This window comes from Lissotriton helveticus, chromosome 4_2 (assembly GCF_964261635.1).
Source record: "Lissotriton helveticus chromosome 4_2, aLisHel1.1, whole genome shotgun sequence".
In the NCBI taxonomy this organism is placed as follows: domain Eukaryota; kingdom Metazoa; phylum Chordata; class Amphibia; order Caudata; family Salamandridae; genus Lissotriton; species Lissotriton helveticus.
This window is the reverse complement of record NC_136064.1, coordinates 131,258,755-131,402,933: the sequence shown is the minus strand read 5'-3', so window position 1 is coordinate 131,402,933 and position 144,179 is coordinate 131,258,755. Positions and strand designations below refer to the sequence as shown.

At 43.0% G+C, this 144,179-nt stretch overlaps 1 protein-coding gene across 1 annotated transcript; it reads left to right on the top strand.

Moving 5' to 3' along the window:
• The first annotated feature begins 52,479 nt into the window (after positions 1–52,479).
• On the top strand, positions 52,480–137,302 carry LOC144751975 (nicotinamide N-methyltransferase-like). Its single transcript, XM_078639934.1, has 3 exons — positions 52,480–52,627; positions 71,519–71,726; positions 136,849–137,302. Exons 1-3 carry the CDS (start codon positions 52,480–52,482, stop codon positions 137,300–137,302), a joined length of 810 nt encoding a protein of 269 aa, XP_078496060.1.
• Positions 137,303–144,179: the final 6,877 nt, after the last annotated feature.

Below are 144,179 nucleotides of genomic sequence, written 5' to 3'. Positions count from 1 at the left end.
GACAAGGCTGTCCCTTGTCCCCTCTTTTGTTTTTACTTTCTATTGATCCGTTGCTTCGGTTGATTGACATCCATCCAGACATCAAAGGATTTACTTTTGGCTCACATCGTATTAAAACTGCTGCATATGCAGATGATGTTCTTATTTTTTCAGACGATATTGAACGAGCCATTCCCGCGAATTTGGATACCATCTCCCTTTTTTCAGAGGTTTCTGGGTATACCCTCAATAAGGACAAAACGGAAATGTTTCCTTCAAACGCTTATTGTTTTCCGGCTCATATGGGCTCTGCAGGGTTAAAATGGCAATCTAAACAGCTTAATTACTTGGGGATCTGGTTTTGCAGTATTCTTTATGATACTGTTGCGTACAATGAGGCTCAAACTATTACTAAAGTACGACAACTCTTAGAGACTTGGTCTCCTAAACGTATTTCTTGGTGGTGCCGTTTTCAAACTATAAAAATGATGATTAGCCATATTATTAATTTTGTTTCTTCCATGCTCCCTGTGAAACTGTCCTCTTCTTTTTTTCATACGATGAACTCCCTCACTTCCAAGTTTCTTTGGAATGAGAAGAGAGCTCGAATTGCTTATAAATATTTGAAGAAGCCTTATGAGTTGGGTGGTTGCAACTTTACTGATTTGGAGAAGTATCAAACTGCTTTTTTGGCCTCGCAGGGGGCTCTTTGGCTTGCCTCGATTCCTGACCATGTTCCTTCTTGGCTCTTAATTGAACAGAATATGGCTTCTCCCTTATCACTCTTATCTTTTTTAACTACATCTACTCTATCTATCACTTTCTCGCGTTCAATCATCTTAGATACCATTGCAGCGATCAAACAAGTTGATAAGCGAGTTGCTATTCCTATTCATAAATCAAGATCGTCCTCGTTGTGGCACAACCCTCGTATTAAAATTCTTAATGACCCTCTGTTGATTGTGTATTGGGCTAACAAAGGGATAACTTTAGTGCGACATCTGTATGATTCTAATGGGGATCCACTTCCTTTTTCTACTTTATCTCAACAGTTCTCTCTCAATAATTTAGACTTCTACACTTTCCTGAAAATAAAGGTGGCGATAGCTAAAACTCGTCTGATTCCTAATCTCCTACTATTAATTTATTTCAAATGTTGCTTCGTTTAGGTCATGTGGCTTCCAAAATTTATAAATTTCTTTCTTCCGCTTCTTCTGCCGACTATGCTGTCACCCAACAGAAATGGATATCTCATTTTGAGCAGAATATGATTGCCCATATTTCTGAGGATGACTGGCGTTTGATTGGGAAGCTTTCTCTCCGGAACAAGGTTGCTCCTTCCTTAATCCAATCTAAATTTTTCTCTATTAATTTGCTCCACTGGACTCCGGTACATTTACACTCTCTTCAGTTGAAGGATGATGATCTATGTTGGAGTTGTGGTCTATGTACAGGTGATTACTTACACATGTTTTTTGAATGTTCGCTTCTTAAACCCTTTTAGGATTTAATACACAAACATCTTCAATTGATTTTTAACCTCCGGTTCCCGCTTTCTTTCTCCATGATTTTGTTAGGCCCACTTGCGTCTCGGACTCCTCTTCCCTTAGATTCCTAGGACTCCCAATTACTAGATTTGTTACTAACTATTGCAGTGAAAGTAATTCTTATGGAATAGAAATCTTTTTCTTCAATTTCTTATCACACTTGGTGGGCATGGGTATCCTTTTTGAGAGGTGCACACACCTCAGTTGATGATGCTCATCTCTCCCCTTCAATTTCTACTGGTGTCTGGAGAACTTTAGATTCGTATATGGATTTAGCTTCTAAGGGTTTGGTTGCTCAATATCCTTTTGATTCGTTTGCGTGAGTGTTGTCCTTTTGTTCAGGAGTAGCTCCCCATAAGATCCTTTCCTTCCTCTCCTTTCCCTTCTTTTCTTCCTCTCCCTATGTTTACCTTCTATCTGTCTCTTCCTCCTTCCTTCCCTTTCCTTTCTCTTTCTTTCTTTCTGCTCTCTTTTCTTCTCTCTTTTAAATCTCTCTTTTAACCCTTGGTGATACCATTGTTCTGGGTCACGGTTTACTGGTTTCCATATTATATTTTATCTCAAGTAGTAATTCCTGATGAATTTATATTTTTTCCTCATATGTATCACCTCTATGCTATTCAAGTTCTTATGTACTCTTCAAAACCTAATAAGCTGGGGCCTAGTAGTTTTTTTGACAGTTTTGTTGCTGCAGACTCCAAAGCCAGTGCTTTGGTCCTTCTTTTTGCTTGGCAAATGAGCCTCTGGAGACTACAAATATTCCCAAATATTTATAGTGAGGTGTTGAGTCAATTTTTACATTATTAAAATGCCACCTTCCACGCGTCTTCTTAGGTTCCCCAAAGGTGATTGTTTTTGTTTTTAATCGGTTCAGCTCTAAGAGATTATTTTTAGTATAGGGGAGCAGTTCATCAAGTAGCCTCTGTAAGCCCACCTTCATGTGACTGAGCACCACCAGATCATTGGTGTATAAAAGGTTGCTAATAAGTGCTCCATCTAATTGGGGGGGGATGACAATTGATCAGGGATTGGCGATAGGTCCGATATAAACAAGTTATAAAGGAGAGGGGCCAGCACACAACGTTGTTTTCCTGCACTGCTGGTCTTCCTGGAAACATGGGAACCTTCACCTAACTTGATTCTTAATCATGTTTTGGAGTTGAGTTGAACTATTGCTAGTAACCAGGATTGAGGATCTCCCCAGTCCTTTAGTTTTTGCCACAATAGGTCCCGGGGCACACGGTCGAAGGACGGTTTTGAAATCCACAAAGCAACAGTGCAATTGAGTTTGTTGGACAGTTGCTTTCTCTATTAAAACATATAATGTCAGTAGATTGGTTGTTGTACCAGATTTGGACACAAAACCTGTTTGATTGAATGGGAGATGCTTTGTTTTGTTAGCCCTGGTCAGGAGATCTTCCAATAGAGTGCTGGCATAGTATTTGGACTCTACGTCGAGTAGGGCTATCATTCGATAGTTGCTGGGGTTATATCTCTTTCCACTTTTATGGATGGGATGGATGATAGCACCTCTACAGGACTCAGGAACTTCGTTGTTTAATTGACATTTGAATAACAGGGGGGTCAAGTGGTTTGACCAAAATTTGGGTTATGATTTAAACATTGCCTAGGGGAGACCGTTTGGCCCGGGTGCGACATCAGCCCTAGCTTTCTTTATGGAGCGTAGAATCATGTGTTTTATTCCTTCAGGTGTCACTATTGTCTTATCAGTAAGGGAGTCGATGTTGTTCCTGCTTGTGTGTGTGGTCTCTTCAAGTGTGCTAATAGATAAAAGGCTGGGGCGTGACCATGTTGTATTCGTGGCCTCCGGTAAAAGTGTTGTTATGTTATTTATGCTTGCCGGCATTTGACGATTATCTTTTTCATGGGCGATCTTAAAATGGGAGGTTCAGATCGGAGGCCACCGAAGTCATCTGCGGCGTCCCTCAAGGCTCCTCGCTCAGCCCAACACTCTTCAACGTCTACATGAGCCCCCTCGCAGCCATCGCACGCCAGCACAACCTCAACATCATCTCCTACGCCGACGACACCCAGCTGATCCTCTCCCTCACCAACGACCCAGCCACCGCCAGAGCCAACCTACACGAAGGGGTGACAGACGTTGCCAAATGGATGACGAACAGTCGCCTGAAACTGAACTCGGACAAGACGGAAGTCCTCATCCTGGGATCTTCACCCTCCACCTGGGACGACTCCTGGTGGCCCCCCGCCCTGGGCAGCGCACCCAAACCCACAGACCACGCACGCAACCTAGGCTTCATCCTGGACTCCTCCCTCTCCATGACCAGACAAGTCAACGCCGTCTCCTCATCATGCTTCAACATCCTGCGCATGCTACGTAAGATCTTCTGATGGATCCCCACCGAGACCAGGAAGACGATCACCCAGGCCCTCGTCACCAGCCGTCTGGACTACGGCAACTCCCTCTACGCCGGAACAACCGCCAAACTCCAGAAGAGACTCCAGCGGATCCAGAACACCTCAGCACGACTCATCCTGGACATCCCCCACCGCAGCCACATCTCCAGACACCTGAGAGACCTGCACTGGCTCCCGGTCAACAAGAGAATCACCTTCCGGCTCCTCACGCACGCACACAAAGCCCTACACAACCAAGGCCCAGGATACCTCAACAGCCGCCTCAACTTCTACGCTCCCAAACGCCAGCTTCGATCGACCAGCCACGCCCTCGCCGCCGTCCCCCGCATCCGAAGAGCCACCACAGGAGGAAGGTCCTTCTCCTACCTGGCCGCCAAGACTTGGAACTCCCTTCTGACCCAAGACCACCTCGCCTTCAGGAAGCAGCTCAAGACCTGGCTGTTCGAGCAGTAGCGGACCCCTTCCCCCCAGCGCCTTGAGACCCTCCGGGTGAGTAGTGCGCTATATAAATGCTTGATTGATTGATTGAGAAGTAGATCCATTTATCAGCACTGATGTTTGCACTGCCTTGGCCATTTTTGCCTCACTGGCCCCTGTTTACCAGCGACCAGAATTGCTTTGAATTTCATTTCTTACTTTCATGGAAGAGCTTCAGCCAAAGTGATCAGAGGCCTCTAGTTTTTCCCTGCGTACAGCGAACTTGAAGGCTGCTGTAGCTTGCTTATAATTGAGAAATTAAATGTTGTTGTCTGGGCTCTTCCTTGATTGCCGAAGGGCTCGATTTCTGTGAAGCTTTTGTTTTTTTGTTGCAGATGAAGTGTAAGATCAAAAAACCTGCTGCCCAGTTTTGCTCTTTGGTGGCACTGCGTATAATAATTGGTAGATACAATTTGCGCAGCTACTAATAGCTGAGGTGGTGATGTCTGATTGTTGATTCAACAATGCTCTGCATTTTTCCATCAGGGAGGGGGCCAAATTGACCGACCATTTCCAATGTTTTAAATTCTCTGTGTGGGTGCCTGTGTGGGTGTAGGCTGACTCCTGGTGGCGCGGGATTTTTGTGAGAATTGCTATTATTTGAGGCCGATGATCTCTCTTGCCTTGTTGTGCTATGTAATAATTTTCAATCAATGAGAGAATTTCTATGCTCCCTAGGGAAAAATCCAAAAAAGAGAAAGTTTGGCCATCAGATCGTGTCCAGGGGTATATCCGTATGGAAATGACCATTCATTACAGTATAACCAATACTGGTGAGCTGGGTGACTGCATACTCCCCCAATTTAGATGGTCTGTTAGCGGTAGGAATTAACTGTATAGCTAGGTGCGATGTAACAATTTGCGGAGTAGTCTCTGGATCCTCAAAATGATTGCAGTAAAGGTTGGTGTTGGAATCGCCTGTGATTATACTTGATATACTGCCATACTCACTGGGCATGTTACATACGATGTTGGTCAGGCTATACAGTTTGGAATTTTTCTCAGTGGTACGTGGAGATTTATAAATGTTAAGAAGAAGCAGCTGACGTTCGGTCTGTCCACTTTCCAGGAGTATCCCTCTGAGTCAATCTTCCTTAAATTTCAGCTGCTTAATATGCAGAGATAGTTTGGTTGACACGTAAGTAGCTAGGCCACCACATGGCCTAGCAAACTCGGAGTGTCTTGTTGCAAAAGACGCAAATTCAAGATAGCCTTATATGGGCATATTGTCTACTGCCCAGGTTTCCTGCAGTAGAATAATATTGTGCTCCTTTAGGAAGCTACTAGTTGCTGCTGATTGAATTTTTTGCCCTAGGCCGTTGATGTTCCAAGAACATATTGATATATCTGGATTGGGAATATTTAAATTATTATGGCTTCTAACTAGGGCCCCTGGGAGCCAGGACTAGTCTGCTGTTGCCAAGATTTGCTGACTTGGTTTGTGCTTCAGGGTTTCTATCGGAGAGCTGTTTCTTGCTGTTTTTATTACTGAGAAGGGGTCCGGACTTGTACTGGGAACCTGGGTCTGATTGATCTCCAAAATTGATAGATAACAAGGGGCACTAAATGGTGATATTATTATGCCCCAATTTTTAAATTGATTGGCTTTTGACTGAATTATCTAATTGCTGGAGTTGCCAAAATTAATTAGGTTGTTTCGCCCACTTTGGTTCCTAGTGATGGAATGGATTGTGTTGTTGGACTGCAGGGGGCTCAAGTCTGGGATTGATTTGAAGAGTCTTAATATGTTTCTGTGATATAAAATGTCGTGGGGGCCTCTTGAGAGGTACTCTGGGATTAACAATAGTGTGGTGCCTGAGTTGATATTTGGCTGCTTAAGAGCTTTGTTGTCCGTTAGGGGCTTTATTTTCATTGAGAAATTGAAACCAGCGTGGTCGTGCATATATCAGCAGATAATAAGGACAGCTCATGTTAGTTATTGATTGGTGGCTGAGCAAAGGATCTTCTGCTCGTAGTTGCTTGCGGATGGCTACTTGAACTTTTTAAAAGATTCTGATGGATGGGCTGGATGACTATGCGTTGCAGGGCATGAGGGTTATACTCCACTAATGATGGACTACTGGGGGTGGTGTCTAAGGTCTGCGTCAAGGGGTTTTCGATTCCCAGTTGCGATATAGCTGGTGCAGGAGCTGATATTGGAAGTCTCCTAGGTCCGGATTATGCTTGCATAGTGTGCTCTAAAAGCGACAAAGCGACAAACGTCCTTGGGGCGCTCCCTCTTGATGGGTCTTTTGTTGCCAGCGATCTTTGTGGGGGGTCGGTACTTGTGCTGTTGAATTCGGATTCGGGCTTGCACCTGAAGTGAGCTGCTGCTCTTGTGCTTGGCCTGAGGTGATATTGACCGGGTCTCTTGGATTTTGTGTTTTATATTCTATTGTGTGTTTGTTCCCACTCTTCTGTAGTATTTTCTTTTCCCTTTTGGACAGCCTGTGTTTGTTGTGTTGTTCGACTGAAATAGCGGGGTTTGCTTTACCGTCTTCTAACTCCGTACAATGCGGTAGAATATATAAGGACTGGTTTTCCATGGCAATGGGCCCCTCAACTATGTTGCAGGACGGAGTTAGTGAGACTGATGACCCTGCCAGTGGTAGGTTATAGATTTCTGTTATCACAGAGGAAAGGAATTATGGGAAAGTTAATAATGAATCGATGATGGGGGAGCAGCAGCATACCAATTGGACACATTTGACTTGGGATTGAGTTTTTGCGATTAGCAGATTTAGTGCCTCTAGTTTCTGATCTATACCGGCGGTATACACCGCTAGCATGTTCAAGAGGTGCACCTGCATGTCCATTTTGTCAGAGTAATAAGTTAAAGCGGCTGCCGAGGTTTGAAGAGTCTGTATTAGCTGAGACCAAAGATCATTTTGTTCTAAAGTTGATGAAGTTTCATAGTCATCAGGTTTTTGTTGGTCGTTTGAAAAAAATGAGAGGTCTAAGGGGGTACGGATGAGATTATCTCCTGGCCCCTCTTGATTACCCATATAATCGCCTGGGTTGGCCGTTTCTGGTTGGCTTTTTGAGTCTGGATTTTTAAGTTGGATATGGGACACAACTTTGGGGATCATTACGTTGGCATTTATTTATTGATTGTCGGATACAAAGGAAAGTTTTGATGATAATGGGGAAGACTGACCTGAGAACTGTGCAGGCTGGACCGTGAGAGAACTCGCATCTTTGAAGGTGGGAACTTGAGTTGGAGCATGTTCTTTTTGAACTAACTGTTGATCCGAGGGAGACTGTCCTGGGACTTGGGGTGGTCAGCTGCCTTCTGAGGTTACTGAACTGTCCAAGTTATTTGGCTCCATTGTTGCTGTGGGAAATGGCTGCAAACCGATTTTGCCTTCATTGGCTGCCGCTTGTATCAGAGCCTGGGTAGAAATTTTGTTTGGGGTTGCAGCTGCTTTTGTTAAAGGAAAAACCTGGGGCGGTGCCCTCGGGCTAGAGTTTTTCTTCAGGGCTGCTGATGGAACTAGGTTCCTAAAATAATCCCTTATTGAGGGTTGGTTTGTCACTAAGTTTATGGGAGCTGTTAAACCTCGGTTAGGCGCCTCGTTTCTCATGTGTTCCTGCACTGTGACCGTCCCCCCAGCAGCTGAATGCAGCATGTGAGTATTAGTGAGTTGTTCTTGCACTGGGAACTGCCGAGGTTTGAATTTATGTCCTGAATCAAGATCGAAGTCTGTATATGGATTTGCAGATGATTGAGATTGGAATTGCATGGGGGAGTCGGTCGATGCTTCCAAGCTAATGGAGATGACTTTTTCCTTTGAAATGTTTTGGTAGTCTTTGATGGTATTCTCCTGTCTTGCCCGATCTCATGCTTGAGAAGCTCTTGCTGTGGGGGGTGAGGGGGTTACCGCTGACAATCAACTTCCTGAGAAGTTTTTATTTAAAATTAATTTAGAAGATACTCCACACTGGATGTTCCGAATGTTCTCACTGGGGAACTCACGGAGCCTGTCTAAATGTAATAAAAAAACAGAAACTAATGGCTACTGTTGTTTATTACAGAGAATGTTGACTGAGGCCTGGTTTAGTGCAAATAGGTTGACACAATTCAAATGCTAGGATGACTGGAGGCTGAGTGCACTCTAATTTCCCTTGTTGTTCCCTTGTCGTGTGTGAGCTCCAATGAAGTAGGTGCTCCTAAGCTGGACTGGAGCTCAGACTAATTTTCAGAGCATGGCAAACTTGGGTGTAGCAACGAGCTAAAATAACTCAAGCTAATGAGGTGCTTTAAAGCAGTAGTTCTTAATTCTTAATTCTTGTCAGTTTAAAACCATTGTGAGGACTGCGAAGCTGTGTGCTGAAGGCTGCCAAACTTTTGAGTAGCTGAAGGTTGTTTAGGCGACTTCAGGTGCTGGTGCGCGTGTGGGGTTTAGCAAGCCAGACTCATGAGGCTACTGCGGACTACTGGCCAGACCTGATCCAACAGGCCGCCTCTGCAGTTAGCTAGGGGCTCTCACTTAGTGCAGCCGCCTGCTAAAAGGCAGCCGCACTTGCCCTACCGATGAGTCGTGGCGTAGTACAGTAGCGTGGTCAGCGGTGCAGCCGTGCAGCCCGTAGCTGCTGAGGTGGTTTGGTTGCTGAAGGTGGTGGGCAGGGAGGGGGAGGAGGAGGGCAGGGGGCGTGGAGGCAGCTGGGAGGCTGGAGGGCTGGGGGAGCTGAAGAAATGACCAGCTCCTGTGATGCTTAGGGCCATAGTGTTTTGGAAACCGGCCACGCCGTAGCCCTGGTTCAAGAACTAGCCTACAACCGATGACCTCACCGTTATTCCCGCTCCACTCCGTCGCTCCGTCTCCCTTCTGCCCTGCCGCTGATCAAGTCTGGTCAGGCTGGTCGGCCAGCCTCTACCACCACCGCTGCGACTCGCTCGGTCAGTCGGTTGATGGACCACACCATGCTCCTTAGCTCCAAGACTCCGAGGCTCATAGGCTCGCTCCTCTCGTCCACTCGTCTGTTGTCTATCACGTGACCGGAAAAGAAGATTAGACTTTTTTTTTTTAAATAGGTGAATATTCTTTTTAGTAATCGTCCAGATTCACAGTAAAATCATAACCACAGTTATACATCACAGGAGATAGTGGCATCACTGCCAATACATTCTATTCCAACATAGTTAGCAGTGTCTTATTTAAATTGTCAATTCAGCACAGGCTCCCCTTCCCTCAATGACCTGCTTTACCTAATTTGCTCATGGGTGGAGAACAACTTCCAGAGTCTGAAAGCTGTACACATAAGGAGACACTAAACTTTCAAGCTGATTATTTGAGCGGAGTCTTCACATTCGCCCAGGAGTTTATTCTAGATCCACTGCTTTTTTAGACAACCAGCAAAACTTAGGGGGTTCCAGTTGTGGAACTATTTGTTTCACCCTTGATCTCCCAAGTCCTTCAATATTTCTCAAGATTTTAGGTCTGCAATCATTTTGCATATATGTATTTGTGTGATTTGTGAGGGAGCCAGAAGACATTACATTGGTCCTTCCCTTCTGGGTAAGGAGACCTGGATTTTCCCGCTCACAATTTTAGGATTCAGAGAGGAGTAGTTACTTCCTCTATTTCCATTGCCTCAGAGTTACCTTTTTCTTCCATTGCATATTGGTCAGATTAAGGCTCTTGCTTTGGAGGTTGAGAGTCTTGGCCTCTATAATAAGGGACTCTACTTGTCAGTACCCTATTCACATAAGGCTTCTGTCTTACGTGTTGCACCCATTTGTGATATTTTCTAGTTTGTCCAAGAGGGATATGATGAAGGTCTAACAGTCTCTACCTTTAAACTGCAGTGGTTCACAATAGAAAACGTTTGTTCCCCATGTGATAATATGTCTTCCACGGAGCAGATGCCTTCCAAACTCTTTAAGGAGTGTGAACCTTTAAGACCACAAGTCCAAACCTGTTTCCTTCTTGGACTTCTTTTTGTGTCTTTCTCAACTACAAAGACACCCTTATGAACCTTTGGAATAAATGCTTGAAAAAGTCACTTACTCCGATGGTGTTCTTCCTGTTTGCCATTAGTACAACATGGGGATGGGTGACCAAAACAATTTGGTGATAGGATATTTTTTTCACTAGATGTCTGCTGAAGGTTAGTTTGTCCTTCCACAGGGACGAGAGGCATTACTCCAAGAGAACACTAGTTCAGGCCCCACACTGTAACTCTTAGGTGCAGTCAGAGCCTTTGGTTTACCATTTAAAATCATTTGAATTTAAAAGTCTGACAGCCTCTTTCTTCATTGTAGTTCCATAAAGAGAGGAGAGAATCCATCTTTCTCCATGTCAGGCATGTTGGTGAAGACAGTTATTGTTTCTGCTTATCTCTGAGAGGTTTAGGAAACTCACTTTTCTAGAGACACAGGGGCCTCATGAACTGAGTGGGCTGGAGTTTTCATCCAAGATGCATGCCACCTCATGGTCTACTCCTTCAACTTTAATCTCACATTACAGATGAAAAGTTGCTCAGGGCTTTGAGCTATCTTTGTCTCTAGGTTACTAAAGCGATCAATGTCTGTTTGAGAACTTATTTTTGTTTTTTTGTTCTGTTCACAGTGGTTTGGTGTTCATTTTTGCTCTGCCTATAAGTACTGAGCGCAGAAACTGCAAATAGCAGTTTTGTTCTTGTAGAACTGTTTAGAATTCTATGTCAATAAATTCCTCCCTTACACTTATGATCTAGTGTGCACTTTCTGGGGCTACAGAAGGTTTATGGGCCTCATTTAGGAGAAATGACACATCGCTGCATGAAAGCAACGGTGCATCCCTTCTCAGTGCGCTCTCCTTGCGACATACCTGATGCGTCATATTTATAATATGACGCATCATGTCGCAAGGAGTTACAGATACTTCAGTATTTCTGACGTATCTGTAAGCGCAAAAGTGACGCATTGCTGGAGTGTGTCACAAAAGTGACGCAACTCCAGCAATGCATCCTTTCACATGGGGCCAGCCCCATGTGAAAGGGCCTGCGTCAGTCTTATGCCTGCTGTGAGGCAGGCGCAAGATTTTGTCGCAATGGCGTCCTAGAAGTGACTCAGTGAAATCTCATAGATTCACTGTTTGTTTATTGTTTTTTTTAAACTCTCCGATGTAATTGTGGTCTGTCAGATGGGTGTTATAGATGAATATATGATGTTAAAACGCATACATTCACACCGTGCTATTTTACATTGCGTTCGTTACAGCACAATTCATTACAACTTGCGCTGGAGGGCGCTAGGCTTAGGAAGAGTACTATTCCAACTCCAGCCTACGTAACAGTAGGGAAGGTGTTGGAATAGTAAATCATACTATTCCTTAGCTTACAGTGCCATCCAGTGCAAGTCGTTATAACAACTTGGTTTGAATTCCCGCGATGAAAAAATACCGCGGTGTAACGACCGCGTTGTAAAGGTTGTTTTCCGTCATAGATTCATCGAATGCCTGTTTATCATTAGGAATAAAACAAAGACATGAGGAAGTGTCAATTGATTGTCATACCGGTCAAATAGTACCAAATCTCAAAAAGTTATCTACTGATACAATGAATCTCTGCTTCCAACCGTTGTGAGTTTAAAGCTTAGTATTCAGACCCTTCCCCCCATTAAAACACTGCTCCAGGTGGGTGAATGAAGTACCTTAATCAGTCTTAATAAGTATTTAAGGATCCCCATACTCACTAGTTTCTTCCAAATGGTTGGTCTATCGACCCTATCAAAAGCAGTAGAGAAATCAACATACAACCTGCAACTTAGACACTACATACTTGTCACTAACAATTTGCTCTATTGCAATATTATAATTCACTGAGTGTTTGGATCTAAAGGTTGGATGGATTATTGGTATCACATCCTTTGAGTATTCCCAAACTTTTGATGTGGTTCAAAATTCTTAAAACAAAGATATTTCTTGTTGCATCAAGTGGTTTAATGTGACAATAGGTACAGGGAAAATAGTGGGATTTTTTTTGTGCAAAGGAACTACTCCAAATCCTGCCCCTGACCTTGTAATTTGTCCAGTTAGGTAACACTTGCAAAACTCCTCCTATATATTTGCCTTTATTCGCACTGTGTCAAAGGTCGCAGACTTTTGGAGAGAGATATATATATTAGAATGCATGAGACCTCTGCATTCCTTCCCATACACCGAAAGAAGTACCTAACACGCACCACAGGCTCATGGCCTTGCTACTACAATTCGCAAAACACAGGGTAGAAGTACATTGGGGTAGAAGACCAGCATGTCTCTCAGACGTGCCATACTGTCAGGAGCACTGCTCCATATATTGGGAACTAATGCCACTTAGATCTTGTCTCAAGCACATTTGGGAACTGTTCTCTGCCATCCTTTGTAGGAAGGAGTTTGATTTGCAGCAGTGAGATTGAATCACTGTGTCACTATGAGGCCAACTGTTGCATTGTTCATCTTTCCAACAATTTGTGTTCCACCTTTATCCTTCCTGTTCTAGCTTACCCGCCAACCATGCAATATAGTCATCAGTGTGTTCAGAATAGATCTCACTATTTTATCAATGATGTGACCAGACTGTAGTATGGCCCAAGGCCTGCTTTGCACGCATGTTATGTAGGCATTGCTTATTAGAAGTTTAAACGCCATTTTGCCTTTTTGCCGCTTTTGCCCACAACACTGCTGTTTTTGTAAGTTAGGCTTCGTGAACGTCTACACATGAGATAATGTTTGGTCTCGACATCTCTAGACTTACATCGTGCCCCTAGTCTGCACAGTGAGTGCTGAAGCCGTCAAGGTTCACATAACATAATGGATGTTGTTCGACATGATCGAGGAATGCTTTTAGGCATACCATTTTGGCAGCTGTGAGCCAACGGAGATTCTGGCGCTAAATTATTCCACAGTTGCCATGATTTCACACATTTGGAAGATTTTCCGTTTCCAGGGATGGAGAGATTTTTAGCTGATCCCGATGTGATTTACTCTTACTGAGCGGAAAGGTAATGGGGTCCCCCAAGCAAGCCTAAGAGACCTTCTTTAGTTCATAAACACAGTTCCTATATAGGGAGGGTGTTAAAACTAGGTGCTATAGGACCTCTTTTCACCATTATTGTAAAACAATTTCTCCTTTTGTATTTTATAGAATTGTAACAATGCTGACTATATTATTTCTAATCATATGTCTACATATGTTGGCTAAGATACTGCAACTGAAGACACTGCGTTAAAATAAATATTTTAACCTTTCACGTGTCTCTTGTTTACTCCTGTTGTGGACTGGTATGAGAGTACAGCGAAAGAGTGTTTTCACTTCCCACCATTCCTGAGTTGTTTAATCATTGGTTGCTTTGCTATAGGACGAAGAGCTAATGTGACACTGATGCTAGCTGGTTTGGGTTTTTCTAGGTACTGAGGTGAGTTTATGGTACACCACAATTCACTGATTTCCTAGGTCTCTGTGCACAGTTCTGTGTAGGAGCAGGATCCTTGCAACAATATGACTAGTGTGTACATTACATTTAGAAGCTTATGTCATTATTCTTTTTGTTGGTGGTGCATTTTTACTATTTCTAAATGCCAATAAATCAAGAAATAAATAATCTATCATTCAAACCCTATAACACAAGTTGATTTTGTTCCTTATAGACTCAAACAAACCTAAACGTGGCAGCCTTTTCTGAGCTCCTACACATCGTCATGCACAAGCATGTATATATGTTCTGCAGTTTCAGTGTTGACTGCCTGTGGTCTGTATAATCTACATGGACATTTACGAAATGTGTCATGCCTTCAGTCACTTACAATAATCACTATACTTACCAAATATAGCGGTTTGTTCCAGATGACTATTGGTGCTGCCTCTTTCACTCTACTTAAGAAAACAAATTTCTCCTGGGGAAAGTTGCACCACACTGAAATCAGTGATATCAATTGGTCTAAACCCTATCTTATAAACCTTTCAGCCCAACAAAAGCATCCATGCCAGCTATAATTTCACCAGTCACAACCCGCCGGGATCCCCACAGTCAATTATATAAGACAACACAGGTAAAAAACTAATGTGCAAAGCCAAAAAGATTTTTAATAAAGTTACATATAATATACAACGAAGTTAAAAAGCTTATATAACTAAATTCATAACATATTCTTTGGAAAAAACAAATCTGCATATCGGTTAAAAAAACATTTAAAAATGAGAGAACAACAAAAGACAGTATGTGATCATAAAAACATCATCAATGCGTTACTCCATGTCAAATTCCTAACAATATATTACGGGTGTCCATAAATCAATTTGTCTATTGAACACCCAGACAATTCTTTGCATGTAACATCAATGAGTACGTCGACGAGTTTCGATGGCACTTGTATTATTGTAGGCCACCTTCTTCAGGACAAAATGAATCAACCGTTCTCTCTCAATAACAACCCCCGAAAGTGTCCTAATCATAAAACATATAAACAATATAATAATAACTTACATATGTTTGTCCAGTATAACTAGCTACATTGCCCCCCTTCCCTCCATATGGTCTTGTATATCCCTGCTTCCACCATCATAGGAAAAGGAGAGATGTACATAGATCCTATTCATTTCACATATGTATCCCATTAAAAAATACAATAACCACCTTATTTTGTAAGTACATTTCCTTCAATTCATATGCTCTTTTATTTTTGCACAGCCGCTTCAAAAGTGGGGCCAGGGGAATCCTGAACCCAGCATGTTTCAAACCATGTGGTTAGGGATTATCAGCATCCGGACACCTGAGAGACCTGCACTGGCTCCCAGTCAGCAGGAGAATCACGTTCCGACTCCTCACCCACGCACACAAGGCCCTCCACGACCAAGGACCCAGATACCTCAACGACCGCCTCACCTTCTACACTCCCACACGCCAGCTGTAATGGACCAGCCACGCCCTCGCCGCCGTTCCCCGCATCCGAAGAGCCACAACGGGAGGAAGATACTTCTCCCACCTGGCTGCAAAGACGTGGAACTCCCTCCCTATCCACCTCCGCCTGACCCAACACCACCTCTCCTTCAGGAAGCAACTCAAGACCTGGCTGTTCGAGCAGTAGCAGACCCCCCCCGCCCTCCAAGCGCCTTGAGACCCTCCGGTTGAGTAGCTTGCTATACAAATGCTTGATTGATTGATTGATTGAAGATGCAACATCTAGACTAGTGTTGCACAACATACCTGTCCATAGGGTCCCCATAAAGCCAACACCTATCCACTCATGCAGCCTGCTTATCTATCTCTCCATGCATATTACCTCTTTCATTCCTACTATTTGATGTTTATCACTTCCTTTCGGGTGAGGACAGGAAAAATACGATCATTAAACCACCTCTTGATAACTCTAGGGCGGTTCAGGAAGGTTTGTACGTAGCATTAAAAAATCATTCCTGGGCTTCTTAACGCTCCAGTTGCTCCTAATTCTGTTACTGTTGGAGAGAGGGACAATGCTCCAGTTATATTTCGAATACAACCCTCCTTATCTAGAGTAGAGACAGCAAATATACACCGCCACCCGCTAAAGACATGCCCGTTCCTTCAACTAGGTGTATCTATCATAAGAAGTTTGAGTTAAATGGGACTACTTAGTGCTCCGAACACTTTTCAGTTCTGATAATATGAAAGGCAAAGGGATAGTTGCCCAGTTACATTTATTACTCAAGAAATAGCTCCCTTCTTATTTCAATAGAGAAGACGTTTTCAAAACCTACCGGTCGCTACAGGATTCTCTTATTTGCCCTCCACGGGTATTTGGGAAAAAGATTCTAAAAGAAGACCAACGTCTCATCGTCCACCAATGATTCGGATGATTTTATTTAATCTTTGAATAAGGAGGAATTTGATTACAGTTCAGTTACTCTTCCACTGTGTTTTGGATCACATCTACCCCTTTTAATTCCAACCCTGGGGGTGAAATATACTCACCAAACTTAGTGGCTTTACAGGCATATGGGGTGCAGTTTTCAAGTCTATATCCTTGATGCACAACTGCTATTAAAAGTAGTCGAAGTGGTGAACCTGAGGAGAATATCACATTAAAAATTGTATATTTTATCTATTTTATCATAAAGTACAGCGAGAAATAAACTGCTTACAAGATAGAAACGGTTAAATTCCTTTCCTTATTTAACCCCTTCCATGCTCATGATGAGCTCAGCTCGTCATGCAGTACAGTGTTCCTGTGCTCATGACGAGATGAGCTCGTCATGACCACACCCGTTTTTATTGCTGTCCAGCACAGCAGGGGAATCGCTCTAGCAGCGATGCGGATAAACAAATTCTATTCTATACTTCCTAATCCCATGTGGTTCGTATTCGTGTTATCTTCCATGTTGTCCTATATCTTACTTTTTGTTAATAACCCAGCCTATCCTCTCCTATCTCCATACCATCATTGACGGCTTAGGGGCCCAAATTAATAATATCGCCACCCCTCCTGTTCATATCAATTCATTCAATGATGAACCATTTGTATTCGGAGAAAAGGTGGCCCTTCATTTTAAAGTGGTCTACTAATAGAGTAAAGTAGGTAAATAAATAAATTAAACTATTTATCTACTGCTCGCTGCATCTCCAACTAGGCAATGCAGCATTCTCCACTGCGAGCCACCACTGAGATTGAAACGATGTAATTTGTAAGATGTATACTCTACCTTAGGAATCCATTATTGATTATGGACCAGTTTCTTTCACTTAAGATTGTGACATAAACATGAGTCCTAATGTTTCTTTAAAAAACAAAATAAACAAAGATACATTTACTCTGTATAGTATTGTAGATAATAACTTGCAATCATTTCCCTTCTGAGGCCACTCCCTTCCTCTTCATCAGTGTCCTTTTGCTGATGCATCTCTGCATCATCACCCTGCGGATCACAATAGAAGTTCTCACCTGGGATGAAGGGGATGTTCCTCCATCGGGCAATCTGGTGCAGTATATAACAAGAAAACAATTTGACACATCTTTTCTGGGGGAGTACAGGAGGCCTACTCCAGACGTGCCTAGGAAAAGCAACCATACTTTTTGGCGCAATGAACCTGACGCTTGCCTCATTGAAGCATACGTCCCCTAACGTTGTTGGGGTCCGTAGTGACGTTAAGATCCATGATTTACTGGTGTATGCTAAATCACCTCCATTTAAAAAAAATAGGATACAGAATGTATATTGTGAGCATACTCATGAGTAAACACAATTAAATGACTCTTTTAAGTCTAGATTGACAACACTTACAGCCGTGGCCCATGCAGGTAAGATCAGTGGAGCTGGGTGGGGGGAGTTCAACATATGACCATGAGGGAAATGAAATAACTAAATAATTTTACCTTGTGTGTATATGTTGAAATCCCCCCTACAAGGCCCTAATGCCCCACTGCTCTTACCTGCACGGACTGCGGCTGAAGACTTACCAACAAGCCAGCCCTCATAGTAGTAAAGTATGCTATCTGTCATGGAATGCTGATGATGTGGATCACTAGGGAGTCATGGGTGGGTTGGTGGAATCCTGTACAGGCATTGCTGATGTGTAGACCCAGAATCCAGCTCATCTGTAAATTAATAGAGTGGAAATTGTTTCTTTTGTGGTGCACTTGAAAGTCACCTAAGTAATATCAGCTCCTTCTGAGGCATCAGGAACATGTGGCATTCCTCCTTGGCCAAAACATTCTACCTTGATATTGTTCAGAGTACCGATATCAGTCAGCAACTGAATATAGTCATTTTTGTGTCTCAGTATCACTGACATAATTTGATGAAAATGCTCAAAATGGTGGCTGAGACTTTGAATTTTCATCTCTAACAGTGTATTGGATTGCCATGACCTTAACAGTAGACATAATAGCAGTTGGGTTTTGAATTTCAGGCAAAGGACCTACATAAAAATCATAATTCTGCTTGTAGAATTTGGTAACTCAGTAATTCAGAAAGGCAAACTTACACCTTTGTGTACGTTTATTACTTTTTTGTATTCACAAAGGTAAACCTAGACTAAAAGTCTAACTACTTTTCAGTATTTGTCAAGGTAAACTTAGACATCACACTTTCTATCCTTGACCCCAAACCACAGAAAAAACTATTACATTGGTGTTTCAACAATGAGATTCTGGCGGACCAGAGCAATATCCAGGCAATCCACAATCCTTAACTTCCTTGAGGAAAACAAAACAGGTGTGACATCAGATCTAACACAGTGGGAGGCCCTAAAACAACATTAAGAGGAGAATGAACAAACTAATGAACTCAAACTTAATAAAGCGAGAGAAAGAAATTGCAGACCTAGGGAAACGATATATCTCTGACAAAAAAAATTGACACTCTGAATAAAATTCTTAACAGAAAATATGAATGCAATAAAATCATTAGCTCCAGGGCGGGGTTATGGGTCAATAAACAAAAGAGCATCAAATGATGCGAATCTAATAGGGCTGGGAAATCCCTTGCTTCCTATCTAACATAAAAAATACAGAAACTCACCAATAGTGCCATCAAGGACAAAGCAGTAAACATTGTCAGTAACCCACAAAAAATAGCAGATACTTTCATGGACTTCTACAAGGAGCTATACAAACTGAATGCAAATGTAAAATTTGAGTAATGTCACCACAACCTAAATAACATCAATCTCCCAAATGTGTCAAATCAGGAGAGGTTATCAATAAAAGGCCCGATCACAGAAAAGGAGGTGCTACTGGCGATCAATAAACTAAAAACTGGCAAAGCCCCAGGCACTGACCATACTGGGTTCAGCGCCAAAATTCTTTCATTCATTTTGCCCTTCCTTAGTGACCCCACTATTGAACCTATTTACCCATTTTTCAGATACGGGCCAAGTTACCGGCACACCGGCGGAAGCAACCATAATTGTCATTCCCAAAAAAGGTAAAGATCCCCTCCAACCTAAAAATTACAGACCAATATCTCTAATAAATCTCGATTGTAAGATATATGTATCTATCTTAACATAAAGATTACTACAGCACATCTCAAAGCTGATACATCCCTTTCAGGTTGGCTTTCTAAAATACAGATTGTCGGGCGACAATACACGTGTCTCGCACCATACAATAGAAAAACCAAGCCTTCTTGAATCCCCCACAGTGGCTATCACACTAGACACAGAAAAAGCCTTTGACTAGGTAGATTGGAGTTCAAGTTCAAGTTTATTTCACGTTTATTCGGACCATTGGTCCACAAACAATACATGTCGATAAAAGGTTCATCCAACAAGTTAAACAAAGCATTTCATTAGCACACATGCCTTCACTTTTTGCATATATTTCCCCATAGCCACAGCAATATCTAAGTGGGCCATTTCTGTCATCAGTGACACAGCCTGGGTCCTAGTTTTAATCTCATATTTCATAAAAATTGGTTTTAAAAAAGTAATACGTAAGTCCAAAAATTTCAGGCAATGAAATAAGATGTGCAGCATATCACATTTGGACCCCAAAGAGCAAAAGCAGATTTCCCCCTCATTGATCATAGCCCGTTTTACAGCATTGTTCATATAACAAGGGTTTACCCCAATTCTTACCCTCCGAATCTCATTTCGTAATTTGCGGTCCGGTAACTTATCAGTGTAGGGGAAAAATTTATCATTATTCCATGCGTCAATCATAAAACAGATCAAAGTTTTACAACCGAGATAGTTTTTGTCCTGTGCATGGGATAATTCCTTCCCCGTCAACCTGAGTTCCTTACCACTTAGGAACAGCAATTCAGCGCCATACAAAATTTGCGGGGGTACAATAGCAGCATAAGCTTTTAGCACTGGATTGTCGGTCATAGCACCATAGGCTTTGTTAAACAATATCAGACCGCTAATCGAGGCAGAGGTTCTTAATTTAGATGCCTCTAAGTGGGTATTCCATTTCAGATTCTGCTTGAACCATAACCCCAAATATCTATACTCTGTTACTGATTCCACTTTTTGTGACCCGATCCACCATGAGAACTCAGTTTTCCTCCAGCCAAAGCTCAATGTTTTAGTCTTGTCCATATTTATCACAAGTTTTTTCCTTAAACAGTAGTCGTTAAATACATTTAGTTTCCTTTGCAAGCCAACCTTGGTCTGGTCCATAATCACCAGATCATCAGCATAGAGTAAACATGCTATCTGCTTGCCATTTTGTTTCGGGCTGGCCCCAGTTGTATTCCCCAACATTGATGGTAGGTCAGCTAGGAACAGGGAGAACAACAGGGGAGCTAATACGCATCCCTGATGCAGACTATTTCCAATTTCTATTTTCCCTGATAGACCACCATCTAAGTCTAAAAATATATGTGCCCAATTTTCAGTATGGAGCATTTGTAGCAGCCGCAGTATATCATTAGGAATTCCCTGACTAATTAGAGCCTCCCATAGCAGCTCCCGGTCCACTAGATCGAAGGCTGAACAGAAGTCAACAAAACTACAGAATAACCTACCCCGAGATTCCATTGACTTCCGTGCTATGGCCCAAAGGGCAAAGCAGTGATCTATTGTAGAGTGGCAGGATTTAAACCCACCCTGTTCTGGGGGAATGATTTGGTTTTCCTCTGCCCAATCTTTTAATAAGTTTAATATTATTTTTACAAAGACTTTTTCCCCTATATCCAGGAGGGTTATCAGCCTATAGTTTTTGGTAATTTATGGCTGCCCTTTTTATGAATAGGCCTTATAATTGTGCCCTTCCAACTTTCTGGAATAATTCCCGTGTCCAGGATCAAAAGGAACATCTTAGCAAAAAACTCTGCACACCATTCTGGACTCGTTTTAATTATCACTGCCGGGAGGTTGTCTGGTCCTGCAGCGTGGGTAAGGTTCAAACTAGCTATAATCTCCGTTATATATATTGGGGTAAAGTAATCCTTTATATCGACCCTCACCCGTGACCAAACTAAGGTTCTTGGTATTGATTGTATCGGCCATCTTCCATAGATTTCTTCCAGATAGCCGACCCAATCATCTTCAGGGACCATACAGGCCATGGAACCAAATTTCCCGCCCACACTCTCTTGAACTAATTTCCAGAACCCTCTTGCATCCTTGGTTTCAATCACCTCCAACATATTTGCCCAACATTTCTCTTCATACCTTCTTTTTTTATTCCGAATTAATGTTTTATACTTTAACCTTAATATCTGAAGTGTTTGGTATAGATCCACTTTGACCATGGCCCTTACTCTTCTCTCCTTCTGTCTTATCAGGGCCTTAGCTACCCTGCATTCTTCCTCAAACCAGGGTTTCCTATTTTTATTATCAACATAGCTACCCATTCCTGACTTTTTTGACTTGAATTCCTTCTTCAGGGAGTCTGCCAGCTTACCTATGGTTAATTCAAACCACGGGATTCCTGCATTAGGATCAATACGTTCAGTTGGAAGTGACCTTTGAATTTGCTTAAGCTTTTCCATCTGTTCATCTGATATGCAGGTTGTTAATCATTTCGGGTAGTCCACATTGACCTGTAGAACCCTATCTCTGCTTTTACGTTTCGGCATGAGTATTTCTAGCTTCAAAGGGAAGTGGTCACTACCTGTCATTTTCACCACCTCAAAATGTCTTATTTTATCAAAACACCAGTCCCGACAAAACATGTAGTCAATTGGGCAAAGTTGCTGGCCCCTCATAAAAGTCCTTCCCGCTGGCCGGTCTTGCTGAAATCTTCCATTTGCACATACCATGCCCAAGGACCCCATTAGCTGACTAAATGACTCATCCTGCTGTGAGAGTTCCCCCCTTGGAAAGAGTGCTACTTCAATATGGTGGGCTTCTAACAATTCTTTGCGCCAACTATCAATCTTTCTGGGGTCTAATCTATGGTTAAAATCGCCTACTACTAGTACTAAATCCTTCTGATACTTAACGCCAGTTGAGTCCAGATCTTCTTCCAGTTTACCCAGATTCTCCTTATAATCATGATCCTTTCCCTTCTGTATATACATATTTATGATGCATATTCCCTCATATCGGGGATCTACCTTCTGAAATAAGATTCTGCAACCTAGGGCCCACTCACAAAGTACATTTAGCCTTTCAACCCGTCTGACTATCTGTGTGGACGTCTACATGAGCCCCCTCGCGGCCATCGCACGCCAACACAACCTGAACATCATCTCCTACGCCGACGACACCCAGCTGATCCTCTCCCTGACCAACGACCCCGCCACCGCCAGAGCCAACCTGCACGAAGGGATGAGAGACGTAGCCGAATGGATGACGACCAGCCGCCTGAAACTGAACTCAGACAAGACGGAGGTCCTCATCCTGGGCTCCACGCCCTCCGCCTGGGACGACTCCTGGTGGCCCCCCGCCCTGGGCACCGCACCCAAACCGACGGACCACGCACGCAACCTGGGCTTCATCCTGGACTCCTCCCTCTCCATGACCAGACAAGTCAACGCCGTCTCCTCGTCATGCTTCAACATCCTGCGCATGCTACGTAAGATCTTCCGGTGGATCCCCACCGAGACGAGGAAGACGGTCACCCAAGCCCTCGTCACCAGCCGACTGGACTACGGCAACGCCCTCTACGCCGGAACCACTGCAAAACTCCAGAAGAGACTCCAACGGATCCAGAACGCCTCGGCGAGACTCATCCTCGACATCCCCCGACGCAGCCACATCTCCGGACACCTGAGAGATCTGCACTGGCTCCCGGTCAACAAGAGAATCACCTTCCGTCTCCTCACCCACGCACACAAAGCCCTACACGACCAAGGCCCGAGCTACCTCAACAACCGGATCAACTTCTACACTCCCAAGCGCCTCCTCAGATCAACCAACCACGCCCTCGCCGCCGTCCCCCGCATCCGAAGAGCGACAACAGGAGGAAGATCCTTCTCCCACCTGGCCGCCAAGACCTGGAACTCACTTCCGACCAATCTGCGCCTGACCCAAGACCACCTCTCCTTCAGGAAGAAGCTCAAGACCTGGCTGTTCGAGCAGTAGCGGCACCCCCCCCCTCCCAGCGCCTTGAGACCCTACGGGTGAGTAGTGCGCTCTACAAATGACCTGATTGATTGATTGATTGATTGGAGATTAGCGTTAATTCACCCCCTGATGGCCTCCCCATATTATTTTTCTTTGCTGCTTTAGAGTATTGGGCAAATCCTTCTGTAAGTAGGGATTTTAGGGTATCGTCACACAGTCATGTCTCCTGAAGGCACAAGATATCGTTATTCTTTATAATTTTGTCAAACTCTATCTCTGCCGAAATTTTCTTATAACCATTTATATTCCATGATAGGACTGAAAGGCTGTGTGACGACCCAGACTCCTAATCGATTTCACTAAGGAATCCCTCCTCATCATACTCCCTAGATTCTGGGGATGCTAGGGCTTCATATCTATTTCTATCAAATACACCTTCTCCGTACCCTGCAGCTTCACAGTTAGTTACAGTAATTGCAATATCCTTGTTATTATTCCAGTTCGATTTAATTAGCCTTATCTGCAGTACCCCTAGACCAGCGTGGTTCGTCAGGAAATACTGTCCCTGTATTTCCTCCTTCCTTACCAGTCTGATCCCCTCATTTTGTAGCTAATTTTTTGCTTTTTCCACCGCTTCTTTCACCCAAGCAGAATAAAATAGGACCTTAGTCGTCTCCCCTCCTGTACTACATTCAACAAATCCTACTTCTTTGAGGTCCTTTGTCCCAATACTCCTAATACTTGCACATTTTCCCATTATAAATAAAAGTTGAGATCGATTTAATGGGTTTAGTTTCCTAGCTTTTTTCCCCCCTTTGCCACCATTTTCGGGTTTTAGAAAAATCCATAGGTCATTAGTGGTTGTTTGCCTGGCCCCATATTTAACCCCCTTTGAGCTAGCTTCCCTTATCATTGACATTTGATCTCTCGTGTCATCTTCCATCGGGACCCTACTTCACCTTGGTTTTCCTCGAGATCCTGATGGCTTTCTTTTCACACTTTTTTCCTCTCTATCCTCTAACTCCCTTATCATTTTCCATTGTTCTTCCTGTTCCATATGTGGGTTTACTTTATTCACCTCTGATCTTTGAATTGTTTCCCTCTTAATAGCTCCTACTTCCATCATTTCTCTTTTCCTTCTTCTCAGGTTCCTAGTAGGGTTTTTTTCAAGGCAGCTTTTTTTACCTGTAGCCTCCCTTCGCTGGAATCTACCCGTATGATATCTCGTTTCCCCCCATTTTTTCACAATCATTGGCTGCCTGGATATATATACTGAGGGTTCCTCTTTCATTACGTTTGGGGCCCCTAACACATCTTCCTCCACCTCATTACTATCTTCCCCCTCCTGGCTTCCACCTATCGGTCTAACCAAAGCCGGCATTAAACCTCTGATTTGGGTCAACTCACCCAAGATTGCTTTAGACTGGTCCCCCTGGATTTTTAGAAGGTCGTTATTTACTATGGAAACCTCTAGCAAACCTTGCAGGGTTTTTTGGAGGATCCACATAACCTCAAGCATAGAGGTGCTCGAGGCTCCTGTAACCTCAAGCCCGTGCAGTGGTGATTGCAGATGTTCATTTCCCAGAAGTTCATTTCCTAGATCAGAAGAGCAGTTCACACCCACATTTTCCTTAGGTTGCCTCATAGTTCCACTTAGGTTTAGTCCATCACTGTATATGGATACGTCTCCCCCTTCATCCTCTAATTCCCCTCGAGTGACCGCTGGAATAATCTAGGCGAAGAAGACAAACGTGGGTTCAGCGGTACCCCGGATAAATTAAGGGTGGATTGGTTCAAGGAGGTTAAGACATCGTCTCTCCTGGACTCAGAGTTTATGTCAATATCTATGACAGTACTTGGCTCCTTACTAATTACATCCTTCCCCTTAAAGTGTTTTCCCATAAAGGCTTTGATTGTGTTTGACACTGATGAATCATTACTTGTTCCTTTTTGCTTCACAGATGTAGATGTAGGTGTCAGTAGCAAGGATTGAGTATCTCTTAGGGTTTGTTTCTTTTTCCTTGTTGGCTCACTCATAGATTGGAGTTATTTAAGGGTCGTATTAGAACAACTTAACCTGGCTGACACCGTGATAAAAATGATAATGGCCCTTTACAACAATCCTGCCGCTAATGACAGAGCAGGTGGCATAATTTCCCCCTCCTTCAACCTTCTCCAAGGAACAAGACAGGGATGCCCCCTTTTGCCTCCCCTATTACTCCTGGCTTTAGAGCCGTTTCTCCAATACATCAGGGAAAATAGGGACATTACCGACATCTCTTTTGGTGACTACAATGTAAAATTTGCTGCCTATGCTGACGACGTATTTGTTCTCTCACAAGACGCCCTATCTGCAATACCAGCACTCATGAACTCCATACAGTATTTTGCGGAAGTCTCCAGATGCTCCCTAATCAAGGATAAATTGCAGGTAAAATTACTCCACCGCTGCGGGGATAAAAGGATCCTAGGCTCATCAGGTCTAACCTGGCAGCCAGGAGTGATCAAGTATCTAGGACTTGAATTCACAAACAATCTAATCACTACCCTACACACTAACGAAAAATGAACTCCCTCCTACATAACCCAATTTCAGAAACGATTAAATGGCCTTTCTATGGAAACAGGGCGCAAACACTTTTTTGATAATCCATCATATACTCCACCCTGGGTGACAATAGAAAAGTTCCTCATGCAGAGTATCCCACTCTCTGCGCTAGCTACAATGGATACCTCCCATCTTTTACTTTCTAGAAAGATAATACAAAACACCAAAAGAGCCATCCTTTGTGTAGACTCTCACCTCAAGATCAAAATTAAACGTACTCACCTATCCTCGCTATGGTATATCAAAGCCCTCAAAATCGATGGCTCTCCTCTTCACTGGCAAGACTGGTAGAATAGAGGCTTTAACCTAGCACAGGACGTCTTCAACAACGCCTCTCCTCTGCCATTCTCAACCTTACAAAATAGGTTTCACCTTACTGACCTGGATTTTTACATACTCTTCCAACTCAAAGTATACCTTGCAAAACTAAACCTATCAAGCTCATGTCCCTCTATTGTTGCCCTTTTAAGACAACTTTCCAAAGTTGGTCACCTAGTATCACGCATTTATAAAACCCTTTTACCGAACCAAAACAAATCTCTTTCCCCGTAACCAACAGAAATGGGCATCCAAACCTACCAAAATAACTATTGTCTTTAACTGGCCCGTCATTAATAAATCACCATTTTCACACAAAATCTCTCCACTATTAGCACAAACTAAATCCAACAGTGCCTACTTTACCCCGGCAAAACTCTTCAAACTCTGTCTGTCTAAAAACCCTACCTGGTGGTGCTGAGGAAAAAATTAGCGGTACAAAAGGGGGTGGTGATGGACGGAGCATCTGAATCAATCAAACACTCACACCCAGTCAAAAGATCTAGGTTTAATCCATCACCGTTCTTTAGCCCACTCTGCCACCCCAGTTCAGACATGTCTATATGCAAATCAGTCTGACCCTGTGCCTCATGGGAACAGTCCAGCCCGAACTGCCAAGCCATGCCTTCCCTGGACCGGAAACAAGCTTCCGAGGACCGGTTTCTGGCATTCCAGCCGTCTTCAGCCCAGCTTGCTTGAATCCAGTGGCAAAGTGAGCAAGGGACTCACGTCTGAGCATACCCTGCCACACTTATGGCGGCCAAAAGTGGTACAAAAGGGGGTGGTGATGGACGGAGCATCTGAATCAATCAAACACTCACACCCAGTCAAAAGATCTAGGTTTAATCCATCACCGTTCTTTAGCCCACTCTGCCACCCCAGTTCAGACATGTCTATATGCAAATCAGTCTGACCCTGTGCCTCATGGGAACAGTCCAGCCCGAACTGCCAAGCCATGCCTTCCCTGGACCGGAAACAAGCTTCCGAGGACCGGTTTCTGGCATTCCAGCCGTCTTCAGCCCAGCTTGCTTGAATCCAGTGGCAAAGTGAGCAAGGGACTCACGTCTGAGCATACCCTGCCACACTTATGGCGGCCAAAAGCGGTACAAAAGGGGGTGGTGATGGACGGAGCATCTGAATCAATCAAACACTCACACCCAGTCAAAAGATCTAGGTTTAATCCATCACCGTTCTTTAGCCCACTCTGCCACCCCAGTTCAGACATGTCTATATGCAAATCAGTCTGACCCTGTGCCTCATGGGAACAGTCCAGCCCGAACTGCCAAGCCATGCCTTCCCTGGACCGGAAACAAGCTTCCGAGGACCGGTTTCTGGCATTCCAGCCGTCTTCAGCCCAGCTTGCTTGAATCCAGTGGCAAAGTGAGCAAGGGACTCACGTCTGAGCATACCCTGCCACACTTATGGCGGCCAAAAGCGGTACAAAAGGGGGTGGTGATGGACGGAGCATCTGAATCAATCAAACACTCACACCCAGTCAAAAGATCTAGGTTTAATCCATCACCGTTCTTTAGCCCACTCTGCCACCCCAGTTCAGACATGTCTATATGCAAATCAGTCTGACCCTGTGCCTCATGGGAACAGTCCAGCCCGAACTGCCAAGCCATGCCTTCCCTGGACCGGAAACAAGCTTCCGAGGACCGGTTTCTGGCATTCCAGCCGTCTTCAGCCCAGCTTGCTTGAATCCAGTGGCAAAGTGAGCAAGGGACTCACGTCTGAGCATACCCTGCCACACTTATGGCGGCCAAAAGCGGTACAAAAGGGGGTGGTGATGGACGGAGCATCTGAATCAATCAAACACTCACACCCAGTCAAAAGATCTAGGTTTAATCCATCACCGTTCTTTAGCCCACTCTGCCACCCCAGTTCAGACATGTCTATATGCAAATCAGTCTGACCCTGTGCCTCATGGGAACAGTCCAGCCCGAACTGCCAAGCCATGCCTTCCCTGGCCCGGAAACAAGCTTCCGAGGACCGGTTTCTGGCATTCCAGCCGTCTTCAGCCCAGCTTGCTTGAATCCAGTGGCAAAGTGAGCAAGGGACTCACGTCTGAGCATACCCTGCCACACTTATGGCGGCCAAAAGCGGTACAAAAGGGGGTGGTGATGGACGGAGCATCTGAATCAATCAAACACTCACACCCAGTCAAAAGATCTAGGTTTAATCCATCACCGTTCTTTAGCCCACTCTGCCACCCCAGTTCAGACATGTCTATATGCAAATCAGTCTGACCCTGTGCCTCATGGGAACAGTCCAGCCCGAACTGCCAAGCCATGCCTTCCCTGGACCGGAAACAAGCTTCCGAGGACCGGTTTCTGGCATTCCAGCCGTCTTCAGCCCAGCTTGCTTGAATCCAGTGGCAAAGTGAGCAAGGGACTCACGTCTGAGCATACCCTGACACACTTATGGCGGCCAAAAGCGGTACAAAAGGGGGTGGTGATGGACGGAGCATCTGAATCAATCAAACACTCACACCCAGTCAAAAGATCTAGGTTTAATCCATCACCGTTCTTTAGCCCACTCTGCCACCCCAGTTCAGACATGTCTATATGCAAATCAGTCTGACCCTGTGCCTCATGGGAACAGTCCAGCCCGAACTGCCAAGCCATGCCTTCCCTGGACCGGAAACAAGCTTCCGAGGACCGGTTTCTGGCATTCCAGCCGTCTTCAGCCCAGCTTGCTTGAATCCAGTGGCAAAGTGAGCAAGGGACTCACGTCTGAGCATACCCTGCCACACTTATGGCGGCCAAAAGCGGTACAAAAGGGGGTGGTGATGGACGGAGCATCTGAATCAATCAAACACTCACACCCAGTCAAAAGATCTAGGTTTAATCCATCACCGTTCTTTAGCCCACTCTGCCACCCCAGTTCAGACATGTCTATATGCAAATCAGTCTGACCCTGTGCCTCATGGGAACAGTCCAGCCCGAACTGCCAAGCCATGCCTTCCCTGGACCGGAAACAAGCTTCCGAGGACCGGTTTCTGGCATTCCAGCCGTCTTCAGCCCAGCTTGCTTGAATCCAGTGGCAAAGTGAGCAAGGGACTCACGTCTGAGCATACCCTGCCACACTTATGGCGGCCAAAAGCGGTACAAAAGGGGGTGGTGATGGACGGAGCATCTGAATCAATCAAACACTCACACCCAGTCAAAAGATCTAGGTTTAATCCATCACCGTTCTTTAGCCCACTCTGCCACCCCAGTTCAGACATGTCTATATGCAAATCAGTCTGACCCTGTGCCTCATGGGAACAGTCCAGCCCGAACTGCCAAGCCATGCCTTCCCTGGACCGGAAACAAGCTTCCGAGGACCGGTTTCTGGCATTCCAGCCGTCTTCAGCCCAGCTTGCTTGAATCCAGTGGCAAAGTGAGCAAGGGACTCACGTCTGAGCATACCCTGCCACACTTATGGCGGCCAAAAGCGGTACGAAAGGGGGTGGTGATGGACGGAGCATCTGAATCAATCAAACACTCACACCCAGTCAAAAGATCTAGGTTTAATCCATCACCGTTCTTTAGCCCACTCTGCCACCCCAGTTCAGACATGTCTATATGCAAATCAGTCTGACCCTGTGCCTCATGGGAACAGTCCAGCCCGAACTGCCAAGCCATGCCTTCCCTGGACCGGAAACAAGCTTCCGAGGACCGGTTTCTGGCATTCCAGCCGTCTTCAGCCCAGCTTGCTTGAATCCAGTGGCAAAGTGAGCAAGGGACTCACGTCTGAGCATACCCTGCCACACTTATGGCGGCCAAAAGCGGTACAAAAGGGGGTGGTGATGGACGGAGCATCTGAATCAATCAAACACTCACACCCAGTCAAAAGATCTAGGTTTAATCCATCACCGTTCTTTAGCCCACTCTGCCACCCGAGTTCAGACATGTCTATATGCAAATCAGTCTGACCCTGTGCCTCATGGGAACAGTCCAGCCCGAACTGCCAAGCCATGCCTTCCCTGGACCGGAAACAAGCTTCCGAGGACCGGTTTCTGGCATTCCAGCCGTCTTCAGCCCAGCTTGCTTGAATCCAGTGGCAAAGTGAGCAAGGGACTCACGTCTGAGCATACCCTGCCACACTTATGGCGGCCAAAAGCGGTACAAAAGGGGGTGGTGATGGACGGAGCATCTGAATCAATCAAACACTCACACCCAGTCAAAAGATCTAGGTTTAATCCATCACCGTTGTGTTTGCAATTACCGCTCTAAGTGTACTGGGGATGCTCAGACGTGAGTCCCAGGCACTCCACACCACTGGAATCAAGCTAGCCGGGCTGATGAGAGGTGTTACCTCGAAACCGGGCCGGTCCTCGGATGCTTGTTTCCGTTCTGGGAAGGACATGGCTTTTGTAGTTCGGACTGGACTGTTCCCATGGGGCACAGGGTCAGCGCTGATTTGCATATCGCCATTGTCTAACCCAGGGTGGTGTGGAGTGGAAAAACGATGGATTTGGGCCCAGATCTTTGGACTGGGGTGAATGTGTGACATTGATCCACATTCTGTCCATCACTGTTGTGTTTGCAATTACCGCTCTAAGTGTACTGGGGATGCTCAGACGTGAGTCCCAGGCACTCCACACCACTGGAATCAAGCTAGCCGGGCTGATGAGAGGTGTTACCTCGAAACCGGGCCGGTCCTCGGATGCTTGTTTCCGTTCTGGGAAGGACATGGCTTTTGTAGTTCGGACTGGACTGTTCCCATGGGGCACAGGGTCAGCGCTGATTTGCATATCGCCATTGTCTAACCCAGGGTGGTGTGGAGTGGAAAAACGATGGATTTGGGCCCAGATCTTTGGACTGGGGTGAATGTGTGACATTGATCCACATTCTGTCCATCACTGTTGTGTTTGCAATTACCGCTCTAAGTGTACTGGGGATGCTCAGACGTGAGTCCCAGGCACTCCACACCACTGGAATCAAGCTAGCCGGGCTGATGAGATGTGTTACCTCGAAACCGGGCCGGTCCTCGGATGCTTGTTTCCGTTCTGGGAAGGACATGGCTTTTGTAGTTCGGACTGGACTGTTCCCATGGGGCACAGGGTCAGCGCTGATTTGCATATCGCCATTGTCTAACCCAGGGTGGTGTGGAGTGGAAAAACGATGGATTTGGGCCCAGATCTTTGGACTGGGGTGAATGTGTGACATTGATCCACATTCTGTCCATCACTGTTGTGTTTGCAATTACCGCTCTAAGTGTACTGGGGATGCTCAGACGTGAGTCCCAGGCACTCCACACCACTGGAATCAAGCTAGCCGGGCTGATGAGAGGTGTTACCTCGAAACCGGGCCGGTCCTCGGATGCTTGTTTCCGTTCTGGGAAGGACATGGCTTTTGTAGTTCGGACTGGACTGTTCCCATGGGGCACAGGGTCAGCGCTGATTTGCATATCGCCATTGTCTAACCCAGGGTGGTGTGGAGTGGAAAAACGATGGATTTGGGCCCAGATCTTTGGACTGGGGTGAATGTGTGACATTGATCCACATTCTGTCCATCACTGTTGTGTTTGCAATTACCGCTCTAAGTGTACTGGGGATGCTCAGACGTGAGTCCCAGGCACTCCACACCACTGGAATCAAGCTAGCCGGGCTGATGAGAGGTGTTACCTCGAAACCGGGCCGGTCCTCGGATGCTTGTTTCCGTTCTGGGAAGGACATGGCTTTTGTAGTTCGGACTGGACTGTTCCCATGGGGCACAGGGTCAGCGCTGATTTGCATATCGCCATTGTCTAACCCAGGGTGGTGTGGAGTGGAAAAACGATGGATTTGGGCCCAGATCTTTGGACTGGGGTGAATGTGTGACATTGATCCACATTCTGTCCATCACTGTTGTGTTTGCAATTACCGCTCTAAGTGTACTGGGGATGCTCAGACGTGAGTCCCAGGCACTCCACACCACTGGAATCAAGCTAGCCGGGCTGATGAGAGGTGTTACCTCGAAACCGGGCCGGTCCTCGGATGCTTGTTTCCGTTCTGGGAAGGACATGGCTTTTGTAGTTCGGACTGGACTGTTCCCATGGGGCACAGGGTCAGCGCTGATTTGCATATCGCCATTGTCTAACCCAGGGTGGTGTGGAGTGGAAAAACGATGGATTTGGGCCCAGATCTTTGGACTGGGGTGAATGTGTGACATTGATCCACATTCTGTCCATCACTGTTGTGTTTGCAATTACCGCTCTAAGTGTACTGGGGATGCTCAGACGTGAGTCCCAGGCACTCCACACCACTGGAATCAAGCTAGCCGGGCTGATGAGAGGTGTTACCTCGAAACCGGGCCGGTCCTCGGATGCTTGTTTCCGTTCTGGGAAGGACATGGCTTTTGTAGTTCGGACTGGACTGTTCCCATGGGGCACAGGGTCAGCGCTGATTTGCATATCGCCATTGTCTAACCCAGGGTGGTGTGGAGTGGAAAAACGATGGATTTGGGCCCAGATCTTTGGACTGGGGTGAATGTGTGACATTGATCCACATTCTGTCCATCACTGTTGTGTTTGCAATTACCGAGGAAAAAATTAGGGCTCCCTTGAACAAATGTCTTTTAGCTGCCCGCTTCTCCAAACTTACTGGACAAAGATTTTTGATTACATCACATTCATATTGAAGATGACCCCTATGAGAGAGTTCTCATACTTCTTACTATGGCCTCTGGACCCCCAACTCATCTGAGACAATTACTGCTTCTTACTGAATCTAATGCTTACTCTAGCTTGCAAGCTAATTCTTTCCAACTAGAAAAACTTTTCAGCAGTCTCTTTCCCCAAATGGCTGGAATGGCTCTCTTTCCTGTGAGGCGCTGACAACATTGCTCTCCAAATCTCTCCATGGAGAAGCTCACGTCTCTCAAAATAGCAGGCGCTAGATTCGAAGGACTTTGCCTACAACCCGCCATGATCCATCCTATGACTTCCACTCCTCCTCACTATCTTCACACACTGTGCTTTCTCTGCCAACACATATCAGTGCTCCTAGCTATTAACCACGAACACTAGCCACCACTCCGCATTCTTGTGTGACACATTTTTTAGCTCTATTCTGTGCATACCTGGGGACATGGGTGGGCTTGTTACACCCCTCTTGCCCAATCTTATTTCTCTTATCAACAGTCATCATGTGTATAATGCTGTTCTTAGGTAAGAACGTTATCCAATCAACATACTTTTTTCAGCACCTATGATCATCGTTACGGTATGGTCTGTCAAGCTCACCAAAACACACATGCTGTATGGGTATGTACCTCTTACCTATGCTGCATCTTCAATGTATTTTACTGCATAACTATATCAGCCTTTCTCCTATTTGTCAATTATCCACTGTTCCACAAATCGATGCACAGTCTGTACCCCCTTCCCCTCAATGTATTTATCCTCTCTAACTATACATTTGTTCTGTTTACCACTGTTTACCTCTACCTGTAAAAACTTAATCAAATACTCTGAACTAAAAAAAAGTGTAACTTTACTACTTTTTTTTATTCAAAAAGGTAAACTGAGACCAAAAGTCTAACTTTACTAGAAGTAATTTGCCTTTGTAAAATTGATAAAGTTAGATTAATGGTCTAAGTTAGACTTTTGGTCTAAATCTATCTTTGCGAATACTGAAAAATAGTAAAGCTAGACTTTTGGTCTAAGTTTATCACCAATCAATCTGTGGCAGAATTATTCCGCTGTTTTACCAGTGTGATGACCACAGGAACAATGCAAGGCTCTGTCAAGAGGTTTTGCAAGTGTGGGCAAGATTTGCTGGTCCCTGGCTCAATTCTGGACACCAGGGAGCATTCCGGTGCCATTTTGTAATGCCAGTGGTTGGGCTGCTTCTTGAGTTTCTACTTGAGAAGCAAATAAATCAACTCAATAATCCCTGTTTGAGTAAATATTCTACCCAAACCGATGGTTCAGGTCATTTTTAGAGCTAAATGCCCTTATTTTGTTTTTTTTTTCCTTTTTTAGCAGGAAGAAAATGCCACAGTACTCAAACTTCCTTTCCTGTCCAGAAGGCTCTTCCCAGTGCTGTCTTCATTTCCTGGTAATTTTTCAAGGTGAAAGGAACACTCTCTTTGCCTGAAATTCCTGCTGCACTGCCATTGGATTCTAAGGATGTTGTTTTTTGTGATATCACAATCAAGTAAGTTAACATTTTGTATAAGGGAGATGTTTTCTAGAGGATGTACACCAGTATGTCCCTGTCCTTACTAACATCGTGGGCATTACCACCTCGCCCCCCTTTCCTCTTCCATGGACAGACCACTTTTTAATCCCTATTCTCTGGGATTTACCCATAGTACCCCTTCAAACCGTCAAAATTCTGGTTACCGACAGGCGTTGGCACAAGCTTGTACCAGCTGAATGGGCCACCATTCTTTCAGACTCTAGCCCGGTCCTTTCCACAGATCCTGTCACTGCCGATGAACAGTTCAACTCTTGGATCACATCTTCTTTAGACAAACTTCTCCCTAAAACCACCACTCTCAAACATTCCAAACGAGTGCCCCCCGCTCCTTGGTACACTCCAGAGCTTAAGTCTCTACGACAGGAATGTAAGAGAGCAGAACGTTCCTGGAGGAAGGATAAGTCTAATGTAAAGAGGGAGGCCTACCTGACCTCTTTACAAACTTACAAGATCGCCCTATGCAAGACAAAAAGTATATTCTTTCAAGAATAGAGAATTCTGCTTGCTCCAGCAAAGAGTCTTTTACTATCCTAAAAGAACTCCTTAAGATTCCAGACCCCGGACCGAGAAACCCACCAGACCCTAAGGCAGATGAGGAAAAATGCCATCAACTAGCTACCTTTTTTGAAGAGAAGATCCAGAAAATCCTCGACTCGATCCCGACCATAAATTCGAGCGAGGAAAAAGAGATCTTCAACACCCCTACCTCCCCCTGCCTATCTTCTTGGGGACAAGTGACCGTCGAAGAGGTTGAAAGCACGTTAAATATCATTAAAAGCGGATCTCCCAGGGACCCTGCGCCGCTACGTATCCTTAAGGAAGTAGCGCCCATTATTGTTCCCCCCCTTACCTATCTTATCAACGCTTCATTGCAACAGGGAGTCATTCCCCCTAGCTGGAAGGCGGCGGTCGTAAAGGCGTTATTAAAGAAACCATCTCTTGACCCTGTGGACCTGGCCAACTACAGGCCAATATCCCTTCTCCCTGGGACTAGCAAGATTGCCGAAAAACTTGTGAATAGGAAACTATCACAATTTCTGGAAACCAATAATCGGCTAAAAAGCTCGCAGACAGGCTACCGCCCAGGGCAGGGCACTGACATCGCCCTCCTTGCAGCGGTGGAGGAGGCCAGAGCACTTTTAGACGCAGGAGGATCAGTGGCAGTGATCCTCCTCGACCTGTGTGCGGCCTTCGACACCGCCAACCACCAGCTCCTTATCCAGCGGCTTAGGAGGGTTGGTGTGGATGGTGCCGCACTGTCTTGGCTCTCGTCCTTTCTGGGCCAACGCTCCTTTCAGATCTGGGAGAATAACACCCGTTCCTCCGAAACACCCCTCCAATGTGGCGTGCCTCAGGGCTCCTCCCTGAGCCCCACATTATTTAATATCTACATGTCCCCATTGGAGGAGGTTGTCAACCCGTTCGGAGTGAGTATCGTCAGCTATGCTGATGATACACAATTAGTGGGTCCTTATCTCACCCAAGTCAACAACCTGCGGACTTATACAACTGTCTGACGCAGATACAAGGTTGGATGAACAGCTCAGCTTTAAAACTGAACGGTTCAAAGACTGACATTCTCCTCCTTGGTCAGAAAGGGCTCTCCCTCCCACAGAACATCTGGCCACCCTGTCTGGGCTCCCCCCAGACCCGAAACCCGAGGTGAAAAGCCTGGGTGTGTGGCTCGAGACTGATCTGTCATTCACCACACAAGCAAAAAAAATAGCTGGGATATGCTTTGGGCTCCTCAAGTCAATGAGAAAGATTTTGCCCCTACTTCCTCCCACCTCTCAAAAACTGTTAATACAAGGCCTGATACTATCTAGGCTAGACTACAGTAACTCCATTTACCTAGGCGCCCCTGAGGCAACTTTGAACAAGCTACAAAGGATCCAAAACGCCGCTGCTCGGATCCTCACTAATACTTCTGCCAGAGCCTCGGCCAAACCAGCCTTGAAGCTCCTCCATTGGCTCCCAGTGAGGGAGCGAGTGAAGTTCAAAGCCCTCTGCCTGGCCCACAAACTGTTTCAAGACAAGGGCCCTCTCATTTTAAGAAAATTCATCAGACCATATAAAGCCCCAAGATCCCTCCGATCTGATCAGGAGTTTCTTATTATCATCCCCAGAGTCAAGAAGGCACGCTCGGGTGGAAGGCGCTTCTCGGTTCACACCGCACGCCTTTGGAACGCACTTCCCCGCGACCTGAGAATAGAATCAAACTATTTATGCTTCAGGAAGCGGTTGAAAACCCATCTCTTCCCTTAACTCTGTCCTCCCTTAAGTCTGACCTTCCCCCCCCCCCCTTTTTCCATTGACCCCCAGTTGCAGGGATCTTAGCGCTGGGATACCTACGGGTGACTACGCGCTTTATAAAAAAATTTAATAATAATAATAATAATAATAATGTATGTGTAAGGTAGATGTGTACAAGACAAGCCTTCCTGCCATCCTTTAGTCACAGTCAGGCATGTAATACCTGCAGTAATGTAACTATGCAATGGTGTTAGCCTGTCAGATAGAGCCTTTGCAGCATGGAGGTATATGTTGGGTGCCTCTGTAGTTCAGCAGTCATCAAACGTTATGTTATTTTATGTTAAATGAATTTATATCGTGCACAGATACTCAAAGAGTGTCCCAGTGCGTACTTGAAAGAGGGAGACAAAAACTAGGTGTGCTGGAAGAGAAAGGTCTGTAGCTTTTTTTTAAGGGAAGCAGGATCTTGGATGCTGTGTGGCGCCAAGGGCAAACATTCCAAGCCAAAGTAGCTTTCCGCACAAAAGAGCTCACACCGAGTCTTTGACGTTCCCTGACAAGAGATGACACCAGAGTGAACCATAGTTCTCTCACCAATCTGGAGAAGGAATATGAGGGGGAAGACTGGAAGGGTAGCCGACCATGTAGTGTAAGTGTATACCAACAGAAAGAACCACTTCCCACAATAAAAATGAGAACCACCCCTACCTTTTTCAATCCCTGAACTTGGTTGAGGACCTCACTCCTACCCTTCACCAACCCCAAGACCACCCGAGAACAGTACGGTCTTTGTCCAACTAGTACCCAACAATATAAAAACAATTCACGATGTCAGGAGAGCCAGATAAACACCCCGTCCAAATCTAGGCTAGGTGGCTGAGTATGCAGATTTCACCTGTGTCATTAATCATTCAGTTCAATTAGTCAACTCAAACGTTCTTGTGGTGACGTGATTCATGTTCATTTCGGCATTTGACAAAGTTAAACCCTCCATCTCATCCCACCAAGTTAATAGACAATGCAGAACAATTATTCACAGCCTGGTAAAATGGAAGTCATTTTTGTCTAGCGATGCCATCTCCTCATGGTGCGGGAACCCTCTTGCAAGAGGATCACGTTCAGGCTCCTCACCCAAGCACACAAAGCACTCCACGACATGGGCCCCGAATACCTCAGCAACCGACTTTCGTTCTACACACCCACCCGCCACCTCCGCTCCACCAACCTCGCACTCGCCACCGTCCCACGGATTCGCAGAACCACCACCGGTGGAAGATCGTTCTCCTACCTGGCAGCAAAGACATGGAACTCCCTCCCCGCACACCTACGACTGACCCAGGACCATCTCACCTTCAGGAAACACCTCAAGACCTGGGTATTCAGCGCCTTGAGACCCTCACAGGTGAGTAGCGCGCTCTACAAATGTCTGATTGATTGATTGATTGTAGGTCAGGAAATGCTTTCAGCTACTTTGAGGGATGCTTTAGCACTGGTAAAGTTGTATGTCTTCCCTTTGTGAGTGATTTTCAATTTGGCAGGGTAGAGGAGGGCATATCTAATTTCCGCCTTTTGGAGAATTGTTTTGGTGGGTAAGAAAACCTCCCCTCATATGGCGGCCGCTGCGCGGTGAGGAGAGCGACCATTGACTCTGTTTACAGCTTAGGCTACTCCCCACGCCACACAGCACCGCCTGGGTGTCCATGGTTCCCAGCCCTGCTGCTGTAAGTTTGCTGTCCCTGGTTTCCTCTTCCTTTACTGCTGTACTGTCCCTCTTTACTTAGCTGCCTATTTTCATTACTGTATTGTGTCTCTAAGCCTGCATTTGTTTAGCTGTTGTTCCCATTTCTGTATTTGCATTTCTTTGCCGTTTCTTATTCAATACGTCTTGCCTGTTCTCCCCCTTTTTGCCTCCTGTACCCCCTCCCGATCATGTTTCCTGCCGCTGAGTACCCTGTGGCCCTGCCTCCCTGCTCGCCCATTCACTGCCCTGCTCAGACCTCCCAGCTGCTCCTCCTCCCCAACTCCCCTCATATGGCGGGCACTGAACCCCTCCTCGGCACCCGACATTGCCATAGCCATCCTGCACGGCTACAAGATCACCTGCAGGGACCGCAGCAATGGAGAAGGAGGAGGAATCGCCATCATCCACAGGAACACTCTCAGAGTCTCAACCAACATCAATGACACCCTCAGCACCACCAAACACCTGTACTTCCAGATCCACACAGATCCCAACACCACCCTCAAGGAAAACCTCATTTACAGACCCCCAGACCCTGACCACAGTTCAGCGAATCTATTGCCGACCTCATCAGCACACACGCCCTTGCCTCCACTGACTAAATCCTTCTCGGGGACCTGAAATTCCACCTCAAGAACAACAACGACAACAACTCCACCACCCTCATCCACAACCTCGCCAACCTTGGACTCAGACAACTCGTCACAACACCCACCCACTCTGCCAGCCACACGCTTGACCCCATATTCTAGCAAGCTCCCACGTATCCTTCAACCACACCACTGAACTCCACTGGACCGACCATCGCTGCATCCACTTCACCTTCCGGAAGCCCACCTCGCACCACCACACCCAACAGATCCTCCACTACTGCTGGAGCAAAGTCACCGAAGACCAGCTAACCACCTCCCTCACCCAGAGCCCACCCACCGACCCCACCGACCCTGACACTGCTGCCCACAACCTCAGATATTGGATCGACAACTGGCCCCGAACAAGAAACTCTCCAACAGACACACCAGCAAGAAAGCCAGCTGGTTCACTGAGGACCTCCAGGCCTCCAAGCAAACATGACAGCTTCAACGTCATGACCACCCCGTCAACCACTGAGACCTCCGTCCCCACAGCCACCATCTGCAATGTTCCCCTGCTCTTCTGGACCAACATAAACAACAACATCACCATCAAAATCATGAACACCATCCACTCCGGATCTCCGACAGGCCCACACCACATCTTCAACAAAGCCAGCACCACCATCGCACCCCATCTTCGGAAAGCCATCAACATCTCCTTCGAGACAGCGACCTTTCAGAGAGCTGGAACCACGCCAAGATCAACGCCTTACTCAAGAAACCGAAGGCTGATCCTAAGGACCTCAAGAACTTCTGGCCTACCTCCCTGCTCCCGTTGCCGGCAAAGGTCACTGAGAAGACCATCAACAGACAACTGACCCTTACCTCAAGGAGAACAGCATCCTGGACCCGTCCCAGTTGGAGTTCAAAAGCAACCACAGCACCGAAACTGACCTTATCGCCACCACCGATGATTTCAGGGCTCTGCTGGACAACGGAGAAACCACGCCCTCATTCTCCTAGACCAGTCAGCCGCCTTCAACACTGTCTGCCACCACACCCTACGCACACGCCTCCATGACACTGGCATCCGTGACAAGGCTCTGGACTGAACCACCTCCTTCCTTTCCAGCAGAACCCAGAGCATCCACCTCCTCCTTTCCACTCCATAGCCATTGAGATCATCTGCGGCATACGCCAGGGCTCATCCCTCAGCCTGACATTGTTCAACATCTACATGGCACCGCTCACCCACGTCACCCTGACTGCATGACCTTAACATCATCTCCTACGCCGACGACACCCAGCTGATCCTCTCCCTCACCAAGGATCCCCTCACCGCCACAGCCAACCTCCATGAAGGAATGAAAGCTGTCACTGAGTGCATGAAGAACAGCCGACTGAAGCTAAACTCGGACAAGATGGTCGTCCTCATCCTCGGCTCTATCCCTTTGGCCTGGGACGACTCCTGGTGGCTGACCGCACTGGGAACAGCACCAACACCCACCGACCACGCACGCAACCTGGGATTCATCCTCAACTCTACTCTCTCCATGACAAAGCAGGTCAACACCCTCCGCATGCTCCATAAGATCGACGGGTGGATCCCTACCGAAACAAGAAGAACAGTCTCCCAGGCCCTCATCAGCAGCAGGTTGGACTACAGAAATGCCTTCTGCGCAGGAACCTCGGCCAAACTCCTGAAATGACTTCAACACATTCAAAATGCCTCTGCACACCTGCTCGACATCCCTCGCCGCAGCCACATCACACCCTACCTGCGAGACCTGAACTGGCTCCCTGTCAACAAGAGGATCACCTTCAAGTTCTTCACCCACACACACACAAGGCACTCCACAACACCAGACCAGCATACCTCAACAGACGACTCACCTTCTACACCCCCAACCGCCTGCACTGCTCCACTAACCTCACCCTCGCCACCGTCACCCGCATCCAAAGAGCGACCTCCGGCAGCAGATCATTCGCCCACCTCGCCGCCAAGACCTGGAACACCCTCCCCAGACTCCTACAGCAGACCCAGTACCTGCTAACCTTCGGAAGACTTCTCAAGACCTTGCTATTCAAGTGGTAGCAGCATCCCCCACAGAGCCTTGAGAACCTCACGGGTGAGTAGTGCACTCAACAAATGTTATGATTGATTGATTGATTGATAGCACATTGCCTCGAAATTGATTTTCCTCCCGTTCCACAGAGAGGTGCAAGACCACATCTCTGTCTTTGTAATTGAGCAGCTTTGCAATTATGGGTTGTGCTGGTACACAACCCATAATTGTTGGCAGAGGGTCTTGCCAAAGAGGTCTTTGAACATCCGCTTGAAGTAGTCCTCCAGGTTATCAATTGCTGTGGATTCTGTTACACCCACACTACACAGATTGTTTCTCCTTAATCGGGCCTCAAGATCTTCATTCTTGGCTTGGATGACAGACAGAACTTTGTCCATCCTAAGTACCTGCTCACTTGTTGTAGCTTGGTTGTTGTTAATGTCGGAGACCCCAGTTTCGAGCTGGTCTAGGCGGTCTGCATGTTTGTCCACCCTCTAACTCATTATGTTGAGTCGGTGTGCCAACACATCCAGTTTGGCATCAATCAATCTTGAGGCTTGTTTTGACCTCAACCAGATCTCCTTCACGTCTTCATAAGGTCCCGCCTCTCCCATGGAAGGGCCTGAGTCCTGTTCCACAGCTGTTCTATTTCTGTCCTGCATGAGGAATTCTTCCTTTCAACTGGGAGTTTAGCTTGGCATGTGTCAGGTGGACATATTTCGTATAAACCAGAGAGTCTGTGTTCACTAATAGCAGTGGAACTCAACTCTGTTTTGTTGTAATGCACATCTGTAGAAGTAAATTTAACTAGTTATGGCTTGCTGCACTGCTCCTTGTCTCACCATCAGTGTGTCCTCAACTTGGTGTACAGATGCCCCATAGGCAAGTTCAGCATATGCTTTACAGGATGATGGGCATCTAAAGAGGACTATAAGGTAAGAGATTGACCCCTACCTTGGCCCTTCAAAGATAGGGAGCCACGGAGGCCACAAAACTCACCACAGGAAAATCCAGGTCCCCCTGTTCACGCTCCGCAAACACAGCATCACTGCCACCCCTTCTCCCTGCCTGACTGAGCAGGGGCAGGGGTATAGTCGGACATCTCTAACCGCTCCGTCACAAGCATAGCCCGTCCGAGGGACGTGACGCAACGGTTCTGTCATAAGCGTCGGAGTGCCGCGTGGCCCCCCCGCCCTTTAGCGCTGCGGCGGAATAGCCGTCGCAGCGAAGGGGTTAAAGTCTGTAAGCTGTTGATGATTTTTCAGCATTCCAATGCAGTACCAGTTAAAGCCCTCATGCAGGAGGTACCAGCAAGTCACAAGCATAGCCCGTCCGAGGGACGTGACGCAACGGTTCTGTCATAAGCGTCGGAGTGCCGCGTGGCCCCCCCGCCCTTTAGCACTGCGGCAGAATAGCCGTCGCAGCGAAGGGGTTAAAGTCTGTAAGCTGTTGAGGATTTTTCAGCATTCCAATGCAGTACCAGTTAAAGCCCTCATGCAGGAGGTACCAGCAAGTTTGAATTCAACCTACTAAATGTTGCAATGTCTGTTTCTGTGAACACATCTAACATGGGCTTCGATTGGAATCCATAGAGCATATTATCAAGGCCATTCTCGCCGCTTTATCGGCAGTTTCCTGCCAATAAAAGCAGCGATAATGTATCGCCTGTCCTTGATAATATGCCCCATAATTTTTTACAGCATCTTTGTAAGTCATCTTTACAGAAAATGAACTAAAAGACTATGAAATGCTTTTTAGTTTGTTATAAAATATTTGATAGAAAATGGTTGTCTCTGCTATAATTATCCCTGATAAGTGTACGCAGACTGGATATGCATGGTTCACCACATTAATCCAGTATCCACCTGTTTCCTGCATTTAATTTTTTAATTGTGATTTCGTATATCAGTGAGCTGTATGAGACCCAGCTCCGCACATGTTTCATGGTGCAGTGAGAAGGTGCAGGCTTTCTGAAGTAAGCATTTGTGTCATTTGTGCATTTAGATCTTTACTCTCTGTTTGAAAGCACTACAAACCCATTGTTTTTTCAGTGTGTTCTATTACTTTAAAAAACAAAAATAAATATTGACTTCTAAGAGGATCAGCTATTTGAATTTATTTCAGACTATGTGATTAGAACCGGCATCACTTAAGACCACCATCTATGCATGTTCAAATATTGTGTATTTATGTATATATGTGGTGTTTGCATTGCACAAACTCAGCTTGAAGGAAGCAGAGTCACGCATACTCAATCTGTGACTGGAGGAAGATGTTTGTAATTAGGATTATGGTTCTGACATCTGCAAACAATGATTGCCCTGATGTTACTCTTCCAAACTCAAGGAATGGTATTTCTCTTTGATTAGATTGAGCATTTAAGAAAGCAAAACATGTATTTTTTAGCCAAAACATGTAGCAAACATAATTGGACATTCCAAATGCTGCTGTGGGGCACCCATGCTTATGATTTTAGGTGTGGGTGATTCAATGTAGTGACTAGGTCACTGGTGTATTTGCTGTTATGATCAGAGCGAGAGTAAACAGGTGCATGTGGGTAACTGACTCACAGGTACACCCTATCATCCGGACGGTAGTCTAATTCTCAGCTAGGGAAGGTCCAGCAGGTGGTGTGCATGGTGTGAGATGATTGGGTTTGGCTGTAATTCAGCTTTTTTATAGGTGCCAAGTTGAAATTTAGCAATCCTCAAGTCTGGAAGCTAAAGTGACATACTGCTTTTGGCAGCACCTGTAAATGACAGCTCTGGGGTGATGTTCAGCCACAATACTCATTAGGAGTGAGACATGAGAGTGGGGTCCTCTCAAGGGGCCCAACTAGACCAATGCCGTGTGGGGGCACTACGAGTTTGAATGGGCGGAGCAGAACCATTTTGTTTGCTTGATAAATATTCTTGCTTTCTTGTTTAACTCATTATTAAAATCTCCTTTAAAATGCTCATTTTTAGACTTAACCACAGATGACCCTTTCTGTGTATCTGAACTCTGCTCTATGGACTCTTATTTCCGAGTCAACTGCAAACACTGACTTTAAAAATACCTTTTTTAACCAGAGGTTTTTCCTAATATTTTTTTTAATTTTTTTTTATTACACACTCAAATAAGCTTTATTCGGTTCTTTTGTTTAAAACCATAAAAGCAGGAAGTAAAAATACATACATGTATAAATGACTCAACATAACATGCACATAGTAAGAAGGAACCAAAAAAAAAAAAAACAGACGAAAATCAATTTGACAATTCAGCTAAAAGAAATGGGACGTGCAAAATCGAAGAGAGTAGAGGGTTAGTGGTACAAGGTTCATAGAGACCCTTTTCACCAAAAATTGTTGTTCAATGGCATTTGTCTTAGGGACGGATGTGGTCGGGGGCCGGGATAGAAATCGTACAGGTCCCAGATGCAAATGGGGCCGTCTCCCTCTTTGGGCTTGGAAGATCGCAAATAGGGGACAATGTTCATACTCTTGAATTTAATTAAAATCAGGTCGCCTGGGATGTCTTTGGGCGACGTACCTAGCCACCCCACCCTCCTGACACTCAGAATTCCACCATCTAAAAGAGATGGCAATGGTCTGTTTTGTTTTAGCCAGGAAATGGTTTTGTTTAACAGGTCTTGGTGAGTTTCAAATTTGCTCTGACTAGGTACAGGGACCCCAGAAAGAACAGCCACGTAAGGGGCGGCTTCTGGCGGTAAGTTATTCCGGAGTGCGGTCCTGGGAACTCTATGGGGTACAGGTTCAGAGTTAAAGGTAATGTTCCGACTTCTTGGATTAGGTATAGACATAAGGGGTTCAAGAGTTTGAGCTTTCGTACTTGTCGTGGGCTTGAGCTTTTCATCGTTGCTGGGGAGAATGGGGTGAGTGTGTATAGCAGTTTTTTCAATTGGAGTAGAGTTCCTTAGTATTGTATTTTCGATACTGGTCAACCTATCTCCCAGATCGTTGATTTTTGTGACCAGAGGCGATAACGCAGATATTAACAGTTGTTCGATCTGGGCCAGTAAGGTCAGTTGAAGTGGTGATACGGAGTCAGGTATTCTGTTCGCAGCCTCAGTCGGCAATAATATAGGTGGGTTGGAGGGAGATAATGAGGGGCTAGTGCACATTTTGTCGGCATTAGATGAATTCTCAGTGTCATTGTCTTTTTCCTCAACAGCATCTCTACCCGCTATAGGGGGGGTAGATACGTCCTGGACGTAATTTGTGCCACACAAGGCATTCAACTCCTCCCAGATGGACATATTGAGAGGAAATCGGAGAAACAGTACAATGTGAGATCAATAAGAAGGGGAAATAAAACAACTCGGTACCTCCTCCTTCGTTGAAGTCAAGTGGGGTGGCCCGTCCCAGCCTCCTCGTGCCTCTGAGGGCCACAGAGGGCCCGCCCTTTGCCCGGGCTTAGCCCGGCGTCCCGCGGAGCGGAGCAGAGCGCTGCTTTTAGGCGCCTCCTGGCGCTTCCGTGGTGTCAGAAGAGCAGCGCCGCCGCTAAGGCTGCCGGGTGATGTAGTCCCGGGGCGGCGGCGCTGTGGGCTGCACAGGTGGACTCCTGGCGGTGGTGGCTACTGTGGGGGCCTCCTCGCCTCCCCCCTTCACCAGAACGGTAAGTACTAATGTCCCCCGCACTCCGCTGAGCAGAGCGCTGCTTTTAGGCGCCTCCTGGCGCTTCCGTGGTGTCAGAAGAGCAGCGCCGCCGCTAAGGCTGCAGGGAGATGTAGTCCCGGGGTGGCGGCGCTGTGGGCTGCACAAGTGGACTCCTGGCGGTGGCGGCTACTGTGGGGGCCTCCTCGCCTCCCCCCTTCACCAGAACGGTAAGTACTAATGTCCCCCGCACTCCGCCGAGCAGAGCTCTGCTTTTAGGCGCCTCCTGGCGCTTCCGTGGTGTCAGAAGAGCAGCGCCGCCGCTAAGGCTGCCGGGAGATGTAGTCCCGGGGGCGGCGGCGCTGTGGGCTGCACAAGTGGACTCCTGGTGGTGGCGGCTACTGTGGGGGCCTCCTCGCATCCCCCCTTCACCAGAAAAGTAAGTACTAATGTCCCCCGCGCTCCGCCGAGCAGAGCGCTGCTTTTAGGCACCTCCTGGCGCTTCCGTGGTATCAGAAGAGCAGCACCGCCCCTAAGGCTGCCGGGAGATGTAGTCCCGGGGCGGCGGCGCTGTGGGCTGCACAAGTGGACTCCTGGCGGTGGCGGCTACTGTGGGGGCCTCCTCGCCTCCCCCCTTCACCAGAACGGTAAGTACTAATGTCCCCCGCGCTCCGCCGAGCAGAGCGCTGCTTTTAGGCGCCTCCTGGCGCTTCCGTGGTGTCAGAAGAGCAGCGCCGCCGCTAAGGCTGCCGGGAGATGTAGTCCCGGGGCGGCAGCGCTGTGGGCTGCACAGGTGGACTCCTGGCGGTGGCGGCTACTGTGGGGGCCTCCTCGCCTCCCCCCTTCACCAGAACGGTAAGTACTAATATTTGATAATCTTGCTGTCTTTTTCCTCAGTAAGGTTTTTTCTATTTTTCATAACTTGTTTGAGAATTATATTATGTTCTATGGTGTAGAGTTGTTGGTACTGCTTAAATTTAACAAACTCTTCTCTTCAGAATGCTTGCTGTTTGTGTGAGAACTATCAGAGTTGGAGCAGAGATTCACGCTGAATTCTGTTTTTACCTAACCAGAGTGAGTTTATTGAGTTTGTAGGGCTATCTCCATCCCACATTAATAACTAGATTTTGAACAAGTACGTTAGGCTTTTCTCCAGCAATTTCCATTCAATTTTAAAATTTAGATGTAAACATTTGTTTATGGATTTTTAATTAACAAGAAATATTTTGATTGAATTTTGATTGAGCTATATTTTTGACTTCTTCCCTTGTTTAATCACATATATGTGTCTTGTTTTTATTGGGATGATGGAGGTAGATCTGTCTACTTTGGCTTGTCTTACTATAGCAGAGATGAAAGCTATGCAAAAAGTAAGATAGGTGAAACCAGTCACTAAAGTTGGCTGCAGGACTGACCAGGACAACGTTTGTAGATGTTTGATAAAGTTGAGACTGAGGATTTATGTTTAGTGAAGGGAATACTCCGTCAACAATATTTGCATGATATCCCATGGTACTTGTATTAAGATGGGCAGGATATCTGTCATATGTGTGCGTAGGTAAATCTGACAAACTCTAAATCAGGGTTGTTAGTCATGTGTTTGATCTCCAGAGTATCGGATAAATTGCTGACGTTTTTCTATGGCGATCGCACAGATGGGGCAAGAAATCAGGTTCACAGCTTTTTTGCTGTGCTCAAAACTGGTTCCATGAGACCTCTTGAAAAAGGTATCCATATTCGTGGAGCCCTAAACATCCTTTCCCCAAGGCAGAAGGTAAGTAACACGTCTTACAATGATGATCCATTTGATGCAGCTACCATTTGCTTCATTGCTTTCAACCTGATATCGTGCCTAAGCCAGGTCAAGCAGATCAGTGTAAATTTCCTGTCCAGTTACTTTTGGCCAGAGATTGATGATTGTTGTTGCTCAGTACCATTTTATCTATTGTTCTATCTGCATTGGGTAGATATTTATTTTTTTACTGAACGATTGTGGGTACTGCTTCAACTTGGCATACACTTCTCTGGTATTGCCTGTTGCTTGTGCTTTACCTTGCAGGAGATGTTCTATCCCCTCCCAATTAATAACCCCATAATATAAAGAAATGTTAAAAACATAGTGATTTCCTGCATTGTACATTTTGTGTATTCTGAGTAATAGTGATAGCACATGCATCATTAGAATTGTGGGTTGTGTGTAATTTTGAGATGATAATGTGTTTCATTGCTCAATAAGAAAAGAATGAAAACAAAGCTTACTCAAAGAACAAAAATCAAGTGCATGTTGAATCAATCAATCAATAAAAAGCTTTATTCGGTTACATAAAATAACCATAAAAGCACACGATAAAAAAACATATAAAAAAAGTACAGGGTAAAAGTCAATATTTACACCAATTACAACCATTCTTCATACACAGTAAAAATGTCATTGTCATCATTGTCACATCACAATAGATTTCCAATATCTAAAAACATTTTTTAAAAAGGCGGAAACAGAGGCGACAACAAATATTGTATATAATTGTTGGAGAGCCACAAAACCTGGGCGACACAACCAAATGTTTTCAAAACTGCAACAATCCCTCTTTTTCTCTGTACATAGTAAAATTTACAGAAAAATAAAACATGAATGGTGGACTGATCAGAAATATCATCACACGCGCATTTACATAGCTGTTTTGACCAGTCATTGATATTGGGAAAACTTAAGGATCTGTCCCAATGCGAAAACGCATCAATAAAAGTTTGTCATAGTCATTAGTTACAAGGCATAGGTATGGCCGGATATTAAAAGTTGTTAATGTAAGGTTGTGTGCTTGTACCATGACCTTACTCAATTCAGCATTCATTTTTTGTTCACTCAGATAGCGCAAACAATCGTTCTTAAGATCTTTCCTGGAGTGCCTTGCCATGGTGGGTGGATCATGATAAAAATCTTGATGGCCTATACTATATAAAAACTTTTTAACATAAGACAGCCATCTAATATATGCCACTCCATCTAGGCCCATACAGTCTAATAAGATCCGTCGATTAAACTGTGTTTCCTCTGTTGTCCATATCCTTTGCTACAACAGAACCGGCTACGTTTTTAAAATATCTTTCAAATATGGCAAACCTACTTCTGTGTAGCATATGAAGGAGGAAGTGCCATTAGGGACCATTAATAAAAATCTCAGAAACATGTTTTCAGCTACCTGAAGGGAGCTTACATTTGCATGTCCCCAAACTCCCGCACTATATGAAGCTACAGTATCGCTTTTTGCCCTATAAATATTCAATAGTTCCACCTTGGAGCTTCTGCCTAATTTCCTACTAAAGTTAACGAGTGCAGATAGAGTTTTAATTTACAGTAATCTCCTAGGTTTTACAGCCTGCACCCATGACCCCGTACGGTCAAATAAAATACCTAGATAGGGAAATATCTTAGTGTTTTCGATCCGTTTCCCCTCGATAAAAATTGATCTTGTCCTAATACATCCTGCTCCACAATTCCTAATAAATGTTTAGGTTGAATTAATAGTAAGTCCCCGTTCTGTCATAAAAGTCATAAAGCTGGCAAAAACTCTTTGAAGTCCTAGTGCTGTGCGAGCCATTTGGACCATGTCGTCAGCATATAACAATGCGGGAATAGGGAGGTTGTTACATTCCTTAACTAAAATCCTTTCCAGGTCGTTTATATATAAGGTAAAGAAGAACGGGGCGAGGACGCACTCTTGCGGCACACCATTTCTTACATTAAGATCACCGGTACATTCCCCTCCACCCCAAATCAGAGCCTAGCATTTGCCCCTAAATATAGCTTTCTTAGGAAGGAAATTAAAACTGCTTCAACACCCTGCTCCTCTAAAATCAACCATAGTTTATTGTGCCTCACACAGTCAAATGCCAATGATAGATCGCAAATGCCCAATACAAGGCTCCCCTTTTTGCTTTAACATATGTATTTAATATAATTTCTAAATTCAAACCTTGCTCAACAGTGCCTAGCTTCTTGTGGAAGCCAAACTGTAGATCACTCAACACTGACCTTTCCTCTGCCCAATCCTGGAGTCTATTCAATATGACACGGCCCATAATTTTCACAGTTGAGACCAACAGAGATATCGGACGATAACAGGCCGGGTCAGACCTGTCTCCTTTTTTAAATATTGGTACCAGGATGGACTCGTACCATGTCGAGAAAAGACTGTCTGAGGTCCACGCATTAAACACTTGTGTCAGCAATGGGCCCCACAAGGTGGTATTAGCTTTAAAGATGTCAACAGGGACACCATTGGGCCCGGCTGCCTTCCCGCCCATACTTGAGGCAATGTCTGAATTTACTTCATTTAGCTCATTGTGGAGCAAGTTTCCTGAAACCATAAGGCAGCTACCTGGCTCTGCCACAGTAATTATATTACTATATGGCCCTGAGCACGGCTCATCGTACAGCTTAGAGAAATGCTCTATCCACTGGTCCTCTGGAAATGCCACCTTAATAGTCGCTGCTTCATTGTCCCTAAAAAAAGATGCATTAACTGCCTTCCAGAAGGCAAAAGAGTCTCTTGAACTGGAGGCTTCACGAAGAGTTATCCATGCATCTATTCTTAGCATATCCCTTCTCTCTTTTAATGCACGTTTATATTCTCTCCGTGCTTCTCTAATCTCATTCATATCCGTTGTTTCCCTGTGCAGGACATTCTTAAGCTTTCTAAAGGCCTTGGTACAATTTGGGTCAAACCACCCTTTTTATCTTTGAATCTTTTTCCCATTATTTCCATTGGCTGTGAGAGCCCTCTTTATATAATCTGTGATGTGAGTAAAACCATTGACAATTCCTTTCGATGAGATGGACTCATCCAAGCAGGCAATCATATTAACATAGCAATTTGTTACCACATCAGCCGTAAAATCTTGAGGTTCCACTTTATCCCAACATAAAGATCAACCATTTTGCCTGGATAATAATATATTCTCCATAATGGGGTTACGTCTATCGCACTTGCTCTCTTCCTGATCAAAAAGAATACCCACACTCTGAGCAAAATGATCGCTCAATACGATCCTGTGATTCTGAAAATCTACAATACTAGAGCTATAACGTGTTGAGACCAGGATAAAATCTATTATGGAAGAAGTTCCACAACCAAAGGGTTAAAAAGAACAGGGGGTGTATTTAGGGTGTTGGCGAATCCCAGATCAAGTTGAAATATTTCATTTAAACTATCGCCATACCTTAAATGCGGGAAATGAGAAAAAGTGGTCTTGTTATCATATGAAATTACGCAATTTCCTGTGTCAGTATAATGATAATATTAAAGTCACCCCCCAAACTATAATCAGGTCTTCACTCCCTACATCTTGTAGGTGTTGCTGGTGGGAACATATAGCTCTTATGATCCCTTCTATTTGATTAAGCGGGACATTATTATAATAGTTCATCAATATTACTGTGCAACTACCATTTACCCTTAATCTAATAATCTGATAAAAACAATCCTCAAATAACATATCAATTTTCTTAACATTTACCAAATTAGAAACATAAGTGTAGAGCCCCCTTTTGGCCCTGCCATGTAAAGAAGGAACCACAGGTGTGTGTAGAGTTGTATAACCGGTGCTATGAATTGGATCAACCACCCATGTTTCCTGCAAACTTATCAAATCAAACTTCAGAATACACACCTCCCATAAGCTATTTGTCACCTTTGATGTTAAGCCTGCAATGTTCCAGAACATAAAATTAGATTCCCCTATTTCTTTTTCATTGCCATTGCACTCCAGAGTTTCCTCAGTACTATGTACCAAAAAATTGTCCTCCATTATAGGGAGCAATATTGGCGCAGGCATACTTAATGATGGCGTGCAACTTGTGTCACTAGTAGTAGCTATGTCTTCTCCCCTAGAACAAATCTGTGAAACTGAAGTGGTCGCACAGGAGATGATTGGCTGAGTAATAGAATCCACTGCCACCAATATAGGTTCAGAGGACAGTCAATCACATATTTCAAGGTCTGAAAGGGGAGCAAACGTATTAGTATGGTTAAAATCCGTAAGACTCCCTAACGGCATTTTAAGTTTAGGTCGATCCCCCCCTTGCGTAGTGTGATTGTATGGTCTATAAAAGAACCCCAGCGGCACCAGGGATCTTCTCCCTGTATGATATTCAAGGTTCCTGTTCCCCAAATGCTCCAATAAAAATCTACTAACATGCCCATTGTTGAAGTCAGCTAATACACAGTCACCCCATCCTTCCTTTCTAAGGTGTCCAACCCATGGGGCACGTCTAGCCATGATCATCTGATTACAAATATCCCATCCCCGTATCCCAACCGCCTTCAATTGTGCAGTGACCCAATGCATTGTTTTGGCAAAGTGCATGTTTTTTGAAGGACCTTTACAAAAAGTCTAGGGCCTGACTTAAATCTTGGCAGACGGGTTACACCATCACAACGGTGACAGGAAAACCAATACTTCAAAATATATATCTCTTAGATTATTGGAGGATTTTTATTGCAGCAGACAGGATATCCATCACCGCTGTGATGGAGTAACCTATCCACTGAGATCTAGATCAGGTCAATATTCATTGTGGTAGCACAATTGCGAAATAGTTTTGTTGTTTCATTTTTGGTCAACCGATATGCGTCATGATAGACAGTGTTATGCTTTGCAAACAGCATGAACAATATTTGAGGAAGTAACTCATATTACATCAAACAAGAATAGAATTTTAAATGAGGGAGGATCACGCGCATATCAGTTGACTTCTGAACATCAATAATTTAAAATTCAGATTAGTTAGTATAGGAAAAGGTTTGCACACAGAAAAGTAGAATTTGAAAATTACCATCAGTGAAAATGGCAGAAATTGATGCTCTGAAAGAGCTCCATGAACAACACTTTGATACAACTTTAGTGATGGATGTATATACTGGACAGGAGTCTGACTTCATTGATGATACAATTTCAGGGATGTTACCCCTTTTCAACAAAATCTTCACCTCAGGTAAGAAATATTTATAATAATGTGCATGCTTATTTTTTTTCTGTTTTCTATGAATCCTGTTACCCAAGTTAAAGGTATGGAGAAACATAACTGTTATACAAACATATGGTCTATGTTTATGTTTTGAAATATTGCGAGTGCTTTGTTGCTTTAGTGAGTTATTTGTTTCATCAATTCCGGTTATTTCAAGTATGATCAAAGTGTTCATTGCAAATTGATGTTGTTACTGTAATTAGAAACAGGAATCAAAAGGTGATCAAATGTAAATTCTTGTGCTTTTAGCAAAATCACATTGATGATGAAAAATATATGATAAATGTTGGACTTGGCCCTTATGGCAGGTTCACCCCTAATCTTTTTGCTTTTGGTATATGATCAATGTTAGTGATTTTTGGGTCTCTGCGCACTTTTTGCCTGTGTCCCAGGGTAAAGTGCGTGCGTGTAGTATGGCTGGCCTGCCCTCCCATAGGAATGCATGGGGAATGCTTGTGTCCATGTTAGTTCCTGATGTGTGGGGAGTGCAGGCTCGAGTTTGGTATGTGTGAACTCGTGAGAGTGAATGCTGCGCAATGGTATGTGCGGCTTGTATGTGTCTAGTGGGGAAGTGCCACTTCTAGACATTGATGTGTGTGTGCAGTTAGGGTGCTGGAGCGTGATTGGCTGGAGCTGGCTGGCATGCCTGGCTCCAGGAAGCCTGGATGGGTCTGCCCAGGAGTGAGTGGAGAGATCAGCCTGAGTGATGTGAGGGAGGGGCTGCACCTGGTTCCTTGATGGAGCTGGGCTTTCCCCACACAATGCTGGCTCCTCCCCCTGTGGTGCATCTAACGACCCTAGCCTCCCCAGTGAATGAAAGGGGTGGTTGGGCCATCAAGGGTTCTCCAAAGCCAACTGCAACTGGTTTCCCCCCACCTTGCACCCTGACACAAAGGAATGACCTGTATAAAAATGGGGCTGTGTCCCCACAGAAACTGTTCTCTGCCAGGATCTTATCTGAGGGGGCTGCTGCTGTTGCTGGGGCCAAGAGGACCGCCACTTGGATTGTCTCCCTGCCTGGAGACCCAGTGTGCTGGCTCTGGGCCCAGCCTTGCCCCCTTGCCTGCCTCCAGACCTTCCTGGAGCTTTTGCTTTTGCCTCTAAGCGCTTAGGAGTGCTTTTTATTGCCTTTAGCGCTTGAAAGTGCTTCATTTTGAATTCCTAGAGCTGGGAGCGCTTGACTTTCCCCTCTAGCGCTGGGGAGCGCTTTATTTTCCTTATAGCGCTTGGGAGCGCTTTTCTGGCTGTGCCTGCTCGTGGTTGCCCAGCCGGTGCGGAGTCTGTTGTGCTCGCTATTTAATTTACGAGTGCCCACCTCGCTTTGCAGTTTAAACGAGCCGGTGCCCACCCAGCATTGCCCCGAGATCACCGCCGCTGGCCCGGGAGGCTGTCCTCTTGCCGCCTCGCAGCCCTCCTGACGTCAGGCACCCGCCGCGCTGGGATTGGTCCCAGCCACAGGTGCTGCCTGGCAACCATAGGGGTTCGACCGGCGACGGAGTAGGAAGTGAGGCTCCCCCGAGGGAGCGTGCCCGGTGTCCGGCAGCAGTTGCGGAATCCAGGGGGAGGGGGCCCGAGGCACATTTCCGGTGCCTGCCCCCACCGCAGTGAGAGGAGACACGCGGCTCTCCAGAGGCCGCCCAGGAGACCGACCGAGTCCCGCCGACCGGTGAGTGTAGTCCGGTGTTGTTGTTGGGAGGGGGCGTCGAGGCACAGTGCTGGTGCCCGCCCCCCCTTTGGGTGCGATCTCCCTGAGGTGCCTTGTGGATCCTGAGTCTCCCGAGCAGAGGCTCCAATGCGAAGGCACATTTTGTTTATTAAGAGCCGGTCAAGGCTCAGGTGGCATATCTTTGCGTTTGAGCCCCCGAGCGGGGCTCCTACGTTGCTGGGGGCACTTGTTCTTCGAGCCTTGAAAGGCTCTTGCGCCCCAGTTGTTCGTTGAGCCCTGAGAGAGCCTCATCGCCCACATTTGTTTTGGAACGCCAGAGAGGCTCTTGAGTGACTTTATAATTGTTAGAGCCCAGGGAGGTTCTTGAGACACAGGCAGTTGGTCAGAGCCCCGTGGCTCCCACGCTGTGTTGCCCTCCCCATTGTTCTTGAGCCCACGAGGCTCCAACGTTGGCCATCAGTATTTACAACTGCACAGCACTTTGTGGGCAGTTGCCACGTTTAGGCTTGTGTTCCTGGCTGCCTGCGCAGCCTCCCTGACATTTGGACTCAGGGCATTTCAGCCCTTGCGAGCCCAGTTGGCCTGAGGGACAGTTCTAGTGCTGTGCCATGTGCACCTTGCGCATTGTGATTTACTTGCTTAGATGATTGTTTATGTTTCTTCCCCTGTGCTAAAAGTGACATGCTTAGGTGAATGTATTATGCTTCTTTCCCTTTGCTAAATGTGACATGCTTAGGTGAATGTATTATGCTTCTTTCCCTTTGCTAAATGTGACATGCTTAGGTGAATGTATTATGCTTCTTTCCCTTTGCTAAATGTGACATGCTTAGGTGAATGTATTATGCTTCTTTCCCTTTGCTAAATGTGACATGCTTAGGTGAATGTATTATGCTTCTTTCCCTTTGCTAAATGTGACATGCTTAGGTGAATGTATTTTTGATGCCTCATGTGCAATGTGTTTAATGCTTTGGTCCCTTTGCTAAATGTGACTTGCTTAGGTGATTGCTCTTCCTTCCCCTTTGCTAAAAGTGACCTGCTTAAAGGATTGTTTTAGGTTTCCTTCCCTTCTTAGGTGATGGTTTTCCTCCCATAGGTCCTGAAAATAAGGTCCTAGTTCCCTGCGTGATTTTCCTACCAGTGGTTAGGGTTGCGTAGGAGGTATTTACCCCTTACCAGTGATTACTGGTTGTATGCTACATATATCATTTTTTGTGCTACAGTCATTATATGTCTATGTGCTAAGTGTTATACCTACAAGTATTATTTCTAAAAAGTGCATACCCCTGACAGTGGTCCAGGTGGCCCTGTCCTGTACATAATCCCTTGTAAATTCTGCCCGTGCCTGTTGGCACATTGTAAAGTGTGTGTCTTATCTAATGTGTTTTTATTATAATACAAAGGCTATTTTTATATAACCTTGCGTGGAGTTTCCTTTGTGGTGGGCCTAGGGTGTTGTCGCTGGGGTGCGCACGCAAACGCTTTACACATCGCCTCTGAGATTAGCCTTGCTGCTCGCGTCACGTTACCTAGAGGGTGAGCGGGGCTTATCTTGGTGTGTAACTCCCTCGCCCTGACTTAGAATAGGCGATCCCTGACTGACTTTGGCGTGAGCCTTGGCCGGCTGGGGGGTCCCGTTTCTAACAATAAAGCATATAAATCTTTACCATTTATCCATATACAATAATTTTTCTCTGAACTTGGCTCAAATAAATGACATGATGATATTAGAAACTGGGAGTAAAACATAGAAAGGTGTTCATGCAGCTCACTGTCAAGAATGCACTAGAATTTGAGGTGGTCAATAATATTACATGTCTGTTCTCATTAAATCTAGTGACATTGAAATACCACAGATGCAAGAAGGAAGTTAACAAATATATTTACCTAGTTTTTATGAAACTTTTATATTCACTATTTCATGTTGGTTCAATCATTCCAGAGTACTTATTCACAGTTTCAGTCATTATACCATGGACCAAATCAAGTAGAATCAATTGCACATCAGATATAAAAAGTAGCGCCCCATACACTTTTGCGTAATTTTACTACCTGCGTTGTTCACAAGATCAGAGCCTAAAGTTACTAAAACGTGTAGACTCACATGTCTCCAAACCCAGAAATAAGAGTGGAGTTACTTTCATGAATGTAAAGTTACTACTGCCAAAATCAAGCAATAGTGAGTCCAGACCAAAACATGGCCAACCACTAATACCGCAAAACCCTTCCATAGATAATAATGGTAGCTTAAAATAAATCCTCATAATAACAACATTATTTCAAATAGTTAGAGATTTAAATATTTTAGTTAATTGTTTAAAATAGTATCTTGAAAGAAAATATATTTTACATGTAACATTTTTATGATTTACAAATTAATGTAACACTATGTTTTATTTAAATATTAGTGCGTTACTTCTAATAATTCTATTTATCACAGTACATATTAATAAATAACTCACTATATATATTTTTTTACTTCAGGTAGGATTTTTTATTTACTTCAGCGAACATGTTGATAATTTGCTTTAATATATTTACCACAAGGGAATATACTATTCAACAAGCTGACGTTCTCACACAGTTTTGGGAGGACTGTCATCTTGCCATTGATGGAATCCTATATCCAGAGAAAGTACCTTACATAGCCCACCCAATTTAAGGTGGAATGTGTGAGGATTTTTTTTATTCCTGTTTCTCACCACCGGGTAAAACTTGGTGGTGAGGAATAGGAAAAAAACAATAACTACCTCACACCCAGGGAAAACACTCCCTAGATACTGGGAAAATAATTTATTTTTAGGGGGGGGGTTAGGCACTTCAAGGACGACACAGTGTGTGGTGTGCCTATACATTCTGGCATACAAAGGACGTGCGTGCACCAAGCAATGGACCTTGCTCTTGCAAATGGTTGCGGATGCCACATTGTCAGCAGTCAGAAAAGTTGAAAGGAGGAATGTTTACAATTTTCCCAACCACTGGCTTTCACTTGCATTCCAACCCATTATTATTTTGCCCACCATGCCACCTCGGATTAGTCCCAGCCATATTCAAATCATCCTTGGTCCTGCTCCAATATGAACAGCCCGACCTGAGCTAATGAACTAGGTCCTCTCTGAAATGAAATATATACAACCCAAACCTGGTTTCAGCCTGTTGTGTCTCTTCGGTTTGGAGTAGTGTGGTTCTAGTGTGCTGCAGTGAGCAGGGTATCAATATATGGGCATACCCATAGCAACCTAGGTCATTGACACCAGAGCAAGATGTTTTGTAGATTCTTGTCATCCATTTAGTAATTGATGACCCTACTTTATCCAGCCTTGTTTTGGCAAAAGTAGATAGTGAAACAGAAAGGGGTTTAAGTCTCATGTGTGGCTATGGTGACGTCAATTAGTTGGATGTCTGTATGACAAAGACTGTATATATGGCCTTACACTTCATTCCCATCTTTCTTATTTCTGTGCTACATTAGGCTTATTTTCATGCTTTTTTTCCTGTACTTTATTGCTTTTTTTTTCAATTCTATTCTTTTCAGCGTAGAGATGTGTTCATGTCTTTTACTTTTATTATGTTATTGCTCCTTTACTTCTGAGCTTCTTTATGGTACCAATGTTCTACTTCTGTCCTTGGATCATTCTGAAGGACAGTGCAGTTGTTGTAAAGGAAGCCCCCCCTAATATTCTTGACTCCAGGCTAAGGTAAGAGATGTGTGACCTGCCATCAACAGTTTTTCAATAACTAACTCCAATTCTTCTGAGTTGGTTATTTTCAATTCAATTCAAAAATAGCTTTATTTGATTGCTAAATAGCATTCATAAAAGCATACATTTAAAATGACCAAATTTCATTACATATTATAAAATCACAAAGACATATAAAAAAAGAAAAGAAAAAGAAAAACATATTCAGCATTTCATTATTGACTGGTTTCAGCTCAAATCATCATCACTATACAAGAAGTACAACTACATAACCATGCTTTTCCTCCAGTATACCACTTTTTTCAGGAAAGCTGTAGTTATTAGAACACCTCTTTCATTATCCAAATATTATGGTTATTGAAAAACAAAACGTTTGCTAAAGTTTGGTGTATGGTTTTCAAAACTGGTGGTGGCAGTCCAACAAATGTTTTGTACCTAGACAGTAACTGAACATTCTGGCAAGGTTTGGTGTGGTCACTGCTACTCCAGCAGTGACGTCTGAATTTGATAGGCAGGCTATCAAGATCCTCAGCCATTCTGATGAACGGAGTGCCAGCTCCAAATGTAGACCTGGTCATAAGCCTTTTTTCCTTGCAGTCAAAATTGTCCAGTGGGGCAAGGTTATAGACGGTATCCCAGGAGGCCCTCCTTAAGATGCTCCCTGTTTGTAGATGTTCCAGGCAACAATCTGAAGAGAATCTTTCAAATGCCATCCCTGCCAAAGTCCTCTCATCCGCAGGATTCTTTTTGCGAATTTACAATGTCAATATTTCTCTCCTGGGCTTTTGTTCGGGTCTCAAAACCAACCAGGGAGATTAGTGTTAGCACAGAATGTTACAACAAGCTGGATACGTTAGCCATTGTATATACTGAAGTATTCTTTCAAGTGGCAAAACATTCTCACCGGGGTTAGCCTGATTGGAATTCCCAGCTAATTTATATCTAGATTAGATTGACTTGGTTGTTATTGGCAGTCTTACAAAGGTAGAAATTGTTCCAAGTCCATATTTTTCTTCTTTTTGAAGCAGTTAATCTTATTACCTTTTAAGACTCAGGATCCCCACTTACAGTCCAGGACCCACTAAGACCAAGAACACCAGCAAAGTCCTGTCTGGAGTCACTTATTTTGGCAAACTGCTCACTCCGGAAAAAAGGATTATTACAGCTTGTTAGGCTCCTTTAGTCACTCAGGAGGTCATCCGACTGACCTTTTTCCCATCAAAATCTATTAAATATAAACCATACAGTGTTCCTACTCCAGACAATGCAACATATACCATTCCCTCTTTGAACACCTGTAGGAAGTTGGCTCTGTATATACTATCCCAACGTGAGGTATAGTATGCACAGAGTCCAGTGGCACCCCAATGGTAGGCAGAGGTAAAGTTAAAGAGAACCTTACACTCTATTAGTGGTAGTGTAGTCGAGCAGTAAGGCAGTATCAGAGGACAGTGTTAAGCATTTTTTGTACACCCTCAGTCAGCAAATGAACACACTCAAGGATGAATTTCAGATCAATTTTTTTGTATAAGAATAATCTTTTAGTTGTTTTATTTTCTAGAACTAAGCAATCCTGGCACAGGTGAGCAATAAGTAGTTTACAGTACTAATGCATTTGAAATACAGTTTGAATGATAATTGTATATGCACTCGATTTACAGTATGGATACAGAGAAATGCAGTACTTAGTAAATGCAGTACATAGACTTGAATAGGTGTTTTAGTAAAATAGCAGGTAAGTAACTTTGGAGATTGATAGGCTTACACAAAGGAGTACACCTAGATACTACTCTGTGACATTTCTTGATAACAGGTAAGTAAAATTGTTTTTGTTTTTTAGAATTTAAAATGTTATCCCATGGAGGAAAATAGTGTTATCGGATTTGAGGTAAGTATTTGGTAGTGGGAGTTGAGGTTATGGGGGTAGACTCTGGGATCCCCCAGGGTCAAGGATGCACTCTAGTTATACCTACTACTGGGGTAGCCTGGGTGCAGAAGGCTGAGGCCCAATGTTACCAATGAGGATGGGGGCTTCGAGTTGGTGACTGCTGACTAGAAGGCCACTTGGTTGTGGAGCAACGCTCCTGGACTTTAGTTCAGGGCAAATGGAGAAACAATTTAGCACTAAAGGTGCACCCTCAGAGGCACTAGGGCAGCCGGTTTCAGCGTGCTGTTTCAACATCGGGCGCCATGTTGTTTTCAAAGACACTGCAGGTTTGGGGACAAAGGTCTTCTGGGTGCGACCACCACTTTGAGAGGTAAGTTGGAAATTTAGGGGTTGGTTAGGCACTATCAGTTTGTGCACACAAGGCAGTGGTGTGTCGGGTGCAGGGTTGCCTTTTAGAGTCGGATCTTCTTACCAGCTCCTGGTCGCGGTTAGGGGGGCCTTCTAGATTTAGACTGCAGGCATCAGCTGGAGGCTTGTGGCAGGTCAGGGGTCACAGAAACTAGGGCTCTGCTGACGACCCAAGCCAGCTGTTGCAAAAGCGGTACCTTGAACCAACCTCATTGAGGGAAGGCCCGAGTCCCGCTACCTGGAATTCACAAAGATTGCATCAGAGGCCCAAGTCGCTGGGAGAGGAGAGTGAGGTCGCACCCCCAGGTAACATGTGCCGAAGCCTGGGGCAGGGTACCGGTTCGGAGGGAGACACTCTTGGCCTCTCCCATTCCTGCAGCGGGAGCCTCTGCTTTGGCTCATATCGCAGTCCATACTTGCCAAAGGAGTGGCAGTACCGGGGCCGGAGTGTGGAGCTGCACTTTTTGTGTACACCATACCTGTGTGGGGGCAACTGCTGACAGAGGCTGGCTGTGAATCAGCACACGTGGTGGAGAGATCGCCTAAGGCACCATAATCGGTGCTGGAGTGTATTACGCATTGCATTATTTCTGCATAACAAACTACCTGATTAGTGTATTACACATTGCATTATTTCTGCATGACCAACTACCTCGTTATTGTATTACGTATTGCATTATTCCTGCATTCAAAATATCTATTTAGCATATTACGCATTGAAGTTGAAGTTGAAGTTGAACTTGAAGGGTTTTGTATAGCGCTCTACTAGCAGGCGGTTTCTTGGCGCTGCAGAAGGGACTGAGACTGAGGAAGGAAGGGGGAGGATTAAGAAGTATAGGCAGAAGAAAAAAGAAGGGTTTTCAGAGCAGCCCGAAAGTCTAAGTAGGAGGGAATAGACCTAATTGTCAGAGGGAGTGAGTTCCAAAAGAGGGGGACAAGTGTAGAAAACCTGGATCCACCCGATTTCTTCTTATGAAATCGAGGGGCAAGGAGAAGGAACTGAGTGGTAGAGCGAAGATTTCTAGCAGGAACATATGCAATGATCTTAGATCTAAGGAATGCAGGAGCGGTGCCAGCTAGAGACATAAAGGTCAAACATCCCAGCTTGAAGAGCGAGCGCTCCTTGATGGGGAGCCAATGGAGAGACTTGAGCAGAGGGGTGGTGTGACTAGATTTAGGGAGCCTAAAAATGAGACGAGCCGCTTAGTTTTGGATGAGCTGCAGGCGACGGCGCTCGTAGGCTGGGATGCCCACATAAAAGGCATTGCCATAGTCTAGGTGGAATAGAATCATTGCCAAGACAACAAATTTAAGAGCTTCAGCCGAGAAGTAACGTGAGACTTTACGGATGGTTCTGAGGGACAGAAAGGAAGAGGAGACTGTCAAGCTTATCTGGGGGCGCAAAGAGCGGTCCTGGCTGACTTTAATGAACAGGGTTCTAACAGAGGCAGAGGGAGACGGGGGGGGGGACCAAGGATGGGGGGCCAAAAAGCAGAGGACCAGGGATTAGAGGGACCACCGATGAGAACCAGCTCTGTCTTGTCGGGATTCAATTTTAGTTGATTAAGGTTCATCCAGTTGTAAATGAAAGTAAGAGTGGAGTGGACCCTGGAGACTTAGTCAGGGGAGGAGGAGAGATTGAAGATAAGCTGGAGGTCATTGGCGTAATTGAACGCCGTGACCTCCATGTCCTGTAAAGCAACAATAAGGGGGTATATGTAAAGGTTAAACAGAAGGGGGGAAAGGGAGGAACCTTGGGTTACCCGCAGGAGACGGAGCGGGTAGGTGCAAGAAAACTTTCTAGTCGAACAGCCTGAGTTCGGCCTGCTAAGAAAGAGGTGAGCCAGGTCAGGGCCAACCCCCGAAGGCCGGCGCCTCTGACACGGTCGAGAAGGATGGAGTGGTCGACCGTGTCAAAGGCTGTAGATAGATCGAGCAGGACTAAGGCCTGGGGGAATTAGTGTTGGCACTTCGTCTAAGCTCATCAACCACTGAGAGGACAACAGATTCCGTGGAATGTACAGGCCGGAAGCCGGCCTGGTGGTCAGCCGGGAGGTGATGAGCCTCAACATAGGTGGAGAGTGAAGAAGTGATATGGCTCTCCAAGATCTTGCTCAAAAGTGGGAGGAGCGAAATATGTCGAAAGTTGGAGGGGGCAGCGGGATCGGCACCGGGTTTTTTTTATAATAGGGATAACCGTAGCTGATTTGAAGGCATCGGGTACAATTCCTGAGGTGATGGAAGTGTTAAGCAGGGTAATAGGGGGGGCTGTACAGTAAGAGAAAATCTCCCTCAGAATATGTGCCGGGCAAAATTGGCGGGGGAACCCGTTTTAACTTTGCCCAAGAGGGTACAGAAGGCTTCTTCTGAAATAAGGGGGAATTGGTCGAGAGAGGAGGGCGGTGGGGGTAGTGGAGGGCAAAAGAACAGAGGAGGTGCCAAAGGGATATTCTGCTTTATGGTGGTGATCTTCTCAGTAAAGTAGACGTTAAGGGTGTTACAGAGGGATTGGGAAGGAATGGGTTTAGGTGCGACTCTGTCGGAGGCAGCCAGCTCATGCACGATCGTAAAGATCTCCTTAGGTTTGTTTGCTGCCTGATTAATTTTCTGGAAAAAGTGTTCTAGTTTGTCGGTGAGTATAGCTTTTTTATAGGCCCGAAGAAGAGTCAGGTAAAGGATCTTAAGGTCCGGGCAGTATCTGCATCGCCAACTGCGCTCAGCCTGCCGAAGTGCTAATTTCTGGTTCTTTAGGGCATTAGAAAACCATCTATTAGCATCGTGAAGGTGACGCGTTCTGACTCGTCTAAGAGGTGCAACTTGATTACAGGCCTCTGAGAGACAGTTATTGAGAGTTGCTACCTGCCTATTGGGCGGTAAATCTGTCAAGATGGAAGAGGATGAGGCAAGAGAATGACCTAAAGCGGTCAGATCTACCCTATTCCAGTTACGGGCATATATGTTTTTGAGGAGACAGGGGATGTTGATCCCCCTCAGGGGAACGGAAAAGGTAATCAGGGAGTGGTCGGACCAGGCACAGGGAGATATATTAGGCGTGGGGATTGACAGATTGGCAGACCAGACTTGATCAAGGATGTGCCCATGAGTATGGGTGGGGGAAGATATATGAGGGGTAGAGTTAAGGCAGTGAAGGGTATCGGAGAAATCTTTGGACATGATGTCTTCACGTGGGTCACCCGGCCAAAAGTTAAAGTCACCCAATAGGAGGATAGCAGAGTTGTTAACCACGAGAGTGGCCAGTAGGTCCTGTATAGCTGGAATAAAGTGGGGCATGGGTTGAGGGGGACGATAGAGGAGCACAATGGTGAGAGGGATCGTAAGATTCGTAGAGCGTGCCACCAAAAAGTCAGCAGAAATAATGGGGTGGTGAGTAAGAGGTTGGAATTGGAGATTAGAACGTAGTATCAACGCTACTCCGCCGCCGGTCTTCCCCTCAGGGCGGTCATTGCAGAGGATATAGTAAGATCAGGAAGTAAGGATATCGGGTAGGGAAGCAGCCGTGTACCAGGTTTCCGTAAGGCACAGGATCTCAGGTTTAGTAGTATCAAGGAGGTCGAAGAGCTCTAATTGGTGCTTGACCGCGGACCGGGTGTTGAGGAGAGAGACTGAAGTCGTGGGGGGGAGGCTAACAGGGAGCTTAGAGCGGGAGTGAGGGGAAGCAGGGCGTGGCAGCTCTTTGCGTGGGCTAAGGTACCGGCGTGCGAAATTAGTACGATCAGGTCGAGTTAATCTGGGCCAGAGTAGAAGGACTGATGGGCCAGTCATCGTGGCATGCCAGGAGTTGGTTAGGTAGGTAAGTGAGGGGACAAGCAGAGTGAAGGGGCCCGGGGCCCAGCCTGGTGCGGACGGGCGCAGACGGGCTTGCCTTTGGTGCGCCTTCGGTGTACCGCCGGAGTGCCCGCTGCGCGGCAGGGAAAGACACATCGTTTAAGAGAAGAGAGAAAGGGGGTGTGGCCTAGCGGCAGTGGGCGTGGCCTGGCTGTGGGCTTCCCCGAGAATGGCGGCAATCCTTCTGCGACCCGCAGCAGCGCCTAGATCGGCTGCGCGGGGAGAAGTGATCAGGGGGAGAGTGTCCAAGCGCAGAGAGTAAGGTTTCAACAAGTTAAAAACAGAACAGAAGTACAATTTTAAAACAAGCGTCGCTCCCGGCTTCCGCCTCAGTAGTCAGTTGCCATCTAAGACGCGTGATGAGGGAGGCGCGATTTATATAGTGGAAAGGGACGTGGCCTAGCGGCAGTGGGCGTAGCCTGGGCTGAGTGCTTCCCCGAGAATGGCGGTAATCCTTCTGCGACCCGCAGCAGCGCCTAGATCGTCTGCGCGGGGAGAAGTGATCAGGGGGAGAGTGTCCAAGTGCAGAGAGTAAGGTTTCAACAAGTTCAAAACAGAACAGAAATACAATTTTAAAACAGGCATCGCTCCCGGCTTCCGCCTCAGGAGTCAGTTGCCATCTATTGCATTGCATTAATTCTGCATAACAAAGTACCTGATTCTAGCATTACACGTTGCATTATTTTTACATTGCAAAGTGCCCATATTCTAGCATTAGGAACTGCATTATTTTTACATCACAAAGTGCCTGATTCTAGCATTACGAACTGCAGTAGGACTGGAGTGGAACATTTAGAAGTGCTCATTAATATTGCCAGAACTTACAAGAGCTGGCTGGCCTAACAGCCGGCCATTAGGAATATTACAAATATGCATATGTTGGATTTATAGCGTGTGGTTTTATCGTATATCTTTTTAAATAAATATAGTGGAGTGGTGTGGCTCACTGGTTAGAGGCGGCAGACCCGGGAGCAGAAGTCGGCCCGGGACCAGGGTTAAATTCCCGATGCGGCAGGGTCTTGGACCAGGGTCAGCGGACTCGACAATTCTCACCTTGGTGCCTACTCCAACCTGGTGTCCCACTCGGCAACTCTGGGCATTAGCTTGCCTAATCTCCACAACGGCCCCATCAACGCCAGGGTTGCCTGGCTCCACCTTGGGGATTCCCAGTAGGGACCATCCCACAGGGAAAGCCAGGACTCTGTGCCAAGGTGTATATTCCGCTTCTGATTAACCTGCCAATTGTAGATATTCGTGAAAACCCATGGTACTACATGGTGATGTCTCTCTGGTGAAATCTAACAATTAATTGTATCCACAATATCCTGCAAAACTCACAATGTCTGTCATATTTTCCTTGCAATTTTTGCGTCCAAATTGTCACGCTGCCCAAGTAAACAACTAATTTTGTCAAAACTAATTGGTTTAGCTAGGGGGGTCACATGGGTTTTTCACTCCTTCCTCAGGTGCCATCTAGGGAAACCTAGCATACCCACAAATTTTTGGAAAGTAGACATCCAGGGGCTTTCAAGGGGGTATGGCTAACATGGATCCTCCAACAATCCTTTTCTCAGAATCCCTAGCAAACTTTAAATGTAGCAGAAATAATAAAAAAATTTCAAACATTTCTGTGTTTAACCGCTACCGCGCTAGCGGGTTTTCCCGCTGTGCGCTGAAATTTAAAAATCGCGCGGATTGTGACAAAGCCAGCTCGTCATCCGCGTAGCGCAGGTAACGCCCATGACGAGCTGGCTTTGTCATCCGCATCGAAGGGGTTAAAAGTGTGGCATTACTGGGCTCACACAAATTTTCACCCACCCGCGTTCCCCCAGGTCTCCTGAAAAAAATGGTACCTCACTTGCCTGGGTCTGCCTAGTGCCTGCAACAGGAAACAGCGCAAAACGCAACGTGGTCGCACCTCAATTTCGCAGTGAAATCGTGGCCTTTTGTGGCAAAATGTCTACCTTTCGTTTTTGAACCCTAGCTCTGTCGGCACCTCGAGAAACCTAGCAAACCTATACATTTTTTAAAACTAGACACACATGGGAATTCAGGATGGGGTGACTCAACTGCCTCCCACCAAAGTGAGATACCATTTTTTTTGGAAGACCTGGGGGAACACAGGGTGGGTGGAAATTTGTTGCTCCACACAGATTCCAGAACTTTCCATCACAGAAATGTGAGGAAAATGCATTTTTTTGTCAATTTCTTAGGTTTGCAAGGGATTCTGGGTAACAGAACCTGGTGGGAGGCAGTTGAGTCACCCCATCCTGAATTTCCGTTGGTGTCTAGTTTTCAAAAATGTATAGATTTGCTAGGTTTCCCTAGAGGCCGGCCGAGCTAGGGTTCAAAAACGAAAGGTAGGCACTTTGCCAAAAAAGGGCCTGTTTTCACTGCGAAATTGCGGTGCAAACACGTTGCGTTTTGCGCTGTTTCCTGTCGCAGGCACTAGGCGGACCCAGGCAAGTGAGGTACCATTTTTTTCGGGAGACCTGGGGGAACACGGGGTGGGTGGAAATTTGTTGATCCACGCAGATTCCAGAACTTTCCACCACCGAAATGTGAGGAAAATGCGTTTTTTTGAAAATATTTTAGATTTGCAAGGGATTCTGGGTAACAGAACATGGTGTCAGCAGGTAGAGTCAACCCACCCTGAATTCCCTGGGTGTCTAGTTTTCAGAAATGTATAGATTTGCTAGGTTTACCTAGGTGCCGGCAGAGCTAGGATGCAAAAACTACAGCTAGGCACAAGTGAGGTACCGTTTTTATCGGGAGACTTAGGGTAATTCAGATTTGTAAATCAACTGTTATTACCTATTGAGTTTTCATGCATTTCTCTCTTCCCAATGAAAGACATTGTGTAAAAAAAACATATTTAGGAAAAATGACCATTAATTCAAATACTAATATGAGTATTGCCAATTTTAAAAATGTACAAATATATACTGTTTCTAAACTCTATAATTTGTAACCAATTCAGAAATACATAGGTGTCTTTCATACCGATTTTTCCGAATAAGTGCTCTATACCCAGTAAATAATAATATACCATTGAAAGTTGCTGCTCAGTATTTGGCTCTGGGTTCGTCGGGTTCTCGGTGAAACTAGAAGTCCTATATATCCCCACAACCAGGAAGGTCACACGGATGTAACGATATATTGCTTTCAAAGAGCTGTCAAAATTACAAGAAGTTATAGGTAAAAACGGTGAGACAAAAGGCTGTTATTTTCAACTAATTTTCAATTATTCCAATATTTAAATGTTAGTTTCTATAAAGAAACCTTCATGGATTTAGACAAATGACCCCTTTCTGAATTTAGAATTGTGTCTACTTTTCGAAAATGTATAGCTTTCCATGATCCATTATTGCTTTCAAACTCATTTCTACCATTAACTGGAAGGAGGTTGAAAGCTCTAAAAATAGCAAAAATAGGCTATGTCCCAGAAAAATGCCAAAACTGTGTGAAAAATGTTGGTTCTCTGAGAAAAGACTGTCATTCCCTAAAAGCTGAGAAATGGAGATTTCAGCCCCACACACCCTTTTTTGATAACATTTGCAGGGAAAAACCCAGAGACTTTCATTTGCAGCTCGTTTTTCCCATTTTTCTGAAAAAAAAACTAAAATGTCACTGTATTTTGCTTAATTTCTGGGACCCCTCCAAGGGAATCCACAAACCCTGGGCATCTTTAGAATCCACATGATGTTGGAAGAAAAGGACGCAAATTTGGCATGGATACCTTATGTGGTCAAAAAGTTACAGGGGCCTAAGCGCGCACTACCCCAAATCGCCAAAAAAAGGCTTAGCACAGGAGGGGAAAAGGCCTAGCAGCGAAGGGGTTAACATTCCATGAGATAAGTCTTAAAGCCATTTACAATACAATAATTCATTCTGCAATATTAAAACAAGCAATAATAACTAGTATTTTCAGACAAAAATATAAATATGCTAAAACATAACCCTGAAGGTGTAGTAACATATCAAATAGATTGCATATAAGACAAACATTGAAGTTAGAGAAAAAAGAAAGCGAGGGAAAGAGACTAGAAGACAGGGAGAAAGAAATAGAAAAGTTGAAGAACAAAATGAGGGTGGAAAGGATGAAGAAAGAGGTATAGGAACCTGATAAAAACCTTCCAAAGAGAGAAAATAGAAGGAGAAGAAATAAAAGAAATAAGGCACAAAAAGAAGAAAGAGACATAAACCATATATAAAGTAGAAAAATTACATACCAGAAAAAACACACAAAAAGTGAGGGTGGTAGAGGCACATAAGGGAAATGGTACAACAACTGAAGCTCTAGGAATGGATTCAGGAGGAAAGAGGTGCATCATCAGATGTACAAAGAGTCACATGTATGACTCATGAAGAAGGCAGTACCTAATAAATGAAGGAGAAACAAGTTATACAAATGTTAACAAAGACAATACATGAAATACATAACTAGGACTGCATTATTTATTGACATCTTTGTAAAATAAAATAAACAGTAGATCTAGTAATTTCGATATCCTCTAGTTTACAGTTGTCCAACATCGCTGAAGAAGAGAATTATCTTCGTAAGACTTTGTCTTATTTTTATAAGTGACCTTAAAAAAAAAAAAATGAAATTGGCCAAACCTGGCATTGAATTTACCTAACGCTGGACTCATGCCCAAAAATGTTTTTCTTGTATCCGCTGTTGCCTTACCAAAGTCTTAGTAAAAGAAATGAGTAGAGCCATGCCAGGGGATTTTACCTTTGACCTTGACTGCTTGTAAGACTTTCAACAAATCTGTGTATTCCAAACAATACAAGATGACTCATCTCAGTTTATTTGAGGAAGAATTAGACTCTGAAATACGACCTAAGCAATGAGCACTCTGAATGTTCAGTGGTGGAGTTTCAGGAAGATCGAGAAGCTTTTGAAATTATTGAAAAAAGAAGACCAGATTAGGGCCCACAAGTCCCTCTACTAAACAATAAATGTGTATTCAATCTGCTTTTGAAGATGTGAAACTTGAGGCTGCATAGAGCGGACCTGACTGTTGACAGAGTAAAAAGACAACACTTTATTCACTTATTGAACAACCCTGCTCTCCTTATGTGATCATTTATCATCTAACTATTGTAGATGAATATTTGTATTTTCCATATATGGCTAAAAGTGCCAGAATTTCCTCAAGAAGTTGTTCCATAGAAATTGGAGGAGGTGATATAGTTGGTGAAGCACCGACGTGCTAGATAGTTTGGATGCAATTTTGAAAGTACGAAGTGGTATACTTGATGCCGGAACACCTGTTATTAGACCTTGCTCTGAATCCACCATGTTATCTTGGAGAACGCAAAAATGTTTAAGTCAAATACAGATGGCGAGGAATTGTTGACAGAACAACACGCAGGCTTAGTTCTCCCCATTCACAGGTAGCACTGAAGCAGCAATCAGCCAAAATAAGAAGAGAGCCTGATGGGGTGCACAGTAATACAGGTTAAATTAGACACTTTGTGTTGAAGAAATTTCCATCACAGTAAGGAAATATCTGAAAGTGCCAGGAGGAATCCAGAAATAATATAAAATACCTCAATACCACTGTGGAGGTATAAAACTGACAAACGTCAGTGCAAGAAAAGCATTCATTCACTAAACATCCAGTAAAGCAACAAAACATTAGTGCCCCATGGTAAAACGGATATGCTGCTATTTATTTTGTGGAGAAACAACCTAGCAGCAAATAACAAAATGGCAGACGCAAGTCCTGAGGAAATCACAAAGGCTAGAAAAAATATAAAATGCAGTTTTCTACTTACTGCAAACGTTGACATAATGAAAGCTAATGCTGACAGCTTCATCATTCAATGTGGTTCCTTTGCCATACGAGGAGGACATTCTGTGGGAGGAGGTTGAAACCTCCCATGCCACCTCAGAGTACTCAGACGAGTGACCAATCCCGCTGGCATCCAAGCCACGCTCCTGTGACAATTTTACTCCTTTAACAAGATTAACAGGATTGTTGGAAACCACTAAATCAGGTACCCCTATGGATCCGTCTCTGTCTTAAGTACTACAAATGATTCCCCCGCATAGCTGCAACTTATCTTATCATAATTTTAAATGAAGCACTTATCTTAGGGCACTTTCCAAAAGCATGGAAAAAACACTGGTGTGCCCTATCTTACAAAAAAGTCCCACGATCCAACTGAGGTTAAGAACTACCAGCCTATATCCTGCCTACCACTCCGTTCAAATATCTTAGAAAAAGCATTAAATGATTTTCTGACGGTCTTTTTGGAGGTGCATGATTATTTGGATCCATCACAACATGTCTTTGTCTCCTTTGTAAAGGAGGGTGTGAAGGGATGAAGAGGAGAGAAAAGAGGGAAAGAAGTGTGGCAGACAAGAAAATAAAGGATTTCTTGTTTGAAGGAAGTCACGAGGAAGCTGAGTGCCATCCTGAGCCAATTGGCACGTTAGGCATTTGTGCTTAAAGGAGGGATGTCAGGGAGATGGGGAAGAAGATTGCATATCATTTTGTGTACATATTATACAGAAGTTAGAAAAAGAGACTATGGGCCGGATTTAGAGTGTGGTGCAGTGGCATATTAAACCCCTGCAACCCCTGTAGTGCGGAGGTTCCTAGCTTCTGGGGGATCCTTCTGGTACTGTGCATGGATGATGGCTGAGAGCTCCTGACTAGTGCAGGAGTATTGGACCCCCTGTATGTACTTAGAGGGGGCCTCCTCAAGTTTTGTTATGCCACAAATTCGGTGGGCGGGTTACTCCATTAGAAACCTGATGGATATCCCAGCTATAATATTACAAGTGCCATTGGATATAATGCATACAGGAGGTCATCCCAGGGCAGATGCTGAGAGGGAGTATTGAATCATGTGTCCAAGGCTAGATTCTGAACTTGATGTCATTTCTCACACCCCTAACAAATGTATCAGCCTTTCAGCAGCGTGAGAGGGAATGAGTGAATATTTTCTCTCTTTAGCCCTGTAAAACTCCTATTGTTTGAAAAGGTGATATTGATGTTGTGAGCATTACAGCTACCAAGATATGGTCAGTGATCACAGAAGGGTCAACTTCTAACATTTTACTCATTCACATATCCATATTGCTCTCAATGCATCCTGTAATGTTTTGTGTTCAAGAATTACAACTTACAAATGTGATTTTTTTTTTTACTTTGTTTAATACAATTGTACCTTAATATTTTATTTAACTAAATTTGTTTGGAGATGGTCCTCAGACTAAAGTGTAATTCAATTTATATTTACAACAGATGTAACAGGAGTGCTCAAAGGTAATTTATTTTTAACTTCTTCAAAAAGTTAATCAATTATGCAGTTCTGATCATTTTTGTTACCAGGTGGTGTGAAAGGAGAGCTGCTAATAAACCTGTGCCTTGGTTCTTACGTCGAATGGGCTTTTCCAGCCTGTGAATATTTTACAGAAATTATTGTTGGAGCCTCGACTGATAGCAGCACCACAGAGATTGAGAAGTGGCGGAAAAATGAATCCGTAGAGTTGGACTGGAGTCATGTAGCAAAGGCGCTTTGTGAGATTCAAGGCAAAGGGTATGTGTTCTACACCAATTGATGTATTACGAACGCCTCTCTCAGTTCATCAGAACATCTAAATTGAGCAAAGTACACAAAATGGCAAATAAACCTTTCAGTGCAGAGTTTGTAAGTCATTCTAATTGTGTTCCACAAATTGGGGAGGCATAGGGGCTACTTGTTCTAGAATTGTTATTGAGAGAAAGTGATTATGAAGACTCGATTGTTAATATGGAATCAATGCTAAATGCATTAGGCATTGATGGAGATGCCTCAAGCTGTCGTGGCTTCAAACCACTATCCTGAGTCATCCCTACATTGCCACATGATAACATAGTTGTTTTTCATGTTAACTCAGGAGTTGATATCTATGAGGGATAACAAGACCCAGATAGGTGAAAACTCTATCTCAGCGGAAAGCATTGGAAAACTTGAAAAATTATACTTAAATTCCGACAAGGGGATAACGTGGAAATGATGGATATTCCATTGTATGAAGGTGAGAATATGAAACAGTTATCACAAAAGGAATGTTATGATACTATCACTATTGAGGTTTACAAGGCCTCAGTCCAAAGATACCCAGAAAGTCGGATTCAGTGGAGAGGCTTGGGTATCTCAAATGAATATGAATGTGCTTTCTTGAAGATCTGACTAGCCTAGGGTCACCGCTTTTTTATGTCTTAACTAAATTGCATAAGAGTCTAACAAATCCATCAGGTAAGCTGATAGTCTCCTAAAACACCAGCATTTTGGAGATCATGGTTATTAATATTGATTAATTTATCTCGCCCTTCGTGGTGAATCATCCCAGCTTATTGTAAGGATAGTGGAGATTGTTTGATAACATTTGAGAACTTTGAATGGTCAGACACTTATATAATGATCACTATTGATTTAGTGACTTTAGACTCACTACAACTAAAGGAGGAGTGAGAAGTCTTTTTATATGGGTATAGCATCATCGTCCCAAATAACAAGCTTCAACAAACTGAGGGAGGAAAAAGCAAGAGAATAAAAAAGTGCATATGTGTAGTGTATCCGAGATCAGTAAGTCACAGCACCCAGGTAAATCAGTGCTCACCTTACATTTATCTCAGATATAAGCATTGTAATGGTATTATTTTTGAACCTGTAATGGTATATGTATTTATATATAAAGAATATGTATATATATGTTACTAGGGTCCTCACCCACAGGAACAACCTGTGGCATGATTCATAAATGGACCCTCACAAAGACACAAAATGTGTGTGGTTGCACACACTACATTTTGAAGCGGAGTTCTTTGAATTGTAAATCTAAGTGAAGGCAGGGAGTGTGGGTGTATTAAAATAACTTATAATTCCTAATTGGAATTTTTAATGGTTTGAATTTGGGGCTTGGTGTCAATACATTACACATATGTTAAGTAGTCCTGAAAGCACTCCTGACGTTTCCTCCAAAGCTGCAAACTCCCAACTCCCTCAGGATTAAGTCAACGCAGTCAGGAAACCAACACTGACTGATTTAACTTTCCCCAAAGGGAAAGGGGAAGTGGACCGAGAAAACAAACATACAACAAATAAAGAAATGTTGTCTTCAGAAATTGTTTTCTCTTGTTTGTGCTCCAGGCCGTCAACTGTTTACTTGATACGTGCTTGCTTCTGGTTTCACGTAATTTTTCTGAAGTTAAAAGATTACCATCAATAACTCTCCAAGTTACCTCCTTAGACAGTGAAGATTAAACACTTAGTTACTGACCATAAACTCTTGCGGCCTTTGCTCACACACTTTTAGCTCTGTATTACTCAGCGTCAATCTCTAGACCCTTGAAAATAAGATTATTATCAGTACATGACCTCTTATAAATAAAACGTTAGTTATAAAACTGGTTAGTGAACTTAACAGAATTCTTCATGCAAAACCCTCGTACCTGAAGTCTTCTGTAAACTCTTCTACCAATGGGGATCTGCAATGGGATGATAAGAAGGAAAGAACAACCCTTCTCCACTGCTATTTACCAGTTTGCCCAACGTTTAAATCAACAATCAGATTTTTAAACAATTTGTTATTGTCCATACGTTAAACTCTCTCTATATACACAGAATTTTTAATAACATATTGAACAAGGTTTCCTTGACTTTGCCAAGGTTTACTTCGTCTTGTTAGACAAGTCTCAATGTCTCTTGGCTTGCTACAAACTTTAAAATGCACCAGTTCTATTCATAAATGTCTTGTCTTGCCAAGGTTTGATGTTCTGCCAAGACTGTGCGTTTCTTAAAACCTTTTACTTAGCTTCTGTCCCTTTAAAAATCAATTGCAAGCTATGTTGTAGTTTAAATTGATTTAAGTCATAAATAACCAAATTATGAAATATATATATATTCACTGAAAAAACCATAGGTTATAGACCATATATAGTTAGGAATTAGCATTTACAAAACCTTGAAAATTCATTTAAAAAACCATAGGTTATAGACCATATATAGTTAGGAATTAGCATTTAAAAAACCTTATTTTACTCACACAAAACCATTGAAATTCCATATATAGTTAGTTGCACTAACTATATATTGCGCACCCGCAATCCACTGCTGATGATGTCACATATTACATCATTCATGACATGGTCAGTGACATCACTGATGACATCACTGATGACATCTCAAATGACATCACTGATGACATCTCACTTGACATCAATGATCACATCACTGATGATATCATTCATGTGACAATACAATGCATCTCCTCACATTTTAATATAACCTCTGTTTCACCCAGTGTTAAAAACAGAGTATAATTTTTGAAACCATTGACACACCAATACTAGTTACTACATACGTACTCACTGATTCCTACGTCTACACACACATTCACTCATTCACCCATACAATCATTCATACATACAATCACTCATGTTTACAACACAATCATATGCACTCATACACCTATACAGACACTCACACTCTGCCACTCATCCATGGAGTTACTCACACACCTAGTCAGTCCTGTAAAGAATCAATCACACTTCCATTTTCTACTCTATACAGTTAAACATAGAGCACCTTACGTTTTCAACCATATACTAACACATACTTACTCTCTTATACAATCATTGATACAAGTACACATTGATCTGTACAGAGTCACACACCTCCCATCCAGCCACACACACACTCAGTCTCCCATGCAAATACTTGGGCAATCAATCAATAACCCATATAGTTACTCATATAGCTACTGATCAACACATGCAGCAGTTTACAGAACAACAGACATAATGATGCACAAATTAAGACAGTTTAGTCACTAACCCATGCACTCAGTGAGACACATTTAATCACTCACTCATACATTCAGTCATGCACCTACTAAATCCTTCGTCCAGACACTTATACATCCACTCATTCTTCAATATGTAAGACATATTTTAACTTTACAGAAACATAGTCACTGGATGTTGTCATCAGGGATGTCATCAGTGATGTCATTTGAGATGTCATCAGTGATGTCATCAGTGATGTCACTGACCATGTCATGAATGATGTAATATGTGACATCATCAGCAGTGGATTGCGGGTGCGCAATATATAGTTAGTGCAACTAACTATATATGGAATTTCAATGGTTTTGTGTGAGTAAAATAAGGTTTTTTAAATGCTAATTCCTAACTATATATGGTCTATAACCTATGGTTTTTTCAGTGAATTTTCAAGGTTTTGTAAATGCTAATTCCTAACTATATATGGTCTATAACCTATGGTTTTTTCAGTGAATTTCAATGGTTTTTTAATAGCAAATATCATAAGCTGTCGAATGTCAAGTACGTGGTAAGAATTTTTTTTTTCGTGTTTATGCACACTGATCTGCTTTGATTGCTGCCCCCCACCCCTCATTTCTATTAGGAGTACTCTCTCTTTGCAGATAGTGAAGGGTAGTTAACGCAGCCCTTTCCCCCTTTGTAATCCGTCGTGCCTGCTTCTCTCTCCATTTGATTGATTGTTCTCTTTGGTTCATTCTCTATTTACAAACAAGCACAGAGTCGCAATACTCTGTTTAGTCTTTGCAGATAGCGAAAAATCGTGTAAAAAAACAAAAGGAATCGAGCAAAATCAGTAGGCCACTAATGGGATCTCTTTTGACCTCGCTAAAATAGAAACATTAGGAACAACCTGTTGAAAATAGCAATGCGTATGTATATAAGCGGCGTTCATTTGTGTTCACAGTACCCCTTGTTGATTGTTTCAATCGAGCATTGAATTGTTCGAAGTTAATTCTCTTAACGATCTTCTCTACCTGCAAACGAGGAAGAATAGGAATATTCTATCTCCCTTTGCAGATAGTGAAGGGTAGGTAACGCAAGCCTTTAACACGTCGTACCTATTTCATTCCTCATTGATTGATTGATTGTCCGAACATTGACTGTTTGGGAATTAGTTCTTTTTGGAGGTATTCCCTGTTTGCAAATAAACGTAGGAAAATCTTTGCAAGTAGTGAAAGGGTACGTAATGCGGACCGTTCTCCCCCGTTGTAATCTGTCATGCCTATCTACTCCCCACTGATTGATGCACCTTTTTCACCCGGACCATTTACTAGAGATACGTCATCTGGCCCGACCAGAGAGCACCCCTAGTGAAAAGGACATATGCAATAATAACGAAGTGATCACTGTATCCTGTTAACAGAAACTTTACCATGAAACAACCTGGAAAGAAAAAAATAGGAAAACGAAAATCAGTAGGCCACTGATGAACATGAACTTTTATTAAACAACGAACAAAGAAACGATAACATAACGTAATGATAAAACCTATTAATGTCCTAGAAACAAGAAAACGTTAAAATATGCCAGTGGTGAGAGACCAGAAAAACAGTAAGAGAAACCAAATCACCCCTCGCTGTCCCACCGCCTGCCACGCCAAAAAAATCGATAGACTAGGGAAAATGCAAGTCAGTAGAACATCCACCCCCACTCTGGAAACTTCCAAGGTGGGGCAGGGTTCCGGCTACGCCCAGCCGGGAGCAGCCCATATAAGGCAGGTCCTGCTGCCACGCCTCGGCCAGGAGATCCTAACGTAGGGTGTAGCCGGAGGAGAGGCCGAGACCAGCTGGGCCCGGCCAGGGGATTGCCTTTACAACGCTGAACAGTTGCAGGGGGGGGGAATGTCTCCTCGACCCTCCCCTCTCTCTCCCAGTCCGGCCGCGGTGGCCCTTGAGAGTTGCAGGTAGTCCCGCCACATGCTCTTCCGGTCCGACCACCAACGGTCGGGGGGCCGAGGCCGACGGGATCCGGCTGCAGCCGATAAACCAAGAAACCCGTTCATGGGGCCAGAGCCAGGGGCGTCCGGCCGACATCCACCGGAAGCCCGGCCCGAAGACGGACGGGACACTTCTTTCTTTTATAATGGCTGCGACAACACTGGAGGGGGATGTCTTGCACATGCCTCCGACCCCCCCCTCGTCCTCATCGCCTGGTCCGGCCATAACAAATCTCAAGCGAGACGCCGTGGGGTGCACTGGGAGGGAGAGACGGTGCGAACAGGCCTCTCCCGCCTCCCCAGGTGGAGGCTTCCCAGCTGCACCCTCAGCGCTCCAGGCGGTGGCATCCTAACAACTACAGTGCTGCACAGTTTCGGAACGACCTAGATAACGGTTCTTCCACTGTGGCCATGCTGCAACGTCTCGCCCGGCAGGGTGGAGCCCGTCCGCTCATGTGACCCCGCGATCGCCGGTAGCTGCCGAACTCTCAAAATGGCGGTCGACCTGGCAAGAGCGGGCCCAACATAAAGAAATGGCCCGGTCACTGGTTGACTCCACCACCGTAGTCCTCCACGACCTTGAAGATTCTAGAGGAGCCGCGGGAGTCTCCGACCCCCGATGGGGAATGACTGCCATGATCGCCCGTGGAGTGACGAAACTGTATCCGCGGGACGTCGGCGCTCCCATGCTGGCGCCAGCCTCACTTTGAATTACTACAATCCTGCAGACCTTACTTCCGGTGAAAGCACAGTGTGACCCGGTAGGAAAAATTATTGCACCCCCTCCCCTTTTTGACTGATAGTTCAAACCACCGATCCTTTCCTTTGCCCTTTTAACGGAACTTTGGACTGCCTCCCCCTCTTTTACATTTTCTAGAGAAAACAAAACATTAACCACTACATTAGCATAGCAGTTGACACCAGAACTGTTTTCAAATTGAAAACCAACAACATCTTCAACAGAATCCTTTTTGTTTCTGCTGTGACCCTGCTACAGCACAGGCATTGTCCCCAGCAGTAATTCTGCAATGCCGGTAAGAATAGCTGTGGTGCCTACTGGACTCACTCACCCCCGCGGCGCCCCACGCCGTTTTTTGCTGGGCGGCAACTTACTAGACATCACTTTCGTGCCATCTAGATTTCAGCGCGTTCTGCTGCCTTGGAACTATTCGCACAACAGACCGCTACTGACAAGAATATTTCATTATTGGTGCTGTCAATTTCAATAAATCTATTGGATAATTAAAAAGAAATTGCCACGGTCTCTTCGTTGTTTAAATGTTTTTACTGTTTTTGTTTTGTTGTATATATTTATATGTTATTAAAGTTTTATATTCCTACTACTTTGTTGGAGTGCTATATATTTTTAATGTGACACATAATTGTAAAAACTTTGATGTACAAAGAGTCATTCCTGGAATCTTCCGCTTCAGGCTCGGTCCCCTCCCCAATCACAATACAGGATGGTTTTCAGATAGTAGGAACGCGTGTGCTGTGACGGATCACATCGGGTGTGGGCCTTGATCTACTATAACTCCTTTGAAGAGGGGTGATTCTTTACAGCTGGGGCCATAAACTACATCTGCAGGGCTAGCTGATAGCCTAGGACCGGCCTGGACATTCGGACACAGAGGAAGAGGAGTGTCAGAGGGTGCGGTAGTGAATAGGGCGAAAGGGAGGTGTCGGGCGGGCACAGAGTGTGATTCTCAGGGAAGAGCAGCGCAGATGGGGGAAGGTTTATTGCCCATGCATAAGACAGAGAGCGGTGGTGACCAGTGCCTGGGGGAGATGCTTACGAGGGTGAGGAGCCATGCTACGAATCGACAGCGTGCAGAGAGTGGGTCTGGTCAAGACATCTAAAATGGCTGCCGTGCACGACAAAAGTGTGGCATTTCAAAAAAGGCAAGATGGCGCAGACAATGTTTTTCAACACTTCCTCATTTCCTTCGAATCGAACGTTAACAGACGTTGGGGCATATTACCAAAGTTAAGCGATATTTATCGCTAACGATGCTTACCAACCAATTTTTTACCACTAAGCATCGTCAGAAATTATCGAAGATAAACCTTACTATTATCAAGGTTTATCGCAAATGCGATAATAAACGGCCGCAATGCATGAATATCGCTAAAAAGTCAGCGATATTCATGCATTACCGAGCTAATACTCTTAGCCATGTTATCCACCTCCCATTGGATAACATGGCTAAGAACTGCTCAGGGCAGGTGTTACTTTTTGGAGATATTCGCGCTTAGCGCGAATATCTCCAAAAGTTGGTAATAGGAGATAGATATCTTGCATGTTGTAATGCAAGTTATTGTGGTATATGGAACTCATACCATAATCTCTCAGGAAAGCAGAAACTGATCCTTTTGGGACCGCCTAAAAAGGCCTAGGGGGTGAGGAGTACTCTACTTTGCCCCCTTTTCACGTTCCGAACTATTTTATTTTACTCTCTTCTGTAATTACACAAAATACCAGCGATAAGATGCATCGGAGACACACAGTGAGAGAAAGGAGGCCGGAGATGAAGAAGACATGTCAAATACACATTGGAGATAATATAGTGGCAGAAGGGAAGTAAATATGAGTAAACTTACCATGTACTGAAACGTGAGGCCAGAGAATCTCTGGTCTCATCCCTTAGTTGGCACACAAACTGTTGTCCCTCCTTGAAAACAAGAAAGTGACTTCCATTCAATGTTCATTATAGTTCATATTTATTCCATATTAAAGTTCTCTTTTTGTTTTTTTTCAAAACTCATTGATGGTTTTAAACAATCATTTGCAGCGTTAATCTTTTAAGCACTGTCTTTCAAGGCGTGCTTAAAAGATTAACGCTGCAAATGATTGTAAATATGAACTATAATGAACATTGAATGGAAGTCACTTTCTTGTTTTCAAGGAGGGACAACAGTTTGTGTGCCAACTAAGGGATGAGACCAGAGATTCTCTGGCCTCACGTTTCAGTATCTAGCCTGACGTCGTTGGGCCCTCGACGCCACCTTGGTGAGCACCTATAAAACTACAAGAGACTTTTGATCCTCATTTCAACTTTTTCAATTAAATAGCTGTGCATCTATCCGCTAAACAGTTAAACTTACCATGTAACATAAAAATGTTGCACTCTATACTATAAGTCTCATTTTATACTACAATCACTTCGCTACAACCTCATAAATTAAAAATAAAAATAAATAATGTCTCAAACAATTTTTGATTTCTAAATATAAATTTATTCTTCAGAATTTTCTAAATTTGAAACAACTAGTAACATGTCCTCATCAGTAATTTCCTCTTCAATCATCTCATCTGGAATCTCCTCATTAAAAGTCTGCAATGATGATTCTTGTAACTCTATGGTCTCCAAACACTCGATAAATTCGCCATCAAGAGATTGATCAAAAAAATCATTCAAGTCATCTCCTCCTTCTGACAATATTTCATTATTGGTGCTGTCCATTTCAATCAATGTAGTGGAATCATTCAAGTCATCTCCTCGTGACAATATTTCATTATTGGTGCTCTCAATTTCAATCAATGTAGTGGAATCATTCAAGTCATCTCCTCCTTGTGACAATATTTCATTATTGGTGCTGTCCATTTCAATCAATCTAATGGAATCATACAAGCCATCTCCTCCTTGTGACAATATTTCATTATTGGTGCTCTCAATTTCAATCAATGTAGTGGAATCATTCAAGTCATCTCCTTGTGACAATATTTCATTCTTGGTGCTGTCCATTTCAATCAATCTAATGGAATCATACAAGTCATGTCCTCCTTGTGACAATATTTCATTATTGGTGCTCTCAATTTCAATCAATGTAGTGGACAATTCAAAAGAAATTGCCACGGTCTCTTCATTGTGAGCCATTTTATTTTGAAATTGCTTGCTGTAAATTGCAGAAAAAAATAATCACTTTCATTTATCGTTTTTAGTAATACATAATATAAAACTAACTTCATCAAGTATTTAGTATAACAGAAGGACTGCAAATAAATAACAGAAAACATTTTTCAAATTATCTTCAAGTGTACAACATAGTTCCCCTTACAAATTAACAACTCACCTTTTTAAAAGTAGCAGAAGTGTTAGTACTGTGTAAATCAAACACCAGAAATTCACCACCAAAAATTCCTCACAAATGTACCTCAGACAGTAGTATCACAAAATGGCTGTGGTTTCCTCTCATTTGACATATATACATAACCAATTAACTTTCATCACACACAAATACAAAACCAAAGTAACATTTTAATTGGTTCTAAATTTCAACACTTTCAAATGTGTTTTCCCCATGCAATTTTCCATAGGACATTTACATACGTCTACAGCCTGAATGGCTGAACGGAATTACACCAAACTTGGCAAAATGGTACATCAAACCTAAGAGGTCAGGAATGATCTACTATGCCCCCTTATGGTCATTTCCCCCTTCGCTTTGGCCTCCTCTTGTCTCTCAATCCTACCGAGGGACAAGATGGCGGCCGCTACGGACTGTTTGGAATGTTGACAGACGCCGGAGAACCAATCAGCTTCGCAAAGCTCCGTAACGCGAAAAGTACGCGAAGCGGAGCGCTGTTACAGATATATATCTTTTTTTCAACGTTAATTTCTCAAAATCCACTGGAGCACATATATTGAGACCTAGCAAAGGCACATCGGGCTACCAGTCCCTAATATTTTGCCAAGTTTCGTGCAAATCCATTCAGCCGTTCGATTATTATTATTTTGTTTTTTTTTTGCCCCGCGGGGCCCTTTTAAAACCTCCACATCAAACCTAGGGGGTCAGCGAGGATCTACTATGCCCCCTTATAGTTATTTCCCCCTTTGTTTTGACCTCCTCTTGTCTCTCGATCCTACCGAGAGACAAGATGGCGGCCGCTACGGACTGTTTGGAATGTTGACAGACGCCGGAGAACCAATCAGCTTCGCTTCACAAAGCTCCGTTGCGCGAAAAGTCCGCGAACCAGAGCGCTAACCGGTCCGCTGTTACAGATATATATCTTTTTTTAAACGTTAATTTCTCAAAATCCACTGGAGCACATATATTGAGACCTACAAAAGGCACATCGGGCTACCAGTCCCTACAATTTTGCCAAGTTTCGTGCAAATCCATTCAGCCGTTCGGGCTAAAAGTGAGGCCAACCGCCCTATGGAAAACTCAATGTTAAAAACACGTTTTGGGACCCCCCTTTTTTCTCGGCCCCCACTGGACGAACCCCCCCCAAATTTTCAAGGGCTGCTCGGAAACAAAATGTGCCATTTTCCTGAAAATTTCAGCCGATTCCGTCCACAAACGCCAAAGTTATTAGACATAGAATTTTCAAAAAACCCATAGAGAAAAAATCCTAACTATATATACCTACTGGCGACCGCCAGTAGGTAATATAAAATCTTACTGTCCCTTCTATATTGACTGAGGAGACTGGAGTCTCGAACAGCCTGCAGGCATCGGAGAAAGATAAACGCTGACCCAGCTGATTTGCCGGGGTAGGAGCGGAGCTTCGTTTTTTCTATGAAGCCTCCGCGCTGTCACACGTTGACGGGGACCTCCGACTGCCTGCATGCGCCAGGGAAAGGAATTGCGCAGTCCCAACTGTCTGGGCGGAAGAGAAACGGAGGTTCGTTTCCAGGGAAGCCTCCGCGCAGTACGTGGTCTGAGGAGTAGAAACGCCCGCAGGCACAAGCAAAGGAATGCGCAGACCAGCCGATCTGCCGAGGGAAGAGCGGAGCCTCCTCGCTCTGAAATGACAGGCGGGCAGAGCGATGAGGAGCGGGGAAATATTAAGCTGGGAGTTCAAGGGTTCAGGGCTTAACGGAATGCGATCAGCTGCGCGCTGTCAGAAGCGCTCGTCAGGGGGATTAACTGAGACGAAGCGCTGACGGTTGGGAAAGGCATCTATTTATAGATGCTTCCCCTGTCACGAGAGCCAGCACGAGCTCTTGAACCAATGCATACCTGCCACAAGGAGTTGCGCGAGCCCTACCCTCAAGGGGCTTACAGTCTAGACCTTCAAATACTGACAGCTCAATGAATACTTAAATAAAACAACAAGCATTGTCAAAAACAAATAAAGCTCTCTAGTTTCATTCCAACAAAACAAGATTTGAAATTAAATATAAAGTAATTTTAAAATCAGATTCACAATGCTTAAACTGCCTGTAAACAACCTGAGTTATGTAAGACGAACTGTAACACCCCTAACAGTTCCTCCCCCCAAAGGTCGTCTTACAGGACGAGGTTTATCAGGATGTAAGGCATGAAAAGACCTGACAATTCTAGGAGCATGAACATTCCTTTCAGGTTCCCAAGAACGTTCTGAAGGATCATACCCCTTCCAATCAACCAAGTAAAACAAGGTACCCCGAATTCTCTTTGAATCCAAAATAGCTTTTACCTCATACTCCACATGATCCCCAATAATCACAGGCGGGGGTGGATTATCAGGTCGAGTAGATGGTTCAAAAGGTTTCAAAAGAGATACATGAAATACAGGATGAATAGTATATTCATCAGGCAAAATTAACCTTACAGACACAGGATTCAGAATTTTTTCAATTTGAAAAGGACCAATAAATCTAGGTTTCAACTTTCTGGGACCCTCCAACTGAATATTCCTAGTAGACAGCCAAACCCACTGACCTTCCACGTAAATAGGTGAAGATCTACGATGAGAATCAGCATTTCTTTTCATAGATATTTTGCTTGTAATCCATTGTTTTCTAGCCTTTTCCTGAATATTCAACAATTCTGTCAATCTATCAGACACAGCAGGCATGAATTGCTGGTCCTCTGGTAAAAGAATAGGAAGAGATCTGGGATGTTGACCAGTGAGAAAATAAAAAGGGGAACAACCCAAAGCAGAATGGGTGGTGTTATTATAGGAAAATTCAGCCCAAGGCAAAACTTCATCCCAATGACCAGAGGAATTAGCTAATAAACATCGTAACCCCTGTTCAACATGCTGATTAACTCTTTCAGTTTGACCATCAGTTTGTGGGTGGAAAGAAGAAGACAAGGCCAACTCAATTCCCAGTTGTTTGCATAATTGTGACCAAAATTTTGATATAAATTGAGGGCCTCTGTCGGAAATAATCTTAGAAGGAAGACCATGAAGCTTAACGATGTTTGATAAAAACACAGAACTAAATTCAACAGCTGTGGGAATTTTATGTAATGGAATAAAATGTCCCATTTTTGACAACAAATCAACTACCACCAAAACAGTCGTAAAACCATTAGATTTAGGAAGATCAGTAATAAAATCTAAACTGATGGTATGCCAAGGCTGAGGAGGAATCGTCATTGGACGAAGTAAACCCATAGGAACTGCATGTAAAGCTTTTTGTCTTGAACAAACTGAACAAGATTTTACAAATAGCTGAATTGCAAGAATCATTTTTTCCCACCAAAAATGACGCTGACATAGATCTAATGTTTTATTAATGCCAGGATGCGCTGCAATAGCCAAGTCATGATTCCAATGCATAACTTCATCTTGCAATTTTTTAGTGGGAACAAATAATTTATTATCATGAAAAAATAAACCTTCTCTGACTGAATTTCCTTTTTGAGATAACCATACTTGAGTGTTAAATTTTTTTAATTCTACTTTCACAGACTCTAAAAAACTTTCAGAGTGAATTTCAGCAGCTATTTTTTCCTCAGGTAAAATGCTTGGTGGTTCATTTACAAAATTAGAATCTTTCTGACAAACTAACCGTGACAGAGTATCAGACAGCAACTGCTTATTCCCTGGCCGATAGGTTATCAAGAAATCAAATTCACTAAAAAACTGTAACCACCTCATCTGTCTAGGAGTGAAAGCCTTCACAGTGGAGTAAAACTGTAAGTTTTTGTGATCAGAAAATACTGTGATAGTATGTTTAGCACCTAAAAGATGATGTCGCCATTCCTGAAACACATCTTTAATAGCTAAAAGTTCCCGTTCAGCGATAGTATAATTCTGCTCAGCTACTAAAAGTTTTCTAGAAAAGAAAGCAACCGGGTGTAAATGACCAGAATTTGAATCCTTTTGAAGCAACACACCACCAATAGCAGTCTGAGAAGCATCAGCCTCGACGAAAAAAGGCCTATCAGGATCCGGATGAACTAAAATCGGTGCTGAAGTAAAAGCCTTTTTTAACAAAGAAAAGGCTTGATCTGCTTCTTCTGTCCAAGAAAATTTTCTCCCTTTTTTCAATAATTGAGTAATAGGAGTAACGATTTCAGAAAATTTTGCAATAAATCGTCTATAAAAATTAGCAAAACCCAAAATTCTCTGTGTATCCTTAATAGTAACTGGAATTGGCCAGGTTATAATCGCTTCTACCTTTTTAGGGTCCATATGAATACCTTCTGGAGATAAACAATAACCCAGGAATTCCACCTTGGAAGCATTAAATACACATTTTTCAAATTTAGCAAACAGGGAATGATCTCTTAACCTCTGTAAAACCGCTTGAACATGTCGCACATGTTCCTCAGAATTTTTTGAATAAATTAAGATGTCGTCAATATAAACTATACAACAGACATCCAATAAATCATGTAGAACCTCATTAATAAAATACTGAAAGGCAGCAGGGGCGTTGCAGAGACCAAATGGCATGACCGTATATTCAAAAAGACCAAATTTCGTACGAAAGGCGGTCTTCCACTCATCACCCTCTTTAACTCTAATCAGGTGATAAGCACCTCTCAGATCGAGTTTGGTGTAAATGCTGGAACCCTTGATTTGATTAAGAAGTACAGGAATTAATGGTAACGGGTATCTGTTTTTAATTGTTGCTTTGTTAACAGCTCTGTAATCGATACAAGCTCTCAAATCTCCAGACTTCTTAGCTACAAAGAAGAGCGGAGACGAGACGGGAGAAGTGGAGTGCCGAATAAAACCTAACTCTAAAAGCTCATCTAAATATTTCCTCAAATAATCATTTTCAGGCTCCGTTAAAGCATATATCCTGCTACAAGGTAGAACAGCTCCTGGAACCAGATCTATTCTACAATCATAGACTCTATGAGGTGGGAGTTTAGTTGCTTCAACTGGATCAAAAACATTAGCAAAATTCTTATACTCAATAGGGAGACTACTAATTTCCGCATTAAGAGTAGCACAAAAAAGCGGCATTACCGGATCCTTTGTCTCTTGATAGCAATGTAACTTGCAAAATGAAGACTCTAGGGTAACAGTTCTTTTAATCCAGTCTATCCTGGGATTATGTAATTCCAACCAAGGAATGCCCAAAATGACTCCAAAAGTCGGCGCATCAATTAGATCAAAGACTACCTTTTCCGTATGACCATTATCTGCCACTAAAGTCAATGGTTCGGTACTAAATCTAATCATTCCAGAAGATAAAACCGAACCATCAACAGCCCTCACAGGCTCTGGTTCTTTCTTGGCAATGAATTTTAAATTCAATTTCTCAGCAAAACCAATATCAAAAAAATTTCCAGTGGCCCCAGAATCCAATAAAACAGGAATACTATGTCTCTGAAGTGTAGTTAGAATAAAAACCATCCGAATAGTGAAATGTTTAGGAATATGTGTAGTAATATTAGTAACAAACTGAGAGATCTTAGACGAAGAATTTCTCAAGGAAACGACCTCGGCTTTCCTCGAGAATTTTAGTTTTCCGACGGATTTATCACAGAAGTTTCAATTGCTAAGACCTTTTTCTTAGTAGGTTTAACAGTACAATCTTTAGCAAAATGTCCAGACTTGCCACAATACAAACACAAATTACCCTTTCGTCTACGTTCCTTTTCTTCAGGAGTTAATGGCCCCTTAAACCCACCCGATAAAACAGGTTCAGCTAAAGTACTCTTGACATCTGATTCTTTTTTCTCCACTCTAAAAGAACTTCTTGTCCTTTCGTTCTTACGTTCACCCAACCTGTGATCGAGCTTCACCACCAGATCCTGAAACTCTTTAAAATCTTCAGGTAAATTAACTATGTGTGCCAAAGAATCTTTCAATTCGTCTCTTAAACCTCTATAAAATAAAGAAATTCTTTTTTCTTCTGGCCAATGAGTTTCAGTCAGAAGTCTATTGAAAGTAGTTATATAGGGGATGAGCTCCTTTGTCCCTTGACGAAGACTCAACAACTCATTATCAGATGCCTGAACCAAGGTATGTTTTGCAAACAAATTGGACATAGCTAACTTAAAATTCTGCAAATTATGAAGTAGCGGATCATTATTATCAACCAAAGGCATTGCCCAATTTGCAGCTACCCCTCCAAGATAAGAAATTATAAACGCTACCTTGGAAGTATCTGAAGAAAAAATTTGGGGTTTACACATAAAATGCAATTGACACTGACTAAAGAAGGTTGCAAATTTACTGTTATCTCCAGAGAACCTTTCAGGATTTGCCAATGGAACAGGGGTAGGAGTAACCACAGTGACCTGAACAGGTTGCCCTTCTAACTGATCACCCAAAGAATGCGACTGACGAACGTCAGCTCCAAATCTTGTCGGCGCTAAGACTGGTCTTTTCTCCTTAGAAGGATCCCTCCAGACTGAAAATTCTGCTTTAGTTTTTTCCAATTCCTGACGGAGCGATTGGTTCTCCAATCGCAGATTCTCCATTTCCCCAGTCATTTTTTGCACTAACTGCGACAACTGTGAAACATCCATGAGGGTGAGTTTGCAGACTCTGAAGGAAACTTTATTTTTTATTTTTTGAGGCTTCGTCTTCTGTTAAGTAGTCCTGAAAGCACTCCTGACGTTTCCTCCAAAGCTGCAAACTCCCAACTCCCTCAGGATTAAGTCAACGCAGTCAGGAAACCAACACTGACTGATTTAACTTTCCCCAAAGGGAAAGGGGAAGTGGACCGAGAAAACAAACATACAACAAATAAAGAAATGTTGTCTTCAGAAATTGTTTTCTCTTGTTTGTGCTCCAGGCCGTCAACTGTTTACTTGATACGTGCTTGCTTCTGGTTTCACGTAATTTTTCTGAAGTTAAAAGATTACCATCAATAACTCTCCAAGTTACCTCCTTAGACAGTGAAGATTAAACACTTAGTTACTGACCATAAACTCTTGCGGCCTTTGCTCACACACTTTTAGCTCTGTATTACTCAGCGTCAATCTCTAGACCCTTGAAAATAAGATTATTATCAGTACATGACCTCTTATAAATAAAACGTTAGTTATAAAACTGGTTAGTGAACTTAACAGAATTCTTCATGCAAAACCCTCGTACCTGAAGTCTTCTGTAAACTCTTCTACCAATGGGGATCTGCAATGGGATGATAAGAAGGAAAGAACAACCCTTCTCCACTGCTATTTACCAGTTTGCCCAACGTTTAAATCAACAATCAGATTTTTAAACAATTTGTTATTGTCCATACGTTAAACTCTCTCTATATACACAGAATTTTTAATAACATATTGAACAAGGTTTCCTTGACTTTGCCAAGGTTTACTTCGTCTTGTTAGACAAGTCTCAATGTCTCTTGGCTTGCTACAAACTTTAAAATGCACCAGTTCTATTCATAAATGTCTTGTCTTGCCAAGGTTTGATGTTCTGCCAAGACTGTGCGTTTCTTAAAACCTTTTACTTAGCTTCTGTCCCTTTAAAAATCAATTGCAAGCTATGTTGTAGTTTAAATTGATTTAAGTCATAAATAACCAAATTATGAAATATATATATATATAAAATCTTACTGTCCCTTCTATATTGACTGAGGAGACTGGAGTCTCGAACTGCCTGCAGGCATCGGAGAAAGATAAACGCTGACCCAGCTGATTTGCCGGGGTAGGAGCGGAGCTTCGTTTTTTCTATGAAGCCTCCGCGCTGTCACACGTTGACGGGGACCTCCGACTGCCTGCATGCGCCAGGGAAAGGAATTGCGCAGTCCCAACTGTCTGGGCGGAAGAGAAACGGAGGTTCGTTTCCAGGGAAGCCTCCGCGCAGTACGTGGTCTGAGGAGTAGAAACGCCCGCAGGCACAAGCAAAGGAATGCGCAGACCAGCCGATCTGCCGAGGGAAGAGCGGAGCCTCCTCGCTCTGAAATGACAGGCGGGCAGAGCGATGAGGAGCGGGGAAATATTAAGCTGGGAGTTCAAGGGTTCAGGGCTTAACGGAATGCGATCAGCTGCGCGCTGTCAGAAGCGCTCGTCAGGGGGATTAACTGAGACGAAGCGCTGACGGTTGGGAAAGGCATCTATTTATAGATGCTTCCCCTGTCACGAGAGCCAGCACGAGCTCTTGAACCAATGCATACCTGCCACAAGGAGTTGCGCGAGCCCTACCCTCAAGGGGCTTACAGTCTAGACCTTCAAATACTGACAGCTCAATGAATACTTAAATAAAACAACAAGCATTGTCAAAAACAAATAAAGCTCTCTAGTTTCATTCCAACAAAACAAGATTTGAAATTAAATATAAAGTAATTTTAAAATCAGATTCACAATGCTTAAACTGCCTGTAAACAACCTGAGTTATGTAAGACGAACTGTAACACCCCTAACAACATATGCACTTTATTATTCTCTTGGCTTACCCTCCCTCAGTTTATTGTAGTGAGTTTATATACTTGATTTGATCCTGAATTAGGAGTAAAAGCCTGTTAGTCCTTTTTAAAAACAATACCAGAATGCTTCTAGAGCATAATTGGATGCTCATTGAAATGATTCAGTATTGTCTTCAGGAAAACATGTTTGTGCATGATGGCTCCTTCTATTGCCAGAAGATGGCACTGCCATGGGCACCTATTTCACCCCCAGTTTTGCCAATTTGGTGATGGTCTGGTGGGAGAAGCGGGTAACCTGGGCAGAACGCAATAAGCAGAGGCTTGACAATATTTTAATTTGAACCCAGTACATTGATGATTTATTTATTTTATGGTTTGAGTCCAAAGAAAATGCATGCAAATGTGTGACAAAAATAAATCAAAATCCATACAATTTAAGGTTCACAGTTACAATGGGTACCGAAGCCATTACATTTCTATGCACTTTAGTACATCATAAGATCCCTGCAGGCAATAGCACTTTGCACTTTACTAGCCAACATCCTAGGGACCTGGTAGAGATTATACCATACTGCAACACTTTGAACCTGTAGCAACCTAAATGATTTGGAAAGGCAGACTAATGAGGAAATATTAAAAACTAGATGTTATATACCTAAACCTTTGAATGTAGCTGCAAAAAAGGCAAACCATTAAAAGGAGATCAATTATTATATTCTAACAACAAAATCAAGAATGAAAGAACACCACTAGACTTATAATGGCCTCTAACTCCTCATCCTTTAAAGTAAGAAATGTCATATGTTAGTATTCAAACACAATAAAAGAAGACTTGGTAATTGGCAGTGACCTGTCAGAGAAACCCTCCATCACCTACAGGAGAGGTAGAACATTAGGGTATTTCTTGACGCATAGTAATCACACTAAACTCTCAAGATGGACACTCAGTTGAACAGAACTAGAGGATTCTTCAAGTGCAGCCACTGCAAAGCTTATAGATTTATCTCAAATACCTCTAAATATTCCACCTCAGAAGGGAAAAGAAGGACGATCTTTCACTTCTTCAACTGTAACACAGATCACTGCTTCTATGTCATCAAATGCCGGTGCTCTCTTATTTATGTGGGAAGAACTATTTTCCCACCATGTAAGCATATTTTGGAGCATCAGAGAGCCATTAGGAAAACAGATTTCACATAACCTGTGGCATGACACTTCTTAGACCATCATGAGAGTGATGTGTCTAAGTTATTACTCTTTGCCTTATAAAGAGTTCCAGCTAATTTAAGAGGGGCAACAGGGAGGCAGGGTTAAGACATTTGGCAATCCAGGTACATCCTGGATTTACACACTAAGACACATGCAGTACTTAATAAGGAAGAGGATATAGAAGTACATGTAGGATAGAATGTCTAATTATACTCTCTGTGTTACATTTACTAAGGGTTTATCATGTACAGTATTATTAAGGTATGTTTATGATATTTTCAAGATATTTAAGGATTTGTAGAAATCTGTTTCATGCCACTGAATTACTCAATGTTCTCAAAGTTAAATGGACTAATTGGGAGCCGTTTATTGAATTAGAAGTGAGATGTCACGTGTTCTTAGCAGCGGCTTTTACTTGGACAGATTATGAAATATACTTTTATCTTACTTTGTAGAGTTGGATTCATATATACGAATGTATTTAGAAGATCAGCGATATTAGTTTAGGATTAGGGCACTTGCCCACAATAATCCTTTGGTATAATGTACTAGGTATTTGAATGAACAGATTCCAAACCTCTTAAACATGTGTTGTATATATTTATGATGCTGTACGCAAGAATGACATATGAAGTTCTGGAAATAATACATATTTATATGTGTTAAGTGTAAACAGATATTTTTTTAGGCATATACAGGCTGCTATTAAGAGAGAAAAAATTCCTCAGGAGGTTTATGTTTGTTTTGCTTGGTAGGAGCTGATAGTTCCCGCCAAGAAAAAGCAATGACTCTGCTTTCAGCAAGCTGAAGCTGTCAAAGTACTCCCGCTTGCTGGAAGCAGAGTTTTCGTCTCTTTCAATGCCCACAGACATGCATTATCAGCAGCTCCCTGTATGTGAGAGCAATGTTGGCTCCTGTAGGAACAGGGAACAGTTTTCGACTGGAGGGCCCTTGAGGCTCCACTGGCGGTCTCCAACATGCACACTGGGTACCATAGGTGGGACAACGGCAGCCAGCAGAAATGGTCAGACCCCAGGGTTTAAGGTCCACAGGGCTGAGACTGGCCAGGGAGGGGGGACCGTGTAGACCCATTCCCCATTGAATTAAAGCCATTCCCTGGGGGATTTGGTTTCTGGGGCTGCATTGCCCACTCCCCACAAAACCTAAATTGGTGCCCTGGGCATGCACACTTGTGGTTCTTTATGTGGTTGCAGTGTAGAATATACACAAGACATGTAATCAACGGGAAGCACTTGCAATATATATACATGGTTGCTGCCCCAGTTAAAGCTCTACTTCAGTAAAACTCAAATGTTTATGACTTCTTGGGGCTTGGCAAAGGCGAATTAAATGTGTTATCTCTCATATACCATGATGGAAAACAATCTGAAATCCTTAATGGGGTTAAATGCATTGTTCATCTAAAATTTAAACACAAGAAGAAGGAGCATATAAGGGCAATGCACTTGTGCGCACAATGAGATATTACATGTAGTATCCACAATCAATATCTCAAATAACTTCCCTGGTGCTCAACTTCATGCAGCCCACCGTCAAAGCCACTAAGACTAAAATGTAAACAAAAGTAGAAGGAGCGTCTAAGTAAACAATGTTATCTAGCATAATAAAGTCATGCAGTCCATGAAGAATCAAAAAGGTCCATGCAAGCTTCCTTTGCACTTGCATTAAATTCTATTATTGTAGTATTTCATTCAACAAATCAGTCTTTCTTGATGATGATATCAAACATGAAGATATTCAAAACATTGTCCAAACAAATATTCCACAGCCTACGCGTTTCGTCCCATCTGGGATATCATCAGGGCCATTGTTAGGCTATCAATCGTATTTCTCCAGGTTTTGTTTTGCCCTCATCGTGTTATTGGTTTGGACAGCATTGTTGATCTAGTGGAATGCAATGTGATCAATAGTGACTGTGATAATTCCTGTTATCGTGTTTGAAAAGGTAACTTACCCAGGCAAAAAAACACAAATGTACTGATACAGTTCAAGCAATAACAGTTAAAATAAACAATGATAACAGAAAACAAGCACAAAAATTAGCATTTAGAGATTTAATTTCATTAAAATGATAAAAAGTGGTCATAAAAATGATCAATAACATGAAAAGAATTTTTTAGCAATTGATAAAAAAGATATTTTTTCATTTCATTGGGGAGTCAACAAATATACATTGTTTTATGTGTGGATATTCCCAACGATCTGTAAAAGAGATGGCTTTCGTCGTCTACGCGTTTCAACACCTAAGTGTCTTCCTCAGGACGTTACCATCTTGTAGCATGTGTGGTTGATATTTGGTATTGATGAAGGTATCCGTGTAATAATCAGTCTGTCCACAGTTTTTACGTCATCTGCGAAAAGATGTTTGTAGTGGCTCCTATATTTGGAGTGGATTCTTTAAAAATATGATGATTTACGGTAGGTTGTTAGGCGGAGCCAGAAAACTGGATGTAGTTTGAGTTCCAAAGAGAAATGGCCGCTATAGGTTTGTAAAAATCAACCAGTTTTATGACGATTTGTTACGACGGTAGTCCCGTGAGTTGGTTAAAGTGGGTGCTCAGTCGCTAAACTGCAACTGATAAGTGACTCAGGATACAGGTATGTGCAGCTGGCGAGCCGGGATAGGTGTTAGGTTGCAAGCCAGACGTGTAAAATGAGGAGCTGATGCGGCGACTCGGTACTGGTTGAGGCTGCACGCTCAGGAAGAGAGTAGAAGTACGGGCTTGATAGCTTGAGCGGGTGCTGATAAAGCAGCTCGGCGTTCAGAGAACCTCTTCTGCGTGGCGTGTACAGCTTCAGGATAACAAATGGATTCACAATTCCTGTTATCTCCTGGTGAGAGTAGAGTCTATGGTTCTGCCTTTTAAATACCCTAAGTATATAAATGCCAACAGTTCATGGCGCCGCCCAGTCACCGACACACAAAGACACTCATACAGCCACTAATAGGCCTACATAGGCATTCAGACATTCACTAGCAGACTCATAGCACCACTTACCTATTTACTCACAGACACACACAGGCACTCACACAATCACTCACACACCCACACAGCCACTTTCACACCCACTAACAAACCCATACATCTACTCACAAATCCACTCACAGACCCATACAGCCACTCACCAACCTATAAAGCAACTCATTCATCGATTCTCAATGTTTACAGGTTGCATTTAGGAAATACAATTTAAAACTATTTAGAAGTTCACTTAAAAACAAATGTTACAGGAATGTTATAGTTAGGAAATATACTTAAAAACCGTGAGAAATTAACAAAAAAACAGATATTACAGGGAGGTTATAGTTAGTAAATAGAATTTAAAAAGCATAGAAATTTACTGAAAATAACACAGTTTACAAGGACGTTATAGATAGGTACATGTAATGTCATCAGCAGTGCATTGTGGGGGCACGAGTTATACTTAGCTCAACTAACTATAACGGCTGAATTTCTCTGGTTGTGTACGAGTGAAATGTCCAACTAACTATAATGTCATTGAAACCTGTGTTTTTTCAGTTAATTTCTTTGTTTTTTAAAATGCTAATTTCTCACTATGACATCCCTGAAACCTATGGATTTTTCAGTGAATTTCAAAGTTCTTTTAAATGCTAATTTCTAATTATAACTACAGAGGTAGGACAAGGGTAGAAAGAAGAAGAAAGGCTCAGAAAGAAGCAAAATAAATGCAGAAAAAGGTAACAGAAGTCCAGAAAGACGAAGAAAAGTGCAGAAAGAAGCAAGAGATATGCAAAAAGAACCAATAGAGGTGCAGAAAGTGGCCTTGTTGCAAAGTCATCCTATGTCCCCAACTTTTTGCAGACTTGTACTGGTGGTAACTGACTCTGACTAACCAGGCACGGAGCCAGTGGTACACTGAAAGAGACTTAGAATACAGAGAAAATACCTACGTACTCTATAGGTTTTGGTACCCTGTGATTGGCATGACCTCCCATGTAAGGCCCTAGTACATAATAGGGCAGGGAGATTAAATCTACCACTAACTCAGAGGGGAAGAGAGGTGTAGAAAGAGGCAAGAGCAGTGCAGAAAGAACAAACAGACGTGCTGAAAGAGGGGCGAAGGGTGGAAAAAGAGCAAGTGAAGTACAGACCTCTTTCAAGTGAGGTGCACAAAGAAGCAAGAGAGGTATAGATGGAGGCAGGAGGGGTGCGGAAAGAAGGAAGAGAACTGCAGAGAGAGGCAAGAGAATTGCTGAAAGAAGCAACAGAGCTGTTGAAAGAAGCAAGAGAAGTACAGAAAGAGGCAAGTGAGATGCAGAAAGAAGCAAGAACAGTGCAGAAAGAACCAACAGAGGTGCTGAAAGAGGCGTGAATGGTGCAGAAAGTACAAGAGAAGTGGAGAAAGTGTCAAAGTAGGTATAGAAAGAGGCAAGAGATATGCAGAAAAAGGTAGGAAAGGTGCAGAAACGGGGAACATGGGTACAGAGAGAGGCAAGAGAGATGCAGAAAGAGAAAAGAGAGGTGCAGAAAGAGGCAAAAGATATGTAGAAAAAAGCTCAAACGTGCTGAAAGAGGCAACTGAGGTCCAGAAAGAGGCAATAGAAGTGCAGAAAGAAGCAACAGAGGTGCAGCAAGAGGAAAGAGGGGTGCAGAAAGGGGGGAGAGAAGTTCAGAAAGATGCAAAAGAGGTGCTCAAAGAGGCAAGATGGATGCAGAAAGAGGCAAGAGCAGTGCACAAACAACCAAGAGAAATGCAAAAAGAAGCATTAGATGTGTAGAAGGAGGCACAAGGGGTGCAGGAAGAAGGGATAGAAGTGCAGAAAGAAACAACAGAGGTGATGAAAGAGGTAAGAGTGGTACAGAAAGAGGGACGAGAGGTATAGAAAGAGGAAAGATAGTTGCATAAAGAGGGAAGAAGGGTGCAGCAAGAGGCAAGAGAGGTGCAGAAAGACACAAGTGAAGTGCAGAAAGAGGGGACAGATGTGTAGAAAGATTCAAGAGAGGTTCAGAAACAAGCAAAATAAGTGCAGAACAAGCTAGAAAATTGCTGAGAGAAGCAATAGAGATTTAGAAAGCACCAATAGAAGTGATGAAAGAGGCAAGTGAGATGCAGAAAGAAGCAAGAACATTGCAGAAAGAACCAACAGAGGTGCATAAAGAGAAAGGCAAGGTACAGAAAGACGTAGGAGAGGAGCACAAAGAGGTACAGAGAGAGTCAGGAGGGGTGTAGAAAGAAAGAAGAGGAGTACAGAAAGAGGCAAGGGAATTGCTGAAAGAAGTAACAGAAGTGTGGAAAGAGGCAAGTAAGGTGCAGAAAGAAGCAAGAGCAGTGCAGAGAGAATCAACAGAGGTGCAAGAAGAGGCGAGAGGGGTGAATAAAAAGGTAGGAGGGGTGCACAAAGAGGCAAGAGAGGTACAGAAAGAGGCAGGAGGGATGGAAAAAGAAGTGCTGAAAGAGGCACATGGGTGCAGAACGAGCAGGAGAAGTACAGAAATAGGCAACAGAGGTACAGAGAGAGGGAAGAGTGGTGCAGAAACAGACAGGATAGTTGCAGAAAGAGGGAACAGGGGTGCAGATAGAGGCAAGAGAGGTAGAGAAGGAGAAAAGAGAGACGTAGAAAGAGGCAAGAGATCTGCAGAAAAAAGCAACAGAAATGCAGAAAGAGGCAAGAAAAGTGCAGAAAGAGGAAACAGAGGTACAGAAAGATACAAGAGAGGTGCAGGAACAGGCAGGAAAGGTGCAGAAAGAAGGAACAGAGGTGCAGAAAGAGGCAAGTGAGGTGCAGAAAGAAGGAATAGAACTACATAAAGAAGTAACAGAGGTGCTGAAAGAGGCACAAAGGGTGCAGGAAGCGCATGAGAAGTACAGAAAGAGGCAACAGTGGTATAAAAAAGGCAAGAGAGGTGCAGAAAGAAAGAAAGAGGGGTGCAGAAAGAGACAAGAGATCTGTAGAAAAATGCAACAGAGGTGGTGAAAGACGCAAGCCAGCTGCTGAAAGAAGCAAGAGAGATACAGAAAAAGGCAAAAGAAGTGCAGAAAGAAGCATAAGAGGTACAGAAAGAGGCAAGAGGGTACAGAAATAGACAAGAGAAGTACAGAAAGAGGCAAGGGGATTGCTTAGAGAAGCAACAAAGATGTAGAAAGAAGCAAGAAAAGTGCAGAAAGAGGCAAGTGAGATGCAGGAACAGGCTAGAAATGTACAAAAAGAGGGAAGATGAGTGCAGGAAGAGAGAACAGGGGAGCAGAAAGCAGCAAGACAGCAGAAAGAAGCATGGACAGTGCAGAATGAAGCGACAGTGTTGCAGAAAGAGGCAAGAGAGTTGCAGAAGCAGGCAAAAGAGGTACCTAAAGAGACAAAAGGGGTGCAGAAAAAAGCAAGAGCGGTGCCGAAAGAAGCATGGAAAATGCTGAATGAAGCAACAGGGGCACAGAAAGAGGTAAGAGAATTGCAGAAAGAAGCAAGCGAGGTGCAGAAAGAGGCAAAGGAAGTGCATAAAGAGGCACGAGAGGTGCAAAAACAGGCAAGAGAAGTACAGAAAGAGGCAAGAGACTCGCTGAACGAAGCAACGTTTGTATAGAAATAAGGAAGACCAGTGCAGAAAGAGGCAAGTGAGATGCAGAAACTGGCAAGAAATGTACAGACAGAGGGAAGATTTGTGCAGAAAGAGACAACAAGGGTGCAGAAAGAAGCAAACAGGTTCAGAAAGAAGCATGGAATGTGCAGTATGAAGCAACAGGTGTGCAGAAGAAGGCAAGAGAACTGCAGAAAGATGTATGAGAGTTGCAGAAACAGGTGAATGAGGTACAAAAAGAGGAAACAGAGGTGCAGACAGAGGCAAGAGAGGTGTAGAAAAGGTAGGAGTGGTGCAAAAAGAGGCAAGAGAGGTACATAAAGAGGTAGGAGGGGTACATAAAGTAGGAACAGAGTGCAGAAAGAGGAAAGATAATTGCAGAAAGAAGCAACTGAGGTGTGGAAAGAAGCAACAGCAGTGAAGAAAGAACAAACAGAGTTGCTGAAAGAGGTGCAAATGGTGCAGAAAGAGCAAGAGAAGTGCAGAAAGAGGCAAAGTCGGTAGAGAAAGAGGCAAGAGATATGCAGAAACAGGTAGGAAAGGTACAGAAATAGGGAACAGAGGTGCAGAGAGAGGCAAGAGAGGTACAGAAAGATAAAAAGAGGGATACAGAAAGAGCGAAAAAAGCTGTAGAAAAAAGCAACAGGGTTGCTGAAAGAGGCAAGTGAGGTTCAGAAAGAGGCAAGAGATCTGCAGAAAAAGCAACAAAGTCGCTGAAAGAGGCAAGTGACGTGCGGAAAAAGGCAATAGCAGTACAGAAAGAAGCAATAGAAGTGCAGAAAGAAGCAACAGAGGTGCTGATAGAGGCACAACGGGTGCAGAAAGAGGCAAGAGAAGTGCAGAAAGAGGTAAGAGAGGAGTCGAAAAAGGCAAGAGAATTGCACAATGATTGAATAGGGGTGCAGAAAGAGGTAGGAGGGGTGCAAAAAGAAGTAACAGAGGTGCTGAAAGAGGCAGGTGAGGTGCAGAAAGAAGCAAGTGAAGTACATAAATAGGGAACAGAGGTACAGAAACAAGCAAGAGAAGTGCAGAAGGAGGCAAGAGAATTGCTGAAAGAAGCAACAGAGGTTTAGAAAGAACCAAGAGAAGTGTCAAAAAAGGCAAGTGAGGTGCAGAAACAAGCCAGAGCAGTGCAGAAAGAACCAACAGATGTGCAGCAAGAGAAAAGCAGGGTACAGAAAGAGGTATTATAAGAAAGATTGGTGGTAGTGTTTCCCTAATAAAAGTGAAAATGTCCGCACATAATGTTAGTACATATCCCAACAAAGATTGTTCTATGTGAAGTATGTTATACAAAGTTATGTCAGTGTAATACAACGAGGTGCTATTATGGCCTGATATACACCCACCACCTGGGGTGTCAAAACAGCACAAAGTGCCAATGTCAAAGAGAAAAGAAACAGGTCAATACAGCACTACCAAGGCCTATTGTGTTAAATCTATTAATATAGAATGTCCTGGACTAGTATCGTGGATCTATCAATCAAAAATCATATATTCTGGATTAGTTCCCACTCATCGATATGAAATGTTCAATTATTAGCAGCAGACTCCAAATTATGGATCCAGACCAGGTATTAGACTTCCAATTCTTTATTTTCATAGACATAAAAAACTTTCCAGCTCACACCGCCGACACGTGTTTCGTCTCATAGAGACTTTTTCAAGGCTGGAAGCATAAAATAAGACTACAATCAATATGCTAGAATACACTCTATATTTACATCTCTATCTATATACAATTAAAAGTTAGGTATAATACACATATATACACATTTGTTACCTATTTCTTGAAAAACCACAAAAACATATCATTTACCAGAGAATATCTCATGGCTGGATTCATTAAATAGCATTAAGGAATGTCATATAATCATCACTTGATTGCAATATTATTGAAATGACACAGATGTGTCAACCTGACAGATATTCTATACAATTCTTGAACATAATGTAGGATGTTAAACTAGTAATTCAGCTGTAATCAAGGGTTGTAATAAGGTTGGCACTGTGGGAGTAGAATAAGATTTAACCTTAGACACCAAATTCACCATATATCATGACCTGTTGTTAAGAAGGACCTACCAAGAATATTAGCTGTGGAGACGTGATCTTAGGTATTCCGGTCAGACGACTCGTGTATCTCAAAGATAAGTAAATTGGTTCTGGTAGTCACATCAACCTCCTAGGTGGATTTCCTATAGAATGAGGCAAAAAGTACCGTCATATACTACATTGTAAGGTTCCAAAGATGGAGAACTACATTGCAATATTTATATTGCTATGTCCAAAAAGATGTTGCTCACTAATTGTATATCCAATGTTTATGCTTGGTCAAACTAGGGTGCCTTCATAAGTGCGGACCGTTCAATACGATTGTGTAATCTTCAGATATTAGACGGTCAAGATATGAATGTATAATCTTGAGATAAAAAATGGTCGCAATAATTTCTCTAAGAATGGACATATATTGTAGTCGAATAAAAGTTGCCTATCATAGATGGTACTTAGACATTGTGACATAATGGACGTAATCCTCACCACAATTATAGGAAGATAGCGTAGTCGAATCCGGCTACCACAGTCACCTACTGGATATCAGCTTCATGTTAGAAAAAAAGGGTTCAATATTCTCCGTTCTAAAAAAGAAACGAAGTTAGTATATGGATATCCCCAGTGAAAACAGACATTTATAGATAGCTCATAATATAAGGTTATCCTAACAACAAATGTCAAGTAAAATAATGTTATTCGCAATGTAAAAGAGACCTGCACCCTATAACCTTATATACATGGCCTCCACCAATTGTAGAGGGAAGTATTAGCGAATCCTATCCACATTGTCACGCACAAGAAATTAATTAAGTGTCCTAGGTATCCGCTAACATGGTCCATGACCATAGTAGATATCAGTACCTCTTCATTAAAAGAAGGTAAACTGAGGTGATTAGGGGGAATGACTGCGCACACACTAGATGATCCTAGTGCTTGTATGCATAGAATACAAAGTAACCATAAATAAACACAACTCACTTTGTAAGCAAAAGAGTATTTTTGAGTGGAGGTTGTTCTTCTGTTTTACTTCGACATTCCAAGACCCTGATAAGTCTCTAGAAAAGTAAGGTAAAATTATTATAATTAACCCGGCAACATATTCCGGGTAATATAGTGTTATATCCAAAACGCATAGAGTAATCTGTGCGTGATAGTTGAATACCATGTAAGACGTTACTAACCAACACCGTATATCGCCACTAAGTTTACATACATCTTACCTCCTGATAAGCCGACCGTCACGGACCTCCACTGCCGGTAGCCACCAGAATGTTGCTACCGCGTTTCTATTTAAAGTGATAGTGATAATGATGTAGCTGTGAATAACAGTATTGATACTGAGAATGATGTATCTGTGATTATTCTATCGCAAACAGAACTTTCCGTTAGTGAAACAACACTGCTTAAAAAAGGATTGAATTTTTGTCCTATGACCAAAGCTGACTTTACTTCTGTACATATCGATCTCTACAAGTTTGTAAGAAAGCTCAAACTTAAAAAGTTTTTTGACTCAAATAAAAAACCTAAGGAAACCTTGATATATAATGTCTGTGAGAGTGGTAGAAGTATCCAAGACATCATGGAGGTTCAGATGCTTCTTGAGATGGATGATGATGTGGAAGAAACACCCACAATGAGTAGCATCATGGCAGACTTGGGTATTGAGAGTAATATCTATACAGACAGTGGTCTCAGAGTTAAATCCATGTTTTCACCGACTACAACGGTAGATACCCTCATAGATTGCTTCTATAAAACAGTTACAGATGAACTATACAAACTTGAGGACAAAACATTTGGCACCTCATTGGGGAAGAGGGACAACCTGAGCATAAGTGAGAGAAATGCCCTCAAACAACTCAAAGCAAGAGACAATCTGGTAATCAAGGAAGCAGATAAAGGTGGGAATATTGTCATGCTGAATAGTGGGGATTACATTGAAGAAATAAATCGTCAGCTATCAGACCCCAATTCCTATATCAAACTCATGTCCAACCCCATGAATTCCACCACTGCTAGCCTTGATAACATTCTTAAGTACTGGCATAGTGCAGGATTACTCTCAGATCTTGAGTTAAAATATCTTACTGTTCCCAATCCTAAGGCGGCATATATTTATGTATTGCCTAAAATACATAAATGTATTACTGCACCCCCTGGGAGACCCATCATCTCCGGAATTGGTGGGCCCATAGAAAGAATTTCTGAGTACATTGAAATCCCCTTGCAACCTATTGTACCCAACATCCCCTCCTTTTATTCACCGTATGCAACACCATTCTACCCTGTCCCGCTCTTTGCTATTCCACGCTATGGCACTTCAATTTATGCCACTCCACTGTATGCTATTGACCTATATGCCAATAGTCCACTGTACCCCATTGCACCATATGCGACTTCACTATACGCTATTCTACTATACAAAACTCTACCATTCAACTCTCTGCTATTTGACTCTATCCCATTCTACTCTACCCCACTCCACTCTGTCACTCCCATGTATGCCACTCCACTTTACACTAATCCACTGTTCACCAGTACAATCTACACCACTAAAGTCAATGCAACTCCACTGTATGTCACTAAACTCTACAACACTGTGTGGTGTGCTGTTCCACTAAACATAACTTGACTTTCACCATTCCATTGTATCCCACTCTATTCTATGCCACTCAACTGTATGACACACTACTGTACGCTATTACACTGTATGGCACTCTACTGGACGCTACTCCATTCTACGCCACTTCACTCTATCCAACTCAACTTCACACCATAAAAACACCATACTCCACTCAAACACAGTTGTCTCCCCTCCACCATCCCACACTATACTCCCCTGTATAGCTCTATTCTATATAACAATCTACTCTCAATTCCACAGTACAACACCTTACTTCACTCAACAGCACCTTGCCACACTCTTCTGTGACCATACTCTATTTTGAAGCCAAATCTGATACTTCACTCGCCAGTGCAAGTCAAGGAGTGGCACATATCTGGACTCCTCATCTTCCCTTAATTATCCCATTTCTCCCATTAAGAATGCTGTGACCAGTAAGAATTCATCCCCCTCCCAAGGTGGTAATAACTCCTCTATCATCACACAGAAACCTCTAGCAGTGCTCATTAGTATCCTTGAATACCCAACCGCACTCCTGCCCCAGCTCTCCCTAAATCAACCCCCTCATACAATAAGATGATACAACACATTCTGCAAGGTTCGAGGCCCCATGACTCACCAAACCAGATCACATTTATGACACATCTCTAGAACAGTAAGCCCATAGTTGCACAGTCCCAGTTCTAACAACATACCCACAAATATACCCTTGTCTTCTGAATATACCTTTACCGTTCCCGCTTGGATTCCCATGATTCCACCAGTGCCCAATTGTTGACACTCTTGAAGTACGAATTACCAAACTTGACCAGCAACTTGTCTCATGTGACATTCAGGCAAATCTCAAGCTGCTTACTTCCACCTCTCTCACTTAACTCCACCCCTACCTAGACCTACCCCCTGCTGGGTCTTATAGACTAGAAAAATTATTACACAATAACCCAAGGCATCCACTCCCCACCTATCCTCCTTCCCGACACTACAACCACTTGTTTCTATGGAACTCTGGAATCTAGACTAGACAAGATTTCACTGTATTTTCTTAAACTCAAGGCAGAACTACAACGCCTCACAAACATTACCACTAGGTTGGTGATCAATCAGAGGCCCAATAGGTCTCAGATAAACTTTCGGGGCACCCAAGCTGCTCATTTCTGCTCTAGGCTTCCATGGAGAACCGTACTCTCCCTTAATGCCCCCATTTGCACATTAGTTTGAACGAGTGACTAGCGGACACTGACATTTTTTCCATACTTCTTACTTGTAAGTGTACTAACTCCACTGACATGGTACTCTGAGACAAATCCAAACTATTACTATGAATTCACTCAGAGAACCTGGCACAACACCAGAGCAGTAAACAAAACCAAACTTGAGCTTGTTACTATCAAACAGACTTCCTTAGCTTACTCCATTACTCACCTGAAATGCAGATTTCCCAACTGCAGATCAGCTGTTAGACATGCAATAGATTTTTAAAATCTCATCTTCACACATGAGTTCAACTATGTTTTTGTTAAGAAACATGGCTAAATGATGCCTCTGCTCCTTTACCTGAGAGTGGAGAAGTGTGGCTCAATGGTTAGAGCGGCAGACCCTGATGCAGAGGTCTAGCCCCAGACCAGGGTTCAATTCCCCGCCTCGGCGGGTCTTGGGCTCAAAATTCCACGGACCTGATCATTCTCGCCTCGGTGCCTATTCCAATCACGGAGTCCCACTCTGCAACTCTGGGCAATAGCTTGCTTAATCTCCACAACGGCCCCCACAACGCTAAGGATGCCTCGCCTCCACCTTGGGGGTGCCCAGGAGTGGACACCTCACAGGGAAAGCCAGGACGGGTTCCACAGCGGTATTCGTACAAGCGCCTTGAGACCCTTGCGGGTGAGTAATGCGCTATACAAGTATCAATTTACATTACATTTACTTACTAGTACTCATGACGCATGATATCATTAGACTATATAAAGCTATCAGAGCTGCTGGTGGGGTTGCCTGCATGTACTATAACAATTTCTCCCATTAGAAAATACCTGGATATCGATATTACAAATAGCAACAGACTCATTTGCAAACTGCACGCCATCAGCAATCCACCCGAAGACATCCTTCCATTAATTGAAGAATTAGTAATTACAACATTGGACCCATATCTATGGACTATGTGAGTAAATTAGGACCTCAATTAGAGGAAGAACGCGTAAATAATTGGGAACAGTTGGCCCAGGTCCTTATCCAAAAATTCCCAGCACTGCCAGGTAATCATAGAATATCAAACACCAGGAAGGAGCATTGGTTCAACACAGACCTACAAGATCAAAAGAGAAGGGTCGCAAGAGAGGTCAGGTTACAGGCGCGGGCAAAAAGATCGGGAAGGAGCGTAATTAATAGTAAACTAACAGAAGAAAGGAATGTATATAGGAAGATGTTGAGGGCCGCCAAAACTGCACATAAGGAAACCATCTGGAACAAATTATTGTGCGCGGATAAATTGCCAAATAGTAGGGACGTCTGGGGCATTATAAACAATCTGAACAAAGGTGCAATTTTCCAACAAGAGGCAGGAATCGGAGAGGAAACGTGGGTCCAACACATGCGAAACTTGTACTGCAATACAGACTTAAGCATCATTGAAGGCTCTAGTGGGACGGCATCGGAAGTGGGAAAAAGAAAAGGAAATCTGAGCACAGACAATAGAGAAAATGAAGAATGTGAACAAGAGATTGGGGGCAATGAACAAAATCTGCTAATCACCAGTAAACAATTGCGGGGCATAATATTAAACCTAAAGATAGAAGAAGCAGCAGATCCAAATGGGCGGCCCAATGCGCTATTCAAGAACGACCTGGACTTCTGGTCAGAGATCCTAACGCCTTTCTTCAACCACGTTTATGCACATACTGACGTCCCTGTCTCTTGGAAAGGAAACACAATACATCCAATATTTAAACAGGGAGACCATCGCAACCAGGCAAATTATAGGTTGATATCTTTAATCGTTTATGAGACCAAACTTTATGCTTCCTACCATTCACTGCAGCTACGAGACTGGATGGACGACACAAACATAATTCCCAAGTTCCAACAGGCTTTAGGCAAGGGATGGGAACAATAACAAATGTGGCTATATTGGCGCTCTTAACGGAAAAAGCAGTGAAAAAGGGAACACGGTTATACGCATGTTTCGTTGATATAAAATCAGCTTTTGACCGAGTGAGCAGAGAGCACCTATGGGCAAAGCTAAACAAAGGGGGACTGCCGAGCCAACTTTTAAAGCCAATAATTGCCCTTCACAACGACACTTGGGCAAGAGTGAAACTAGGCGGCGGATGTAGCACAACTTCGAGCATCGCAACACATCAAGGCTTAAAACAAGGATGCGTGTTAGCAGCAAGCCTATTCAACCTGTTCCTTTCAGATATCAGCAAAGTAATGGAAACTGCCGAATGCCACCTGCCGACTATGACCTACAAACCCATCACTATATTACAATACGCGGACGACATAGTAGTGCTAAGTCAAACACCAATAGGCCTACAAAGAGCAATAAATAATCTAGCATCCTATTTGAATGGGGAAAAATTGAAATTAAACAAAGCAAAAACAAAAGTTGTTCACTTAGTGGACCCCAAAAAAATCAGGATGAGATGGACGGTGAATGGGGCCACAGTTGAAGAGCAAGGGTCCCACAAATACCTCGGTATACCAATAGGGCAAGGCTTAACATACAAGGAGCACAAATTGGCAATAAAAGCCAAGGCGCAATCGCAAATTTTTGCATATCGATTGTTAAAAACAAAACTGGATTGCCTGAATCACAACCACCTCTTAAAGGTGATGGCTGCTCAAATTTTGCCATCCCTGTCTTATGGTTTAGTTACTTGGTGCGGCAAGGAGGCTGACCTACTAAATGACCTTCAGACAAAGATTTACAAGGTCGTTTTCAACCTGCCAATATCCGCCTCCCCATCACAAGTGCGGCTTGAATTTGTCCTTCAACATCAGAAACTCCAGAGCATAAGCGGCTTCGTGAAGCTATGCCAAAAATTTTGATCTGCAGAACCACACTCAATGGACAGTCTATGCTGGGAAGAAATCACGTATCAGGTGGACCAAGAACCATCAAGTGTCTGGGGAAGGTATTTGAAAACCTGTTTGGCAGTCCTTCAGTTAGGAACAGTCTGGGAAACCAGGGCAGATAAAGCAAGTATTTGCATAGCAGTCAATGACGCAGCAAAAAAGGAAATCTTTTTAGGAGGATAAAAACACAATCTCCAAACGCCGGCATGGGTGGACCATTATTACCTCCTATAATCTACTGAAACCGCAAGCATACTTAGTATCACATTTTAGTAGGCATTTAAAAAAAGAGCTATACAGACTATCGGATGGGACAGCCTGTCTCAAAAGATCTTCAGCATTCCTGGAAACACAAACAACAAACAGCGCAGTGTCGACTATGTGGCTATAAAAAGGAATCCTTAACCCATCTATTATACTTATGCCCAGCAGTTATGGTCCTGAGGAGATAGTATTTAGAACCCATCTTTAATGAACTGAACATTCGCACATGCAGACAGGCGGCAATACGCTGGTTGGGAGGTTTCTCCATAAACCTGGCCTGCAGGGGAGTAAAATTCCTGGCAGAGGTAAGAAAACGCTTATGGCAAGCCGAGCAGGAGGAATACAGTGGAGAATGTTCCTCCAGGCACGGACCTTATGGGACAACCGCGCAACACATGGACTGAATGTAAAACAAATTAAGAGCTTGTTTAGATGGCAGGATCATAGAAGCTGGACTAGATCTAATTTTTAACTATCGCTTTTATAGCACTCTATATGTAAGCCAATTACATGGATCACACATTATAAAATGAATGGGTATTTTTTAATGTTGCTTGGTATTAATCGTGACTGTAAAGTGATTTTATTCCTTGGGATGATTGTAAAGATTTTAATTAATCAAGCAATAAAAAAATGACTTTTTTTTACATTGGACCCATATCTTTCTTGGAGACTTCAACCTACACTGGAATTACCTGAATGATGCTATATTGAAAATCTTTAAAACCTTTCTAGCAGACCTCAATCTGACCCAAAATAGTGACAGCCCTACATACAGCAAGGGTGAGACCTTGTGCCGAATCTTTACAAGTGGACAACATCCAACTCAAATCTATCATCCCTTTAGATTGGACAGATTGTCACCTTGCTCATCACAGATTTTATGAGTACTAAAAAGGCTCAAATGAAGAAATCTAAACAATGGGAAAGGAGTGTGCAGAATATAAACATTAAAGATATGATTTGCCTCAGCAACAACATCCTGCCACCTCAGGTGGACATGGTAGATGCCTAGGTCCTCACAGAGCACTACAATACTTCCATCATAAACATCCTAGACTCAACTGTGCCCTTACAACTGAAAAGAATGTCCACCAAAGATTCTAAGCAATGGTTCAATGACAGCCTAACAGCAGAAAGACGCAATCTAAGACTGGCTGAATGAGCATGGAGATTTTATTGCATGACACAGAGGCTAACATTATTCAGCCATTATTAACCATTGTCTCAGCTACAATAGTGTCGAGAATCGATTATGGCAATGCGCTATATCTTGGCCTCCCAAAAAATCTATCCAACCATCTTCAGGTTACTCTGAATGACGCAGCACGCCTGATATTTGGTGTGCCAAGGCGGACTCATGCTTCCCCCTTGCTCTACAGGCTTCATTGGTTGCCTGTGGTGCAAAGAGTTGAGTTTAAGAGCATGTGCATCTGTCACAAAGCAATCCATGGACAGGCGCCAGCCTATATAAAAGAGAGACTTGAATTATACGAACCCAAGCGCGCCCTACGATCCTCCGGTTCCTTCCTGCTCTCCTTTCCACGCTTCAAGCTGGCAACTAAAGGAGGCAGATCTTTTTCAGTTCAGGCCCCGATCATCTGGAATAAGCTACCGGAGGTGCTTCGTAGAGAGCCCAACCTCCTCCACTTCAGGAAGTCTTTGAAGACTCTACTCTTCAAAGACGCATTTACTTCCTAGTATCTGGTATTCTAGAATCTCTCTATAGTCATCTTGCTTCTTGTTGCTGCACTTGGTTAGTAGCGCTTTGAGACCTGTCGGTGAGTTGGCGCGATATAAAACCCAGTACAAATACAAATACAAATCTCCTTATTGCCAGCTCACAGAAGCAATAATTGAAGAATATAGAACTTCAAGGAACATTCTAAGCTACTATAAGATCCCCTCCCAGGTAGCCATCTTCCCTCTTTATTGCTGATGATCACAAGATAGGTACAATATATATTTTCTCTGATTCTTAATTGATTGTAGAGGTTAATTGCATTAATTGTTTTTAACCTGTGTACACCATACCCGCCTCATACACATATATTCATATATGTATATATATATATCTTTGAGTTACCTCTTACTTTCTTTTCCTAACTAAGAGTTACTTTTTGCCTCCTTTTCCCTGTATCTTGAGGGATATTTGTTTACCCTCCCTTCTGAGATTAATGATACAAGCTCACCTTTAACTTAGACTTCCCCTCCCATCCTTCCTTTTTTGGCTTTATCAGGCCAAAAATGATTTTGTACACAAGACCGGCTCGGTTGGAAAGCCAATTCCGCATTAAGGTAACTTCAGACATGGATGCGTCTTCCCACCGCATTTGCCCTACTAAGGACAGCTTGCAGTGGCGCAATGGTTACCATAGCAGCAGGGGACTTCTGAATGAAGCTGCGGTCAATGCAACATCTCCTCCACTGCTAAATTTCACCATGGCTGCTCTAAAAAATTAACAAAAATATATAAATAATAAAGAAGGAAAGAAGTTAGGAAACACAGGGCTAGGGCCCGAGAGCAAAGTACCTAAGGAGGTGGTCACGTACCTTGCATACATGATAACCACCATTTTTACAGCTTGAGACAGCTTAATTAAAAGCGCTTGCGGCAACCGGTTGGTCACAATGCTAGATACACGGTGACAGTTAGAGAATTACAGTTGGACTCACGAACGGAAACCGACTAAACAGCTGATCGTCTCAGGTTGCCACACTCCCTAATATTATTAAAAAGGGCAAAGAAACCCCCTGATACTTACTAATTGAACTCTGTCCATAGTCATTTAAGTTTACCCATACAGTCATGTCTACAATATCCATAGAACCTAATATAGAAGATACAATAAAACATCCAGTCAATAAGGCCCTAGAGAAAGTAAAAGGCTCTCTGGATGAAACTATATATAAAAAACTGGAATCCCTCTCCAAGAAATGATGGCCCATTACAGGCACACACCAGCCCGAAGGCACAGTTGGGGCAACCAAGGATCCTAAAAAGTGGGAGGCTTGAGGAACCCTAAAAAAAGGCTAAAAAAATATATAAAATTGCAAACAAAGGCAGTACCTTGGGTACCACAGATGGGCAAGAAACAGGCCCTGAGATTCCCATTCCCATCAACAGTGATGAGGCACTAAAACCAGTTATTTAACTTTTATGCTCTTCTGAATTTGATACAGATATCGATGATAAGGAAGTAAAGAGCATGGGAACTTATGACGAAGTGTGTAAGGCCTCAGGATCTAAAATGGATATTGTGTATCTGTTCGGATGATATGTTTGACCCTCTCCTGAGCAAACACTCGTTATCTCCCAAATACTTTGTGGACTACCTTTCTTTCCCATTGAGAAAGGAAATTCCTAAGGAAGTGAGATCCAGGTAATTTTCTGAATGACCACCACACTCCCTCCCTGACAATGTTGTGATGACCCCAGAACTAGATCTTTAGGTGGTGACATTCATCGCTAAGGGCTCTAAGGTCCCTGAAAAGGAGTTTACAAAGCTCTGAAATCCTGCCAAGACCACCTTCTAGACATCATAGGACCATGAACTAAAATATTTTAAATGGCAGAAATAACCTACCTTGGTCAGACCCTAATCAATTCCAAGGAACTACATGAATGCTTCCAAAGGACCATCGGCCTTCTAGGGACTGCAAAGACTGTAATCTCCACAGAAAGGCATTCTACTGAAGATAGACACTAAACCAGCAGAATTAGCTGATAAAAGCAGGGAGCCTAGATCCCAGGAATTGACCAAATACATAGGTGTGTTAGTGCCATCCAGAAGTCCTAAAAGGGCATTAAAGAGGTTTCCCAATATAAGGTTTTTTGCAGAGCTGGGAGAGCACAGGGCCAGTTCCTCAGCCTTGGCCAAAACTCAGGAAGACCCTTCTTGGGCCGTAGCAGAGTCTCTCAAATAACTTTTACCACACACCAACCCTTCTACCCGCAAAGACACCGAAGACGTTGGAGACCCTTAAGAGGCGAACAGAGATAGAGATGATTTTCCAAAGGTAAGAATCTTGAAAGACATTCCACTTAGCCCACAGAGGCCATGCCAGAAGAGGGAACTCCTGCCCTTATCAACTGGGAGGTAAGTGTGGACCTGTGAAACAGAAGGAATCCACCATAGGTATGTCTCAGTTCCGCCTAGTATTACTTTGTTGACTTAATTGACAAAGAACTTCCTGATAATATCAAGAACTGTGAAATGGTGCCTGAAAAGGATATTCAATGCACTAACCATGTGGCACTGTATATTAAGTATGATAGAGCGTCAATGCGTCCAGCAACATTCAGAAGTACTGTTCTTTATCATTACCTAAATGCAAGCAAAGGTTGAACAAGAAAGCAAAAATGTGCCTTAATTCCATTTCTGGACCAACCTTATCGGGACCTTGGTTATAGCTCCTTTCTGGGGACCTTGGAGAGCTGGAGCATCCTGAATGAGAGCAAGTTTTCAACATGTTACAAAATGTCGCTCTTCCAGATGTCTGCCAATCAACTATTGTTGCCTTGTGAGGGAGATCTGCATAGAAAACCTCAAGGGGTTGTTCTGCTCCAACGCACCTCAGCGCTGTTCTTATTGATCCAATATATGTAGACGCGGTTACATTATTCTTTTACATTTATTTCCAGTGCATTTAAACTCACCCACATGAACTGACATGTGGTTTGCTCAGTGCATTTAAAGGCTTGTGAGGTTCATCATTTGAGCTTGAGTAATTTGAAAAAAGAGAAAATTAAATGCATATGTTTATTTTATTTAAATCATGCTTTTTCCATGGAGACACTACTTCTTCTATTAAAGCACAATAAAAATATTAATTGTACCTTGTTTCATGATCAAGAGTAATCTATGCATTTGAGAGAATCTATGACATATTATCGAAAGACACAATATCGTAGAACAAAATTATCGACACAAATAAATCGACATCAAAAATATCGACATCCTATAATTATTTAATCACATACACAAATATCGAAAATTAAATATCGCAATACATAAACATCGATATCAATTATATCGACCACATATATATCGCAATATTTAAATATCGATAATTAAAATTTATAAACAGTACGTTAAAAATATCGAGAGTAAAAATATCGACTACAATAATATCGTTATTTAAGCAATATCGAACAATTTTATTATTATTCTTTAACACTTATAAACATTAAAAAATTACTATTAGCACTACAAAAAATAACATTTTACAACTATTTATAAATAAAAATATTTTCACATTTAAAAATAAATGATTTACACATTTATAAATTATTTCTTTAACATATTATATAAAGGTATGTATGCTCAACATTAATTAGCGTTTACCATATATGGTAATTAATTACACCAACAGTTTTTCGAAAATACAAACCAACGAATCAAAACAGTACAAACATAAACTCACCAATAGCTAACTAATTAGTAACTCCAAAACACTATATAAACAATTACATCCAACAAACAAATTACCTGAGAAAAGTAGAAGACAGGAAAGAATACAGTGGATACATTTGACGACGCCTACAAGAAAACTAAGATTCAACCTACCATTAAGAGGATTGAAAGTAAGTAACTAAATGTAACTTAATTAAAGGAACTGCTAAAATTACACAGTTAGTAAAAAGGACAAATTACTCATACATATGTATTGTATATTATCTCCTACCAGTACAGAAAACTTCACTACTAAAGAACAGAAAAACCTAAGAAGAAAACGACAAAACTACTAACAAAGTAATCATTTTCTATTTTTTCTCGAACAACATTAATTATTTGAAGCTTTAACATTAAAACAGCAAACAGACCTGCTACCAAAAATATGTTTCTAAATATGGATTGTAATGAATAATATTTTTTTTTTACAGATAAAGACATCAAAGAAAATACAGGCCACAACAGAAAATTGAACAGATTGCCTTACACCTACAACAGCATTAAAACTCTGCATAACAAGCAACTAATACAAAGTAAGTCAATTAAATGATGTGACAAACAGTAACTCCTAAAGAATTAAAAATTGCTAACATATTGTAAAAATGTATGCATATATCCTTCCTTTTTTCTGGCACCACTACAACATCCACTAACAACAAATATCAAAGAACAGAATTCAACAAACAAAGATACAACTACCAAAGTAAGTATATCCAAACACTTTTCCAAAAGATAAAATAAGTAAAAGCTTTAACTTATAGGAAAACATGTAAAAGCTACCCAACAAAATATAAGTAAACAATTAACACAAATAAATGTTTTTTTTCAAGCAAAGAAACACCAGAAAAGACAGACCACAAGGAAAAGAGTAAAGAACATCAAAATCACAGACTAAACTGCAACCAAAGGTAAGCATGCACAAAATAAATATTTATAATTCCCACTTAAAATACATATAACTATAACTATAATAACTATACCATATATTTCTTATAGATTTAAAAAGGAGAAAATGACAGAAGGAGCTGAATTTGTTACCAGTCAAAAAGGGAAACTATTACTCTGCTACATGGGTTATACTTATACCCAAGAGAAACAATTTGGGATGAAAGTAAATTGGAAATGTTGCAAATATTACTCTAACAAATGTTATGGAAGAGCAACAACTAGAGAAGCAACTGTCCTTTACACCAGGGAACACAACCACCCTCCAAATGTTACAGAAATAGAAGTCAGAACAGCATTAGAAAACATTAAAGAAGCTAGTACAGGTTCCCAAAAACCTACAAGCCTAATTTTAAAAGAACAAATTCCACAAATCCCAAAAACAGCCACTACCCAAATGCCTAATATAATTTCTCTCAAAAGAACAAAATTACGTACCAAAAAAGCAACTACTACTACCACTCCACCACCTAAAACATATAGTGATATAAATTTAACTCATAACCAAACTATAACTTTAAACAAAATACCTTTTATAATTTACGACAATAAAAACAATGAGAAAAGAATAATAATCTTTGGTACTGCTATAAATTTAATAAAACTCCAACAATGCCAAATTTGGATGATGGACGGTACTTTTAACATCTGTCCCAGACCTTTCTACCAACTTTACACAATACATGGCTTATATCAAAACTGTAACATACCTCTACTATATGCACTGCTTCCAAATAAAACTAATTCAACATATATGGATTTATTAAACATTATCAAACAAAAAACAAATGACTATTCCCCAGAAAAAATTATACTGGATTTTGAACAAGCAATGCTCTCAGCTATTTTAAAAATACACCCCCATACTTGTATCCAAGGATGCTATTATCATTTTAATCAGTGTATTTGGAGGCATTTACAAAAAACTACTCTAAGCATAGAATATGCTACAAGCTCATCTTTTGCATATCAAATAAAAAAACTGATAGCACTAGCTTACGTCCCTGAAACAGATGTGGCCGAACACTACAACCTTTTAATAGACAGCCAATTTTACAAACAAAATGAAGCAAAGTTAAGTCCTCTCTTAGACTACTTTGAGGACACTTGGATAGGTAGACTCCATAGATCTGGCCACAGGAGAAATCCTAAAATCCTAATACCCTGGTGGAATGTTTACAGAAGCACCTTAAATGGAGAATCTAAAACAAACAACGCAGTTGAAGGTTGGCACAATGCCTTCCTCCAATCAACAGGCCGAACTAAACCAACATTAGAAAAATTCATTACATGCCTCCAAAAAGAGCAAAGTTATCAGGAATTAAGAATGGAGCAATCCATTACACAACTAACTCCAAAAACATCCAACCAAACAAAACAAATGCACAAATACCTAGAGCAACAAGTAAAGCTGTACCCTAGCACAACAGGCATGGAATACCTCAATATAATAGCCAAAACACTACTGTAAACTACTGTAAGCCACAAACAATCTCAATAGAAAAATGTTGTATTACAATAATATTACATTCATATAATTTATTTCGAAAAAAATTAATGTATGGAATATATATTATATAATTAAATATATATACACACATTAATTATGTTTGAAATAAATAAAACTAAACAATAAACATTAAAACATTACCCACCCACAATTATAAAAATTTAAAATAACTTATCAAAGATATTCCAAATGATGTAGAATCCATTTCCACCAAAATAATCCAGTTTCGAATTCCAGTTACCCAAAAAAAATGAAAAAATACAAGTGTCCCAAAATAGATAAATCCATTCCACGAAGCTCTTTCGAAATACCATAAAAAACCCGAAAAATGTAAAAATGTAGAAAAAAGGCTCCAGGAAAACCGAAAAATTTGAAGAAGTGTCTACAAACTATTAGTTAATAAAACTAACGAACACTTCTCCCCCCAAAAAAACGCTTCCTTCGGACATCAGGAACTCCTGCAAGTGAAAGACATAAAAGAAATATTCCCACCCACATAAAATAACACATACAGTCCTACTAAAAATAATAGCAACATAATATTTCGAATAATAAACTTAAACATCGAAACACTAACTCTACACACAAGCCAATACAACACTAAAAAGTACGTTAAATGTACATCCGCAAACACAACATATCATAATCTCCAATACAACACATTTACTTCCAACAACACTAAATACGACCAAACTACTCTCAAAATTAATTTAAAACACAGTTAAAACATATTAAATAAACCTTACCTTCAGAGACGTGAAGTGTTTCCCAACCGCTAGCTGAACTTCCTCAAAATGACACAAAACGACCTAAAGCGGTTACAAAATAAAGGACCCAAAACTAAAGAAAAAGTTTGAAATTACACACTTATTATTTAATGCAAGCAAAGTATTTGTGAATTTAATAAACCAAGGAATACTATGAAAAAATAGTAATTTATAATTTGTATTAAATTACTTAGAAAAATGTACACAATTTGTAAAATAATAAAAATAAATATTATAAAATACATAATATGTATTATTATAATTGTAAAAATGTTGAAATGGTGTTAAAAAATTTAACAACATGTTTAACAAAATGTATATAAATAAATGTAATCTACAATATTTTCTTCAATTAAAAATTTTGTTACAAAATGTAATATTAATATATTAATATTAATATAAATACTAAACTATTGTTTATTAACAACATGTATTTGAATATATACATTGTATATGTATTTTTCAAACAGTATATTTTATTTGGATGTATGACGTTACAACTCATACTTTTACAACGCATACCATTACAACGATAATTTTACACCGCAAAAACTATAACAATGCATGTATTTAAAACGCATGTTTTTACAACGCAGGTACCTTTACAACGCATACCATTACAACGTAAGTATTGGTAAGTATATAATAATTTTTTTAATTTAAATTAATAGAAAATAATATAATTTAATTTAATTTAATGTAATTTAATTTCATTTAATTAAATTAATTTACATTTAATTTTATTTTAACCCTGTACCCTTGTACCCCAAAAACCCAAAACTGACCCTAAACCCGAAAAATACCCTTTTACCCAAAAACCCAAAACCCAAAACTGACCCAGAACCCTAAAAATACCCCTTTACCCAAAAACCCAAAACTGACCCTGAACCCTAAAAATACCCCTTTACCCAAAAACCCAAAACTGACCCTGAACCCTAAAAATACCCCTTTACCCAAAAACTGAAAACTGACCCTGAACCCTAAAAATACCCCTTTACCCAAAAACTGAAAACTGACCCTGAACCCTAAAAATACCCCTTTACCCAAAAACTGAAAACTGACCCTGAACCCTAAAAATACCCCTTTACCCAAAAACCCAAAACTGACCCTGAACCCTAAAAATACCCCTTTACCCAAAAACCCCAAACTGACCCTGAACCCAAAAAATACCCCTTTACCCAAAAACGGAAAACTGACCCTGAACCCAAAAAATACCCCTTTACCCAAAAACTGAAAACTGACCCGGAACCCAAAAAAAACCCCTTTACACAAAAACTGAAAACTGACCCTGAACCCTCAAAATACCCCTGTACCCAAAAACTGAAAACTGACCCTGAACCCAAAAAAGACCCCTTTACCCAAAAACTGAAAACTGACCCTGAACCCAAAAAATACCCCTTTACCCAAAAACTGAAAACTGACCCTGAACCCAAAAAATACCCCTTTACCCAAAAACTGAAAACTGACCCTGAACCCTAAAAATACCCCTTTACCCAAAAACCCAAAACTGAGCCAGAACCCTAAAAATACCCCTTTACCCAAAAACCAAAAACTGACCCTGAACCCTCAAAATACCCCTTTACCCAAAAACTGAAAACTGACCCTGAACCCTAAATATACCCCTTTACCCAAAAACCTAAAACTGACCCAGAACCCTAAAAATACCCCTTTACCCAAAAACTGAAAACTGACCCAGAACCCTACAAATACCCCTTTACCCCAAAACTAAAAACTGACCCTGGACCCTTAAAAATATCCCTTAAAAAAACCAAACATATAAAATGTTATTTTTAATTATATACTTACCAATACTTACGTTGTAATGGTATGCGTTGTAAAAGTACCTGCGTTGGTAAAAAATGCGTTGTAAATACATGCGTTGTAATAGTTTTACCGTTGTAAAAATTTCATTGTAATGGTAGTGCGTTGTAAAAGTTGCATTGTAATGGTTGTTTCCCATTTTATTTACTTCTAACAATACTTATGTTTATTAAATATGTATTCGTTGAATTAAGTTATATTACCAATATTGTTTGAAATGTTTAATAAAATTTACACAAATTACACAAATATATGAATAAATATAAATGTAAAAAATATATGTTATTGTAATGTTTATTGTTGTTCTTTCTCATGTGAATAAAAAAATTCATTTGTTCAAAAAAACACTACAGTATTTAATATTTTACTTCACTACAAGATTTATTTAATGACATTTCAATCTACATAACTTTACTATTACCACTCCAGTGTACATTAAATTGGTGTAGGTGCTGGACACTAATTAAATATAATTTACTATTCCCACTCCAGTCACCATTAAATTTGGGTAGGTGGTGGACACTAATTAATTATAATTTAATATTCCCACTCCAATCTACATTAATTTGGGGTAGGTGCTGGACACTAATTAAATAGATATTACTGTTCCCACTCCAGTCTACATTAATTTGGGGTAGGTGCTGGACACAAATTAAATATAATTTAATATTCTCACTCCAGTCTACATTAATTAGAGATAGATGGTGGACACTAATTATATATAATTTACTATTCCTACTCCATTTTACATTAATTAGGAATACTTTAGTACACTATTTACATATACATTTAAATTCCCACTCCAAGGTACATAAAATGCATGTATATATATGTTTAGTTAAATAAAAATAGATACCTTAAACACTATATACAATAATAATGTATAAAAATAAAATCTTTTCTAATTAATAATGTTTTTTGTTCACTATTCAAATGTAGTATAATATACAAAACTGTACAGGAATATAGATTGTAAACAATTTTACTCACTCCATACACTCAACAAACAAATATACTTAAACCAAATGTTTAAATATGAATTAAATGTTAAAAAGTATTCCAAATATTTATATCAAATAAATAGTTAAACATATTTGAAAGTAGAACAATATTGTAAATTTTTATAGAAAAAATTTCGCAATTTATTTCAATTTTTTTTCGAAATTCGAAATTTTAAATTTGTATTTAATGTACATATTGGTTTAATAAATGTTTTGACATATTTAAAAAATATATTTTTTTAAATATATATATAAATTAAAAAAGATTTTGATTTATTTATTAAATTATTTCCAAATAAATTTAAAATTTAAAACACTTTTTTTAATGCATAATTATTTAACCATTTTAATATTTTTCTCAAATTTAAATATATTTATTTATAAACATTTTTTATATAATATTAATTTAAAAAAATTAATATAAAATAACATCTATTTCAAATATCAATTTTTTTTAAAATTTAATGTGAAAACATAATTTTAAAATAATTTGTTATTTTTTAAAATATAAATTTTTAAGTTTTAAATGTTTTTTTAATTTATTATATTTTTTAAAATAAAAAAATAAAAAAATAAACATTTTTTAAAACACTCCCCACCCTTATCCCCTATAAACCCAACATCCCGCTCCTAAATTTATATATAAATTAATTAATTTTTATATAAAATTTATTTTTTATAATATTTTATTTTTTTAAATTTCAAAATAAAATAAAAAATCTACAATTTTATATTTATATTATATACATTTTTAATACACTCCCCACCCTTATCCCCTATAAACCCAACATCCCGCTCCTAAATTTATATATCAATTAATTAATTTTTATATAAAAAAAATTTTAAATATATTTTTTTGTAATATTTTCTAATTAAAATAAAAATTATGGAATTTTATATTTATAATATATACATTTTTAATACACTCCCCACCCTTATCCCCTATTAACCCAACATCCCGCTCCTAAATTTATATATGTTTTTTTATTTTTTTATTATATTTTATAGGTACACATTCCTATTAATAAATTCTAATTATTATTAATTATTACACAACAATAACACATATTACTACATAATTATTACTATATATTTTATTTCAATATTTTTACTATTTATCGATATTTCTTTACAATGATATTTTTACTTAGATATTTTTGTTATCGATATTTCAGCACACATACTTATTACGATATTTTTGTAATCGATATTGGTGATTCCGATATTTTTCATCATCGATATTTAAACTTCGATATTATGTCACTTCGATATTAAAAGTTCGATATTATGTCTGCGTACCCATTTGAGATGCCTTCATTCAAAAAGTAAACACTCTTCCTCTATTTTCAGCTTTAAAAACAAAACTACTAACAAAAACAATAATTAACAGATGGAGGGTTTAACATAAATGTTAGAGTTTACTCAGATTTTTCAATTGTATGTTTGTTTAGTAAATGTATTTGTAGATTCAATAAGTGCAGACAGAAGAACAATATACAAGTCACATCTTGTAAATGTAAATGTAAATGTCATGGTACTTATAGAGCGCACTGTCACCAGACGGTCACCTTGCGGTGTCGCCTATTCGGCTTCCTGGCGCTGAAACTCATACCGCTATGTAACCCCTCCTGGCTTTCCCTGTGAAGTGTCCACTCCTGGGCACCCCCAGGGTGAAGCCAGGCATCCTTAGCGCTGTTGGGGCCGGTGTGAAGGCTAAGCAAGCTATTGCCCAGAGTTGCAGCGTGGGGCCTGTGATTAGAATAGGAACCGAGGCAAGAATTAACAGGTCTGAGGAAATTGAGCCTGAGACCCCGCCGAGGTGGGAATTGAACCCTGGTCCCTTGCCAGAACTCTGCATTAGGGTCTGCCGCTCTAACCATTGAGCCACACTCCTCCACTTGCATGGTAGAGTTACAGAACTGGGCACATGAGTAGGCATGGTTGAACTTTGAATCATGCTGGTGTAATGTGCATATTTTTTTTTTATTTCACACAACTCTTTTTAGGCGAAATTCCCAAGCTTAAGCCATTACACCACCTCTGAATATTATGCAGAATTTGTGGGTAAAAGCTTACTGTGAAAGGTGCCATTTGGGTTCTATTTGACTGCAATCAAACATGAACAACAGAATATAAATTGTTGATGCTCACTGTAGTCTCTTTAACTTTATCCTTGCCCCAAATTTGATGTGAGGAAGCATTTGTCTGTAAAGTATAGCACAAATTGCATTTGCATTATGCATAATTTTGTCAAACTTTCATCTAATTACTTGTAAGCAAATATGGCACACACCTACATATGGGGCTCCTGTTTCAATCCAAATTATTACTCCTAACGGAGGAGATCCAAAGTTAAATTCTATGTAAATTGTCTCTTACATACAGCTCCATTACCGCAAAACCTTTAAATTAGCAGATTATTTTAAGTCTTTTGATTCGCAAACAATGTTGTAGGTCAACATAATACTACATTTTGAATATATTTTTTAACAAATGGTCAATGATTTGGCATTAATATGTGAAAATATCTCATTGCTTGTAAGGCTTAATGTTCTATTAGGTCCTATATAACTGTTATGTGCATCATAGCTGAGCATGTCCCTGGTGTGATTTTTGAATATAGGTGATAGGTGTAACATATGAGCTGTCTATACTATCTATATATTAGGCTGATTCATTTCAATGGAGCACCAACACATAAATGATGCTTCCAGAGATTACAATACTTCTTCAAGGGACTTACTGATTAAATTTCATCAGCATTTAATGCAATAGAAATTGCATATCTGGGTTACCTACAAGTCTAAAAACAACAATTGATGGACAGAAAGAAGAACAATGTCGTACAGAGATCTCGGCCTAAATCCATTCTTCGTTTGCTCACCATGCCATTCCAGTTTGAACCCAGTCATATGCAAATCAGTCTTGACCCTGTGCCCACAAATCTAAACCATACTGGAGGCCAAAGACAGTAGGTTTTGCTTTGGAAAGTTGACCGTTGACCTGAATCAACAAAGATATATTATTTGATATGTTCACACTAAACTAATAGTACTATTTTACTATTTGAAGTTGACTTCCTTTTTACTGTAATTTTCTCTTAACTTTTAGGCCTAAATCAATATTTTTTACTCATTAATTTTGTTGTTTACTCATTTTCTGATACCATATGTTGTTCAGGTGAAGTATGTGAGGATGCTTTAACATGTTCACATGATCTATGCTTTTGTATTCAAAGCAATTTCTAGACCTAATAGACCTGAAACCTGCCCTGCATAAAGAGGGGGCAAGAAATAGTTTCAACCCAGATGTACAAAGGCTATTTTTCCCCCAAATTGGGCCATTTGCAGTTGAAAAAATGCCTCTTGGTATGTACAATCCACAAATTGCGATTTAGTAAAATATTCACAAATCATAATTGAGTTTGCACCCCAATACCGATTTGGCATTTGGTAGAAGCGTGTTTAGGGCATCCATTCAAAATTCCTAATCCAAATTGTATGTGTTATTCTTTTTCAACCAAATTGTTGACATTAGTTGTCAAAGTTCTATTGTTTTATTATTTATTGTTTTATAGTAATAAAACCACATGTTTCATGATTAAGATTCAAACACTAAGGACAGACAGTGTGTTAAGTACTAGTTTGTCAACCTGTTATTCTTTGTTCTATGCATTATTTGAGCTTAAACCCAACTCCCTACCTATGTATTCCCGCTTATAGTGATCCTGGGGTTCAGAAGAGCACTGAATGCTACCTCTGTACACTAGAGGAGTTAGTTATGGCTACAACAGGAGAAATAGTATACATTCATAATGTTCTCATTTTAAGTCTGACATTTTCAATTCTAAAGTCTTTAGTAGGATGTGGATAGCAAAAGGGTGGAGAAACAATAGTGACCAGATCAAAAGCCAGTGACCCCTCAATGACTAATGCTGGACTAGGTCTGTGACCATCCCTGGATGCTGGGACTATGGGACTATGGAAACCTATGCTGGTGAAGCGCATACAGCACTTCACCATGTGCAGGAGTACAAGCAAATAAGGTTGGGATATAAAGTGCTGAAGCATTCAGAAAGCAAGCTGATTGGGTCTTCAATACATAGGAGTGATGACATCACTTCTTTCCTGATGGAACTGGAATTGAAGGTTGAGTAGTTTTGTGATCAGCTCCTGAGGCGGAAGCCGGGAGTGTGTAGCTCACGTCCTGTTTTTAAAAAATTGAATTTTTGCTGTTTTAAAATTAACCTGCACCCCTACCTGCACGCACTGTTCCTGCTGAATCCCGCCCAACATACCAGCCGAGTTAAGCGCTGGGGGGATCGGAGGGACACGCTCGCACCACCATCACCCACAGGCAGCCAGCTTTGGGAATAGCGTGGTTAGCGATCTAGTCTTTGTTCCAAGTTAGGGCAATTAAGAGGCCTGAGTCACGGGCACGGTAATTGAAGGTTGAGTAGTTGGTGATCAGCTCCTGAGGCGGAAGCCGGGAGTGTGTAGCTCGCGTCCTGTTTTAAAAAAATTTAATTTTTGCTGTTTTAAAATTAACCTGCACCCCTACCTGCACGCACTGTTCCAGCTGAATCCCACCCGACATCCCAGCCGAGTGGGGATCGGAGGGACACACTCGCGCCACCATCACCCACAGGCAGCCAGCTTTGGGGATAGTGCGGTTAGCGCTCTAATCTTTGTTCCAAGTTAGGGGATTTAAGATGAGGCCGGTAAGGACTCGCAGCGGGAGCGCCGATGGTGCGCCGAAGCCGCGCCAAAGGCAAGCCTGTCTGCGCCCGTCAGCGCCCGACAGGGGCCGGGAGCCAGGACCCCTGCCCCCCGGCTTCAGTTATGTTATGTTATGTTATGTTAAATGGGTGATTTATAGAGCGCACGGCTACTCGGGCAGAGTGTCCCGGCGCTAACAGATCTGTAGTAAAGAGACCAGGGAGTAAGAAACTATAGGCCATAAAGCCAGGTCATAAGTTCCTTGGAAGGCCAGCAGATTGTCTAACTTTCTAAGAGACAAAGGAAGTTTATTCCAGAGTTGTGGGGCCAGAAGTCTGTAGGAACGTCCACCAATGCGAGCGCGTTTGCTGGTTGGAATAATGGCCAAAGCTTGTGAGGCCGAGCGGAGAGATCTGGAAGGGAGATAGAATTGAACTCTTTTCCTTAAATATACAGCACCAATATGCCATGCAATGATTTGAAGGCCATGGTCAGAGCTTTAAAATGGATACGCTCAGTATAGCCCGGACGTCCTGCGGAGTTTGGCCCATATCTCAGTGCCTCTTACAGGCGTCACTATTGACACCCTTGGGTCTCACAAGCTGTTAAAATCCCAGTGGGGAAATACTGCAGTTAGGATGAAAGTACCTCGCGGCCAGGTTCCTGGAAATGCTGCAGCACGAGGAATTAGGGTAGCCTCTCTTAACACCCGCTCCCTTCTAAAACATAACCTCGAGGTATTTTCTCTTCTACAGGATAACACCGTGGATCTCCTCGGCATCTTGGAAACTTGGCTTGAGGAGTCCTCTTCCCCGGATATTGTTGCCTCCCTGCCGCCGAACTATGCGGCCGTCTATCATAATAGACAGGGCGGCACAAGGGGGGGCCGAGTGGCAATGCTATATAAGAAGGAGCTAAGGGCCGAAATAGGTTGCGCCGAAAGCATCGAAGGGGTGGAGGTGCTAGGGGCGAAGTTTTGTTCACCAGTCTCCTGTTTAGCCATCTTGATTATATACCAAACCCCGCACACTACTTATAAGTTTGTGGAGGCCTTTATTGAACTGGTTTGTGACTTGCGCACCCGCTACCAATTCCTATTGATTTTGGGAGACTTTACCTTCCATTGGGATCAGCTCCCCTTGGATAGTCAGGCTGCTCAACTTAATTAAGCCCTGACCTCGCTTGATCTTAAGCATGTGGTACAAGTCCCCACACATGTGAAGAGACACACGTTTGACCTGGTTTGGACTTCACATCCCTTTGTCCACCCAATAGACGTTAGTCCCATTGTCTGGTCAGACCATTACTTGATTAGTGGCCAGCTGCCTCCGATGAGGCAGGGTTCCAACACTGCCCCTGAATGGAAGGAAGCACGAAACTGGAAGAATGGTCAATACTTTAAAGAATACAGTGGACTCATATTTTATTGAGGGTAATCCGGATGCCGCTAGTATCGCCCTAACAACTAGGCTGAAGCAGGCCCTAGATAGAGTGGCAACTATGCAGAGAGTTCTAATTAGAGACAAGGGCAAGGGAGCCCCCTGGTTCAACGACCAGCTAAGAGCCCGGAAGCAACGGCTGCACCAGCAGGAGAGAGCATGGCGGAAATTCTATGATCCAGACGCCCATAGGGTGTACCTTTTAGGGCTGGGGGCCTATAAAAAAGCTATCCTTGCTAGGAAAGTGGAATTTTTTGAAACTCGGATTGCCTCGGCCCAGGATATCCAAAAGGAAACCTTTCGGGTACTTTCCGAATTGAGGCAAACAGAGACGATGAGGCCAGTGCATAGTCTAGAGGACTGCAACCAGTTGCAGTCCTTCTTTCTTGACAAAGTCAAGGACCTACTAGAGGTAATTGCCACCACCCCCATTGCACCCTGTTCTTTGTCGCCTTTCACTTTGGTACCCTTGTCTGTACCACCGCTCACAATCTTTCCGACTCTGACGGGAGATTCCTTGTTTCACCTAGTGGAACGGACCAAGTCTGGCTCCCCGGGAGATCTGTGTCCACCCTCCATTTTTAAGATGGCGTTTCCCGGGTTGGAGGAAGAGGTGTTGTTGCTCCTGAACCAATCCCTGACTTTCGGCATGGTCCTGACGAACTTCAAGGAAGCCCGGGTTAGGCCGCTTTTGAAGAAGCCGGGTGCAGATGTGAAAAATCTAAAACATTTTAGACCGATTTCCCAGCTGCCTTTTTTGTCAAAGGTGCTGGAGCTCCATGTGTTGAAATCTCTTTCACATTTCTTTGAAAGCAATAACATCCTACGGTACAATCAGGCAGGTTTCAGGGCCCACGATAGCACTGAAACGGTGATGCTGGCAGTGCTTGATGATCTGAGGCTTCAAGCGGACAAGAAGAGGCCGTGTGCCCTGGTTCTACTAGATTTATCCGCGGCATTTGATATGGTCAACCATAAGCTTCTTTTGTCGCGGATATATGATCTTGGAGTCCAGGGCACGGCATTCAAATGGCTTACATCTTTCCTTAGCGGTAGGACCCAGATAGTGCAGTTGGCATCCCATACATCGACCTTGGGTAGCCTCTCTTGTGGTGTCCCGCAGGGATCAGCCTTGTCCCCTCTTCTTTTTAATGCCTATCTGCAGCCACTGATAGGTGCTCTCAACTCCATGGACTGCCAGATCTACAACTACGTGGATGATACACAGCTTATCATTCAGATTGATAATTCATCTGCTGCCCAAGTGAAGACCCAAAACTTCCTCAAATTCATTACCAACTGGATGACGTCTAACTCTCTGAAAATCAATCCGGATAAGACTGAGGTCTTGGCCATTGCCACCATGCTCAATCCGTGGAGTAACCTTTTTTGGCCGCAGGAGCTGGGCGCTAGCCCAGTCCCAGCCTTGGTCGTAAAGAGCCTTGGAATTAAGATAGATGCTGATCTGTCTATGTCCCATCAGGTGTCTGCAGTAGTTGGAGCCTGAACAGGCCTGATGAGACAGTTCTGCAAGCTGGCCCCCTTTTGAGTTTCTCACTATTAGACTGATGGTGTCAGCGATGATAATTTCTCGCCTGGACTATTGTAACGCCCTTTACGTCGGCCTTCCGGAGAAATTACTGAGTCGGCTCCAGGTTACCATGAATGACGCGGCCAGGCTGATTTTTAAATTGCCCAGGAAAGCACATGCCACCCCTCTCTTGCAGCACCTGCACTGGCTCAATGTAAGGCAGAGAGCCAAGTTTAAGGGCCTTTGCATTGCCCATAAGGACATTCATGGCCAAGCCCCACAGTATGTAAAAGATCGTCTAGCTCTCTACACTCCCATTCTGACTCTTTGGTCCTCAGATGCTTGCATGCTGAAGAGTCAGTGTTTTAGGCTGGCTACCAAAGGGGGCAGAGCGTTTTCAACTGCCATCGCCCCTTTATAGAACAAACTACCAGAGATTGTGCGTAAAGAACTTGCTCTTCTTCCATTCAGGAAGAAGTTGAAAACGGTTCTTTGCCAAGAGGCGTGGGGGTCGGGTTCATTTCTGTCCCTATGCTGGGAGGCTAGGTTCTGTTTTTTTTCTCTCCTTCTACAGCGCTTAGAGACCTACAGGTGATAATTGCGCTCTATAAATATAAATACCAATACCAACTCCATTGACTCCCTTTCCCAATCCACATCATCTTCAAAACAAACTGCATAATGTACAAAGTCATGACAGCCAACTCCCCCATCGTGCTTATCTTGCAGACAAGCTCACAATCTCTGTTGGCTCTTGGTACAACTGCAGCCAGGACACTGACAGACTGGTAACTAAGAAGTGAAAAAAAGAAGAAATGCATTCCATCTATGCAATAAGGAATCTGTAAAGATGAGTCCAAATAGATTGATAAAATTGATATCGTTATTGTATAGTTAGTACAGGGACCTCCAGCTCATCCACAGCCTGCTTCACAGCTCAGTTTGATCTGCTTCAAAGATGACATTCTAAGCTGCTAGGCAACTCATTTGCATTCCATATGAGTCATCTCTACATACGTCCCCCTTACATATACCACAACTAAAACTTGAAAGAAACTATAATACAGAAAAACTAAGCAGAGAAGATCAATTTAAATACAAGGAGAAAAACACTTAGTTACATTTCCTAAGCAGTGAAGATCAATTTAAATACAAGGAGAAAAACACTTAGTCACATTTCCTAAACTCCAAGTAGACCCATCACACAAAGTCACGATACGTTTCTTTACTTCTTTCACTCGAACAGGTTTAGAAAATTTGCTATCACCTTTGGCAACAAAACCCCCACATTTTACTACTACCCAATCACCTGATTTTATGTTAGGAAATTTGACTCCTTTTAAATGATCATAATGTTTGGCAGCAATGGTTTGTTTGTTGACAACTTGTTCTCCAATCACATCACGATTCACCCATATACATTCCCTGTCTTTCAACCACCCTGGTATCTCCTTCAAACCTGGCTCCCATCCTTTAAGAGAAATAAAAGGTGACACTCCAGTCATGGAATGTGGTGTTACTCTATAAGACCACATTAGCTTTTTTAACTCTTCAGACCAGGATAAACCATTGCACAAAGAAAGTTGTATATTGTCTAAGATCAAACGATTAATTCTCTCAACTAAGCCATTGGCTTGTGGCCTGAATAAAGCAACCCTTTCATGCTTAATACCTTTTCCAGAAAGAAACTCCTCCATTTTTCTAGAAATTAACTGAGGACCATTGTCTGACACCAAAACCTTTGGAATTCCTTCATTCAAAAACACCTTTTCAAGAAACTTAATTACTTTCTCAGTTGTTATACTCTCAGACGTCTCGACCACAAACCACTTGGAGTGATAATCCACTAAAACCATTAAGAATTTGCAATTCGTTCCTAATTTGGAAATAGAACCAATGAAATCTAAAGCCAACCTTTCCCAAGGATGCTCAGGAAACTTCACAGAAGCAAGAGGAGGTTGACGTAAAACTTTGGTTTTGTCACTAGCAGCACAAGCATAACAGTCCTTGACAGCTGCCTCAACCTCATTATCCAAACCTGGCCACCAGTATGACTGACGTACACGTCGCTTAGTCATATTTCTTCCTAAATGACCTTCGTGTGCGATAATGACAATTTTAGACCTAAGAGTCTCCGGTGATACTAATTTATCTCTCCTCCACAATTTTCTATCTCTTACACTTAACTCTTCTGCAACATTGATGAAACCTTTAAACCGTATATCATTGCACAATTGCGCATCCCAACCATTAGAAATAGAAAACATAATTTTTTTTAATACTTCATCTTCCAACATTGCAGCATTCCATTGCTCCAACCCAAAAGCTTGTTCTTCAGTATACCTCACTTCCTCAACATCAATCTCAGACTCAATATCACTCACCACAACCGGTATTCTTGACAAACAATCCACTATTATATTCTTCAATCCTTTCATGTATTCCACTTCAAAATTATATTCCAACACTGATAAAATCCACCTTGATATCCTCGGAGTAACACTCCCTTCCAATCCTTTGCCACCCTTAAATAAATGAACTAAAGGTTTGTGATCTGTGCGAAGTCTAAATGGTAAGCCCCACACAAAGTATTTGAAATGTTTAATGCCCCAACAACACCCCAAGGCTTCTTTTTCTATCCCTGAATATGATCTCACAGCACCCTGTAACCTTCTAGATGCAAACCCAATAATTCTTTCTTCCCCATTACACACTTGCGTTAAAACAGCACCAATACCTATAGCGCTCGCATCAGTGGTAGTAAAAGTTTTAGCTCTAACATCAAAGTGTCCAAGGCTGGGCGCAGACAATATTCCATCTTTAATCTCCTGGAATGCATCACTCCATGCAAACTCAACACCACTTTTCATCAAAATCCGCAATGGTTCCACAATATTAGTAAAATTTCTCACAAACTTGGAGCAATACTCCGCTAAACCAAGACAGCTTCTTAGTTGATCTTTACTAGTAGGAACAGGAGCATCTCTAATGGCAGAGACAATACTTTTCTTTGGTCTGATCCCTTCCTTAGAAATTTCATGACCTAGTTAATTAACTACATCCTTCATCGACTGGCATTTCTCTCTTTGTATAGTTAACCCATGTTCTCTCATTCTACATAAAACAATCTCCATTACCTGATCATGATGATCAAAATTTCTACCAACAATTAACACATCATCTTGGAAACAAAGTACATCATTAATACCATGAATAACTTTTCCCATAACCCTTTGGAACACCGCTGTGGCAGAAGCTAATCCAAAGGGCATCCTGCGGTAACGGAAAGCACCCAGCAGTGTTACAAAAGATGTTACATGTCTGGATTCTTCATTGAGGTCAATCTGGTGATATGCTGATGACATATCAATAACACTAAAGACACTCCCCCCACCCATTCCTGTCAACATCTCTGAAATGTTTGGTAGGGGTTGGCGAACAACCCATATATTCTTGTTAAGATCGCGAAGGTCAATGCACAAACAAATTCTCTTTCCCCCATCCTTAGGAGCGACGACAATGGGTGAAAGCCACTCAGAAGCCTCAATAGGCTCAATTATGCCCAATTTCAGTAACCTATCAAGTTCATCTTGTAGAAGACCTTTCATAAGGTGGGGAACAGACCTAACTTTGTGAACTACCGGAGTAGCATTACTCTTGAGAATAATTTTATGAGAAAAATTTCTTAGCTTTCCCAATTCATCACAAAAAACAGCAGAGTACTTTCCCATAATCAACGAATCATAACTCTCACTATTCACTAAACATATAGACTGCACTGGAATTGTGGCATTAGGATTCAAAACTATACCTAAGTCCCTCTGGTGACGCAACCCCAACAAAGTTGATCCTTGCTCGGTCAGATACACTCTACCATAGAGTTTCTTCTTGTCAAATTCAATTACCATCCATTTTAAACCCAACATGTCAATGTTCTTCCCTCCATAGCCTACAGCTCTAATGTCTGAGGGATCCCAATCATTTACATTAACAGACACTCCCCACAACTTAATGTACATTTCTTTTGACATTAAGGTATATAGACTTCCAGAGTCAATTAACATTTTTACTCCCACAGTATCAAATTTGATAACATAATGAGGCTTATCCAGTTTGTCAGTGCTCTCCCTAGGAATACCTGACAAATCAATATTGTTAATTTCAACATTATCATCAACATTAACTTGATAAGCCTTGATATTATCAATAGAGGGAATAAATTCACAAACATTCTCACAAGAATCATCAATTTCATGATCAGAGGGAATTTTAGTTCTACAAACCTTAGCAAGGTGGCCTCTCATACCACACGTTCTACATATTGCGTTCCTGGCCATACACTTCATACTGGAAGCAATGTGGCCAGGTGTACCACATCGGTCACATTTTAAAAGGTCGCGTATTAATAGAGCTACTGCTTTGGCGAAATTCCTTATTTTTATCAAAAGTTTTACTATTAGGTTTTTCATGCACTTTACACAAAGGTTTAGTTATTTTGGTTTCATCAATATAAGCATGAATTTCTGAATCTTTAGAACTAGAAACTTTCACTGCACCCTCCTTATTCGCAATAGAATTGGTACATTTATCCATCTCCTTGATCCAAATATCAGTATGCTCTAACCCCTTTGCTATTTGAATAGCCTCTTCTAGTCTTGAATGTCTTATTAATAACTTTTCAATCAATCAATCAATCAAAGACATTTATAGAGCGCACTACTTACCCGGAGGGTCTCAAGGCGCTGGGGGGGGGGCTGCTACTGCTCGAACAGCCAGATCTTGAGCTTCTTCCTGAAGGAGAGGTGGTCTTTGGTCAGGCGCAGGTCGGTGGGGAGGGAGTTCCAGGTCTTGGCGGCCAGGTATGAGAAGGACCTTCCTCCTGTTGTCGTTCTTCGGATGCGGGGGACGGCGGCGAGGGCGTGTCTGGCTGATCGGAGATGGCGTTTGGGAGCGTAGAAGTTGATGCGGTTGTAGAGGTAGCTCGGGCCTTGATTGTGTAGGGCTTTGTGTGCGTGGGTGAGGAGACGGAAGGTGATTCTTTTGTTGACGGGGAGCCAATGCAGGTCTCTCAGATGTCCGGAGATGTGGCTGTGTCGTGGGATGTCGAGGATGAGTCTGGCTGAGGTGTTCTGGATCTGCTGGAGTCTCTTCTGGAGCTTGGCGGTGGTTCCGGCGTAGAGGGCGTTGCCGTAGTCCAGTCGGCTGGTGACGAGGGCCTGGGTGACCATCTTCCTGGTCTCGGTGGGGATCCACCGGAAGATCTTCCGTAGCATGCGCAGGATGTTGAAGCATGACGAGGAGACGGCGTTGACTTGTCTGGTCATGGAGAGGGAGGAGTCCAGTATGAAGCCCAGGTTGCGTGCGTGGTCTGTCGGTTTGGGTGCGGTGTCCAGGGCGGGGGGCCACCAGGAGTTGTCCCAGGCGGAGGGCGAGGATCCCAGGATGAGGACTTCCGTCTTGTCTGAGTTCAGTTTCAGGCGGCTGGTTGTCATCCACTTGGCTACGTCTTTCATCCCTTCGTGAAGGTTGGCTCTGGCGGCGGCGGGGTCGTTGGTCAGGGAGAGGATCAGCTGGGTGTCGTCAGTGTAGGAGATGATGTTGAGGTTGTGTTGGCATGCGATGGCCGCGAGGGGGCTCATGTAGACGTTGAAGAGGGTGGGGCTCAGCGAGGATCCTTGAGGGACGCCGCAGATGACTTTGGTGACCTCTGACTTGTACGGTGGTAGACGGACTCTCTGTGTTCTTCCGTCTAGGAAGGAGATGATCCATTCCAGTGCCTTCTCCTGGATTCCGACGTTGCTGAGGCGCTGCACTAGGGTGCGGTGGCAGACAGTGTCGAATGCCGCGGAGAGGTCTAGGAGGATGAGGGCCGATGTTTCTCTGTTGTCTATCAGGGCTCGGATGTCATCGGTGGCAGCGATGAGGGCGGTCTCGGTGCTGTGGTTGGCTCGGAAGCCAGACTTTGAGGGGTCGAGGGATCCATTCGTCTCGAGGAAGGCGGCCAGCTGTTTGTTGACGGTCTTCTCGATGACTTTGGCTGGAAACGGGAGGAGCGAGATGGGGCGGTAATTCTTGAGTTCGGTGGGGTCCGCTGTAGGTTTCTTTAGTAGGGCGCTGAGTTCGGCGTGCTTCCAGCTCTCCGGGAATGTGGCGGTGTTGAAGGAGGTGTTGATGATGTCCCGTAGGTGGGGTGCGATGACATCGTCGGCCTTGTTGAAGACGTGGTGAGGGCAGGGGTCGGTCGGAGATCCGGAGTGGATGGAGTTCATCATGCGGACGGTGTCTTCGGTGCTGATCGGGGTCCAGGCGCGGAGGGTGGTGGTGGGGGGCGGTGGTTCGTTCGTGGCGTGCGTCGGTTGAGTGCTGAAGCTGTTGTGTATGTCCGCGATCTTGTTGTGGAAGTAGGAGGCGAGGGAGTTGCAGAGGTCTTGCGATGGGGTGATGTCGTTGTTTCCGGCGTTGGGGTTGGAGAGCTCTTTCACGATGTTGAAGAGTTCCTTGCAGTTGTGCGCGTTGTTGTCCAGCCGGTCCTTGAATGCAGTTTTCTTGGTGGCGCGGATTAGTTGGTGGTGCTTCCGGGTGGCAAGCTTGAGGGTGGTCATGTTGTCCGGTGTTGGTTCCCTTCTCCAGGCTTTCTCGAGGGCTCGGCAGTTCTTCTTGGAGCTCTTGAGTTTGTCGGTGAACCATGGGGCCTTCTTGCTGCCGGGTCTGCTGGGCGGGGTCCTTAGAGGGGCGAGTTCGTCCGCGCAGTTGCTGATCCACTTCGTGAGGTTGTCGGCGGGAGGGTGCTGGCTCAGGGAAGCGGCGAGCTGGTCGGCTGTGATCTTGTTCCAGCTTCTTCGAGCAACCTGTTGCTGGTGGTGGTGGATCGTCGTTCTTCTGAAGGTGAAGTGGACGCAGCTGTGGTCTGTCCAGTGGAGTCCAGTTGCGTGGCTGAAGGCGATGTCTTCGCTGGATGAGAAGATGGCGTCGAGCGTGTGTCCGGCGAGGTGGGTGAGGGTGGACACCAGCTGCTTGAGTCCGAGGTTGGCGAGGTTGTCGAGCAGGGTGATGGTGTTGCGGTCGTTGTTGTTCTCCAGGTGGAAGTTGATGTCCCCCAGGAGGATGTAGTCAGCGGAGGGGAGGGCATGCGGGCTGACGAAGTCGGCGATGTCCTCGCTGAATTGTGTGCGTGGTCCCGGGGGTCGGTAGATCAGGGTGCCTCTGAGGGTGGTCTTCGGGTCGGTGCGGATCTGGAAGTGTAGGTGTTCGGCGGTAGTCAGGGTGTCGTCGGTGTTGGCCGTGATGTGGATGGTGTCCGTGTGGATGATGGCGATGCCTCCTCCAGTCTGGTTGACGCGATCTCTCCGGGTGATTTTGTATCCCTCTGGGATGGCGATGGCGATGTCGGGCGCTGAGGAGTCGTTCATCCAGGTTTCCGTGAGGAAGGCAATGTCAGGAGCTGTGGTGTCGAAGAGGTTCCAGAGTTCGATGGCATGTCTGTGGACGGAGCGGGTGTTGAGCAGGATGCACTTGAGGTGGACACTGCTGGTGTTCGGCTTGACGGGTGCTGGTGCGAGGCAGGTCCGGATGCAGGTGAACTTGCAGGCGTGGCAGCTGAAGGGTCCGTGGGTGCTTCTAGGGGTGGCTCGGTAGCATCCCGGGACTCGGCCGGTGTTGAGCGCGTTGAGCGTGGCGGCGTCGTAGGTCCGGCGGGTGGGCTGGTGTCTGCGGGGACCAGGGATTCTGGCGCTGGGCGCGGTCAAGGCGCGGACGGGCTTACCTTTGGCGCACCTTCGGCGCTCATTCGGTGCTCCCGCTGCGCGCGTCCGCTGCGCGGTCGCTGAGGGGGCGTCATAAGAAGGGAGCAGTGAGGGCGGGTCAGCTGGGAGGCGGGAGCGTCTTAGCCAATCGGCTGGCGGGGGGGCACGTCTGCAGACAGCGGCGGCGGGAAAACCGGGTGCGGGCTTCTCTGGCGGCCCTGCAGCGGCTGGGGTGTCGGGAGCAGGCGACGATGGAGATCGGGCGGCACAGGCAGCAGGAGGGCGCAGGAGCAGGAGCGAGGATCGTGGGGCGACCAGGCCGGTGAGGGCGCAGTGGTTGCTCCTGAACGGGAGTAGAGGGTCCCCTTAAGAAGGGAGCAGTGAGGGCGGGTCAGCTGGGAGGCGGGAGCATCTTAGCCAATCGGCTGGTGGGGGGGGCGGGTCTGCAGGCAGCGGCGGCGGGAAAACCGGGTGCGGGCTTCTCTGGCGGCCCTGCGGCGGCTGGGGCGCCGGGAGCAGGCGATGATGGAGATCGGGCGGCACAGGCAGCGGGAGGGCGCAGGAGCAGGAGCGAGGATCGTGGGGCGACCAGGCCGGTGAGGGCGCAGTGGTTGCTCCTGAACGGGAGTAGAGGGTCCCCTTAAGAAGGGAGCAGTGAGGGCGGGTCAGCTGGGAGGCGGGAGCATCTTAGCCAATCGGCTGGCGGGGGGGCGGGTCTGCAGGCAGCGGCGGCGGGAAAACCGGGTGCGGGCTTCTCTAGCGGCCCTGCGGCGGCTGGGGTGCCGGGATCAGGCGACAATGGAGATCGGGCGGCACAGGCAGCAGGAGAGCGCAGGAGCAGGAGCGAGGATCGTGGGGCGACCAGGCCGGTGAGGGCGCAGTGGTTGCTCCTGAACGGGAGTAGAGGGTCCCCTTAAGAAGGGAGCAGTGAGGGCGGGTCAGCTGGGAGGCGGGAGCGTCTTAGCCAATCGGCTGGCGGGGGGGCGGGTCTGCAGGCAGCGGCGGCGGGAAAACCGGGTGCGGGCTTCTCTGGCGGCCCTGCGGCGGCTGGGGCGCCGGGAGCAGGCGACGATGGAGATCGGGCGGCACAGGCAGCAGGAGGGCGCAGGAGCAGGAGCGAGGATCGTGGGGCGACCAGGCCGGTGAGGGCGCAGTGGTTGCTCTTTTATTATTTGTACACCTAACTATCTGATCACGAATAAGTGAATCTGTTAAAGTCTCAAATTGACAAGTCAGTGACAACCCTCTCAAAGCAGCAACATATGATGCAATATCTTCGTCCATTTTTTGTACCCTACAGAAAAATTTGTGTCTTTCAAGAACTAAATTTACTTTTGTGGTAAACCTTATTTCAAGTATCTGCAAACTCATTTCATAAACATTTGCAGCTTGTCCATCTCCACTACCAAGGGAAACTTCTGGGAGATTTTCATATAGCCTGCGACCTTCCACACCCAAATTGTGTAGTAAAATAGCTTGCCTACGCACTGGACCATATTTATCAGCACCAGTGGCAAGAATGTAGGTAAGAAACAATTTCTTCCATTCCTTCCACGGAATGGTTGGCTCACCAGGAGTTGGTAAAAAGGCAGGTGGAGTGGACAAAGCTTGATCACTCATAATAACCAACTTACACAATTAAAACATTACATTTAAACTTTCACCTGCAAATGAAAGAAGGTTAGTTTAAAATAAAGAAACTAACATAACAAATTAAAATAAAAACCTTCATGTCTTGAAACTTGAAAATCGTTTTTCCTTCCAAAGTAATGACAGTAAGTTATAAAGATCGGTTTCAAGTTTTTTCTTGCAAAGCGATGACTCCAAACACTCTTTTCTCGAGCGACGTATCCAAAATGTGCAAGGTTTGTCGCTGTTTAGATTCATGCTGACAATTACCAGTCAGTTTCCCGATTTTCACCAGCAATGACAAATCAGCAAAAGGGCTTGAAAATCAGAAATAGTTGAAAGTAGATAATTCAGCGCTTGTAAATACCGATGCAGAAAGAGCCAACGCTCGCACATAAAACACCAATATTACTTCAGGTGTTTCAGTAGTTCAAGCTCTGTGTCCAACACAATAAGGCACAAGTATAAGTTTTTGTTATTTCAAGACTTGAAGCGCAAGAAAATACTAGTAGTATTTCACAAGAATTCCATTTTGATTGAATAAAAGTTCATATTGCTTTCAACATTTTGTATTCTCCTCTTATCAAAGGTAGAGTTAAAATAGTTGAACGTCTGGATCCAAATAGATTTAAGTTGGGTACAGAATTTAATCAGTTGAGTACAGAATTTAATCAGTTTACTCACTAGAAGGTGGATGATGATATGTAAAATATTCCAAAGTCCAAGGGTGGAGGCACCAGCATCTGCCCCTTGCGCAGACAGGTTTCCCTCGTCGCCAATGTAAAGGTGAGTCCAAATAGATTGATAAAATTGATATCTTTATTGTATAGTTAGTACAGGGACCTCCAGCTCATCCACAGCCTGCTTCACAGCTCAGTTTGATCTACTTCAAAGATAACATTCTAAGCTGCTAGGCAACTCATTTGCATTCCATATGAGTCATCTCTACAGAATCTGTAACCATTCCTGAAGAAACATGTGCTTCTTCATATCAGTTTTTTTCCCTTTGTCCCACTTAAGTGGGGATGCTCCTTATGCCCCTGTTTTTTTAAGGGCTTCCCTTCTACCGCTCCCTTTTTTTTACCTTCTTCACTGTCTAGACATGGTGCTGCCTCCCTCCACTAATCCTCCTGTAGAGCTTGTTTGCAAAGGGAAAGGTATGTTGTCATTATGACATTTCTTCATAATGGTGTTTCAACAGTCTGACTTCAGATCAGGAAGCAGGCAATCAGAGTTACTAAATGAGAAATTGGTTATGGTTTAGGGTCGGTTTGTTTCCAGGATTATATGAAGAATATACTAATTAATAAAGAATTGTATATGGATTCCTTGGCAGATCTGAAGGTAGTGATTGGGGATCTGTCGATGGTGTGTGATCCATTCAAAGGGAGGTCAGCATTCTGTGAGAATAACATTCAGATGTGATGTACAGGCATTAAAATACTATCCTACAGACATGGTGCAGATGGGCAGGAATAGAGTTACAACCCAATGCACCGATTTCAGCAGGCCATAGAAATAATATATCAGTAAAACACCAACATCATCCGGAACCCTTGTAAATTTGGATATACGTATTCAACTTCATTTCATTCTGAGGGAGCCTGATCTTGAATTGGTATTTGTGTGTGCACATACATGTGGAGCATTTGTGCTCACATGCATGTGTATCTCCCTGTGTCGAGCAAACCATGGAAACCAGAACAGCCATCGTTATGTTGGTAATGTTTCACTGTACACACTCTAGCTTGAGAATGCTGATCTCACAATAGAGAGGAAACCTCATATATTGTTTTGTTTTTTAAAATACATAGAGGGTGTTGTTTGAAAGGGTTTAATCCAGGGTGTTTTACTTTAATGCTTACAACCTCATACATCAGTATTATTGTGGGCATGGAGTTAGAACAGGAAATGTCATGTGTACTTTGTACAAGTCGAAAGTTAGCATATTACTTTTATTTATACACACTAGTTCAGGACATTTCCCACAACATGAAAAAACGTATTTTAGTCAATAATTAAAACAATAATAATTATGTATATTTCTTTTTTCAGGGAAAAATGGCCTGAGAAGCAAAACATTTTTAAACAAAAAATCAAGCAGGTTCTCAAATGTGACGTCAGAAAAAGTAACCCGCTGTCTCCCACCGTCCTCCCCCAGGCTGACTGCCTGCTCCTAACACACTGTTTGGCGCCTCATGTGACAAATAAAGAGGAGTTCTGCTGCACTCTAAAAAATGTCTCATCAATGTTAAAAAATGGAGGGCATTTAGTATGGATATGTTGCCTCATGCAGACATTTTACATGATTGGGAGCTTCAAGTTTCCTCATTTAAGCATCGATGAGAGTTTTGTCAGGAAAGCACTAAGTGAGGGTGGCTTTGTCATTCTGGAGCTGCAGGTGTTTTCTAGGAGGGTTAATCATTTGTATCACTTGGCAGATTATGAAAGCTTTGCAGTTGTTCATGCAAGAAAAGAAATGCCTACTTGCACTACTTATGAATCATAATTCATAAACATAAAAGCTACAAAGAGGAAATTAAAATGTAGTCTCTGGACTGAAACACATGTTTCTGTTTCCTGCTTGTTGACCCCACTGCTGCTGAGACTGCTGCTCAGATTCTGCCTCTCCACTCATTGCTTTACAGCTGGATGTTGCATTTGCTTGTAACACTTTGCCTTTGCTCTTCCAGATTCTGTTTCATTCAATGTCTCCATGTCCTTTGCTGTAAGGTCAAATGTTGTGGCTCACTGACTACGCCCTGGAAGGAATAATGATTTGATCTGGAATTGTATTACTTTTTGCAACTTTCCAATAAAAGTGCCCATTTTCTCAAAGAATTGAAATCTTTTTGCATTTTGTTCAGTACTGCTAAAACTCTGCTAGCATGCCCTCTAATGTCCTTGCATAGATGGTTTACATATCTTGTGGATATTTTCCATTGGAAGATAGGATACAGCCCTCTATCCACTGTTTACTGTTTGCCAAAATATGTTATTTAAATACAGCTGTAAAAATCACTAATGAAATGTATAAGAAACAGATATCCGTGGTGATGTGTTCTTATACAGTACATTGTTCTCAGATGTTCACAGTTGTGTTGTACTGTACATAATGCAGTGAAACATTCTACAATTCAGGAGACTCATGTAATTGACTGTGGAAGGAAGTATAGCACTCTACTACCTTTTGACCAGGTTCACACTGCACAACACCACATACACACACAAACACAAACACAGAGACACACACTCTCTCACAGTGCCATCCAGCTTCCCTGATGATCCCCTTAAACCAGACACAAGCCTAAAACTGTATGAGGCCAATTTTCCCCTGCCTTCTAGAGATAGCAACACTGCTTTCTAGAGAAGAACACAGTTTCACTTTTCAGCTAGCATTGTATTTCATATATGTGTGTGTACACTTCTCTGCAAAGGATAAACCATGTCTCTTGTTTACCTTTCTATGTCATCAAAAACATTTAACAGTTTAAAAAAAAAGAAGATTTGAAAAAACAATGATTTAATTTTTCAAATTAGGAGTAAGTCAGATATTTCTCAATTTTAGGTGTATAAGACAAAAGGATAGCAAGGGTTTGTTTGACTTGGCAGACATCTTGAGAAAGGAAGCAGGTGTCTGGGACATATATAATGAGAAATATTTGAGAATTTCAAGGTCATAGTTTCTGAGGACCGACCATTAAAACTGAGGTTGAATCTATAAATAAGATAGTCGTGCATTTAATTCAGACTGCAGTGAGATGCATTAAAAATTACAATATTCTCAGACCAGAATCAAAGGATTAAACAAATCTAAAAACACTGATTACACTATGGAAACATAGGATGAGAGTGCAAACTCCAAATATGGATAGGTACAAAAAAGGTTATGCAAAGAAAGAAAAGACAAACAAAAGGGAAGCTGAAAGTCTTTTCTAAAAACAAAAAGCAGACGAGGAATATCTATATTTTCTCAACATTCTGAAATGTGGACTCTCATTTATTTTTTTATGCGTGCTCTGAAATCCATCACTAAGACCAGATGCAGGAAGACTATTTACAAAGTTTTGATATTGCATTTCTCAGATCGTATTCACTTATGCCCCTTTTGGTATGCTCTCAAGGTACACCCCAGGTTGTGAAAACATGATCAAGTAACACGCTATCTGTCAGTTGATTGAAATCATTGGAAATCAAAGCTTGATGTTACTAAACACTCTCTTTCACCATTTTCATTATGTGACACATCCAATTCTAGAAGGACATCTAGTCCAAAATGCATTGAGCATTAACAGGCACATGCATCATTGTAAAAATGTGCGATTCCTTATTTGCGATATTTAAGGAATCGCTAATAAAGAATCGCAAAACGCGATGCAACATCAAATTTGTGATTAAATAAAGAATCGCAAAAAATCGCAAATAAAATAGCGATTTTGGCAATTGCGATTTCGCTATTAGCAATTTCGCTATTTGGAAAAATCGCAATTACCAGAGTCTCACATTGATGCATCTTGATAACATCAGAACCAGGAAGTGAGCAGCCCTAGCCTCATTTTCAGTGCACAGGCTCAGGGAGAAGAGGGAGCTGGCTCTGGGAGCTGAACAGGAGTGGGACTGAGAGATTGGAAACACCTGTCAACTAACTGAAAATGGAAGCTGCACAAACAGCAGAGGATAGCCAAACAGGCAGGAAAAGGAAAATTAAATTTTCAGAAAAAGAAATTGACACCCTCATTGAGGGAGCAGTCCACAGCTATGATGAGCTGTATGGCAAAGCATCTTTAAAAGTGCCCAAGTAGGAGAAAAGAAAAATATAGATCCGGATCCAAAACAGAGTTAATGCCTTTGGTGTGACACAGCACCACTGAAGAGCTGAAAAAGTGATGGTATGATTTGCGCAGTCGGGCTAAGGTGCGCATTGCTGACCGGCTGAAGGAGGCAATGAAGACAGGAGGCGGAACACCAACAGACACTGGGAACACTCCCATGGAGGACTTGGTGAATCCACAATCCAGCCAGAAGCTGTTGTTGGTGTGACACAGCTAGACACCTCAGGAGCTGCACACACATTTGAAGGTAAGATGAATGCATGTTGCCATTGTCCCAAATTATAAAGTTAGAACCTGAGCTCAGAACAGCATAAGTGCACACTTTTTAGCATCTACTACACAATGTTTTCAGAAAGGGAAGTGCATTATGGGAGATGTAGGCAGGTTGAGCAGTTACAATGAAAAACACACAAATATGCAAAAAACAACTCTAAATAGTGTAACATATGCTCAATTTAATGACAAATAAAATATTTAACAACTGTGACATGATCTCACAAGCATGAATTAATGCTGTTTTGCACTGTTTAACCTCAAAGATGCAGATTATGTAGAAGCTGAGGATAGTGATGTCCAGGATCTGCAGCTCTCCAGCGCATTTGAACATGAGGACACACCGGTTCTGCCAACAAAACAGTCACGAGCACCAAACTCACGCAGGGCACCTGACCCAACACTTGTCCCCATGGCTTCAGATGATGAGGTCAATGCAACACCTGAGGGCAGCCATCGCCAATCCACTCCCATCACAACTCCACAAACACAGGTCCGTAGAGGCAATCTCAGAGTCCGGCGTAGAAGATGTAGAGCACGCAGTACACAGCAGGCAGAGCAACCATATGATGTCTGGGGTGGCCTTGAGGGACAGATGCTTCGTACGCATCACCTGCAAAGCAAGAACACACGATTAGTTCAGATCCAAATTGGAAAGATGGCAAACAGTATTGCACTACTGTCCAATAGTATACAGCAACTGACCAAGTTTGTGCAGGAGGGACATGCATCTCAGAAAATACACCATCACCAACTTATGTAGTACCTCAAAATGTATGAGAAATCTAACATTAGGCCTGGTCCTGCAAAGGCACTGCTGGCATATAGGTCTGTGACCATGCAAACACAAATGTGCCATTGGAGCGGGAATGTGGCTAAAGCACTGGACCAGGTGACCAATGCTGTGGAAATGATGAATGCATCCACTAGTGCAGCCAACATGTCTACGCAGGAAGAGAGTAGAGAGGGTGCCTCAAGCATGAGCAGTATAGTCATGCCAGTTGCCACTGCAGTGAGATGCAACACACGCAGCAGTACCACCTCCACTTCCAACATGAGGGATGAAGATGCTGGTATCTGACAGGCATCTGGGTGTTCGTGGGAGAAAGCGCTAGACTTCCATGTACAATGAGATTCCGAGATGGTGACATGACCATTGTTGCAATGTGACCTTTTGACTGACTTTCAAGTCATCCTTACTTTGCATTCCCCATTTGTCCATTACCTAGACTCCTGTGCCAATGGTCACATTGAAAGTGTGCTTCAACACTCTGGTCATTATTTATTTACATAAAGATAACTTTGCTTGTAATATACAGTTTTTGTTTCATCATTACTCACCTTAGAAGTAATTTTGTGTGATGTCCAATCTTCTCCTGCGCCCTACGACTGCTTTGAATATCCTTTTAAAGTGTGCTTTGCGACACACCTCCAACTGCTGCAATGACTCCCTGAAAACTGCCTGACGCCAGTAGATGTAGGCAACATAGGACCTGCACATGCGTTGGGATGGCATTGGTCCTACGTGTCTGTCGTTGCAGGATGGGGTCCAATTCATTAATGGGATCATGGATCATTGCTGCATACAGCCTATACTTATTGTAAATCTCATCCTCTTGCTGTCATAGCAAAGTTATGCGGACTCTGAAAATGCACTCATTTATTCGCCTCTGTCTGTGTCCAGCAGCCTGCAGCCTCATCCTCCTCGCCATCAGGGTGTGTTTAAATAAGTTTGAGTTGATTCGAGCTGTATGTGATTTGCACTCATGATAACGAGCTGGTTGTGATCCTTCTTATTTTACGAGTGCAATTTTGCGATTTTCAAGGAAATCGCAAAATGCGATATTTCATGCATTTTATTTGCGATTCTTTATTTGCGATTCTCTATTTGGGAGGGGCAAATACATATTCGCAATTATTTTCTCAGATCTTTTTGCGATTCTTTATATTTGCAAAAATCTGTGTTTTTCGCAAATATACCATCGAGCATTGCTACACTGTGTTTTGCGATCGCAAATGCAATTTTTTTGTGATTAACAATTTTTGTGATTTCTTAAACGCTTGATGCATGTGCCTGAATGGACATTACGGGATAATTTTTTGATGAATAAAATGTATTTTATTCCCAAAGATTTCTTCATGGAACAATCAGGAAACCATTCTAGAATAGTATTGATTCATAATGAAATGTATTATTGAATTTAATTCAATGAATATTGAAAGAAGCATTTTCTGATTCTCTAGAATCACTAACATTGATGACTTGTTGGAAATTCAACATTCCAGCAGGTTATGTTCTAATCCCACCCATGGAGCAAATGGCATACAAGTTACATAACAGAAGTGTCCTATCGACTCAGCTTATTCCTGTAACTACACGGACTCTACTGGAATTGAGGGCTAGACTTTACTTTCTGCTAGTAAGAATACTAATTCCTTCCAATTCAGCCCTCATCAATATCATCCCATCACCCCCCCTCGAAAGAATTTACACTCAGTTCAATGGAGGAATCTGAGAACACTCTTAAAGCCTGGAAGTCTGGTATGCCCGATGATCTTTGCCCTCCCCAGATTTTGGACACCAACATGGCAGCTATTAATCCCACTTTGAATTTCATTTAAAATTATTCTTTGTGCCAGGTGATTTGCCCAAGCCACACGGAAGTCGATAGGCTGATTCCATTGTTAAAAAAGATCACTTTGAACAAATCAGTTTTGGCCAACTATTGGCCAATCTCTATGTTTCCTGCATCCTCAAAGATCATGGATAACCTGGCTAACACCCAACTATCCAGGTACCTTGAACCCACTTAGTTGCTGCATCTATCACAATTAGGTTTGTGTCCAGAATACAGCACTGAATCCACACTGTTGAGGTTTTTAAACTGGCTGTAGACAATGGGAAGAATGCTGCCTTGCTATTATTAGATCTTTTGGTGTTGTTCAACAAGGTATCTGATCGTTTCCTGATGCAATGTCTCTTTGGCATAGGTATAGGTGAGACTGTGTTGACTCGGCTGAGTTCTTTTCTATCCAGCAAATATCAGTCTGTAATGATGCTGTCTTTTGCATCAGACCAAAGTCTCCAAATGTGGTGTTACCCTGGGCTCTTCCCTAAGCCCAACTTTGTTTGATGTAAATATGTCTGACTAGGCAACCCCAGTGGAATCCTTTAATGTGTAGGCTATCTCTTATGTTACTAACATGGAGATTCTTCTGACAGTAACATCGCTGTCATTCAAGATAGATTTGATTTGTGTCTTTCAATAGTATTCCAGTGGCTGAGCCAGAGCATCCTCCAATGCAACATACATAAAACAGAAGTGCTTGTGTTTGGTTCCAATTGCTGACGTTGGGATGGTGGGGTATATGGCCTAGTTCAGCCCCCTCTCCTCTGACCACAACCACAGGGATGAAGTCCACTTTAGTACTGAGGTCCTCAGGACACAATGGGACCTCATCGCCCAACCAGCAGTGTGCCAAAAAGCACATTTGCAGAGTGTTGTCAAAAAGGGGCAAGGCTTCAGACCACCTCTCAGCAATCCCACTGTTTTCGACTTACTGAAAGAACCTGCTGGACTAGTTGGCACCAAAGGACCCTCAATAGCAACAAGGACTTCATCTGCCAACCTACAGTGTACCAAAAGGCATGTTTGCAGTGTAGTGGTAAAAGAGGGTGACGTTTCCCATGAGTTGCTGTTTTTTGTTTCATTTATTTTAAATTTAGGAATTTTCTGTAGCCCCCCCTCCCTTGGTGCTTTTGGGAACCCCCAACCACCTGGCCCTGACCCATTTATTTTTATTAAAAAGATTGGGGCTGTATGGCTCCTCCCCTGAGGCCGATATATGTCCCCCTACAGGGCCATTTTGGGCCACTGGGATCCAATCCCCTGGGGCTTTGCCTCTGTTTGGGGACCGTGGGGGAAACCCCAAAGCCCCCACGGTCCCCGCTGGCTCCCTACCACTTGCAAGAGCCAGCATTGCTTTTAGGCAGAGGGAGCTGCTAACATGCAGCTGCCTTTGCCCAAAAGCAATACCGCTTCATTTCATGGAAGCACAGGTTTGCTGTGGCATGTCGGGAGCACTGCATTGGGTGGCAGTGCCCAGGGACAAGAAGGGCACTGGTGCCGGGGTCTGCAATGGACCCCCACCTTTCTTAATTACTGCCCCGGGGCATTATTGGAGGGCTCGAGCAACCCACTAATTTTTAAATATATGCTCATGGAATGGTGGTCCCCAGAGCTTGGTGTGTCAATGAGGAACCCTGCCCATTAATAATTA

Coding starts and splice junctions, on each gene's coding strand:
- LOC144751975 (XM_078639934.1), top strand. CDS start 52,480: ATGGCAGAAATTGATGCTCTGAAAGAGCTCCATGAACAACACTTTGAT. Junction 52,628..71,518: donor CAACAAAATCTTCACCTCAG/GTAAGAAATATT, acceptor TTTTGTTACCAG/GTGGTGTGAAAGGAGAGCTG. Junction 71,727..136,848: donor TGTGAGATTCAAGGCAAAGG/GTATGTGTTCTA, acceptor TTCTTTTTTCAG/GGAAAAATGGCCTGAGAAGC.